The following is a 122,301-nucleotide window of genomic DNA, read 5'->3' as shown; positions in this document are numbered from 1 at the left end:
TTGCAATTTGTATGCTTTACCAACGTTGATTTTATCTTCTAGAAATAAAGTATTTTAAAGTACATTAGTACAAAAAGGGAAAAAATTTGTTCTTCTCAACTTGCTCACCCTCTACTGCATAGAAAAGCAACCCTGAAACGACACGTGATTTTGAATTGCCATTGCATCCTCTGCCCATGTTAAAGGTTCTGAAACATTTAATTGTAACATGCTGTATGTAATTCTACTATGATTGGTCTACTTTTAAAGTAAAAAAAAGAGAGAGCATCTGTATTTTTTACTTATTTCTAACTAAAATAAGTTTGTTTCTTGTTTTTGATATTAATGCTATTTAATATTATTAAGTTCACCAAGTTAAGATTTCTATTATTAAAATGAAAAAAAAAATCTTTAGTTGTTGCTGGAAAAATGAAGGATCAGCTAACAAAGTTTTTGACTTTTACCATAAAAGAAGAAATGAAACGTTTCGTACAAAAAATACACCAAGAGTCATAGATTTTTTTTGGATGATTGATTTTAGTCATGAGATTTTTTTATGCAAATTAAGAAAAAATTTTTATTGCTTGTATCAAAAGTTTCAGTGAACTAAATTATGCATTGCACCCAGTAGAGCATAAATATCTGTTAAAGTTTGATGCATGTTCAACTTATGAACAGAAACCTAATTCCCATTAGAGGTTATGAATAGGTTATTTTACGATTTTAATTGAAGTTGATTTTTTGAGTTGACTAATTCATTGATTTTAATCAAATGTTGCTAAGTAGATTTGAATATTTTAAAATAAATCTGCTAAAAAAAATCAGTTGTCTGGTCCATTTGTACTTTTTGGTACAAAATTTAGTTTTGTACTGCAAATAATAATTTTAAAAAAGATAAACAAATATTTGACTATGTCTACAGTTTTACTGTAGACGACGATATTGACTCAACTATTAAGTACAAATATTTGAAACTTAATCTTTAAAGGAATCATTTCCTAAAATCCCCCTAAAACAGAATCGAGTAAAAAAGTACGACCTATTTGTATAATAAATAAATGAAAAGTGGTAGAATATCTTTTATTTGTAGTGTAAATTAGCATCCAAATACAAAATGGAAATTAAAAGGCAAAAATAGGAGCACCATTAAACTGAAAATTAAATCTAGATATTGGTTGAAATTTAGGCTGAAAATTATGTTATCAAAGAAAACTATTATTAAACCTTTAATTGATGTTTAAAGCATGAATATAAATAAGCTGTCAAAAATTTAAATGTTTGGAGAAATTTTAAAGGAGAACCTAATTGCATTTAAAAACTCAAACGAAGTCATTGAAAAAGTTTTTCCTAGCGAGAGACACAAAAATTATTAAACCATGGATATATTATAATAGGATAAAAACTTCAATGTTAGTATCCATATCCATAATTATTTGGGATTGTGCAATATCTTTTGTATCTTCAAAGACATTTATATCATTGTGCAGTGAAATCTCCATTCTACCATCTTAAAGCCATACAAAGAATAAGAGAAGTACTGTTTTGAAAATTCTTTCAATTATTCATTTAATTTTTAAAATTCCAGTAAGTGACAATCTGTTAAAAAATTTAATTTTATGTTAAAGCTTTTGGACTGATTACTTTCTTTTATTTCATGAAAAACTGATGATTTTTCATAAGCTCTATATAAAAAAAAATTGAGTATTTGGAGTTTCACTGTATTATGCATTTTAATCTATTTGTTGTGTAGGTGCAACTGAATTGTAAAGCAAATATTCACATTTGCTAAATGTTGATTCTATATTATTATTATGTATCTTGTTTAATTTGTAAATAAATCAAAACTTGAGATTTTACACTGTTGCGTGAATGTTGTAAACATATCATATCAGGAGGAAGTTATTTATTGCTTATTTCCAGTTAAAAATTGAAGCACATGACACAGCAACTGGATACATGTTGGATGGACATGTGAAATAGATTGCAGAACAAGTCCAAGTGGCACACACAAGGGGTCCGGTATTGAGAGTCAATCAAACTCATATCATATTTCAACACACTACCAAACCTATTCTTAAAATCATCTTTTTAAAAATTATTTTAAAAACCTTGCTTAAAAAATTTGCAAACATTTATTTGTTGATTTTATCAATTGTCGGGAGAAAAAAAAAGTGAACAATAAATTACTGAATAATTACTGAACCATCTTATACATATAAAATCCGAGTATCTATCTATCTATGTCCAAGCTTCTTCTCCCGAACGACAGTGAACTGACCATCGAACCAGGTATCGATGGATTCGTCATCTTCCCGTCTTCATGTTTGGCTATTTAACATAATCCTCCGATAATAATTAGCGGAGATATCAATTAAAAATTATTAATTATGACTCTTAGATTTCAAAATAAAATCCATATTTTTCGAAGGCTTTCCTCCATTCAAATTATTATTCAGTGCTTCAACTCAACTTTCCGGATGAACGCTTTTATTAAAATTTATAGCGTGAAGAAAATCATTGAGATGAAAGATCTGTTGCCATTTCTTTTTCTCGAATATGAACAGGTAAAATTCTTGTTTTTGTTTTGAGGCTTTTCCTGTAATCAGGGGATTTAAATTGTTTACTTTTTTGGGGGGTTTTCCGCAATCTGCCGCAAAACTACACTGACTTTTTTTTTTTTTTTTTGGTTCAAGCCTGAGTGTTGAACTCGCGTCACTTGACATAACTTTTATTTTTTAGGTAGCCCGTGCAACGCCGGGCACGCAGCTAGTATGTAAATATAATTATTAATAACAAATACTAATTAAAATACCAGAAAGCACAAGAATGTAAGTAGTTACTTTTCTCAAAAATAAATATAAAAACAGTGAAGCAAAACCATCATAGAAAAATTCATATTTGCATACAATTCGATTTTGTAGGGGAAGAAAGTGAGAAAAAAATTACTTTTGCACTTTTTCAATCTGAAATTGTTTTCTTTGCTTGGGATTATTTTACGCATTAAATACAAAGAATCACCATCGGTAAAAAAAACTCAAGGGCAATGGGAGGGGTCCAGACCTCCTGCACCCTTTCTTGTGTGTGCCACTGCAGAGTAACAGTCAAATACGTCAAGAGGCAATTTTGGTACCTTTGGCCATAGGCCTAACTTACATTAAATCAATAAAACTCCTATTAAATTGTCAGAGGCAATTACAGCTATCGAGTAGTGAATCTCTATGCAAATTCCATCGAGTACTGCAAAACCTACAGAACAAACGCACTAACCCCTTACGGTCATAAAACCAGACTCGGCACAACATTAAAAATTTGCTGTTGCAGTCCTATATTGGGCACTGTCCAACTTATGTGGAAACTGTTATATAATTTTCACAGACTTAAAATAATATCTCTAAAGACTATTTTAGTATACTCCAGTTAAATTCTATTATTTCTTTAGATTTACAAGGAGGAAAAATTAAAAAACAAAAACATAGAAGGTTTAACTGTGAACAGTTTATTTAGAGGACTTTGATCTAGGCTTCAATCAGCAATATAAAAATTTTTTTTTTTCTTTTCAACTGGTCGAGGAAGAATGAAAATAAATCACACAACAGTAGTCACTAGCTTTTGAAGGGGTTAGAACATGATGTCTGGACCCAACAGTTTGAGTCAGACTTGGAGAGTGGCTGTTAGATGAGAATGACATAGAAAGAATGCATCACTTAGAGGCAGATTTTTATTAAAATTTTTACATTAATGATGTTTATTCAGTTTTAAAGCCTGTCATTGGAAGCAGCAAACAGGAAAGGTCGAATGCACGTGGAATTGAAAGAGAAACTTTTTTGCAATCACTCCATGAATTTTCTTCTATCGATATTTATTACACTTCCCTGACAAAGCAAGCACAACAAGTCATCAGGGGGCAATTGCCCCCTCCCCCCGCCCTTTATCTGGCGCCACCCCTGGATTCAAAGCAAGTAAATAACATATTCCACTATCAGTTTTAAGTACAAAATGTCTCAAAAAGAATGTAAAGCAAACAAATACTTGAAAGGATATTTATTTTCACTAATGATTCTATACAGCATTTAACAGTAATCATGATATGATTATGATAAATTGAATTTAATAACCAACATCAGAGATGGTGTCTAACACATAAACAGAGAGAATGACTTTCCTTTTAACATATTGCAAATTGCCAACAAATATTTGAAACAAGATTAAACGAGATGAAAATGACAATGATTTGTTCCATAATTAAAGAAACTACCTTTATTCATTGATTTCAATCAAAATTCAAGAAAAGATAAGATATATTTTATGAAGAAATATAGTTCATGTTAACGTAAGATTCCTATCACCCATTTCAGGACAAGAGAAAAAAAAAAAGGAAATGGAACAGAAGTATAAAATGAATAGAAGTCTAAAAACTCTCAATATACAAATTATGCGTCAATTCATTTCATAGAATGAGAAATTCTTTAGCGTCTGTAAGGGTGATACCCTGGGCCCTGACCAGGTGCTCTAGGGCCTTGGGAACTCTCCCCTTGACCTCCATAATTTCCAGGATTGTTATAATTTCCTCCAGCGTTGAATCCACCAGGACCACCACCATAGCCTGTAATTGCAAGAAAATGGGTTATTTTGGTTTTATATATGTAAAATTAGAGGAAGTTAATGATTAGAGTGACTAGTCTAAGACATAAAACTGAAAGATTTGAATGCTTATGACAAATTGGGATTCTGGCAGCAGAATCTTTTTAAATACAGTTAAACCCCTCCTAATAGACACCCCTCTTATGCGGACAATTTTTAATTCCCCAATTCCAAGGTAAATAACATTATTAAGCCCCTGTCCTGCGGACACCCCTCTATTGCGTACAAAAATTTTTGTCACGTTAGTGTCCGCATTTGAGGGGTTTTACTGTAATTTTTAAATGAGTTATGAGAAGTTAAAACTAACCTAAAATACAAACTAAACTTCAAGAGAAATAGATAAAGAGAACTTAATCTTTTTTTTTCATTTCAAAAATGAAATACAATTTTAAATCCCGAAAAGTCAAAACAGTTTAAAAACTACACTACTGCAACATTATAGGTCAGTGCATTTTTAAAAAACATAATACACATGGACATCATTTTAAGAGTACATATTCTATGACAGGGGTTCCCAAACTTTTCCAATTCATGACACCCTCAAAAGAATTGGAAAATTTTCATGGCACTCCAGTCTATCTCTAAGGGTGATCCACCATGACCACCAACCAGTAGTTGACACTGAAGCACAAAAAAGTAGATATTCTTTACCGGATTGCTAGAACTAAGTTTTAACATCCCATAAAATGCTCAGTGATAATTTGTAGTTGTAATTAAAGTTTTGGTTGGAGGTTACGACAGTACTCTAACGAAGTCATCTAGAAAACTTCAAGAACATCACTTTACATGCTAGTGAGAATTTTTATGATATGAAATATTTAATCACATTTCTCGAGGTTAAAATTTAGTTCAGCAGGTTCATTTACTGAGATATGCTGATCATCCATGTTTGTTCTAAATTTAAAAAAATGCATTTAATTACTAACAGTAGGGGGCCGAAAGAGATTTTTGGAATTTATGAGTGTGTCAAATAAAACACTGGAAGAATACATTGCATCTTCCAGTTACATCGCAAAAAAAAAAAAAGCTGTCTTGACGTCCTGGAGTATGGGGTTGAATTTTTTTACAATTTAATTGAATATTTTCATAGAAAAAATGCAAGAATAAAAAAAATTATAATCTTGATTTCCACAAGCCAAAGTGATAAAAATCGTCTGTAAAGTTTGGAGCATGCAGCTGGAGGCGATTACAGCTGATCGCAAAAACAATGCGGTTTTGTTAAAGCTTGATCACAGAGAGTTAGCAGATGAATTGGAAGCGGAATACTTTGCAGCAGGTATGATTGACAAGATCTTTTTTTAGCGGTCAGATTAATAATACTCTTATAAATAATGCTTAGATTTTAGGCTACCATGACTAGAACAGCAAGCTGTGATTTTAAATAGCAGGCTAAAAATACAAAGTATCTGTGCACACTACTCAAAACTGTCTGCAGGTAGAAAAATAATACTAGTGATGTTCCGGATATCCGAGGGAAAATAAAGATCTGTATCCGTATCCGTTACTTTTTTGACGAATCTTAAACGGATCATTTCTATTCTAAAATTTTTTAAATATTTGAATAAAAGACTTTTAAATTCCACTTAAATTATTTAAATTAGCCCTATTTAAATAAAAAGGTATCATTTCAGAAGCCAATTTGTGCCCCCCCCCCCTCCCGTTGCAAAAAGGAAGTGGAAATTTTTTTAAAAGTGTGTATCAGTGTGTCTTTTGTGGCATCATAGCTCTAAGCAGATGAACTGATTTTGATAATTCATTTATCGTTCAAAAGGTGACTTGATCGAAAGTGTTCTTGGTTTGGCCTCGTTTTTGTAGCACTTTAATTACCGGAGATATTAATTAAAAAATGATTTAACGATTTTCACAATTATAGTAGTAAAAATTTACCAGTACGTTAAAAATGTTGGTCTTAATTGAAAGAACGAAGTTTTCTGCGTTTGATATTTATTTGAAACTTCCATCTTATATAGAGTAGGAGCTATAATCTTGTTAAGTATATTTTAAATGCAATTCTAAGCCTTTATATGCGTGATTGGTAGCGATTTCATAGTCGGAAGACAAGGAGAAAAAGCTCAATGATTTAAAATTTTTACCTGCTGTCAGTCATATTTGTTAACAAATGTGTGTTCTGACCCGTGAAATTCATCTTAATATGAGGTCGGCTCATTGGGACATGCTTTGCTTTGTTTTTTTAAATTTTTAATTTAATATTAGTTTTTGTTATTGATTTGGGGTTTCTGTTATTCTTCATTTTTGTTTTTCTCAGCATCCTTTAAAAAAAGTGAGACTAAATTCTCTATTTACTGTTTGTAAAGGTGTTCCTGGCTCTGTATTTTGTCGGTCGGAGTAAGTTGGGTGGAATGAGTCACCGCTGCATTTATGCTGAAATAAAATGAGAAAAATTATTTCTAGTCTGTCCAGTAGCAGCTTTACACACCTGCTCCTGTATCCTACATCTACCGAGTAAGCTAGAAATAATTTTTCACATTCCATCTAAGCATTGATGCCGCGCTGACCCATTCCTTCCAACTCTCTCTCAATTTTAACGGAGATTTCTTTAAAGAGTAAATCATAGTCATGATTATATTTTTGCCGCAGTTGACATTTTTTGAAGAAACTGCCATTATTCTGATGGGAACACCTTCCATAACAAATTTTACACTTTGATAGTTGAATTGGGTAAAAGAAAAAATTGAGATCCGTCTCCGTGGATCTTGACACTAATGATCCGGATCTGTATCCGCGGATCTCCTTTTTTAAAGATCCGGCACATCACTAATTAATACTCGACTGCAAGCTTACTTGACACTGGAGAAATAAGCTGAGATCAGGTGAAGGGAATACTTCCTAGCACCTTGGCCAATATTCCGATGAAATTAGGCTCTTTGCTTTAGAAATTGGATTCTTTAGTTAAACCCATGCATACGTAACCTTTTTGTCATAATTTCTGTCAATCCTTAAATATTTTTAATTTTAAGAGCGAAGCAGTGCGGAATAACATCTATTTGAATCAAACGTACTAGCCAATGTTAGCTCATAGACAGGTGGCGATCTCCTCTTATTCTTGAAGCAGGTAGGGTAGGTAGCTAGTTTTTCTTTCGCCCATCATGACATCACTGTCATCTTAAGTTGCAAGCAAGTATAGTGAGAATTACTTTTGCTTTTAATCATGTATCCATAAAAGCAAAAAGAGAACGTTTTCCACCAATTTATCTACCTTTTCATTGTTTAACATTGATATAAATTCAAAATTATCAGGCGATGCTCATATCTACAGCAAATGTACCTGCGCATGGACTGCACGTTTATATTACTAGCTATAGTCACCATTAGACTTTTATAACATAGTGAGATAAGCAACAAAACAAAAAAAAAGTAGGGAAAAAAGAAAAGGAAGCAAAGAAAACAAAGAAAACCTATAATTGCATCGGATGAAATATTTCACCATTTTTTCAAGAAGATATTAGACACTACTTATTGAAACCAATATTTATCAAAATAAGAGCTCTATAACTAAGAGTTACCTGGGCCATAACCAGGTCGATTTGGTCCAAAATTGGTAGGGTCTTGAGGGTAATTTCCCATTCCTAGAAAATAAAAGATTTTTATGCAATGCAGAAAAAATGACAAAACAAGTTATTTATAAAAAAGAATGTGGATTGAATTATAAAGCATGGGTGCAAGTTTGGTGATGTGTTCAAGACGGAAAATATTTTCAGCCCCCGCCTCAAGCATGCGTGCTTAAGGAAAAATTTATGTGTGTAAATGTTGTAGATTTTAACAATGCCAGTTTTGGAATCTGATTTCAGTTTTAAGCTTTTGACTTTTCTAACAACACGAACTTAGTTTAGATTGTAATATTTAAGCGTTTTGATATTGTAATTCCAAAAACCTAAAAGCTGCCAATAACGGGGACTCTTGGGGGGTTTTCTCCAGAATTTTTTTCAAATTGAAGTTCAAAAAACGCAATAGTAGGCCATTTCGATAAAGTTCAGGGAAAGGAGGGGTTCAGGGACTCTCTAACATCATTTTTTTCAAACTGATTGCCTCAAAATCACAATATTAGACGACCTTCAAAAATATTAGAGAGGGGGGACGCTCTGGACTCTCCTCGAAATTGAAGTTTAAAAATGAAATTGTACTCCATCTTTCATAACGTTTATACGCTTTTTGAATGCATTATCGAAGGGATGGAGTTCAGGAACTCTCCTTCGGCAATATTTCGAAATTGAAGTTCCAAAAACGAAATTTTAGACGATTTTGGATAGGGCTAAAAGTGTTCGGGCTCCCCGCCGTTAGTGTTTTGCCAATCGCAAACATTTTTATTGCAGCAATAAAATCGCTTGGGACATAAGATTTTTCACTTTTGCAACATAAATCAATTCTGATCGGAAAGTCTACCCAAGTTAGTGCCAATTTAACCAGAAAAGAAGGAAAGGTGGGGAAGGGTATGGGCGACTAATGATAATAAACTGGCACCATTCCCCCATAGTCTTCATTTGGAAATAAATTATTTCGTAAGATAGCAGGTGGTGAAATTAGCCATAAAAAAACCCACTTCAGTGAAGTAGATACATTTTTAAACGAGATATACTTTCCAATCTTCATTAATTTAAAAAAAATCAATAGGGGAACTGAATCCTCACCCCAGGGAGGGCCGCCGACTCACATCCCTCTTAAATCACTCAAATATAGCCTAAAGTGGCATTTTAAATATTTCAGCTTCGAAAAATTTTCGGAAGAGAACTCTCGAACCCCTTCTTCTGAATTTACCACAAATATCCTAAATTTGAGTTTTAAGAGACTTCAGTTTCTAATACTTTTTTTTCTCTAGGAACAGTACACACCTTACATATATGCATGACTTATGACCGCCTAAAAGTTTTAATATTTTAGTTTCGGATACTTTTTGAAAGAAGCTTCCAACTCCCTTCCTCCTTAAGTTATCTAAAGATATCCCAAAACAGAGCTCTTAAAATTTCAGAAACAGAAATATTTCGGACTGGGCGGCGGAATACCCCTCCCTCCCTCTCTTTGTGTTTATTAAAGCAGTATAAGTTTGTGTTTAAGATTTATTTTTCTATTGAAAGAGCAACTCCTCTCCCTACATTAAAGACAACCCGAAGTTTTAATACTTCAATTTCGAAAATGTTCCGAGAAAGACCCCCGAATTCCCTAATTCTTAACTCACTCAAAAATAGCCAAATTAACAGTTTAATACTTCAGCATGGAGAAATTTTCAGGGAAGAACCCCCCCCCCCCCCCCCCCCCCCCCGAACTTCTTCCCCTAAGTTCACTAAATTTGACTTAAATTTGCGATTTCCCCTATTCATCACCGAAGTTTAAAAATTTAAATTCTAAAACTTATTGAGAGAAGGCCTTCGAATTCCTTCCTTAGTCCCCAAAGATAACCTAAAACTGAGTTCTGAATACTTCAGCTTCGAATTTTTTTCGGGGAAGGGAAACCCCGAATCCCAAGACGGTCTAAAGTTGCACTTTTAAGACTCCAGCTTCGGAATTTCACCTAAACAGAGCCCCCTCCCCCTTGACATTGCCAAAGACAGCCTAAAAGCTTTAAGACTTCAATTACAAACACTTTTCGGGAGAGGGTCCCAAATTTCCTTTCTCCTATGAAACAAGTATAGCCTCAAACAGTTTTTAATACATCAGCTACAAAACATTTTCCGTTTAGAACACCAAAACCATCTCAGCAATTCACCAAAGATTGCCTAAATTAGTGTTTTTAAGACTCCAATTGCCCATTTTTTTTAAAAAAACCTCCCCACGCCATTAAAGACAGCCTCAACATTTTTGACTTTCAAATTTTTAAGAGTTTGCAGTGGGAAAATCCCTAACCACTCCTAGCTTCAAAAACGACTTTCAATTCAGTTTTTCGATATTTTATTCTGGATCCCTTGAGTAGCCACCCCTAATTTGCGGACTCACTCTCTTTGCAAGAGCAGAGTTTTTTCGCAAATTCGTGTTGCCGTTATTTTTCTCGTTTCCTTTTCTTTCTCTCGCCCCCCCCCCCTCCCCTCATATTTCCATTCTAGCGAGTGTTAGATTGGAAGACATTAGAATTTAGTGATTCCTCAAGTCCAAGAATATTTTACCAGAAACATGTTGAAAATGCAGGAACAGTTGCCCATCGGTGTTTCAAAACAAGGTCGAAAATTTCCCCCGAGTCTTTCCAATATTCTCATTTTCACTAAAATCTTTAAAGTCCCTGATAGTTCCCGTTTTGCCTGGTGTGTGGACGCGCTATGTTGTGGCGTAAACATTTCACCTGTCAGCAATCACTCTTAATCGAGGGTTTAGATTCAACTCTAAGACATTTTTTGAAAAAAAAAACGAAAGGATGATCAAAAATGGAAAGAGAAAAGGCTAAATTTTCAAATAGAGGCGATTAATTAGATAAATCAGGGAGAATAGTGAGCAACTTTGCGGTCTGCAATGCAGTGAGTTGGAAATAATGCAGCGAGTTTAAAAGCCACTCCTTCCAAAAGCACGTTGCAAAAAAACAAGCCCATGGTTGAAAATCAAGAGTGTCGATGTAAATTCGTAGTTATGGAACGGTTCAGTAATTAAAGCATATTTTTTAAACACTCAATTTTTCTTTTTTAAGTACAAACTGAAGGAAAGTCATCGAATTTCTTTCCGTCCCGACCTCTGTCTCGGAAATTTTCTCCGGGACGGAAGTCCGTCCTGAGACGGAAGGTCTTGCACCCATGTTATAAAGGAAAAATCAAAAGGTACATTTATTATCATACATTTCTTTTTCCCTTTAACTTATTAATTCAAAGTTTCTACAGTGAGTCAATAAACTATGAATTAATTATAAAAAAAAAAAAAATCTAAAATGAAAAGGCCCTTTATGAAGTTCTTTTTTCAATACATTGCGTTTTAATAAGATTCTATGCCGGAATCATAAAAGTCATTGTCCATTTATTTAAATCAAATAAGAACATATTAAAAAAAATTCAAACATCTCATTCATTATCAGTCCAGCATGATTGACGTTGTTAACTATCGTTTAGAAAAACTAAGGTGATATGTCTGTCATTTATACATGCATAAGTGCACAGGATTATTAATGCACTCAATTCTGAGTATCAGAATTCAAGTACTTCCAGTGAAGTCAAGTCATGTACAGTCAAGTCCAGATTGGGATTAACATCAATTTGGATTACTGAAAACACAAATTAAGCAAACTACATAATAAAACACAAATTAGGGAAATACAACAACAGGAAACAAAAACGAGCACACACATTTGCAAATAACAAATGTGTTTTTAAACTTCAGAAAACTACAAAAAGAGAACCTCTCTTGCTTTCTTTATTTAATTTTAATAATTGTTCTGCTTTTTCAGCAGTTATTGGGTATTAGATCTGATGCTCCACACACATTTTTAAATTTAAGAAAAAAAAAATCTCCAGTCACTTTATGTCATTTCTCTAACACTTGATTCCTTCAATTTCTTTTAAAAACTTTCTCTTGAAGAAGGGAAAAGGTAGTTTTGAGTTGCCTTGGATTAAGTAAAGCACAGATTAGTGGGACTCAAATGCAGATGCAATGGTACAGTTATGGGAACACAGGGATGGCACCCCTTCTCTTTTTTACTTTCAAGTGTTTCATGCATATGATTGAATTTACAGGGTTATTGTATATAGTAGGCACTGAGTTTCAAATTTTAATTACTGCAAATGAAGGCAAATGCATGTGTAATGAGCAGGAGGGGAGTCCTACCGGTGCGTAAAAAAAGTAGAGGTTTTTGACTGCTGGCAAACAGTTTTTGTATTATTTAAATATAAAGGAAAGAAGACATAAAAACAGAGAAAAAAAACAATCATTCCATGAATTTTTTTGAAAAGTTTTTGCAGGTTGGCGGGTCAAAAAAGGTTGAGAAACGCTGCTACAACCTATTTCATTACGAGTGCACAATAGGTTAAAGATAAAAACTTTCCAAAGCTGCGTTTTTTAAATACTCACCAGGAGGGGTTGGACCAGACTGATTACCAGAATTTGCTGAAGATGGTCCAGCACCACCTGCTGCAGGTCCTGAACCAGAAAAATTGTTCTCTGTTCCTGGAGCAGGAGGATTTGGGGGAGGGGGACCTGACATAGGCCCATAGCCATAACCACCATAGCCTTCATGAAATAAAAATTATCATAAATAATTACTAACTGAATTAATGACAATGAGATACGATTACGAAAGATAAATATTAAAAGGACAGCAGTAAAATTTTCAGCCATTCTTGGTTCTTTCCCCTCTTTTTTTATTTACTAACTGTTGTCAAAAACGCACAATTCACTGTTTCTTCATTACCACCTTCAAGAGAATAAATATTCAAATTTGGTATAATAGTACTACCCTTAAACCACAGAAATTCCTATTAAATTGTAATACTGCAGCAATCAATAAAATAAATACTGTTGGCCCCGCTTAATCGAATTTTGCCAGTTCCAAGAAGTATTATTTGATTAAGCGGGGTATTTGATTATGTGGAGAAATTTGCTTTACCTTTCTAAATTGACAGCATTTGCAGTAAAACGAAATAATAATAAACCAGTAGTTATGTGAAGGAAGTAATGTGATTGGTAAAACCTTTTTGAAATAAGTTATCTACAAAATAGTTTAATAATTTGGACAGTACATATAAAAATTATAAAAAAACAACTTACAACTTGAACTATGAAACCTTTCTTTTAATACCTTTTTTCAGTACATTATTTTTTGAAAAACTCTATTATAGTGGATTGCTTGCTCAATGTCTTTTGGAAACTTTTTCCTACCCTTTTTTTACCTATCCTTCTTCCATGCTTTACCTTTCATATTTATCAATTTATTACTGTCTGAGATGTGTATATTTCTTTGTGTTATTTAATTTAATTACCGACTGCCCTACCTGCTGTTTTTTTTTGTAATGGCAACAACAAAAGAAATGAGATAGAATAGTTGAAACATTGTAATGGTATATGAGTTACAAATTTTTTCAAACATTTTCTCAGCAAAATATTTGCGAAAGCTGATCAATAATATTCTATTATTCAGGGAAATTATTCGATTAAGCGGGGACCATTAACATCGCGTCTATGGGGAAATATTCGTTTCTGGGAGGTTTTATTCGTATGAGCATGTATTTGTTTATACATTTCCCAATTAAGCGGGGCTGACAGTAAATAAATAGATAATGATAGAGTCTTTCCTTAAAGCTTTAAAAGAAAAAAAAATCATGGCTTTTACACACACAGGTGACATACATCATTAACCACAGAAAAAAAAATCAATTCTAATATTTCAGGAGGCTCAAAAAAAGTGTAGAACTCAGGCTCCATTAATCAGTATATTCTTCTAAATGTAGAACCATTGAATGTTTCATTTCTTTAAACAAGATGATAAATTCTAATTCTCTTAAAATGCTAAGTAAGATTTTGAAAAAATGTTAAGTTTTACAATAAATGCAAACTACTTCCATTTTTACTCATGTTGGTTTGAAGCCATTTTGAGAAATTTATCAAAAGAATTTATTATTTCATTTATCAAAAATACTGTTTCATTTTGCAGTCTATTGATAGCTTTTTAAAGTTACATCTTATAGCATTCTAGAAATGAGTTTAGATTTTATGAGGCACAAAAGCAACATGGATCACAAGACTGAAGAGGAAAAACTAAATTGGAAAAAAGCTCCATGATACTGATATGAGAGCACAGAAAATAATGTCTTCAATTTGAGACATCTATGGAATCACTATACACTTAAAAAACAAAAAGATCAATTTTGTTCCAAGGAATTATTGCCATGAAAATGCTAATAATTCAATTCTATTTTTGTAAATTCCTTTTTATGATGATTTCCAGGCTCCTCTCAATATGAATGCCTATTACGATCAAATTTTAGATCTCCAACACCATCATTGAAATTGGCTTTGCAGTTTCGAGCATAACATAATATTTCTGGGCCTGGTAACAGAAATCACACAGCATAGTAATGAGTACTGCAGCATAATTTTAAAGCCATCAAAACAAAATTATCTAGTTACAAGAGAAAAAAAATGATAAAAACAATCAAAACTTATGCTTGCAATGGTACAGTTGACAGAGAAAAAAAAAACACTTTATTTTAAAATGTTTTATGTTTCCCTTTTACTCTTAACTCAGGGCCTCACAAGAGATTCGAGATTAGAAACAAGCAATGTCAAGTATAAAGAGACCTCACTGCACTTACAAAACAGTTACATATCTGATATGTTAGTACTTACTGCTTAAAGATCCTGAAACAGAATCATTAAACAGTAAGTGACCACTAACATGGTTAAATGTTAGCGTTCATCCAAAGATGAGGTCACGCTTTGAGGGTGATGCATAAAACTGACAGTTTGTGACAAGGGAGATGGTAATCCTTTCTAATATTATATATGTAAAAGTGACTTTGTTTATTTGTTACTTTTTCACGCCTTAACTACCCAACCGATCATAATGAAATTTCGTATTCACATTGTCATGGGTGCTGGGGTGAACATAGGGTACCTTTCATTTAGAAAAAAAGTATTCCATGATTTTTATTCCAATTTTAAATAAAATCATAAATTTGCAAATATCTTATGAAAAAAAAAGGTCATATTTGTTCCATTTTTGCAGCATGTTGAAGCTCTCAAAAAGCTGCTCAAAATGAACTTTACCCAAAGTTCGAGCGATTGTTGTAACACCCCCAATTCGGCATTTTAAGTAGATTTCATAACCTGAAATGTGGCTTATCTTGATTTTTAGACTTTCTTGCCAAGTGTTTTAGCAAGACAACGAGAAGTATTTTCATATTACAAGTATAAAACGAGGCTTATCTTGAAATTTGGAGAGTTATATTGTATTTTCAGCAAGACAGGTAGTCATTTGGTTGCCAAAATGATACATTTTGCTTGAAACAAATGCATAAATAATTTTTTTAAAGAATTAAATCCATGAGTCTGGTTCAAACTGTTTTTTTCTCTAATTCATTACACTGTGTGCATTAGATGTAATATAATTTTGTATTGAATCACGGTCATTTTAGAAACTACAAATAGCCAAAAAAAAAAAAAAGCATAAGTTAGTGTTGCTTCAGATAAAAAATTACTGACTGGAATTTCTTTAATATACCTTTACAAGTCTGCAGTTTCGACGTTTTAAAGGAGGGGAGGTCTTCAATTTATACTAAATTTTTTTTACAAAAAGTATAAACATCAACACCTTTTTTTACTTCTTGGCCCTTGTGCATTACTCAGCTAAGCCTGAACTTCGTGGAACTTTCAGGACAAAAAACTCCTGGCAATTTTTCAAGTTGTCCCGAAGTGTTTTGACGCCAGAGACTATTAATGTTTAACAGCTATGTTGATGTATGAAAAACCGATCATTTTCCGAAACTTCCCAACTAACGTCTCAACTACCAAACTACATGCCCAGAAAAACTTTGGAACATGGTAAAGGATTTTTTCAAACTTTCAAGGGTTTCCAAAAGGACAAGCTTGAAACTTTCTATATAATATAAAATATTCTGGTAACAAAATATAGAAACCCATTAAATACACCCCCCCCCCCCCCCCCCCTTATCCCCAGCTACTGTCAAAAAAAAAAAAAAATTATTTTCGTCAAGAACCCAAATACGTACTGAACATTTGCTCTTTTTAAAAGTTGTATACCTTATGAATTTTAATATGCAAATATTTTACGCAGTATCATAAACTTGGCAAGTTTCCGGTGAATGTATGGTAAAGTGGTCTTTTGGCAAATATCAGCATATATCTATGTAGGAGGTGGCGATATCAATGGTTTCGGAGTACAAATTTGCTTTTTAATGCAGCTTTAAATGATATTTAATGTTACAAATTGAAAAGGAAACGTTCATATTTACAATCTAATGACAAAAAATTCGTAAATCTTTGCGCCCCAGGCGTTTTCAAGATGTATTTCGTCTAATGGCGACAATCGGAACATTGTTCTTATTTTAAAGGGTTTTTAATTTATGCTATTAGAACTTTTCTGCTAAAGATTTTTGTAACTATTCTTGATGGAAATTTTCGAGAGAGATCATTGTTATTTGAAAAGGGTGATGTCATTATTCCAATATGGGAATTTTAAGGAATGTTTTTCTCTCTCCAATGTATACGTTTTCATTTAAATGGAAATTTTTCAAAAATTGCTCTGCTTACTCAGATTTTAACAGGAGTTTTACTCCGATCTTTTAGATGTTTTGAAAAGGATCGCTGACGCTACTTACTGACTTAGAAACTGTTGACTTCTTTTTGATGGTTATTTTAAAGGTTTGATGTTCTCACTCTAAAGGGGCATTTTAGGGTTTATATTCGAATTAGGATTTGTAGCGACTGCTGATGCAATGCTGGGAGTGTTACCTTTGCAATTTTGGTTGTATTGCTCCTTATTTATTCAGGAAGAGATGAATCATGGGATCTCTGTTCCTTACTCTGGCAATAAGTTATGCAACAATTTGCATAGTCGGTGTAGTGCCGGGCATCATCTGTCGTAGATTGGGTTTTAAGGGAAATGTTGACTACATTAAAGAACTGTTGACCTTATTCAAATGGATATTTTTAAATACTTGCCCAAAAAAACTTATTTTCTACTCCTTTACAATTTTCCTCATTCATATTATGTAGTTTTTCTTTCCCTGAACTATTTTACTTCTGCTTGTATTCACCATTAACCTGAATCGATCGACAAAATCTACATCAACACGAGCGAAGTCGCGGGTAAAATGCTAGAAGGGTAATAAAAGTGACATCAAACATTTCAGTTAATACAAAAAAACACTTTTTATAAAATTATGTATATGTAATACAGTGAGACATGTGACAAGGTGAAGGGGGTAATTGTTTGGTGACACTTTGTGACAAAGGGGAGGTGTCAAATAAATTTTTAAAAAAGTGTGGCATTGCTTATATGGACATTGGACAGTCCTTTAACAAATTTTTGAAAGCAGTACTGATTGAAAGATATGGAAAGATTTCTTCATTTCAAGAATGTGTAGACAAATGCAGCTTTTAAGTGTGTTAGTTTGAAAGTAAGAAAGATTCAGATAAATGCTTACCCTAACTAGTAACAGAAAAAAAAAAACCCCTGCCACATTAAATTGAATTTAAATTAGTTATTTTACTTTAAGTTTTGCTTTCTTTTAGGGCTTCTTTTATTGTTGTTTCCATATTGTAACATACTGATTTTATTTCATTATTTGTTTACATTTTAGGGACACCCTAACACCTTTAAATGATAGTTGACACACCTTTTAATGATAGTTGAACCTGGCTGTATATTGTAGGGAGTTGAGGCTATATTTTCATTGAAACTTAAGCTGGACACTGATACAAGATATTCTGTTACTGTTTTAACCAAAACGTTGATCAAAAGAATGCATTTAATGTAAGCCTGTTTACTTTCGAAAAAAAAAATCATGTGATGAAGCATGCACATTTAGCCAATGTAGACATTTGGTAGTACGTACATGTATGTTGGAGAACCTTTGTTACCAAAAAAAAAAAAAAAAACAACCAAATTTAGTAATGTTACCAAATTTAGTAACAAGAACAATTAATTTTATGATTCAAGAGAAAGTGTGCAGTATAGCTAATCTGGTCTTTTGGTGTGTTGCTATTGACTACATTTGCATTTTTACTTGGGCATTTTGACATCAACTTTGAATTTCCAGAACAGAGAAGGAGACAAAACTACAACATACCACCATAACCTCCATAGCCAGGCTGTGGATATTGACCAGGACCATTATATGGACCACCATATCCTGGACCGCAGCCCCAATTGTATCCCGGTCCATAACCACCTGTAAGAAAAATGTATTCATTAAGAAATAATACTGGCTCCTTATTCTTTTTTACATCAACATATGAAAAAAAACTTGCTTGGAATTAATTTTTTATGTGGGTGACTCTCAAAATAGACAACTTTTTTTTAATAAAATTTAAAAATATTATTCTCTGGAGAATTTGTGGAAAAAATAGGATTTGCTAATAAAGTGTCATGTAAACTTTACTTGTTGTCAGCAGAGCTAAATATTTAAATTTTCCCTTCAAAAAATTTTATTATTTTTAATAATAAATTATGTTAAATATCCTGAATCATTTATCATTGGCATGGAAAGGAAAGTCCTTGCTAATGACAAAATGGAACTCAGATGAGATAAAAAAACCACATAATAAATGCAACACATAAGTCCTTTCTGTGACATTTAGGTACCAAAGTTATATGCAAATCAGTAAAATAAAAAAATTCAATAAGAAATTTTTATTTATTATGAAAATTACAATCCATTTTAATGACATAGAATTTATTTACTCATCTAATGTTTAACTTATGTTCCCAAATTTCCCAAAGGCTTATTTTTGTTTGCTAATCTAAAATGGCTGCCAGGTTTCCTAAGAGGGACTTGTTTTTTTAGACTGTTCGTAAAAACGAAATATGGAGGACAAATTGTTTTTTGCGGAGTATTAGACATTTATTTTTAAAATTGATATTTCAGGATAAATAATCTCTTTAAAGTCGTTTAAACATAGACTTTTTTTACCTTAAATCTGGTTCTAATACTTGAAAACTGTTTACATTATACAACATATAGCAGCTGGAGACATCCATGCAAATGACATTTCAGACTTTTATTCTGTTGTTTTAAAATGAAAAGCGAGTAATTTTTCGGTTCAAATAAAGGATAATAACAAATCAAGCATATCTAAAGCTTAAAATAGTTTAGAAAGTCTGCCGAATTTTTTTGAATTTTCAGGACGAAAAATCTCTCTAATTTTGACAATTACCCACACGTCAAATACACTATTTTGCAATACCACAATTGGGCAATTTGGATATGGTAAATTTATTTTTCATATAAAGCCCTTTTTCAATATAAAAGTTGAAAAAAGTCGACATCTTGGCTTCAACTGGTACGATACTCAATGACTTAGCTTTAGAATTACTCTGAATGCTTTCCCATGTTTCAAAACTTTTTTGTGATCAACTCTTAATCATTCTACACGCTCAGCTAGCATTTGACATGAGTCATCATGAGTACTGCTTCCACAATGGTAGAACTTCTAACTTTCTCCGTGCGACAGAGCGTTGTTTATCTTTAACATAAGAATTATAATTTTTAAAGCCTCTAAACCGAGCTCTACAAGTGTTTTCAGACAAAGCATGATCGTCGGAAGTCTCCACAAGAATTCCATGAGCTTAAACTGCAATTTTTTCTAAATGCCCCCCCCCCCCCCAAATATATATATATATTTTTGGCAAAATATGTGACATATGTGTGCTATGAAAAATACAGTTGTTTCCACTTCTGCAAGATAACACTAACTGAATTTCACAACTTTCTTATAGTAGGGGAATGTGGGGTAAAGTGAAAAATCAGGGCAAAGTGAAATGGTGAAATATTTACTCTGCTTTTCGTGCCATCTAACTGGTAAAATTTTAACGATGCGGCAACACGTGTAATCTATTCCAGTCAAGAAAAACCTCTGAAAATCAAAGATGATAATACAAAAAGTTTTCAAAAATTGCTACTCATATTGTAATATTTGGATGTAAGTCTATATTTGTAATTTTTCAAGGATGAAGTTCTTGTTATTAACATCCTAAATATTGATTGAAACCAGCTAAATATTTTGTGTATTAGTTATGTGTTTTATATTTAGCTTATTTGTATTTTAAATGCTCAGTACATTTAGTCAAGAGCATGCAGGATGAAATGAAATAGTTCACTTGATTTAGTTATTCAATCCGTTATCAATCACTTATGTATTTATTCATGTATTAATTTTCTCATTTACATTCCTTCATTTCATAATTCTCTTCATTTCATACATTCATTTATTTTCTTATTCATTCACTATTTAGTTCACTTAATTAGTTTTTCCCATATTTTAACTCATTTGTTAATTCCTTCCTTTTCTATTTTCCTTTCATTTATTCACTCATTCTTTTATTCAGTCATTCTTTTAATTACTCATTTATTTGATCAAAAAACATCTTTAATAATCGAATAGAAAATATTTCATTAGCAAAATATCTTATTTTTCTTATGCCCCATGGAAAAAAAAAACGGGAAAATTTTCAACTTCTTTTGAAGGAACAAATATACTGACAAAAATAAAAAATGTGCCAATTCAAGACTTATTATATAATATACTGTTCTTTGTTGCTATACCGTAATTTTCACAACAAATTTCGAATTAGTTCATTTGGAAAAAAGTATGTTATCTTAATTATTTCACTTTGCTCCACATTCCCCTACTTCCCTAGCACAATCAGTTCCAATAATGGAGTCTGTTTCAAAACGAGAATTAATTCAACCGCCCAATAATCGTATTACAAAATGCAACTTCTGAGGTTATAGTTCAGTGAATGAAGTCAGAATGGCTGATCTGGTCACACTGGCAAAACAAAACACAACATCTGCGTAGTGGCAGGTGTTGAGCATCTGCCCCCACTGTTGTTCAGTTGGGTGGTGTTTGTGGTCTGTTAAGACTTGTTTTACAAAGTGCTACTTTAATGTATTGGTTTTTAATCGAGAACAGAAAAATGAAGGGAAAAGATCAATTTAAAGTTCCTGGTTAATAAGAGGGTGGTGCAAATTGAACATCCCCCATACTTGCCAGACCTCAATTTTCAAACTTCTTCCTATTCCCCCAACTCAAACCTATTTTGAAAGGAAAGAGATTCGATGATACTCCTGACATCCAACAAAAGGTGACAAGGTTTTTGAACCCCATCCCAAAATAATACATTTTGCAAAGTTACCAAGATACGCATAGCAGATTTCAGTGGTACTAGTTATGGGAGGTGACTATTTTGAAAGACAGAAAGGTATTTTTTTATAATATTTCATCTACCTCAATGTTACAGGACTATTCACCAAATTTTATTGTCAGAGGTTGTATTACAAACCAATTTTGAAAGTTTACCATGGTTTCATTAGCAATAATTAAAGCAAGTTATACTATTCGTTAAATACTTATCAGACATTACATACCTGGAGGAGGACCCCAGCCACCTATAATAAAATAAATAAGATAAAATAAATGAATCTTGCATAAAGTAAAATCTTTGCTTTAAATTTAGGAACAAAAAAAGTACGGTAGATCCTCGGTTATATAGATCTCTATATTATATAGATCAAATTTGCAGATCTTAAAACAGTTATGTGAACATAGATAATTAAAAAATTTAATAGCAAGTTTAACAATAAGTATACAATACACTGATTTACTTTTTTTTTTTAATTTAAAAATAAAGCATTGGCAAAACCATGCTTAATTCAACCGTTACAAGTGCTTGAACCAGGACACAGTAAACCAATACTATATTAAGAAATGCTGCAAAAAAAAAAAAAAAAAAACTTGCCATTTTTTAATTCAATGTAGACAATTCTATCCATTTTGTTACAAAATGTGTTCTCTCGTGGTAGCATGTAGTAGGCCTACTTATTTAAAGTGTTTTTTTTTTTTTTTTTTTTTGCAGATTATCCATAATACCTAGATTATCCGAATTTTCGTTTATCCTGATGTGGTTGCTCAAAAACAAAAAAAGCTTTAAAAATTTATTACCGAACTTCACAAGTTAACAGAAAATAATTTTATATTTTTTAAATCTTCATCTGTATAGAAATGCATGTTTTATTAGCTTTATCCCAGCAGATTATTTATTAGGAGCTGCTTTGTTTTGGTTTATTCATTTGTCTGGTTGTTTAAATGATTTACAAACTAGCTTTCTGTGTGACATGTAGAGGATCTATATTTTTAAAACTAAAATTTTAATATATTTGCATTGTAAAAAAAACAAACCAAAAAGCTTTGACAAGAAAAAAAAATTGTTGGTTGTTTTTGTTGAACTATTTATCTGAATTTTCCCAATTTTTCATGAATTGTTAACAATTTGAAAGACATTTTTGTCTGAATTGATTAATAACAAAAATATATTCCAGGTGGACTATACTTTTACAACTAAAATTTAGGATGCGCCAAGATTTTTTACAAAAAATAGAATGCCAATAAACAATTTCACAGAGATAGGATATTTTTTTTTTTAGGAACAAAACTTAAAATTGCTTCTTTTTTAAAAAAAGGATCATAACTTCATTTCTATCTATACCTTGAGGTCCATAAGGAGGGGGTGGAGCTCCCCAACCTCCTTGATAGCCACCAGCAGGAGGTCCCATCATACCATTATTCATCGGTGGACCCATGGGACCTGGCATGGGACCTGGAGCTCCAGCAGGCCCCATACCAGGGCCACAAGGCCCGGGGCCTCCTGGGGCATTACCTCCAGGTCCCCACCCAGGGGGCCCCATTGGAGGTCCTCCCCACTGATTTGGAGGGGCATTTGGTTGAGCAGGCCTTTTCTTATCCCTAGGTTCAGCATGTTTGCATTCAATCTGAAATAGAAATAAACCATGACTTGAATTCAAAATGAATGAGAAGTTGCATTGGTTGTAGATTCATGGTAAATAAAAAGATTTTTCATGAAAGAAGAAAAAAAAAGAAGACACTTTTTTAAAAAATGAATATTGAATACAATTTTTTACAGTACATGTTTTTAATTATTTTAAGCTTTTGACTCCTAGCGAGATATATAGATCTGAGTCGTAAAACCGAGCAATTTACAAATCATTCATAATCAGTTAACATAGTTGACTAAAAATTATAAATAAAAATTCTTCAGAGCAAACTGTTTCTTCTTTTTTTTATTGGAATAAGTAATGTAAGGATTAAACAATAAAACATAACTAAAAATAGCAATTTTTTTTTTTGAATTATTAAAAACTTGAATTAGTAGGATTCTCAGTTTAAAATGTTATGTTCATAAAAACTAAAAATACTACCATTTAAAAAGCACAGAGTTAGCAAAAGAAAAAAAAAACCCTACACTTGCTTCAAGGTTACAAGGAACCCATCTTTAAATATAAAAGGTGCGAGCTTATGGACATAAAGACATCTGATAAAAAGCAACTGTTGAATGTTTCACAGCCATAAGCTCAGTGGAAGATTTATGTCCCAAATTAAGAGGGGCCATGTAGGGGATCCAAAAAGCAATCATGAAAAATATTTTACCCAGTTCTGTTCATCGCTAAGGGGTCCCTGAAAATGCATTGGGACAAGTACCTGGGGGAGGAGGGGGGGGGGCTTTACATGTCTAAATAATTTATGTAGTTTGATAAACAACATTAGCATTCCGTCTCAAATTTCCCTATTTAAACTAAAAAATACAATTAGCAAAAATTTTGAGTTAAGATCAATTGTTACTACTTGGCAGATAGCATAACTTCTAAAGTACTATTATAAAGCAAATTTGGAAAAGAAAAAAAAAAAGAACATTTCAAAGAAGGTCAATGCAAATAATTATTAAATTCAAGGAAAGAAAGAATTTTTTCGGCACATCGACTTTTTGTCTTACCAAGAGAGATCATGTTAGCCATGCTTTTTTAATAATTAAAATGATGACATGGATACATTGTTTCTTTCTTTCTTTCTTTCTTTTTTTTTTTTTTTTTTTTTTGCAAAACGCCAAGTACATTTTAATCTAGATTCATATTTTTTAATCACAAAAAAAGTGAGAGAGAGAGAAGAAAAACTTTCTGCACGATATTTCTCTTAATTAAAACATTTATCTTGATTCTTGAGCATAAAGACTCCCTCCCTACTTCAAAATAGAGTCATAAAATTATATGGAGAAAAAAACAGAAGCAACAACGGACATTTAAAAACTGAAGCTGAATCATAAACATAAGAAACACCGACTCATATAATAAAACAAAGATTATTTTAAGCTGATAGATTCCGCTTTGGATTTCTTTTTTTTTTTTTACAGAAAGTTTAATAAACGTCGTTCTTTCATATTTTGCACAATAAGCTCTCATGAACAGAAATGAAAACTTCAATAATTAGTAGAGGTAATGAAACTATTTTCAATTTTTGAAAATTGCATTCTACACTGCTTAGCAGCCATTTACTATATTTAAATTCCTCTGTCATACATTGAATTTCCTAGTCAAAAAACGGAAGAGGTAATGATAAATATTTTGAAGATTGATGTATGTTTGGAAACAGGATGTATGAGAATTTTAACAGAATCAAAATATCACACAAATATTTATCAGTGAGATCATTTTTCTAATAAATAGAGCATGTGCTTATGAGTAGAAGACGTATTATAGATAATCTGTTTAGCTAAAATCACGAAATAAATTTTAGAAAAAATCCTAAAATAATAATAACAATAATAAAATCTAACGTAAGAGAAGTTTGGAATTGAAGTTACAAAAGGGCAATTTTAGACTGTCTTCCATGATAATTGGGGGAAGGGGTTTTGAAGCATTCCAACGAAAATATTACAAAATGGAAGTTTTAAAATGCAGTCTTAGAATATACCTTTCAAAGCAAAATTAAAGAAATAGGTTCAGGGACCTCCTTGACTAAATCTCTATAGTGTAGTTGTTTCTGGCGAAAATTCTGTGGCAACCCCCCCCCCCCCCCAAACATAAAATAAAAATTCAACCGCCCCTTCCTCGGAATATTTCTAGATCCGCCCTTGGTCGATGGTAAAACGGTTGATGGATGAAAGCAAACTTGCTTATGAGATCCATAGGCGGCTGATGCACCAAAAGGGTGGAGGGGGGGGGGAATAAAAGGTAAAGTAGTAGTTAGGGAGTGTGGCCGCTGTAGTTGATTTTTTTCTGTAAAATTTGGCTTTATTATGGCTTTCAATATTACTGATTTAATAACTTCTAAATGTGGAATATGACACCAAAAATTGGGATGGATGGCCACCATAGATTTTCCTCTTCTATTTAAAAAATTCATTTGTATAAAATAAGATGTGAAAAGTTTATGTATTTGGAATGTTAAGTTTTTACTTTCGCGAAATCAATCAATCCACCCTATAAAAATTCATTTTTCAATCAATCATTAATTTAACTCTGAAAAGTGAGGGGGCGGGGCTCCTTCACTTTTGGAAGTAAGGGGGCAGTTGCCCTCCTTACAAGCCGCCTATGATTATATCAGTATAAATACATTAGTTTTTTATCCTCTCAAAATTATTTTGAATGCAAGTGTCCAACAACAAAATAAATTAAACACATTCCTTCTTTACTATAATTTTTTATATAGGACATATCATCGCAGTAAGATATCTAATCCCAGAAATAACACTAAGATATCTTACTGTTACTCTGAGGCAATGATATATAGTTTATATACAGTAGAGCGGCCAAAATCCGAACACCCATCAAGGTTTAATAATTTTTTTTTATGTTCTGAGGTCAATGAGGGTTATTAATTTTTGTTAAAAAGTACAATTACAGGAGAACTTTGTTCAATTGAAAAAACTGAGACCAAAGGCAATCCGGGTAGTCGAAAATTTGGGTACTGTGGGTAATAAGTAAAGAATATCTTTAAATAAGCAAACTTACTGTTCATTAAAGGAAGTGGTCCAAAAACGGGTAAGGGCCTAAATATGGTTTACCCACTGAAAATAGGGGAAGGGGATAGTGAGCAGTCACAAGAATGGAACCTGATGGATCATCAGGAAATGGGAAAAGAGAAGTGAACAATTGACCTTGTCTGTTGACCCACATACTTGGTTGAGAACTGTTTAGTAAGAAAAATGTGCTTTTGAAGAACTTAAAACTTTTGGACGTCCTATGCAAATTAAGTTTTATATTTCTAAGTTATTCAGTAGAGTAAGTGGTTTCCAGCTCAAACCAAATATGATTATATGGGCTATTTTGTAAAACACTTATTTTGAAATATTTTTTTTCTTTGTAATGGTTTAGAGCACCATAATCTTAAAGCACTGGATGGTCTAAAAACGGGCTAGCCCTCTTTCAGATTTGAGAGATTTCATCACCCTGAATCCACAACCAAGTGGTCAGACTTCAATGTCCCAACAAGCTAGTCCATATTAAATACAATAAACTCCTGATTATCCACAGAATAGGGTGGCATGGTTACCTCGGATGAGCAAAAACTGGGGATAATCCGAATAATAGGTAAAAAGCGATACTACTCCACTAGCAAAAAAATATGAATAATGCTCACACACATTTAAATTATTTGCATCTGCTAACATTGCATGTAAAAAATAACCTATCTAAAAACTGAAAATGAAGAATAGCACAATCATTTTATTTTGAAAACATTTAATAACCGTAAAAAAATGTGAAAAGACCCGCAGATAATCCAAACCACGGATAATTCAAACCGCTGATAATCGGGAGTTTACTGTACATCTAATATCCACTACTGCAAAGAAAAAGTACAATTGTTGTCACAAGAGTGCCAAGACTCGCATCATAACTGTTTTTTTTTTTTAAAGAACATATGTGACTACCGCAAGTAAAAAAGGAAGTTAATGACATTGGATAAAATATTTAAAATGATCTTTAATTAAGTTTTTGAATAAAAAATTCATGCTCTTTATTTTTTATGAGAGTGAATATTTTTTTCTCAAGTAGCCTGTATTTGGATCACCCTTTGAAAAACCATCATTTTACCTACTTTGTCACATCATGTAATTATAGGTAAGTACCAAAGTGAAAGTGTTAGCCCGTTTTTGGCCCACTTCCTCTATGATAAAAAAAAGCGTTCTGAAACAACTTTACACAGAATTGTTTACAAGACATTAATTAAACAAGATAAAAATAATTTTTCACATCATTTCTTAACAAAGAATTTGTACTGTCTTTCTTCTCTTTGAAACATGTGTAGAACTAATAAAGTGCAGTCAAGAAAACACTTTATAATTCATCGATCAAAACAAAAGCGAATGATTAGTGTACTTTTATTATGTTCACTACTTAAAATTATCAATGCAAGTACAAAAGTTTTTAAAAAGCAAAAATTTTGATCCCGATAATCCCCGAGAAACAAGGGTAAGATAAGTGAGGTTCTACTGAGCATATTGTAGCGGAATGACTATTGCATGTTATGTACATGCATAATATATAACCACTTCATTTGATTAAATAGCATACAATTTCCCTAAACAGTATTTTCTTGGTTATTTTTGAACAATTTGAAAATCCGACCTATCTATGGTCCCAATTAGTACGAATTTTTCAACCTCTTTTAAGACTTTACAACTAGTTTATTTAATTAATTGAATTAGAAAATTTTTCAGTACATTATGAGTAACAAAATGAAATGTAAAAAACGTAATTCAAATCTAATTGATACTTTTCCAAATGTAAATGAAAAAAAAAGCAACTTCTAATATTATTAATGATTTGAAAATATTAAAGAGATTTTTTTATCTACCTCCATAAAAAGATTTAGATTTTTTAGTTTGGATTTTTTCACCTTTAACTTTATTATTCAAAAATATTTCATACTATAATTTAAAAATATGGGAAACATAATTTAATAATTACCAATAGTATACTTTTAAGCAATTGTTCTACGGATAATAGGTGAAAAACAAGCCATATGTACTTGCATATAAGAATTTTTACACTTAATTTTATCAAATAATTTTAGATGATGAAAAAAAACGTTATCAACACATAATAAAACAACGAAACTCAAATCTTCTAACCTGAAAACTTAAAAAGCAATGATGACATTTTGAAAAATGTACATATTGTTACTCTTTACAACAATTCTTTGAAATGAATTTCATTTATCTCCATTTGCTTGTGTCTTCCTCATCTCATAAATTTGTTTTTGAAACTCCTTTCAAAAAAAAAAAAAAAACTTTTGTGAAGCCATATTGGTATTAGCAAACGAATGCAATCTGCAGCTGTGGCATAGTAAGTTAGTATTTGCACACACAACTCAAAATTATCTGATAACTCATAATAGTAGGGTTGGCGCATGAAAGATAATAATGCAATTTGAGTGAAATTCTTCGTGAAGACAATACTTCTTTTTCTTTGTGTAAAGAATTATAAAGGGCACATATGTCGAGACTCTACCTCTTTTCAGCATTCATTTTTTGTGCTTGATTTCTGACTTATAATATAAAGCATGTGGTCTGAATAATGTTTAGTCTGTTTTAAAGAAAATTCTGCAGACCCCTTGCCACCCACGGGCATTGAGATTAGTTCGGTAAGTTAGCAAATGCTCGATTAACTAAGCACATAGGGGAAAAAGGGGGGGGGGGCAATGGTTCAAGATAGCACAGCATTTTAAAGAAAATATCAGACGTAAAGACCAAACTGATGAAAATTCAACTTTTGAACACATAAATGCTGCGGGGGCATTATGGTAAGACATTCCCAAAATTACAGTAATAGAAACACAAAGACCAAGTTAAAAAAAAAAAAAAATGAAGTGTGGCACTCCAAAACATTTAAACAAAATTAAACTTTCTGCATGGTATCTATGTTATTGTTTCCAAATATATTAGGCAAAAGGGTTTATTAATCAAACATAATCAAATTCTGTTGAACAGTCAGACTGCACTAAAATTTGAATCCGGGCCTTTAATTTTAAACCTACCTGAATTTGAAATTTACAGCAATCATTATGTGACCTTTGAATATGTCTGTTATTTTACCAGCATTAAATCAGGGTTTGAAACCATTTTTACATTCAAAACAATAAATTAAACAAGACAGTTCATCTCTTATTTGCAAGCATAACACAACACTATTGCTTCCTCATAGACAAAAGTATAAATTGATTTTTTGCAACTATAAAAAACTATTAAGCTTATAAACAAATACATATGGCAAATTTTAGACCTACTTTTAAAATTTCACAGCTTTATTTTTAATTCATAACCATTAAGTAAATTACAATATCTAACACTAAAATGGGTAATATTTGCTTAAACTATTGTTTTCTGACAAATTTGACTATATTATTAAAATCCATCAAGATAAATGCAATGTGAATCTTTTATAATAAAAATTCCTATCTATTTTCTCAAAGTATGGATTCATAAAAATTAATATAAAGCAAGACATAACAAATACACATATAAATATAAGAAAATTAAATTATAAAACTCCACCTTCTTCCCGTTGATTTTCACAAAGTGCTCAGCACACACTTGTTTCACGCTGTCTTCAGTTTCGAAGGACAAAAATCCAAACCCTATCCATATGATAAGAAAGGAAATCCAATCTACTTAATTACAAACTAAAAAGCAAAATCTGATCCATCGTTAATTACAGCTAAGCTTATTTGCAATTTAAATAAGTAAAAACTAGTAAATGATTCTACATAGGTTAGAAATTGGTTTGAATGAGACACTATTAGATTGCACCACAACTTCTTGAAATGAAAGATCTGCATTATATTAAATCTATATTTCTTATATTACCTCAAAAAACTAGCTTAAACATTAAAAAAAAAATAAATAAATCAGGCACTGAATTGGATTTCTATTTCCGAAGTATGTCACTTAAAATATCTTAGAATTTTAAAGCATATACAAGGTTTATGTGTTAGGGAAGGCTATTAAGTAACACAATAAGGGTCACCTCACCCCTACTTTTTTTTGACTTACAGCAGGAACAAAAACTGAACAGAGATAAGCGCAAATACAAGGGATGGGAGATCGCCCCTCTCTTGAGAGCCCATGCAACGGCAATTTTTCTGAATTAAGGATCTAAAATTGAAGCATAGGCCATTTTGGATATGACGCTAAGAAAAGGAATCTGGTTCAAACTTATCTTCAGAAATATTTTCAGGTAGCCTTAGATGACTCTCCTTGAGTAATTTTTTTAAACTGAAGTTCCATAAAGTGCAATTTCAGACCACCTTTAATGATGATGGAGGGAGTAGGTTTCCAACTATTCCCCCGGAATCATTATGAAATTGAATTTTTACAATACAATTTTAGAATACCTCTACCAACAGAATAGGAAAAGATTTGGGGACTGATTTTGCTAAATCTCTATATTTAAGTTGTTTCAGACAAAAATAATGTGGAACACCCCCCCCCCTCCCCAAGCAATTGTAAATCAGATACATAGAAGTAAGGTTTAAAAAAAATCGCGCCTCCTTCTTGAAAAAATTCTGGAGAGCTTCAGAGACGCTCTTGTAAAATTATTTTAGGGGATAGCCTTAAAACGACAGTAAAATATACAAGTTGCTGCTCTAGTTCAATACTTAAACATCTTTAAAAAGGATTTGGAAATTTCTACATTGATATACAGGATTCCTGCTTTATTTAGTTTTATACTGAGACATAATGACTCCCAGTTTGTTCTTTTTCTACCCTTATTTCCCTCGGCACATTTCCTGAATGACAGTGAGCGGAATTATCCGTGGAATAGGATGGCATGGTAACTGCAGATAAAGGAATTCTGTGGATAATCTGCAAAATAGGGACAAAATCAGCACTGTCGTGTGTGCAACAGCTTTAAAAAATCAAACGCACACATTTTAAGCATAGCTAAAAATGAAAACATTTGAGTAAAAGCTAAAAAGAATCATTCATTATTGTGAATAGACTACGAGAGCAAACCGTGCAGACAGACTAACTGAAAAAGATCAAACTAAGTTTTACCAAAAACATATAGAGGGAAATTTCTTCGAACAAAACTCACTCATTTACATAATTAAGTAGTGTAAAACAGCAAGCAGTGTAGATTTAAAAATTAGGATTCAACTATTAGCGTTAATTTAAGAATCAATAAGTAGTGTAAATCTAAAGTAGTAAGAAGTGTAGATCTAAAAAGTCAGATTTCAACTAGTCAGGCTTTCGTGACCTTGGAAGGTTTGATGCCATTTGGGGAGAGGGAAGAAAGTGATATGAATGTCTAAAAATAGGCTTTGCACTTCTTAAGTTAAAATGGGTGCATTTAGCAACATTCAGCTAATCATCAGATATTTCATTTAACTGTGAAAGACAGCGGATATTGAGTGGCTTACTGTAGGAAAAAAAAGAAAAAAATAATTTTAAAGAACTTTTAAACTTGCAGTTCAGGGAAAAAATCCAACTTTTTGATAAAAGATTATTTAGAATGCTTACAAACATAGTAACAAAAGAGGGGAAACGTGAAAAATGATCCAGGTATATCTAGGAAAATTTAACATCTTTTTTAATCTCTACAAGCTCAAAGTGTAACAAAAATCCAACTTTCAAAAAATATATAATGAAATAAAGGAAAAAACATCATGAATCTTATTTTAAAACTAATACTTGTTTATTTGTGTACATAAACCTTGCATATACTTTTGGTTTTTAACAATTCAGGGGTGGTACTGGGTCATTAAAAGTAAGAAACTCAGCATGCTTAATTCAAGAATAACATATTTCATACTTCAATATAGGGCTGTTATAGACTATATAATTTATTTAAAAAACAAATAATCATAACAATATTTAAAAATATCGATTCCAGGAGATATTCTTCCAACAACATGAACATGCAAAAAATAAAACCAGTTTTAAAAATCCTAAAATTTTGTGCATCCCTGGCAAGTACCACCCCATAGTATTGATTGATTTTTTAAAATAATTATACTTCGGTCATTAATTCTATCTATAATCATTTATAGGTAAATTATCTGAACTAGCCCTTACAAATTAGCTTTAAAAAACTCTATGAATTTTGAATAAATGCTTACATTTAAATATTTCAAAAGTGATATTTAATGTGTGCAATATTAAAGAAAATGGTCAAAACAAACTCTGGTGATATAATTAATAACTGAACACACTTACAAATTCAAATAACTAAGTCAAAATGTCATGCAATGTTTTAATTCTATGAAAAATACCATAACTTCTTGCCAATTATCTGTAGTTTTATATGTTAAGAATGTCCAAATTACATTGAAGTGATTTATCCGCAACTGTTTGTGTTTTTCTCTTTTTTTCCTTAACAGAAAAAAAAACACAAAGGTTTAACTTTCTAATCCATTGTCGGCATCACAAATGTCTTTTACATGCTACTTAGAACACATTCGTAAGTAAACATATTTGTAACCCAAAGATGCAAGAAATTATGTAACCATATATTAAAACAAAAAAACTTTAGAGGTATAGTACAAGCTGAAATTTTTTTTAAAAAGGAAAGCTGCAAAATACAGACTATAAGGGTTGAATAGAAAGCTGGGCAATAAAACAAATTTTCTTGCATTTTACCCAAAAAAAATGGTGTACTCTCAACGAGGAATCCCAGCAACTGGAACTGCATAAATTACTGAATTTTCAATGCTTGAAATAGTCAAAATCCACTTAGAACACTCAAATTGTAGTGAAAATTTTGTTTTGCCGACTGCGCGACAAACTAGCAAAATTTTTTTTTAACTTCAGAAATACAAACTACATAAATAAGAAGTTTATTTTTTGTTTATCTATTTATCACTAGCACATTTCCATCTTTTTGTCCAGTTTTTTTTCTTATACTGTGAATGTTTATGATTTTTAGGCTTTAAAGTATTGCTTTGTTTTAATTTTTAATATAATTTAAAAAATCTTTTATTATGATTTGAGTTTAACGAACTATGGGTAAAGACTTTTTTTAGTTATCGAGTAAGCAGATAGATTCAAATATCCATGGTTTTTGAGCATTCCATATAATTAGTTCTCCACTGCATTGGTTAATGCAGAAATTTATTTTAAAAATTGTTATTTCAGATAATTAGACATGTTGTATGCAATGAAGAATTGCTATTATGGAACAGCAACACTATACGTTGCAGCAAATTGCAAAACGAATGGTTCTTTTATCAATAATACAATTGATGCAAACTATCTGGAAACCCAGATAATGGGCAGAAAATTATGCTACTTGAATCAAATGCAAATAAGCTTAGTCAATACATTACTATACAAAATTAACATAAAATACATTTATCAATAATTTGAAAATGAAGCAGTAATCAAGTGATATTAGCTAAAACATATCCTAAAATATTTTTATTCTTAAAATATTCCTATACAATTACTCTAATAATACATCAATATGAACCATGTACTGAATACAAAATACTGATTTAAATTGAAAAAATGTTTTGCACATTAATTATGCAAGTTCAAAGGAGAAAATACTGACACAGTTGTAACTTAACAATTCTATTTAAAATACCACAAGGAAGCTACTGCTCCAATTTCTTTAAAAATTCCAAGCTTTTTTATTAAAAAGTTTAGCAAAACACATTAGAATAACTTGAATTTAATATTCTAATAAAATTCAATTTGATTCTATAATTAGAAATTTTATATTTGGCTATAATCAATTCTAAAATATTTCTAACATTTTTCAACATTAATATACAGAAAAAATATTTTAAAAGAGGAAAAGTTTAAGTTTATAAATGTCAATAAAATAATATTTAAAAATCTTACAATTTTACTGCAAATTTTCAATGAAATACATGAAAAATCAAAACTAAAATATGTGACCCCTCTTTTTTTTTTTTCAAGCTAAGTGGACAAATTGAAATTTAATATTTCTTAAGATCAAAAAAGCACTTTTACATACCTCTAGACTTTTTCTTCTCTTGATCATACATTAAAACAACCTCTATCACCTAAAAATAATTATATAGTTTGAATTTCATTTCTAAATAGTTTAAATTTAAAGCAAAACTGAGAATTCAAGTTTTAAAAAAATAGAATGCTGAAAACAAAATAGTTCATATTGAAAGATGATGATGATGTATTAATAATTCATGGTGTTCACTTTAATCACAGGTACAGCATAATAACTAGATTCCTAGCTCACACTTTGGAAAACTCCAACTCTCCATGTGAAAAATTTAGGAAATTAGACAAATCGTTTCGTGAAATTAGCCAAAAAGAACCAACCTGCAGAGAAATGCTCTTCTTTCTAGATATATTGTAAATTAGCAATTGCAATCATACTAAAATACAGTGGGCGGTGGTTAATTGAATCAGTGGTTAAATGAATCAACCACTTTAACGAATCAAATCGTCAAAAACAGAACAAAATCCAGCTTTATTGAACTAGAAACTTTATGGAATCAAAACTGTTTAGAGCAAACATGATTTATATAAGCGGCGGTGAAGGAATTCAAACATTTCCTGTTCTTTTATATGCAAGATTTATTGGTTCTAAATTTAAATGCTCTGATATTTTTCTAAATCTATTCTTTACATTATTCACAACTCTAGAGCACACACCTTGCGGTGATATACGAAACTACTTAAGATTGGAACCCTCTCACAAAGAAAAATAAAACAAAAATAAATAAATAATTCCAGAGTGGCTTCATATAGCTATAAAAGAAATTTGTCTTAGGAAAAATTGAAATTAAAAAAATATATATATATGTGAGTCTTATATAGATGAAAAATTATTTTATTACAGTTATAGAAAAATTACGTTTGTAGAAAACGTATTAACTAGATTTGTATAAAGTGGGGTAATGCAAAACCTGAAATAATTTAACATTATCAGTACAGCCATTCAATAAGTTCTCATACATTTACTTTTGCAGTGTAAAAATGAAGCACCTTCAAAGTCTTTCCAAGACTCTTCACAGCAAAAAACAAGGATGAGGTACAAATTAAATAAAAGGAACCCAATTGAACATAAGTTACACTGCAGGTCAAGCAGCTGCATTTTAAACAATTTAATGCACAGTATTTATGTCATTTTAAAAGTGCAAAGGACACAAATTTAATAGATTTAAATGAACACAACTTTACACAGAACAGGAAAAATTTATCTGAAACATAACTTACACAAGTTGTGCAACAAATCATGCACAGATTGAACTCTGGTAATGAAAGATAGTACTTTCTATTTGATGAAATGATTAAAACACCTAACATTGTGTTGGCTTTTCTTATTGTGACAGTACATCGACATCTTTAAACATAATTTGGAAGTTATTTATTTTTCCATGTCATAAAATATACGTGAACCTATGAAGCAGTATTGCGCATACTGCACATTCATACGACAATTTGTTGCTTTTCCATGATTTTTTAAAAATGTGTTAAAAGACTTTTTAAACATCCTGTACTATCCACTGGAAAAAAAAAATTCAAATTAGATGGGATAACATGGAAGAAGAAATAAAATTGTCAAGTCAAATTTGAGCTTTATAAAAATATCAGAAGAAAAGGACCATTCTAGACAAGCATTAAAAACACAATACTGAAAAAAAGCAAAACTTTTTTCTTTTAGTTTTATTAGGAATGTTTTTTTTTTTTCTTTCAATAAAATTCAGCTAACATCTGATTTTGCCAATTTAATTGCTTCTGTATGTGAACAAGTTTCTGCTAACCCAAAATAAAGAAAAAAAAGATTAATTCTTTCACAGGCTGAAAATAATTTTTTAATTATTTTTATATTTTTATATAATTTACACACCAAAAAGCACTTTTAAAAGTACTGGATCTGATTCATTAAAACTCTATACACAAGAATCCTACGAAAAAGTTTACTTACTGTTCCATAACGAGAAAAGAAACTTCGAATATCAGTTTCAGTGCAATTTGACGGCAATCCACCAAGAAAGACTTTCGGATAATGGCCAGATTTTTTCCCCTAAATATAAAATTAAAATGAATTTTAAAAAGAGAGAGAGAGAGGAAGACTAGATATCTTTCTATGATTACAAAGAAATTAACTTAGCAATATCTTTTGTATTGCTGTGTTTACATATAGTTTCAGAAAAGATTCTCCCAGTTAAACTATCTTCAAAATTTTAGGACATGATTTTCAAGAATCTTGAAACCTTTGAAGCCATCTTGATAATCAAGGTAGCTTCAAAGTTTCTCAAGCAAGTTTCTTATTTGCCTACAAGCAGCTTATAATCCAATACTTATTTGGCATTTTTAACAATCTATGAACACAAAAACTTAGAAATTAAAAGTTACATAAATATATGAAAACAACCGTCGACTCAGAGCCAGAGCCCGGAAAAAACTATTTTGCTTTAAATTTTGACTGGCTTTTCATGCTTGAATATCTTTCACAGTCACATGAAGAAGTAATAATTTGCATAACAGTTGGCAACAGGCCAATTCAGCTTGTTTCCTCTGATTCTGAAGTAGTGTTGGTGAAAAAACATCTCAAAAGAATTCAATTTCCATCTTTTTAAGCAGAAAGGTGAATCATATGGTTCTTCCATCCATGCTGGGAACCAGGCAGACCTTAGTGCTTTAAAGCTCTGGATTTAAAGCATTTACCAGTTGACTAGTATTAAAATTGACGAGCCTGGATGACAACCAGTGAACCAGTATTGTGCCAGATTGGCCTGCGATTTTACATAAAAAGTTTGCTAGAGAAAAGAGGCATGTTGTTTTCTTCATTGACAATGCACAACATCCTATTTAAAAGAGAGTCATTAAAAAAATATAGAGATCATCTTCTTGTTAGCAAACAGAATGTTGAAGAGTCAACGTATGGATACCAAAATTAAGCATTCAAAATTCATAACAGACAACAAGAACTTAAAAATACAACTACGATATCACACTTTAATTAATATCACTTTGTTTTGTCAGAATAAATTTAAAAAAAAGAAGACTTTTTTAAAATTAATGGAATTATCCAAAAAGAAAAAAGATTTTGCTGTGGGGAGGGGGGAGTATATTTTTGGAATGCATAAATTAAATTGGACTAACTCCATGGGGAAAAGGAGTACTTGGCAGCAATGACATAACATTCAATAAATTTCTTAGAATCACAGTTTACAAAATGTAATGCTGCACTAAGCTTTTTAAATGACATTCAAATAAGAAATTGACAATGGAAAACTTATTTAGAATCAAAGCACACATACTTCTTGAATATCTCTTGAGCTGCACACTTTAGGATCAATCTGCAAGGAAAATAAAAAGGTCTGGTAAATGATAGGTGGTTTAAGATAAAATGTCTATGATAGCAGTACAGAAGGTTTATTCCACTTCTGATATGCAAGCCTAAGATTGAAAAATAAACAAAAAGGCAAAAAATAACCAAAATTTTCAACTCACTTTTTGAGGAAAAATAAAGCAGAACATGGACTTTAAGATCAAGTTTTTTTACTGTATTTGTAATAACGCATGCAGTATGGTAAAAAGAGTTTAAGAGAAGAAAATGGCTAGTACAAAATAAATGGATTTTAAAGAAACTTCTCATTTGAAAGCAAAAAAAAAATATCAGGGGAAGTTTTTCTTTCTTTTTTTTTTTTTTAACTAAGTAATGCAAGTTTTACTCAGGAATGAAAACAGCCCAAAAGCAAAAATAAGGAAAAATTACGCGGCTTAAAATGTGGACATATATTTTTCTTAATATTACGCAAAATTATATCATGATGATACTATACTGCTTCTTAAATATTAATCGATAGTTTTTTTTTTCACTTGAGTAGAAGTGCTACACATCTATATAAATAAAATAGATAATAAGTGTGTTTGTTTCCTACACAAATTCAGTTTACAGCGGATCGCGACCAAATTTGGCGGGTAGGTAATTGGGCACCCAAGAAGGATTGTGGGGGGGGGGGGGGGGGAGATTCAAATGCTGAGAAAGTACCGAACCGTTCAAATTAAATTTTTAAGGACCAAAAATGGCATTAAATGGCTCTTTCAACCCGAAATAATTATCCAACCAGTTCAAATTTAGTTTCATTTGAAAGCCTGCAAAAAATACCCATAGTTCGATGAATTCAAAAAAAAAAAGACTAAAATCACCGGGAAAAAATTAAAAAGCACTTTTGAGCCTAATGGAGCTCTATTTTCATGCCAGAAAACTATCGTTCGCACGATGTCATTTTAAATTAATGTTCAGAAGGATGCAACATTTTTTTCTTTGCTGTGACTAAATAAAATTTTGTTTTTGTTTTGAGGTAAAAATTTCCCCTTTTGATTAATACTTGGCAATTTAACTTCTTTTTTTTTTTAAAGATTTTAGTTGTACCTATGGAGTGTTGCTTTTAATTTATTCGGGAATTTTTGATTTGCTGTTTTCGTTCTTTGAGAATGATTATTTTGACTCGTCACGACTTTTATTTTCGAGGAAGACCGTGCAAAGCCGGTCAACGCAGCTAGCTAATAAATAAAATAAGCTTGCATTTATTTAAGGTCTTAACAGCTATTTCAATTACCACTTTCAATTTGCCACAGCCGCCCAAAAAATCAGGAGAAATTACTTTTGTGACATCTAATGCTATGAAACTCCCATTTTATTAAATACTTAATACAAGCTGAATCATTAGACACCATATTTACAAATAACATTATGATACTTTGACATTTACTGAAAAGATTCAGCACTCAGTAGCACAATTTCACCAAAGATGTACCTAATTTTTTTATGAAAAAATAAACTTGCTTAAAAATGATTAAAGGATGAATTGCATAAAAATAATTTAATTTACAATTGTTTCTTGTGTTAGTCAAACTTCAAGTTCATGGTAGAAGAATCAATAAACATTATTTTTATGAAAAAGTCTTCATTATTGAAATATGTTAAAAGAATACTTTTACTGTTTGCATTTGTACTATCAAAAATAAGGAATACAATAGGATTGGGAAAGACTTCAGAACTTGTCTTTTTATTGGAGGCTTTTAATTAACATTATTTTTTATATAAAGAAAGTGTATTCCTTAATGCATTAAATCAGGAGAAATAATGTTTACAATGAAAAATAATGATTTTCTTAAAGCCTATTTGTGCTATTTGTATCCGTGTACTTATCAGGTAGTTATTTCATGATCTGTAACTTTTTTTTAAATCTTCATACAAAATTATGTGTTAATCTTTTGACTTTCACAGATATCTAATGCATATCAGACTTGTGATTCATTTGTAGGTACTGCAAAGTACTTTCTATGCTTAAGAATATGAAATAGTACATTTACTTTTATTTACTTATTTATCCTAGAAAGCTATAATTATGAGGAAATTAATTTACATATTTCATTCTAAGTTATTCATAATTTAGTGTATCTTAACTCTCAGAGTAAATTATGTCTTTCACTATTTACTTACATCAAAGTCCAGTTATGTGTAGAACTCTTTTAATAGTTATAGATTTTCAAACAATATTTCCCCTATAAAAATTTCTACTTATGAGGAAATGAAATTAAAAGATTTTATTCTTAATTGAATTCTTAATTTATCATCAAGATTTCAGGTACAAATGTGAGTATTAAACATTCATTAACAATTAGTTCATAAAATCTTTATGACTTTCCAAAAATTAAATTGTTCTTACAAAAAGTGTTTAAACCAAAAGAACCCAATTTAAACAGCTAGGGATAAGAGTGGTCAGGGAGCAAAAAGGAGGAAATCAAAAAAAAAAAAAATCGTAAAACGGATAATATCCAAAACTGCATCAAAATGGAATGTGGAAGCTATGATGTTCAAAAATTCAACAAAAAATGGCTAATTTACCAGTTTTAAAGGTAATACATATTTAATTACCTATAAGTAATAATTTTGTACAATTTGCTGCCTTGCATCATTTCTTGCAAGAGTGTTTATTCCCAAATAAATCTAAATTTTGAAAAAGAGGCAACAATTTCTAACCCCTGAGTCCTTGAACAAAGGGTTGAGGGAAATGGAGGTTAATCTTGCCTCCATCACACAATATAGCAATTTTTCATATTTTTTTAGAGAAAAATATATTTCTTTTCATTAAAAGCATTTGAACTTATAGTGTTGAACGAGTGAGAACATAAATTTTAAAATTAGGTTTGTTCCTGAAGTAAAAATTTACAACAGAGTGAAAAATCTAAAATTTCCTAATGTCGTGTGTGTGTGTAAATGATTGGCTATCTTTTTCCTTGCATTGGGACCCAAAATTTGGTTTTAAAAACTTCCTAATATGATTTTGGGATCAAAAGAACAACAAGCAGCTGCTCATTTAATCATGAAATTCCAAACATTTTAACAGGCTGTAAAGCCTAAACCATTTGAGATTAACCATAAATATTTTTTACACTTTTTTAAATACATAAAAAAGTTACCATGTCAAGTTTCAATTAAATTCGAGATAGCGGTTGCCAAGCCATTTTTCAATTGACTTTTGCATCTTTTCTTAAATAAATTAAAGAAATAAAAATATTACTGAAATGTTGAATAAAATAAGCAAATATAAGGTAGCATATAGTAAAAAAACATTCAACATTAAAAATGATTGAAATATTTTCTTTTCTTTTTTTTTCAGATTTTAATTAAAACTTTTTTTTCTTTTTTTGGAACTACAAAATGCAACTGAACACACCAAGTAAGCTCCTTGAATAAAGCGGAACCACAAACTTTCAAGATTCTACTGTACATAAAAAATTAATCATGCCAAGTTTCAATACAATCCAAGGGTGTGAGAGTTGGACCACATTTTTTTGACTGACTTTTGCCCTATTTCTAAAATAAATTTAAGAAATAAAAATATTATTGAGATAATGAATAAAAGAAGAGGATATAAAGTAGAACATGGTGAAAAAAACCTTCGAACATTAAAAATGATTGAAATATTTGCAGGATGCAAAAAGATTGAAATCTCAAACGAGGCATGCAACTTGCAGCGCAGCAGGTGTTTGACGTCATTGGCAGGATTCCAAAACATACGCTTTTGCCAGATATTGTGGAGGATAAAGATTCGAAGGGGAAAAATAGAAATAATAAGAAAACAGCGCACGAAAATTAAGAAAAATCAGAATCTTTTCTGATATTTGAAAAAAAAAAAAGCGCTATGAGGCCTGAGAGAGGCAAAAAAAGGAGGAAAGACTTAAAAAAGGCAACAGAAAAAGCCGGAATTCCAGCAAAAGCCGGAAAAAACTCATCCCTGAAACTAAAACAAACTTATTTGGATTTTTTCTTTGCAAAAAAATGTTTTCTTTTTTTCCAACCCAGAATTGGCAGAGTTGCGCAGTTTTTGCAAAGATCCCTAGCATGTTGTCAACCATATTGTAAAACTACCGATACTAGATCGCTACGTTACGGAATCAGGATATTCTACGATGTCTGATCTGGCATATGTTGTGATATTGCGATATCAGGAACGACATTGTGACAACGCAGTAAAAACGATATCTCCACATTATTGATTTGCCAATACCTTCCTATATCATTTATGCAGCATTGTGAGGATATTGTAGCCATTGTGGCATTGTGAGGATACTGTATTGTATCAGTTCTGATATTCCAACATTGCTTCACATTGTCTCGCTGACGACGAGACCGATATATGCAGTCTTTGAAATTTGGCTTTTAAATCGCTTTTACAACCTAAAAACCGTGGAAATAAAAAAAAATGCAAAAAGCGGAAAATACCGGATCTGCGAAAGATTTTCATTCGTTTACTCAAAATGCATTTTTTTAACGAGAACTAAGCTACACTACAGTTGGAGCAAACCTAGTCAGGCAGTGCACATGTAGTGTGATTAGGTTCTTTGTAGCTTTAACAATAATGCGAAATTAGCTTTGCTCCAACTACAGAAATTAAAACACCAAATACATGTAAAAATACTTATGAAAAACAATTCATTAACATCAGGAGTGGCCAATCTGTGTCACACCTCTCATAGTGTGGAACAGCACAGCATTAAGAATGGTACACAAAGAGTTTTTGAATATTTAATTTAGAAAAATTTCAAAAATACGACTTTTTATCAACGAAAACATTTAAAATCATATTTGTAAATAGTTTATGTTAATTAATAAATAATGAGTCCAAAATATGGTTAATATTATAGCTTCTTTTTTTGGATTCAGTCATTTTCCCTTAAAGTCCGCAACTCTGCCAATGTTTGCGGAGTCAGAGTCAGACTTATTTTGGGATAAAGGAGACGGAGTTTGTCATTTTCCCTCTGTGTATAAATTTTTGTGAGTTAGAGACAAAGTCGGGGAGTCAGAGTCTGACTAATTTTTGGGCACTGGAGTTGGAGTCCATGTGCTCCAAAATTCTCAGAGTAAGGAGATTTTCCCGTCCGTGTCTAAATTTCCGCCAAAGCTACGGAGCCAGAGTCAGAGTTCATATAATTTTCGGGCACAGGAGTCTTAGTCGACGGCTCTAAAGTTCTAGGAGTCAGAGTTGGGAGTTACTCAGCAAGACCTATCTAAGTTCACACAGGATTTATATTTGCTTTAAATTTCCCCGTAGGCACTATTAAATTTTTTTGAACTGTTTAAAGTTGAACAAAAAGTTGTTAAAACCAAAAAGTAAAATATGGGAATGAGGTGTCTTCGCTCCGATCTTTCGATTAAAAAAAAATGTTTTAATTGGACTATTCATTCAAAAGTTATTGGAGGAGGGGGGACAGACAGACTGACAAACATTTCCCCCCACCCCAATACCTTACTTTCCAATTTTTAATTTTTTGATATTTATTTATTTTTGACTTTATTTTGTTTTTTACAAAATTTTAAAATATGCATTAAGCCTTCTTTCTTGCTTTTTTTTTCTTTTTCCGATTTTTACTGGGAAATTAGACTAAAAAGGGGTTTGAAGTTGAATAGAAAAAGAAAAAAATCAAATTTTCATAAAAATCGCTTTGAAGTGCACATCTCTATGCTACAAACTAATTTTTACAAAATTTCATTAAAAATTGGCTGAACAGTCTATGCACTATGTGTGTCACAGACTTCCAGACATAGATCCAGATTTTTAGCTTTATTATTAGTAAAGATAAAAATGTACTATGTGACCACTTTGTATATCGAAGAGCAGGTCAGTGCTCAACATTTTATAAGTATTTGAAAGTAATTTATATCCCTGTTTTAATATAAAAAGAAGTTAACATGTTTTCATAAGCTTAACATGTGCAGATTGTAGCAACAAAGAAAATATTTTTCCCCGAAAAATGTGTCTATTAGGTCTACGTTAATGGAAAATTCCTCACCTCCGTGACATACCTTATCAATGTCATTATTTTTGTGGTGAAAGTAAATGATGGAGGGGAAATACATCAATAATAGGTATTCTACCAAAATTATAAATTGCCAGGATATCCTCAAATTTACTGAATACTAATTTTTAACATACAATTGAAACTTCTAGGTAAGACGTACTTTAATTAAGAACACTTAATCAGGGGTAGAAGTGACCGACTTGTCACATATAGGACATTTTCCACAAAAAATTTAGGACAAATATAGGACATATTGTATGAATAATTTTGCTATGAAAAAAGAAATAATACATATTATATATTATTTAGTTATTCTTATCAATGATTTTGTTTAAAAAAAAAAAAAAACCTGAAACAAAATTATACCTTACATCTGAAATGACTTCTTGTAGTTGAAAGAATAATTTTTGAAAAAACAGTGTACTTTATAGCATAAATAACTAAACAAAGTTTGAACAAAGATAATTTTTATTTTTTCTTCCTCACTCATGACCCAAGTACTAATTCTGCTGTTCTTTGATTTTATATCTAAACTGAACCCTTTACCACTTGTATCAAGAACAAACAGAGCTTGAGAAGGATCCTTCAGATGTTTTTCAGAGTTTTCTTTATGCTTGAATGTTTTAGCATGCTGCCTCAGTTGCGAAAATCCACTATCGCTTACGGGCACTGAACAGTTGCAAAAATGGAAAAAAGCGGCAAAATCATCTTTTCCTTTAGTGCACCATGCACCAAATTTTGTAGAATTAAAGTCCTCCTGGTTCAACAACTCCACACGAAATTTTGTTAAGAGATGCGATTTCGCTATTATAATTCCACTTACTACAACAAATTACCTTTTAACATCATAAGGAACTAACATTTCACAATTCCAAAATTCCACAAAAAGCAAAGATTGCAAAAAGAAAATTAGAACATTCCGACCAGAAAATGCACTAAACACAAAAATATACAACGAAAACCCATGATGGAAAACAAAACAAACGGCTATTGCCTCTCAAACGCAAAATTCTAAAATCAACTTCATCCTTAGTTCTCGAAACTTCGTGCCCACTATAGAGTGATGTCACATTGCTGTAGTCAATGAGAGAAGGTGTGTTGCAGAATTTAGTCAGTTGAGTTTTTTAATTTGAAATTCGTTTGGGCACGTACTTTCAGCGAAAAACCTGATGTCAGAAAGTTTATTTACTGTTCTTTTTAAAAGATATATAGGGTAAAAAACAAGAATATAGGACATTTTGAAAAATATAGGAAACTAGAGGACCCAACAGACGTTGTTCTGTTCAAACTTTGTAAATTGGAAAGTTTAAAAACTTCAATAAACTATCAAGTATTTAAACCGTTTTGTTGAAAAAAATAAGTAAAAGAAAAATGTGTTAAGCTGCTTGGTTTCAGAATGCGCATACTTATTACAACTTGATTTATCTAATGCCTGCTGGACAGTTGTTTTATTAACTATTTTTTCTCCCGTACTTGATGGTTTGCTCCTTCAGCCTTACTTAAAGGATGAGAAGCGCCCTCAGATATTAAGTGTAAAAAACTAACTACCCATCTAGAACAAACGGCTGCAGCTTCCCCCATATGAAAAAGAATAAAACAATTGAAAGGATATTGTTTAAAAAAATGATAAAGGTAAAAAACAGTTCTCTGGATAAGCGAAAATCGCTCATTCCCCCACCCACTTGATGTAAAATAAACGATCTTCAATTAAAATGACAAAAAACTCTTTAAAAACGAAAAACAATTCTTTGCAATTTGAAATATTTCGCCAAATCAACGAAAAATACAATAAATTACATTAACAGCTGTAAAATGTAAACAAATGATCACGCAACTCTATTGTTGATAGCCTAAGTCGCCATGCCACCACTTTACTGTAATCCAGCCGATGAGTGAACGAAGCCAACTCCAACCAATTAGCGGTTCGATCTTTTGAACGAAAACTCTGCACTGATTTTTTGTGTACAGAACTACCCTGTTGTAATTTATCTGGACAAAAATAAAATTTGTTTCGTCTTTAAATACCATCATCTTTTCTTTAATAATGTACTGATTAGTTTGATAATCCTTAAAGTATTGACACTGTTGCCAAAACTCAGATTTCAGCCGAGAAACAAATGTTGCTAGGTACGGTACTGTCTGATTAGGTTAGGAAAACCTAAAGCACCGATACGGTCACATGGTTCAACTACGACGGCAGAACACACGTTTTGCGTGACCCTTCCAGTACTTTCCTTTAAAATAGTATATCACGGGACATAAAATTGTCGCTTTTAAGAAATGAAGGCTTCACATTCTCTCTCTCTATGTTTTGTCTATTCTCAATTGACATGTCACAGTAGGAAATTTCATTACAAAAAGCAGAGCTGGCTTTCTGATTGTTCTTTGGCAACAGATTAAATATTAATTTCATTACTCGCTCAACAATAGGTTAAAATAAATATTAATCATTTGGAAGATATAACCATCCAGTGTTTAAATAAATTAATGAACAAAAACGTTTCCGATTCGATCCATCGCGCTTCGAAACCATGCTTGCCACAACTTAATTACACACAAAAAATTTTAACAAAATCAGTCCAGCGGTTTGAAAGCCTTATGGTGACAAACGTTCACACAAAAGATTTTTATATATTAAGATATAGGACGATTTTGATGCTTTTTTTGAAAATATAGGAAATATAGGACTACTTTCACCCCTGCTTAATATTATATTCCAACTAATCATTAAAATAGCTAATTGCTTACACAATTAACAAAATTACTACAGTGAAACCTGTGTAAGTTGACCACTTGCGGTGCAGTACTTTGGTGGTCAACTTAGACAGGTGGTCAACTTATAAAGAGGGTAATGATTTTTTTTTTTAAATTCTTGCACCATGTATTCATTTCTTGACTAATTGACACCTACTTTTTCTATTCAACTCACTTTCATTGTTTAGCATTACTTTTCAACAATAATTTTAGATATTATTCAAATATTTTTAGAGATTATTTTCCCAGAATGACGTATAATGTGTCATGCAAATTTAAAATTTCAGTAAATTGATCAAAAAAAAAGTATTATTGTTTATGAAAAGTTACTCATTTTATATTAATAGTTCCTAAAAATTTATAGCTAACCAAAAATTACAAATTTTTCGCTTAACAACAAAAGAAAAACAAGTTTGGAGAATAAAAGGGTTCTTAGTAGTTTTCCCATGTGGTTAAACTCAAAAGGAGATTTAGTTATGCTGCTGTATCATTTAGTTGGTAAAATGCTGGTCTGGCATCAAAAATATTTTTGGAAAGCTATAAAAAAAATAATTTGCTAAATAAAATTTAAAAAAATAAACCAAGTGGTCAATTTACAAAGGTCTTTTTACAGTACTCCAAACCAAACTTGGTGTTCATTAGTGGTCAAGATAGACAGGTGGTCAAGATAGAGAGGTGGTCAAGTTACAGAGGTTTTCCTTCATTATATAAAACTAGCAAAAATACCCGGCGTTGCCTGGGTCAGTAATAATTATCAGAAAAAATCGTTACTTGCTTTTGTTTTCTGTTTTAAGTGAAAGAATTTAAAACACATCTTTTTGACGTGATTAAAAATCGAGTTTCTTCCTTACCCATAAAACCAAAATAGCAATAAGTATAAAGAACAAAGTAGTATTGATTTAGAAAAGAAAGCACTATATTTAAGCATATACAAATTTAAAAAACATAAAATTAATCTTCTCACGTTTAAAAAGATTAATCTGTTGATACTTTTTTTTTAACATGGAGTCTAAAACCTTCTCTGTATGGCTAATGAAGTACGAAGTGATTAAAAAAAAGTAGCTGTGCTCGTAATCCCCTTATACTTGCTTTAGTTATTTCGGGAAATTTCAATCATTGTGGCTATTGGTGCGATTTTATCGAATTTGCGAAAGTCGTTTCGGAGTACCTTCGATGATGCTCCCCCATTCTTTCCTTACTTCGTAAAACGATATGATATTAATTTTCGTTACAGAGATATCGTCGCCAGATGCTGAGATATTTTTGGTCACCATAAAATGGCGCTAAACAGTTTCATCCGAAATGTTACCAAAATAAGTAATAAAATTTGGTGATTGTTTGAAATTGTGCAAAAAGGAAAATTAATGGAAGTTTTTGTGCTGTTTATGGATTTGCCTAATTTAGTTGCTGGATTATTTCACACAGTAAAAAAAGTCTTTTGAAAATTCTTTGATTGGCGATATTTTGTTGACATGGTGAAAGCTGAGAAACATTATGACGTAGTCTTCGGCTTCAAAAACAGCAACGTTGAAAACACTGCCAAATGCATCAGCTACGGAAATCTTTCTGCAAAAATTTTGGCATTGAGTAAGTGTTCAATCAGCATAAATAATAATAAAAACCATTAATTACATTAAAATTCCGTTTAAATGGAAAATCATCAGCCAAATCATGTATTATTTGCCAATCTTGTGCAAAAATCTTACTTCAAGATTTGACTTGAGAAAAGCCTTGAACAATCACGAAAAGCGAAGAAAGTCAACAATACAACAATTGTCGCTATCGACAGGGAGTTGAGATGATACACTAAATACTGTATTGAGTTGAGGAAAGCCTTCGAACATGGATCTAAAAAGCTCATAACTCGCTTTTTATTCTACTTGGAAATTTTGAACAGGTGCCATCTTCAGCAGAAAAATCAGAGCTTTCGATGGACATATAATGAAAAGATGTGCAAGCATTTTTTCATCCCAATATTAGAGAATTTATACAAAAATTGTGTTTTATTGCCCCCTTAAGGGGTTTTTGCCCCCCATAACGGGACGAAAACTACCCTATGTGTTATTCTGATGCATAAGCTATATTATTGTAAAGTTTCATCAAAATCCGTTCAGTAGTTTTTGCGTGAAAGAGTAACAAACATCCATACATCCATACAGACAAACTTTCGCATATATAATATTAGTAAGATAGGACTAATTCCGTTCCTGACAAAAGCGGTCAATATAGACAAGTGGTCAACTTACGAAGGTGGTCAACTTTACAGGTTTTACTGTACTTCAATATTAAATTGGTCTCGATTTTTAAACATTAAATAATTTTTCATTTCCTTGAATAAGGCTTTTTATTATTTTTTTTTGCTTATGAGTAAAATAATTTGAATTAGCTGAGCCATTGTTTATGGTTACTTCTAGTAGGTAACATTTTCACATGTAAAAAAAAAAAAAAAGAAAACTAAAGGCTTTGAAATTTAAAACTATTTGTGTTCAAAAGTTACGTTTTCTGGAGAATGGTCCATAAGGAGGTTTGAGATATCAATGTTTGACTGTATTATTATTTTCATGACATGAAAACTGCATGTTAACCCAGAATAACCCCCATATGCGAGAATGCATAAGGAACTTTTAAGAAAAAAGGGAAACTCAGTGAAGATTTTGTCCAACGGATATAGTTAAGAATAAAAAAAAAGAAAAATCAATATATTTTTATTAAGTGGGAAAATAAAAACAAAACAAGCAAATATTTTCAAAATTCAGCACAAGAATAATGTAGATTAAGTATGAAAATTATTTTTTCATCTACTTACAGTGCGTCCATCCACTTCATGGGGTCCACCAGTTAGAACTTTAGGTACACAGTTCAGGTCCTTGAATGTAACGAAACCAAATCCACGAGATCTTCCTGTTTCATTATTTTTCATTACCACACAATCCACCACTTCCCCAAATTGAGAAAAATGCTCTTTCAGTTTCTCTGTTTCAGAAAAGAAAAAAATATATATGTATGGTCACATAAACAGTTGGACTCCGTTAATACAAAATCATAGCTAAAACAAACGTTTTGTTAATTAAGTTTGGTTTACTTTTTAATTACATTAAAAATTCATATTATGTAGATTAAAACAGTTAAGACCCTCCAACAAAACTACTGATCTATTCAGAGACATTTTTCCCCAATTGAATACCACATGGGTTCCCAAAATAGGTGCGGCAGGAAGAGGCGCCACGAACATTGAGAAGAGATAAAATAGAGGGAGTGAAGACTTTCATTCGTGAAACAAAGATCCCAAGTCACATTATAGGTTTTAAAGCAAAGCATTGGAAGGAATCAAGTTTCTTTTGCTAGTTTAACAAAAAAAGTATCAATATTCGCCGTTGTTGAGTCATCTGACGTGGGGTCTTTGCCTCAGCATTTGCTTAGCAAATGATTGAACTTGCTTCCTCCATTTTCCAATTCCTGCTCTAAAGTCACAAATTATCTAAAGTACCAATGTAATTTAGGTGCCCTAAATAAAGCCAACCTAAGTTTTATGGCCTAGTATCTTGCTCATTTATGATCCAATTGGCTGCAAATTTTGCATTTATCACACAACTCATAAAAAAATGAAAAAAAAAAAATCCACATGCAAATTTAAGTTATAATTATGTTTTTCAGCACTTTTAACAAAGAAATACAATGTGGCCTTATAAGAACCACAGGTCCCCCATCATTAAGGCCAACTCTGAAAAGACTCCAAAAAGTACTACCTAACTCCATTAAGGCTTAAGTGTCAGGAGTAGGCCGCAGTACGAGCATTTGTGTCAGCTTCAAAAGCAGAGTCATCACACATGCAAGTGTACGCATGCAACCAATGCTGTTCAGGAACTCTTTTGCCAGTAGTGACGAACGTGACCATTTTCAATTCAGTTTCATTGTGGTCTTATTCTAAATGTAAGAATATATAAGTCTAAACTAAAAGATGCCTGATTTAAATTTCTGTGAAAATCAGATGTTACAAATATTAGCTGTCTATTAGGACGGAGGAATGTCAACAGCAATGAACATCTCATTTATTATCTATAAAAATGTAGGATGTTACTTCAGACAACAGGACTATAAGCTTTCCAAAAGTCACAAGTCTTCCATTTTTTCTTCAATACAAAAAGGGTTCAATGTAAGCATGGAGTTTCGGAGTACATTGGGGTTGAAAAGGCTCCATTTATAATAATTCTAAGGACATTATTTTGGTGTTGAAAAACGTACAAAAATGTTTTATCAGGAAGATCTTCAAAGTATTATAGGTTTTACCCAAAATTAACTCTTTTGTCAAACCTTTTTCAGGGTGGCGACAGAAACTGGAAAAAAAAAATTCCCTGACTTTTCCCTGATTTCCCTGATTAAGTTCACCAAATTTCCCTGATTTACGTTACCAATGATAGTGGTTTCCTTTCTTTGCTCTACCTGAAAAGCATTGCATATTAAATTAAATGCAGTGTTTAAAACTGTTTAAGCTGTTAATTAAAATATATATTTTGAAAACATGCTCCTTTTTTTAAAAATTATATTTGCATATTAAATTATCGACAGAGAAATATTGTAGGAAATCTAAAACAAATACTTTACTTCCAGGAACCAGTTAACATAAGAATTCTAAGAAATTATTGAAATCACTCTTAAAGACATATCTAATCGTGATAAAACTAAAAAATTTAATTGGAGATAATCTTGAACTGAATTTTCAAGCAGTATAATTGCTGTTGCAAGAATAACAAGTGACAGTTAAAGTATAGAAGTAATGTAGTTTTACTTACGTAAATAATACTGCAGTGAGCAGAATGTAAAGTGTATGTGTAGAAATTAGTTTTCAAGATATTTGAAGAAATATGTGGTGGATTCAGTACTAACAATAGGAAAATGTTGGAATTAGACAATTTTTTCGTGCGTCTTTTTCAGCAGAAACCAAATAAGGGGGTAAAGATAACGTACAATAGATGACAAAAATGCAAAGAAAAAAAATGTGCAGTTACTGTTTTTTACCTGCACACAGCAGAATAGACATATTTATGTAAAACAAATTGAAAGAAGTCATATTCAGCTATTCTCTAATCAAGAACTTAAGTTTTAATGAATGAATGCAGCATTTTAACTATAAAAAATAATTAAAATATTTACTTATGTACATAACTCAATTTCAAATGATGTCATTAGTTGTCGAAAAAAAATCTTAGATTACTTTAGTAACAAACAACATTAAAATGCAAAAACAATTATTAAATTCAAAATGTATATGCATATGGTTTTATAATAAAAGTTTTAAAGTCTAAAATAAAACCCCTTCGTGTAATTTGAAGTGGCAACGAATAATACCATGGCGAAAAATAAATAAAAAATCAATTTTAAGTCAAAATTCAATTTTAGCAATTAAATTAAAAAAGCCAAGTGAAACTTTTAAGATTTTTTCAGCATTAATTTAAAAAACAAAGATTCTTTCTTGAAATTGTGATAACAGTATGCTAATTACTTCAAGACAATGAGTAAAGGCAATGAAGCAAAGTCATTAATGATGGCTTCCTCTTTGCCAGTAGGGTTTTTATTTTACGTAGGGTCATTCCATGTCAACTCAACACACCCATTTTACCTCACCCCCTCAGATTTTGATAAAATTTGGCACACATATAGTGGGCACTAAGAATAACAAAAATACAAAATTTCAAATTTTTATCTTGAATGGTTTTTTGTGTACAGCCTTGTAAAGTTTTCAAAAAATCTTGAAAAAACTACAAACAAGCAATTTTTAAATTGCTCTAAAAGCTGTCAAAATTGAGTTAGAGAGGTGGGACCGGTGTTATTTTGTAGCTTTTTTAATGCTCTTTTAAGAGATATGCAACATGTCCTATGTAGTAGTAAAAAAAGTTTTTTTTTGTGCAAATCAAATTTTTGATTTTGATTATTTTCAAAAAGTACCACTTTTAAAATTTTCAAAAAAATTCTATAAATAGACAGTACTTTCATAAACTGCCATGCAAAGTTTTATGAAGGGATGGTAATGGGATCTTTGCCAAAAAAAAATATTACTGACCCCTATTTTTCTGAAATACCAGATTTTGACCAAATAATAATTATTTTATTGTAGTAAAATATATTGTAGTAAATGCTTTCATGACAGATATGAATGTATTGTACTTTAAATTCTTCTTATAAAAATATTAGTAAAAATTAAGGCAAATAAAATACCAAAATTTAAAATTATATCAATTTATGCTGTATGAAATACAAATACAATAAATATTTACGATAAAATTTTCATAAAAAGTTTTGACCAAATAATAATAATTTTAATGTAGTGATATAAGATTTTATGAAAAATCACTTGAGTAGGGGAAACTGGGAGGTTTGACCCACTTTTTACTAAGGTATTTTTTTTTTTTTTTTTTTTTTTTTTTAAGTTTGAATAAAAAAAATTCCTGGTTGACTTTTTTCGAAAGGAAATACATCCAAGCAACTTTTTACATTGCTGTTATTTATTTAAGTTAAAAATTATTTTCTTTATTAAAGATTTTTCAAGAGTGTTCAAACTGGGTCAAACCTCCCCATTTGAGAGACGTTTGACACACCATAAGAGAGGTTTGACATAAAACTATATATACCCTATATATAATATACATTAAATTGTTTATGAAATAAACACTCTGTGCTCATAATAAATTCATAAAACCTATATTTCTAAGCTATATATAAACAGTGGTTTTGGGGCAAAACTGCTAGTTCTGTATAACATAATGATGTTTTAGAAATCTACAATACAAGTTGAACATACTTTTGTTGTTTGGTGAATACATGAATAGTTATCATTAGTCGACAGCTTTACAATAATTAACAGATTTTATAAGCCTTTACATTTATGAGTGATATAGAAGGGTGAGAATTATTTTAACTTCATTGAAAATTTACACAGAACTAAAATTATTAATTTTAAACAAATAAGAAATCACTACTAACTTAAAAAAGGTTAAAGAAGTGAAATTGTTGAGTATAAATCAGATTTTATGTAAAGAAGGAGGTCCATGTTCAGAAGTTCACTGTTTAAATTTTGAAAAAGCCAATTGGGTTTGGTCTATATCATTTTCTAGAAGAGCGTAAGTTCTTCCTGTTGGAGTAACAGGGTCCACTCTTGTTAGTATGTTCACAACAGAGACCCACATTACATCTGAATGCCTGGGGTAGGAAAAAGATTTGGTTGGTCCACTTGGATAAAGAAAAGCAATTTTAACTTCATCTTGTTCTTTGTTTTTTTCTAATACATAACCAAGCCACCAATTGTTGTCATACACGGCAGTAACGTAGCCTCTTATATCTTCAAATGTAAGTTCCTCAGGAGATTTCGTTACCTCCTTTTCCCACACCTGAGTATCATTTGAAAAGTACTTCACTAATAATTTTGAATAATTTTAGGGATGAACGAATGGAACTACTGTGTACCTTTGATTGTTAAGGCTTCTTTAAATCAGGGCTGTAAAATCTTATCAGTTTCAATGTAATCTTTTTGTGTGGAAAAGGCAAAATCTACTTTTGGAACATTTTCGACTGCCCACTCAAAAAGATCTCTTGGTGTTTGGATCTGGTTTTCGTATGGCCTCTGCAAACTTGCTCTAGCTGCCAGTCTCTTAATTGAACCGCCTACTCCATCACAAGGTCCTTTTCCATGCGCCGTGGCCGAAAAGTGCCACTCGGCTTCAATACCGAAATCTTTCTGATGAAGACAAAGGTTCAAAAAATTTTTTTTATTTTTGTATTGTGTGCCAGAACCGTCTGAAAAGTAATAGATTTTTTTTTTTGGAAGCTTTAGGAACTTATTTGTTAAATAAGGAATGAGTTTCTTGAGAAAAGTGTAGACTGCGATTGTATTGTGTTCTAGGCAGTCAGAATTGACAACGAAGTTCAAGTGTTCAATTTTACCGTTCTTAAAGTATATCACAAAGGGATAAATGGTGACCTGCTGACTAGTCCAGTGGTAGCTCTGGGCTTCATCCTGTAAAACTATGCTGTAATTTTCAGAGAAATCACATGTAATTACAAATTCTGACTCTCTGATGTTTTCTTTAATGTTGTTGAGGAATGATGCTTGTTGCTTTGCAATAAAATCATGTCGGACTAAAGAAGGCATGTTGCTGCAAAATAAATCTATAAATTAGTCTGAGGTTTTTTCAAACATCTCTAGGTTGCAGCGATTGACTGACACCCATTGGCGAAACTGAACTTTTTCAATTAAGTTTTTTTCAAAAGAAGTTTCTAAAATTTTCCGTAAAGCAGTTTCTCCAGGGCAATACTCACAGTTCCCCATGTTGCAATCTATTGTTGATGGGTTACAAAGCATCTTTGCAATACAATCCTTGTAGGTTTTCAAGTTACCATCTGTAAGTGAATTTAGCTTAGCATTTTCCATCATCAACTTTATGTTTTGATGAGTTGTGCACACACATACAGAGTGTGTGCCGCTCTGCCCAGCTAATGTACAGTGTTTTGGTTTTAATTCCGCGAATTTAGAAAAACCAATTTTTATATTTGGGTGCTTATCTTTGAAATGATTATAAGCTTCTTTTAGATTACACAAAACAAGTCTTTTTGACAGTTTTTTCTTGCCTCCATCTGGCAGAGTAACTGTTACACAATCTTTCATTCCAGGCATCGCTCGGCCAATTTCATCGTTTTCGTAAAAATAATGCACAGTTTCGACTGTTTCTGTTGATAAACACTTCCCTGGCTTTGGATTAGGACCTTCCATAAACCCTTTTTCTTTCAAAATTTGTTTTGACTGTCGAACTAAGTAGTTTGGAGCATTAAACTCACGCATTATCTTCCTAACACTCCATTTCTCGGGTAAACATGTGAGAATCATAATTTTTTTTGATCTATTTGTACAATTCAAAAAGTCGGTTTTCAGATTTTGAAGAACCGATTGGTCAATTTAAGTATCATTATCTGATGAAGAATTTTCAGCAGCAACAAAGAGTTTACGTTTCATAGATGAGATTTTTTTACTTTAGTCGAAGCATACTGCTTGGAAGTTATTTTCTTCTTATCAATCGGGGACACACCTAATTCTTGAAGTGAAGTATTTAGTGTCTGAACAATCACTGAACTTGTTGCAAAGTCTGGATCTTCGTCTGGAACACTCACCTCCAACTCAGGAGAATCTTCATTTTCAGAATTTTTTTCACTAATGGGCACTGTATTTTTTAACTTAGTTAGGTCTTTTCTACACTGATCACAAGTCATGGAGCCATCAAGTATTTGGAAATGAACCTGTCATCCAAGATGTGACATTTATCAGTTTTTTTCTATCTCGAACACGATGATTTGTTTTCTTCAATGGATTACAACACTGAACTCTTACCACAGTACTGCATTTTTCACTAGTTTCCATATTTTCTAAAAAATTCTTAAAACTTGCCTTTTAACTACAAGTTTTAATCATAGATTAAATTCGCTAACACATGAGAAATACCGAAGTTCAAAGTAATAATTCTTTTGTGTGAGGTATCACAACTATTTTACATTATGGAATGGATAACTTAGGACAGTAATAAAATTTAAAGCACTACTTGTTAGCAAGGTCTCTAGTCACTGAATGAATGCTTGTGGAGAGTGGCTTGAGCAAGTTAGAAGAAATACCAGACTGCCACATGGGGGTCCATGTGGCAGACTGGTGTTTGTTTTAACTTGCACAGAAAAGTACCAACTTGCTAGATCTGCAGATACTGGATCAAGTGAATGGAAGGGAAAAGTTTTTTTTAAATAATACTTGCTTATCAAACTATTTAGCCACAACAATATTTATTGTAAATTTATCAACTTTTTATACAGCATAAATTGATATAATTTTATTTAAATTTTGGTGTTTTATTTGCCTTAATTTTTACAAATATTTTTATAAGAAGAATTTAAAGTACAATGCATTCATATTTGTCATGAAAGCATTTGCTACAAAATATTTGGCTACAATAAAATAATTATTATGTCAAAATCTGATATTTATGAAAAATAGCAGTCAGTAATAATTTTTTTTTTTTTTTTGACATAGTTCCCATTACCATCCCATCATAAAACTTTGCATGGCAGTTTATGAAAGTACTGTCTATTTATAGAATTTTTTTGAAAATTTTAAAAGTGGTACTTTTTGAAAAAAATCAAAATCAAAAATTTGATTTGCACCAAAAAAAACTTTTTTTACTACTACATAGGACATGTTGCATATCTCTTAAAAGAGCATTAGAAAAGCTACAAAATAACACCGGTCCCACCTCTCTAACTCAATTTCGACAGCTTTTAGAGCAATTTGAAAATTGCTTGTTTGTAGTTTTTTCACTATTTTTTGAAAACTTTACAAGGCCGTACACAAAAAACTATTCAAGATAAAAATTTGAAATTTTGTATTTTTGTTATTCTTAGTGCCCACTATATGTGTGCCAAATTTTATCAAAATCTGAGGGGGTGAGGTAAAATTTTAATTAAAAGTGTGTTGATTTGACACGAATGACCCGTAGCATGGAATGCATGGAAGGAAAATTCAAGCTATGTAAAATAAACAACTTTACAGACACAGAAGCAATCTTGGGAAGATCATCCTAAGATTGAATACTTTGACCTTGATGAAGAAATATGCACAAATATGTGGCACTGTACAATCAAACCACATTAATTTTACTTTTTTAAAACAAATGATTGGCGGAAAATTCGTAGGGAGTCAAAGTACTTCATTTTGCAAATCATTTTTTTTTCCTTCATCTGATAAATTTTCCCTGAATTTTTGTTATTTTTTCGAAATTCCCTGATATTTCCCTGATTTTTCCCTGAGTGATAAAGTTCCCTGACTTTTCCCTGATCTGTCACCACCCTGTTTTTGGATTTAAATAAAATATCCCAGTAATTTCAGATTTTCCATAACCAGTGAGAATTTCCATAAATATACAGAACTTCAATAACTCGAAATCCAAAGGAAACATGAAAACATGTCGATTTACTGAGGTTCCAAAATTTTAATTCCTAAAGAGTTAATGAACCACTTATTTATTAATGGGTAATATTGACACTACGAAAATTAGTTTCAGTAAATGAATTTTTGTTTTGTTTTCTTTTTTAAAAAGAACATAATAGACTAACTAATATTATTTTAACATCCCGAGAAGAATAAAACCATTATTTTTGAAAAGAGATAAAAAGTTCATGTCAGTCAGGTCTGCTTACGTTAAAAAATCATGCTCATTTTGTTGGAAAACCATGTCATGGTGCCTTCTGTTTCTACAGAACTCCCCTGGGTACATTTTCCCCATCCTTTTAAAACTGCACTAACAGTACAGAGTGTGGTGGCTGACCCTCCCCTCCCCCGGATAAAAGATGGAATTTTTAAAAAGAGCTTTCCAAAAAATGATTGACTGACCTAGAAATCAATAAAAATCATCATAAAATTCTGAGAAAAGGTCAATATGAAAGAATGTTGGTAGCAAAAATTGGAATAGAATAGCAATTGAATGTCATCTAATAGGGGCTCTTGAAAATGTGTCAAGCTAGAGAGGTTTTGCTAATTGAAATTAGCAGTGGGCCAACCGTAAGAAAAATAAATGTCGAGTTACCACGGTAGTCGAGTAATCTACATTTCACTGTATTAACATGATAAAATTTCATTCACAATACTGTAAAAAAATTTTTTTTACCTTGAGTAGTTTCCCAGCTGAGTCCACCAACAAATATTTTCCTACATAGAAAATACCACAAGTTAAAACGTTATTTTTCTTTCGTATTCACAATTTTTTTTAACGCACAAATCTATATAGTAGTTGGGGCAAACCCAAACCTGGCAGTGTCATAATCCAGTAATTAGGACAGTTCTCTGTAGCCTTCACAAGGCCAGGGTTAAGTTGCCTCAACTATAGTTCAAATTGTAATACTATTACAAATCAAAATAAACTAGAATAAACACAAAATAAAAAATAATAATAATAATTCATATCAAAAAATCACAGGCATTGATAACATCTCTTTAAGACATTTCACATGTCATATACCTGTGTGCCCTGGGGCCTCCACAACAAAGGGGCCCCCACAATAAAAATTTTACAAAATATCCTAACTTTCACAGGTTGGAAAATTTTACGTTTTTTCTCCCCTATAAATTATAATAATATAAAAAAATAAATAGCAGTAACTTAAGGATGTATTTACTATTAAAGTGCTGATCGAAAATATCGGATATATACATATATATATATCAAAATATTATATCAAAGTATCGGATATATATCAAAGTATTGGATATTTTCGAAAATATGATAATCTTTTCGAACCCTGATTAGGGGCCTCCATTTCTTCGTTGCCCCCGGGGCCTCCACACTTCCAAATTCAGCCCTGGTCTTCATAGTGAAGCTAAAAAACTTAGTGTGAAAGAATTTCAGCATTATTCTCTTTGAAGTCAAATAGGTCCTTAACTTTGCGTATCCTCGGTTCTTCAGTTAAAAAGGGAAGAATTGTTTGTGTACGAAAAAAAATTTTGTAGTTAAAATTGAATCACTTTTTTTTAAAGTAAATTCTAAATAACATGTTGCGTTAACCCTAAATCAACACAATGATCATAGCAAAACGTAAGTATTTGTATCCTCCATTCTGTATAGATGTAATGGAGGATATACAATCATAAATGGAGCATACAACTTTCTTTAAAAATCCATTTTAAGAAAGATATGTACATTTTAATCAGTTCAAATCATGTTCCTCATACATGATGCACTGTTTATTTAAATGAAAAGTTTAAAAATAACGTTTAAAATATGTATCCATTACCCTCCGTTCACATCCAAAATTTTAAGTACAAAAGAAAGTTACAAAATAACCAATAAAGAATGTGACTAACTATGTGAGAGTAAAAAGGTTCCTAAAAGGAACAATATAAAGTAACTTAAAAAAAGAAAAAAAAATTCATGAATTCAAACTTCACAGGACCTGGACGCGGTCTAGCTTCTGCATCTTGAAAATCCACCGATTGGAGCCAGGTTTGAGCCTGCGTCTTCTGGCGTTAGATGTCAACGCCTAACCACAACACCACCCTGTTGGCAGGCAACCTTTGCTGAAGTAAGGGAATGGAATGGAGTCTAGGATCATCCCCCATACATTTTTCGACCAAAATACGTATTTGTAGGTCATCTTTGTTTATCTCGAGAAGGGAATGGGATTGGAGATTTCTTGATAGGAAATTGTCAGAATTTTAATTTAAAAAATTGCAGCTTTAGACAATATTTGAGATGTAAGGATGAGGAGAGCAGGGGTCTGGCCAGAGGATATTTGGGTCCGTTAGTGGACCCTTCACAAAAATCCGATCAACCAAAACGGACCTTTCACAAATTCCCGGTCAAACAAAACGGACCTTTCACAAAATCCCGATCAAACAAAACGGACCCTTCACAAAATTCTAATAAACAAGATCGGATCTTTCACAAATTGTTTATTGAAAGAGCAAATGAAATCTGAAAGCTAAATAACGCATATTTCTGTGTATAAATCGATAGTTTTTGGAACCTTTTTTTAAGTCAAATTAGAGGGATCAGCTTTTACAAAATCGGCTAATTTTGAAAAAAAAAAAATCCGCACTCTTGCGATGCTCCTGCAAGCGATACATAATTGCTACTGCCAAATAAATATAATGGTTGTTTGTTTTGTCACAGCTAATTAGCAGCGGTGTTGTTGTAAACTTTTCTGAAAAGGCATTGGTAAGCACTTTTCTTCCCGCTCATGATTTAATAAACAATAATAATATATATCTGCGACATGAACTTAGAACTGCAAAGGGATAGTAAGGGTGGGGGAAAAATATGATCGCTTCAGATAGGGTTACCAACTTCAAAATTATCACCACTTAGGGTCTGGCGTTGAACCTTTATAATGACTTGACTCGAAAATATTCTCATCATTTTACCAGCTTGTCAATATTTGCGTTTTTACGGGTGCGGTGCGGTGTTTAATTATTATTTTGGGAGAAAATTATATGGGTTTTGATTTTTCGATGCTAACAAGGATGATTAACTTTAAATAAACTTTTAATTACCGTTTTTTTTCTTTAGATGTCTACATTTTGAAAAATGCAATCTTTTAACATCCGATATGAGAATCATATTTTGTTCTTTTTTCAAGCTAACTTCGCTTTATTAGGATGCAAATAAATGAAAAGTCTCTCTATTTCTGTTAGAACTCTCATTTCAAGTTTTTAAAGCAAAATTCCATTTTCTGTTAGGAGTCAAAAATTAAAATGCTGAATAGATGGTTTATTTTATTTATTTATATATTTTATTTTTTTGGCGTCAACTGTGTCCACAGATATTAATGAAATGTTTATCATAGGACTCTAAAATGCAATTTTAAAATAATTTTATCAAAAATATTTTTTTTACAAGCCGTTTTTATACTTTTGATGCCTTCACTTTGAGAAAGGCGATCTCTTTGCATCCGCTATGGGAATCCGATTTTTCGAAATTTTGATGATTATTACGCTTTGTTAAGAGGTAAACAATTAAAATATCCTTTTATTTTTGTTAAAATCACGGAATTTATAAGTTTTAAACGAAATTCTGTGCTTTTTAAGAGTGTCTTGGGTCAAAAAGTTAAAATGCTGAACTCCCTATTCTGAATTTTATTTATTTTTTTGTTAATTATTTTAAATGCTGTACAGAAATATTTCTAGTATAATTTAACATAATGTAGAAGGGTAGATAAATATTGATACTTGAGAGGGCGATGCCCCCCCCCCCCCCTCCCCGGGCCAAATATCGGAAAAACGCTCAACTTTAAGTTTGATGCAGTTTGTGCCATCTCTAAATTCTAAAATTTCGTTTTAACAATGTTTTTTTTTTTTTTTTTTTTTTTTTTTTTTTGCGAAGTTATTTGATTTTTTACAAAATTCATTCATTTTTCACAAAATTATTTGATTTTTCACAAAAAACGGACCCTGTGAAAAATCCTGGACAGACCCCTGGAGAATTAAGTAACTCTCCTCTCGGAATTCTTCGAATCTGAAATCGTTTAAACAAAATTTGGAAACTTTTCAAAATTGAAATCACAACTAACAATTGTAAGCAATGTTTTGGAAAAGAATCTCACCACCTCGGAAATTTTTAAAAATTAAAGTTTTGAAAACTTAATTGAAGAAAATCGTCGATGATGTTATAGGAATCTGGTTTTTACGGCTTTCCCTTAGAACTAGAGTTTCCAATCCCGAAATCCGAATCCCGTAGGATCCCACATGATATAAAGCGGGATTAATCCCACAAAAAATTTCCATGCAAACCTTTTCCAACTTTTCTGCTTATAAAACAAAAATTGAATCACCTTCCTCGTATTTCTGCAAAAAGAGCAAGCAAACCTTCGTGTCTCATATGATGAACGATGTATTTACCATTTAAGAACACAATAAAAATAGAATATATTTTTATGAGAATAAATAGGCATTTCTATTTGATGGTTTTGTTTCCATATGTTCAGCAATTCAGAGATTGCGAAAAAATTATTAACATTTTCGAAAATAGCCAATCCACTGATCGAGTAACGCACATAACCTCACCAACAAATAAACTCCTGCCATAGCCATGATATGATAATTCGATATCTTTTGGCAATGTTTGACATGCAGGTAAATGCTTTTGCTTCGTTCAAATATAGGAACAATTTTCACCCTTCATATCTTGACGGGCTATTTTCTAGTAAGAAAAGAAAAATCATATTTCATAAGGTCATGAAGTTTATGGGGATCTTTTGCTAAATGTCCACAATTATTTTAACTCCATAAAACCAACTGCAGTGGAGCCATAGCACGCGCTTTTATCAACCGCTTTTTTTTTTGCGCAAAAATATCTTCCCAACCCATACAAAGCAAAGGGCACACTTTCGCATATCAAATGATAGTTGCTAATTGGTATGTGATTTTGCAGTATACAATTGGTGTACGGAATTTGATAAAACTATTAGGCCAAGCAACAAAGCCGTCAATAATAAAAAGCACAACTTTTTCTATTTGACACAAAAACTAAACTTTTAGAAAAATAAAGTCAATCCCATTGGGTTGACTCCTCCCAATCCCGAAATCTCGCAGGACTGAATTCGGTGCGGGATTGGAAACCCCACTTAGAACTCTTTCGAAATTAGAGCCCTAAAAACGCAAATAATAAAATTTTTAATTTTCATCCTTACCTTGCATTTTAAGATGTTTGAATTAAAAAGCCTAAAGCTCCAGTCAAATATTTCATTGATTTGTACTGAGGTGTTTTATTTATTATTTTATTTTTGACTTTTGTGTGATCAATAACTATGATCATTTTTCCACTTAATTTTATTTTAAATATAGTGCCTCTTGAATCTCCCGCAGAGATTTTGTTTTAACCTTCCTTTTTTTCCCCTTCAACTATTTAACAACCTCTGGTGCAACTTTTCATTACAATTGTTTATATCTTTCTCTCTCTCTACTTTCATCTGTTAAATCATATTTCGGCGGCTCATACATTTTATCATTTAGTAGGGAATTTTCATGGTAAGAAAAAAATAAAAATAAGAAACAAAAAAAAAACATTAGTTCTCCAGAAACTATCTTGTTTGTTTATAAATTAATACATTTTTTAGTCTAAGGCTTGCCATGAGTTTCTATAATGCACTGATTTAAGAACTTATTTTCGTAAGGTCTTAAATTTCGTGATTTTTGCAACCCTGTCATAATTGCGAAAATTTAAACCTCGCAAAACATCTTATTTATTATATTATCTATCTTAGCCGCGAAGGCTTTCCCTGCGTTACATTACTAAAATCAAATTGGCAGCCGTTTTCTGAAAAACTGAGATGTTTACCCTACTCTTCTTCCCCCTCCTGGTGACGGGGGGGGGGGGTAAATGTAACTATTTACTAGATTAAGTTTGTAAGTACACCTGTGCAAATCCATATTTTATCATTCGGCAAAATTTGGAGCCCCGTTTGTCTATTTGAGCATTTCTCATCCCCCAAAAATTTTAAGTTGGGGGCGTCCCTGCTGGTGATGATCCTACTGATGATGCTCTATCCATGGCCCCACTTAATTAAAATGATTTTAAAGTACTTTTCTGTAATTAGTTAAAGTTAGGCAAGAATTAACGCCTTTTGCTTTAAACTTGTGCAGACTATGATTCTAGAATAGATAAGAAGATATCACAGATCGCGCTCTTCATTTCTAGATGGCGCCAGAATTTTTTCTAGAGAACTTAGGATTTTTTTTTCAGTCACTCGGTTGCAATATTTCTTTTATTTTGATTTGGCAATTTTGCACCCCTCCAATTTTTTACTCTGTGCAGGGGCACGGACTGATAGAGTATAAGTCTGACCTCGCATCCGCATCTCCTGAGTTATCTCAAATTTTCAGTTATGAAAATGGTCGAATTTTGACCACTGGGCGAGCACTAGTAAAAGTTTTAAACGTTAAACATAATAGCAACTGACAAACTTTGAAAATTTAATGGAATTAGTATCAATTTAAGTTTTTAATAGCATAAAACTTGTCCCACTCCCATCCCCCCTATTTTGAAAAAAAAATTCTATATCTGTAACTCAAGAGACAGATGTCTTCTTTTTACTTCTCCAATGGTTATTTTCTAAATAATAATTCTTAATAATGTACTAAACAAAATAATTGATAACTAAATACATTGCAATCCTGTTACAACGAATACCATTTTTAGGCTTTATTTTGAATATTTTTTATTTTGGAAGGAGGAGGGGCAACTGACTTCTCTTGCTAACCTCTGGATTCGCCCATGGTCCTGGGTTCGAACCCCCATGGATGTACTTTCTCTTTCTTTTCTTTGCGTGGATCGGGCTTAACACCAAATTACGGTATATTCGGAAAAGTGAAGCATCACACCCCAATTGCCAGCCTAGCAGACACAAGACAACGTCAACTAAACGTCTGTCCGGATTATGCTCAAGTCCGGTTTAGTAGCACACGGATAAATGAACTGTATATCGAACTAAATCCGCCTTCGTTCATGCATTTTGTTGCTTGTTTAACATGAAATGTATATACCCTCTCCCCTTCTTCTCCCGAAATTGACGACCCTGAATGTACCCTAGTAAACAGTGTACACGTAATAATGTATTACACAGATCTAGTATCCAGCTATAACTATGATAAATTGAGAAAGAATCCATAAATACAAACCCAGCTTCTTCATTTTGATTTTCATCATTTTGAGTCATTTTGTATAAATGCTTTCTTAAAATGCGACTTTCCAAAATAGGCTATAATATAATGCACTGTACTTCTTCCTTTCAGCTTTCCACTGTCTACTAAAAAAAAAACAATATGGTTACAGTTAAATCAACTTATATCTTTATCCCTATGCGAAACTAAGGACGTTGCTACTACTCCTCGAAAATAAGCAGCTATGATTGGCTAACGTACTCTACTCCAGTAGGGACTACTTATTGGCAAAATAATCGCTCCTTTTGGCGAAAAAACTTCTAATTCTACAGGAAATAAATTACATGACGAATTATACAGTTGAGTAATATTGTCGGTTGCCATTTTTTTCTTGCGTAAAGAGAAAATACGCTCGGAATCAATATTACAAAAGCTTTGAGGCTTTGTCGTAAGCGAAAGCATTTTAAATGTTTCCTTTTTGATTACCTATTCTTTAAGAAATGCTGATGTGTATGAGAATTTTGTGGGATCCTTATTGCGATGAGGACTTTCCTTGAATTTGTTTATTTCCTTTTTTTGTGGGGGGGGGGGGGAATGTACTAGTACTAGTTCTCATGGGTTTTCGAACTAGTATTATAGAATAGAGTCCCTACATTTTTAGAGGGCGTAAGGGGTTAAGAGCTATGCATTGGAAAGGAGATCTCTTAATACTCTAATGAAAACTTTTGGGGAATGTTTTTCTTTTTATAATATAGTTTGAGTTCTTGAGTATTAAATGTCACCATTCACAGGGATGCCCACCTAGGGGGAGGATCATGGCATTTTTAGGGGGTGCTTTTAGGGGTTTTTTCATTCGGGGGGACTCTTGCTCGGGTGTTTTTTGCGATTTTGAGGAGTTGCGCCCTTGCCCATCGGGGATGAGCACCCCTGTCATTCAAATGAAGATTTTCAGGGACTACTGTCCTTAATTTGATGCGTTGCTTGAACAGCAGGACCGTTGACGTTATTTAGGAAGAATATACGCGGAGAGAGAGAGTTCATGGTACACAGGCTGCTTTAACTAGGTTTTTTAAGGGGCTAGTTTTAAGTGATATGTTTATCCTCATTTTAGAGGGACTCTTTTTACGGAGGGGGGTGGGGGGTACTCCGGCCATAGACGCCCATATGGGTGGCAAGTGAGGGCTCAAGCCCTCCCCCCTTAGAAATCACAGAGGTGTCCCCCTAAGGGCAAGGGCGCACCCCTCTCAATATTGCGCTCTCCCCCCCCCCCCCAAATGAGAAAAATACGCCTCCTTATAAATATTTTAATGGCGCAGTCTGCGCCATGACCCCCCCCCCAGGTGAGCACTCCCGGAAATTAGAACTTCCTTGGTTTTAGTACTTTTTAAATGTATTAACATTTCTCTAGCTACTAATGAATAAGTTATTAGAAATGTCAAATGTTTAATAACTCTAATCTGTACAGAAATCGGTTTCCACGAGGAAAATATATCCTGCTACACCATGGAGAAAATATCTGGGCCCGTTCTTCACTGCATATGAGTGCCCATTTTCCGGGATCACAATGATATATCAATATACTCTGGTGTTAAATGGAGTTAGGACATCGCTCATGAGAAAGATTAGGCACTCTTGATACTATTAAACTGTTTCTTCATTCCAAGATTGTAACTTTTGGGGATTAGGAGGTGTCGACGCCCCTCCCCCCCGTCATAAAAAATTTTTTGGACTAATGTCAACTACTATATTTTATCTTAATGAATATTGGCAAGGTCAACACTATTCCGAAACTGTTGACTTTTTTTGTTCAGCATCATTTTTAGTATTTCTTCAGGAGAGAGAATCCGACTCCGACTTTGTATGCATATCGCGCGTCAGCATTACGTTAACGTCATATGTTCCTAAGCATGAATCTTGCTTTGTAACCGTGGTTCTGAGCTACGCACAGACAGCACAGCTTATTTGGACGATATAGTTATGAATCCCCTACTGTATATATGCACAATGGGAGAGGGGAGCATGAGTGTCCTCGGTTCCAGGGCTGGATCTGCGTACCTGCAGACCCCGCGGTGCAAGGGGCCCAACGTCCCAAGAAATTGGGGATAAAATTGAAAAAAAAAAGTTACTTAAATAAATAAAAATAAAAAAATACACAAAGACTTAATTACGTCACACACATACTACTAAGGGAAGAGCCCTACAGATTTTGGGGCACAAAATTTATAGATCCGGTCCTGCTCAGTTCAAAGTAAAATAAAAAACAGAGCCCCTGATGGTCAAGAAAAAAATTGGGCCTACCAATAGAGGACCACCAGAGCTTGAGTTTTCCTTCAATCGGAGACTACCCTCCTTTAAGACTAAACTGTCCAAATAACGGGCCTGCGCCCCCCCCCACGACTATATGGCCTATTGTGGCAATTGTCCCTGATAAAAAACAAGTACTTTGTGCTGATTAACTAATACGAATACGACGTCCGCAGCCAGCAGGGGCGGATACAGAAAAATCATTTGGAGGGGGTACGGAAAATTGAATAGTCCTCTCCCCCGCCCCACCTTCGATGTTTCATAATTAAAGTTTTAATGACTTTATTTCTCCTTTATCTAGGAATCTACTTCGAAGTACATGAATATTTTGCACTAATATACTTTTAATGTGGACCGAAAACATCTTTAATGCTTCAAGCCATTTAAATACTAAACCCAATATAATGTCACCGAGATGCTAGACAATGAGCAGTTTTACTCAGGAACATTTGCCATTAAGATTATAACACAAGGGCAAGGTTATTAAATTAACCCATACCTCACTTGAGTTTTTTAAATTAATTTATAAAGAAAATCATAACATATAAGTTTTACTGAAGAATTCAGAAACTATTTTTGTGTGAATTTCAAAACAATTGCTGATTTGTTCTTTAGGCGCGCCTACAAATTAAAAAAGAAAAATTAAAAAAATCAAAATAATTATTGATTCCATCAAAGAAGAATTAGTGGACGAATCGCGATAATACGGTCCCTTGAATTCGAAATTAGTGAGTTAAATAAATTCTGCAACTCTGAGCCTCTGACTCCAGTAATACTTCCTTAGCAAGCAAATATGCTGTGTGTGTTTTGTGTTCTTTTTAATTAACTACGTAAAAAATGCAAAAGAAAAGTCAATTAAAATGTAATAAATAAAGTAGTGAAATTAATTCATCCTTTGGGGGGGGGGGGGGACTCCCAGCCAGTGCAGCGTAGATTAGGGTTGGTGACAAAACCCCTCCTGGAACGTTGGTCCAAAAAAAAACCCCCTCAAAACCATTTATTCCTAGAAAGAAAAAAAGTGCGATTTTTCCGTTTATGTCATAGTTAGGAACAACTACCTTAGCGCATTACAGAAGTGGGAAAAGCAGATTCTGTATGTCGAATTTGGAGTTTAGGTTAGGGTAGGAAAAAAAAAAACGCCAAGAATAATCTTTTCACGGATTAATTGTTAAAATAAATTTAAGTGATTGATATGCTAATTAATGGACGTATCTCAACTCCACATCAAGGAAAATTGATATTCCGTTGAGATTCTTGAGTCATTAAATACAAAATTAATCAAAAAATTTATTTTCCTTTTTTTTTCCAAATATAAAATATGTATACACAAACCCCAAATAATGAGGAAATTAATAAAATATTTATAAACAAACAAAAATTTTATGTTTTAAATATTTATTTAGAGAGACTAATTTTCGTCGTCATGGTTACAAATCGTCTGCATTCAAGGCTTACCTCAAATAGTTTTTGCATAAAGGGTTTTTTTTTTTTGCATAAAATCAAGTATTTTTGTGAAAAACATCTAAAAATACTTAATTCTGGTAAGGATAAAGGCATAACATTATACGCTGTAAGTATAATCTTTATGAAAAGTGCACGAAAGCAATTTGGTCATATCTTATCTTTATTACCCCATCCTAATTACTAGTTTTTTTTAATGAAAATGCCTCGTTTTACCTAACCTAGAAAACCACTGGTCATGATATGAGCGTGAATTTGTCCTCTACTCCCATTCTATATATAGAAACAAGAAACTCAACGAGTAGGGTCCTATCGCAATTCGTGATTTCAAGAAACATAATTTGAATTCAAGACGTCAAAATTCAAATGAATGGCAGGGGCTTTTTTTTTTCTTTTTCAAGTTACAACAATTTATACGTTTTCAAGTAAAATTGAAATCAAAGTTATGTGTGGTCTTTGTATTACTGTGGGGTCTCTTGACCAGAATGTGCTACGCTGCAAATGCTTGAAAAAAAAATGACAAGAATCTTGAAAAAGAGATTAAAGAAACAAAATTTTGAAATCTAAGAAATCATGGCTAAAACTAAAACAAGTGAAAATGTGTGAGGGCTATCAGCTAAAAACAGATAATTATAAATCATGTATTAATTTGAAAAAGAAATTCATATTTTCTCTAATATGCACACTTGAAGGATCCACGAGCAGTGCATGTCTGAAACAATTTCTTTTACTCATCATTTGTCCTAACATAACTGAACCAACACTTATTAGCAATATTAGCAACCAAACTTCAAATGATTAAAATGTTTTTTTTTTCCACCACACTTCTAAGATTTATATGAAATGGCTAGATGTAGCTGTTAAAAAATACATAGTAGCTAATTCGAGAGGTTGCAGAAAATTTATAACAATCTGTTAGAAAACATTAAATATACAGACACATAGATTTGATACAAGAACTTTATTTATAGCTTCCAAAAATATATGCATGGTAGTTAACAATTCAAATGATCAAATCTTTATTTCTTCATGAATGAAACAGAAATATAACTGTTTAACAAATTGGATTTGATCAAAAGATCCTAATTCAAGGGAAATGGAGCAAGCCTCCAAACAATATGGTAAAAACCTTTTAAAAATTAACCAATTCCTCTTAAAGGAATTGTTATGAGGCATGTTATGTCTTCAGATACTTCCACCCTTTTTTGATGACAAGCAGACAAGTTACACAAAATACTTTCAATATTTTGTCCCAATGTCTCGTTAGTTCTACCATTATCCTGCATCACATGTTCTACGTAGGATACCATTAAAGGTGTCTTAACAAGCTTCTAGGCAAATATCTACAAAAAGGAGGATCCAAGCTTTAAATCTTCAAGAATATGCTCCTACTTGAGTCTTCCATTGAGCTTAAAAACTTACTTTCTGAATTTTCATTTAAACTATTTTACAACAATTATGGGTGCTATTAACAAAGATGGGGTAAGAGATATCAAGACATGAAAGAAACAGGTGATCTAAAGAAGCACCAAACATCTCTATATGGAGTAAAATTGGGTAACTTTTTCATCAAGGGTGTGTAAAGAGGTTTCAGAAGGCATAAAAATTACTTAACAAATACACAGTAAAAATTAATTTAGGTTAACTATGTCAATCACTGTAAATTCAAAAGATCAATGAGCCTGAGCTGTTATCTTTTGCTAACAGCTCAGTTAGCTAAAGCTAACACAGTTCGCTTTTGCTCCTTAGATGTGTAGACAAAATACTACATAGTACAGTTAACTCTCAATCACAAAGTCCTGAAAAACCGGCTGTAACCTTTGAGTTACGGGAAGCAACCACAGCCTTCTCAAGAGTTAGGGACCCAATGAAATCTATGAAATAAAAAAATATTTGAGTTAGAGTCAACTGCATAACACAAATCAATGAATAATAAAAAAGTTAGAACATAAGGAAAAAATTCATATACACTTGTTATTTGATGATTTTAAAGTTGAATAATTTCCTCCTTGATTACTTATTACAGATTAAAACTCTTGAAATATCACACATTCATACTTCTGTTGAATCAGTTATTACTCTTCAGGCTTTGACTAAATTGAAAAGCATAAGCAGAGGAAATGACAGCAAATGAAGCCAAATCTCTCTACTATGTGCCATTTAGAGTTTCTGCATCTGCACATGCGAAATACTTCTTGGACTGCGGGGGAAAAACAACTTAATTTAAAACTTAAATGCACCAATATTACCATGCATCATAATCATACTGGAATAATACACAATGCATTGTTTTTTCTACTTTTTCAAATATCAAATTGCAGTTGGTTCTCTATTTAATGACATTCTATTGAATGACTTTTCATAGTCCCAGATACTCCACTGCAGTTTTAGAAGCATTCTATTTAAGTACGATTTTTTTGTGGTCCCCTGAAAGTCGTTAAATAGAGTCAACTGTATTGTATTTCTCATCTATTTCTAATTAAATCATTTACTTAATAGTTTTAATAGGTTAACAAGCTGTTTTTAATAGCTTACTCTGTTTAACTTTTTTTGAACACAAATCAATAAACAATCAAAAGTTAGAACACATGGGAATAAGTTCATGTAGGCTTGAGTCATTTGTCAACTTTTAAAGTCTAAAGTTGTATGATTTTCTACTTGATTACCTCTACAGATGAAAACCCTTGAAACATTGTACAGATCCATACTTCTGTTGATTCAGTTGTTACTCTTCAGACTCAGGCTAAACTGAAAAGTACAAGCAGAGGAAATGACTGACAGTAAATGAAGCCAAATCTCTCTACCATGTACCATTCAGTAAGGAATTCAGTTTCTGAAGCTGCACACCCAAAATACTTCTTTAACTGTGGGGGGAAAAAACAACTTAATTTAAATCTTAAATGCAACAATATTACAATGCATCACAATGGAATAGTACGCAATGCATGAGTTTTCCCTGTTTTCATAAACAAATTATTATATTTCTGTTGTCTATTACACCAGGTTTCTACTTACTCAGATGAACAGTATAGAATAGCATCCAAAAGGAGAACAATTATAATAAATTAATATGAATTTCTGCCTTCTGTGCATAGAAAAAAATCAAGAATACCAAATATCAAGCGGGGAAACACTTTGCACACAATGCATTTTAACCTGGAGTGCTTGCAGACAAATAAGATAAACACACCAGTTGTGATCAGTGCTTCAATAGAGGCCACTTCAAGGTTAATACTTTAGAAAATAGGATTCCAGGTCTCCCAATGGATTCAAAAGTGCATCAAACATCATTTACACCTCAATACGAAATATTAAATACATTGTAACATTTTACCGGCATCAAATCATATTATCCACATGCAAGGCGGAGCGAAACAATTTTGTAATAGATTAACTAGGTGCATCAATTTTTAAATACATATTTGATTCTTTAATAATTGAAGTTTTCAATACTGTTTTTTTTTTTGGGCACTCATCTAGTTCTTTTGTGAAACATAAAATAAATTTAATTATTTAAATTTGCCTTACCAAATTATCCTTGGGTACTTTCCGTTTGTTCATGCGAGTGAAACCATTGCAGTCGCCTAACGTCATAGTTGCCATGAACTCCAGGTCAAAATCACCAACGATTTAGCTGTTATTTACATCCACTCGACAAAATGCTGTCCATCTTAAGATAAAAGTAGCCTCACGAAAACGGGACCAGTAATGCATTGCCATGAAAAGAAAAAAGGAGCCAGGAATATAATACCAACATTACAGTGCAACAAGAATAACACAGTAAAAGAGCTATAAAAACATTATTGAAAAGATATTACATGAAGCAAATAGCATTAAGTATAAAATAATAACCCATAGCTATTTTAATTGCCTGTTGAGCTGTAGGAGCTCTTAGTATAAAAAATGGCAGTTAATGCAATAAATGTATCATCAAACAGAAAGCTGCATTTATGTTGATTAAAAATACACCAAACCGAGGTCCCAAAAACAACAGAAATCTTCTTTGGTGACTAAATACGGTTCATAAAACCAATAATCGGCAAACTTAGGCTCATTAATGAATTCCGACACATTTTGAGCAATGTAGTCATTTATTACCTTATAAAACAGCTAATATATGCAACGTAGTATTATTTTTTTAAAGAGGAAGCAACTTGTAAGAAAATTAGATTAAATTTCTTACATGTCAGTTCGGTGTACTGTTCAACACACAAAACTTATACTCACTTGGATTTCCTTTTTTTGGCACTCTCGCCCGCCAAAAACATTGGTGTATTTTAATTTGTTCAAATGAAGAAAACTTCGCTCCTACTTCAAAAATCATTTCTCCATAATTACAATAATTAGATCATTAAAATACTATCCACATGGGAAAGAATGCTGAGAAAAAGCACGAGGAGCAGCAGTTGCTGCAGGGTTGCCAGATTTTTGAAACAGAAAAATACTACACCTCCTCTGAAAAAATACTACAAAATACTACATTTGGCGCCGTCTACATTACATTTTATAAAACTAGAATATTACCAAACATATATATATATATATATGAATCTTAACACTGATAGTTATATATATTTATTTGTTTCATTTTTCTTGTTCCACTTCATTTTTACCTGTTTTACCGCTTTTTTTCTTCAAATTGGCAACATTTCTGCTTTGTTTTTAAAAATTTGAACTTCGTAATTTGTTTTGTCTCTCTCTTTTTTTCGAAATAAAAAGAAATCACATATAAACCATTTTTTAGCGAAATACTACAAAAAATACTACGCCCCCTAATTTGGGCGAAAAAATACTACCGTAGTATCAAAAATACTACATCTGGCAACCCTGAGTTGCTGCCAAAAAACAACGCGAACGTGATCGCCAAATATCGAGGCCGTCTGAAACCACGCCAAGTTACTTCAAAGGTTGCTAGAAAAATCGAGGAGTAGCAGACACTTCCCGAAACTAAATTATTCCTGCAGAAATGCAAAATTTGATGGTTTTAAAAGTAGAATACCTTTAAATACAATGATTATAACACCAGTATCATTTTATAAGAGTATTTTAGTCTCGTTTAAATTTCTTTCAGGAAAAAAAAGAATAATTTTATTCAGCGTCTGGATCTGGCAACATTTTTAAAATTCTGTGTTTTCTTCACTTTTCTTTGTCTCCTGTCATTCGAATTCCATTCGAAACGGAATTTTACCGGTGTTTTGTTAGAGAAGTGGACTGTAAAAGTAGGGTATAAATATTGACAAAATGGCTTAACATAAATCTATGAATCTAAAATTATTGTAACAGATCATAGTAGATTAACATAGACTTCAGCGCTGTTGAAATTTTTATATTCTTCTGTAAACATGGCGGATCTATCGGATATGAGTGATGACTATGAAGTTAATGATTTACGAAAACCACCGAAAGGTAACAAAAAGCTTTCTGTTGAAAGAATTTATCAAAAGAAAACACAGTTAGAGCACATTTTGCTCAGACCGGACACATATATTGGATCAATCGAACCTGTTACCCAAACAATGTGGGTGATTGATGAAGAACAAGGATTAGTTAACCGCGAAGTTACGTATGTACCTGGCTTATATAAAATTTTTGATGAAATTCTTGTTAATGCAGCTGATAATAAACAAAGGGACAAAAATATGGATTGTATCAAAATTGAAATCAAACCTGAAAAGAATAAAATTTCTATTTGGAATAACGGCCAAGGCATTCCGGTTGTAGAACATAAAGATGAAAAAATGTATGTTCCATCCTTAATTTTTGGTCATTTACTCACTTCTTCAAACTATAATGATGATGAACGAAAGGTAACAGGTGGAAGGAATGGGTATGGTGCTAAGTTGTGCAATATATTTAGCACCAAGTTTACAGTTGAAACAGCTGCCAAACAATATGGATATAGTTTTAAACAAACTTGGACAGATAACATGAGTAAAACTGAGGATCCTAAAATAAGCTCATTTAAAGGCACAGATTATACTTGTGTAACATTCTACCCAGATTTATCGAAGTTTAAGATGACCGAGTTGGAAAAAGATATTGTTTCTTTGATGACAAGAAGAGCATATGATATTGCTGGCTGTACTAAGGGCGTAAAGGTCTATTTAAATGACAAAAGATTACCAGTGAAAGGATTTAAAGATTATATTGAACTGTATATCAAGGACAAAACAGATGATCATGGAGATCCTTTAAAAATTGTTCATGAAATAGTAAATGACCGATGGGAAGTTGCTGTCACAATGAGCAGTCACGGTTTCCAGCAGGTGAGTTTTGTCAACAGCATAGCAACGACAAAAGGCGGAAGGCATGTTGATTATATAACCGATCAGCTAACTTCGAAAATTGCTGAGGTAGTGAAGAAAAAGAATAAAGGAGGGAAAAATGTTAAGCCTTTCCAGATTAAATCGTATTTATGGGTTTTCGTCAATTGCCTCATTGAAAATCCCACTTTTGACTCTCAAACAAAAGAAAATATGACTCTGCAAGCAAAAAGCTTTGGTTCAAAAGCTCCATTAACTGAGAAATTCATTAACCTTGCTCTGAAATGTGGTGTAATTGAATCAATTATGAGTTGGGTGCAATACAAAGCACAAACGGAGCTTTCAAAGAAGTGCAGCAGTAAAAAACATTCAAAATTGAAAGGTGTTCCGAAGCTCGAAGATGCAAATGATGCTGGTACCAAGAATTCAATTGATTGTACTTTGATCTTAACTGAAGGAGATTCGGCCAAATCTTTAGCCGTGTCTGGATTGGGAGTAGTTGGCCGCGATAAATATGGTGTTTTTCCACTGAAAGGTAAAATGTTGAATGTTCGAGAAGCTACACATAAACAAATTATTGAAAATGCAGAAATTAATAATATAATTAAAATTATGGGGTTACAGTATAAAAAGAAGTATGAAAGTGTTGATGATTTGAAAACTTTAAGATATGGTCGATTGATGATAATGACAGATCAGGATCAAGATGGGTCTCATATTAAGGGTCTATTAATTAATTTTATTCATCATAATTGGCCTAGTCTACTTCGTTTACCTTTTCTTGAAGAATTTATAACCCCTATTGTCAAAGCTGTCAAAGGAAAGCAAGAACTTTCATTTTACAGTCTTCCAGAATTTGAAGAATGGAAGAACGAGACACCTAACTGGCCATCTTACAAAGTAAAGTACTACAAAGGTTTGGGTACCAGCTCTTCAAAAGAAGCTAAAGAGTATTTTTCAGACATGCAACGTCATCGTATTAAATTTCATTATACTGGTAACGAAGATGATACTGCAATACAGCTAGCTTTCAGTAAAAAGATGGTTGACATGAGAAAAGAATGGCTGACTAATGGAATGGAGGAAAGGAAGAGAAGACGTGAATTAGGGTTACCAGAGTTGTACTTGTATGGCAAAGATACTACACGAGTATCATACAATGATTTTGTGAACAAAGAATTGATATTGTTTAGTAATATGGATAATGAACGATCAATTCCATGTTTGGTTGACGGTTTGAAACCAGGACAGAGAAAAGTAATGTATACATGTTTGAAAAGAAATGATAAGCGTGAGGTGAAAGTGGCTCAATTAGCGGGATCAGTTGCTGAACAATCAGCATACCATCATGGTGAGGCAGCATTGACTGGTACAATAATCAATTTAGCTCAGAATTTTGTTGGAAGTAATAACATCAATCTTTTGCTTCCCCTTGGACAGTTTGGTACACGGTTGCAAGGTGGTAAAGATGCTGCCAGCCCCAGATATATATTTACTATGTTGAGCCCTATTACGAAGCATATAATTAACAGTCTAGATACTCCGCTTCTCAGGAACCTATATGATGATAATTTAAAAATAGAACCTGAATACTACGTTCCAATTATACCCATGGTTCTGGTAAATGGGGCCGAAGGTATTGGCACAGGATGGAGTACCAAAATCCCGAATTATAATCCACGAGACATTGTTAAAAATCTGCACCGTATGCTTGATGGAGAAGAACCTCTTCCCATGATGCCATGGTTCAAAAACTTCCGAGGCACTATAGAGAAATTAGATGACCATCATTTTATAATAAGCGGAGAAATTGGAATTCTTGATGACAATCAAATTGAAATTACTGAACTTCCTGTACGTGTTTGGACGCAAACCTATAAAGAAGGTGTATTAGAAACAATGCTACATGGATCTGAAAAAGAAAAAACTGACAAAAGTAGTCTTATTACTGACTATAAAGAATATCACACAGATACTACCGTACGATTCGTTGTCACTATGAGTCCTGATAAATTGTCCCAGTTTCGTAATCAAGGCATCCACAGAGTGTTCAAGCTGCAAACTACCCTTACCATTTCAAGTATGGTTTTGTTTGACCATTTGGGATGTTTACGTAAATATGACAGTCCTATCCAAATATTAAAGGAGTTTTTTGATGTCCGTTTTGCTTTGTATGAAAAAAGAAAGGAGTACATGATTGGTATTCTTGAAGCAGAATCTTTAAAGCTTAAAAATCAAGCAAGATTTATTTTGGAAAAAATTGAGAGCAAAATCATAATTGAAAATCGGAAAAAAATAGACATGATTCGCACCCTTCAAGAAAGAGGTTATGATTCAGATCCTGTGAAAGCTTGGAAAGAATCTCAGAAAGATTTAGATAAAGATGATAAAGAAGATAATTCTGATGATGAAAGTGAAACAACAACTGGTGGACCTGATTATGACTATTTACTGGGAATGACTTTGTGGAGTTTAACAAAAGAAAAAAAAGATGAATTGCTCAAAAAGCGAGATGAAAAGTTCAAAGAATTAAATGACCTGAAATCTAAATCTCCTTCTGATTTATGGAAAGCAGACTTAAATGAGTTTATGTTAGAACTTGATCGAATAGAAGAGCAAGAGCTTGCAGAAGAAGCTGATGTGCCAAAAGTAAAGGCAAAAACTCAGGGAAAGAAGCGTAAAGTTGCTGAGGAATCCAAACCATCTGCATTTGCAGAGAGAGTTATCCCACATATTGATGATGAATTTAAGAAGAAGTATGATAAGAAACCTAAAGTCCCTGGCGAATCAAAACGTGGAAAAAAGAAGGATGATACTACTATTAAGAAAGAAGAGGAGGAAGATGAAGATGATATTAAAAATGTGTCCCTTGCGGATAGAATTAGTAGTGCCAAGAAAGAAAAAAAAGGTGGCAAAGGGATGAAACAGTCAACTCTGAACTTTCAAACCATTGGTAAAAAAGAAAAGAAAGAAAAAAGTAAGAGTCCAAAGAAAGGGACAAAGAAAAATCCCTGGTCTGATTCTGAAGAAGATATATCAGACTTGTCTGATATGGATGATAATTCTTTGGAAAATAGAGAAGATTACATTCCACCAGAGAAAAGAGAACTTCCTCGTAGAAAAACTGCAAAAACTAAATACACATTTGATAGTGATGATGAAGATGATGCTCAGCGCGAGATATCTAGTGATGAAAACTCTCCACCACCATCTCCTAAAGTGAATAAACCTGAGAAAAATATGGAAGAAAATCATAATGGGGCTTCATCTCCTGTGCTATCGGACAGTGATGATAGTTTTAGCGCTCCTACTAACTTAAAAAATAACAATGCTGATAAAAATGACTTATTTGATTCTTTATTGGGTGGTAAATCCGATGAGCCAGTGACAGAAAATCCAGTACCACCTAAAAATAAAATGTTTGATGATTCCGACAGTAATTCGGATGCAAGTCTGAAAATTGAAAGCAAAAAGCCACCACCCAAAGCAGCTCCGAAAAAGAGGCAGAAGAAGAATGCGTCAAGTTCAGATGATGACTTTGAAATCGAAACAAAATCTAAGAAAGCTCCTAAAAAAGCTGCTCCCAAGAAAAAAGCTGAAGATGGTGCTAAAAAAGCTGGACCTCCAAAAAAGAAAGCTAAGAAAAAATCTGACTCTGATGATGATGATGATACATTTAAACCTATGGATGATAGTGACCATATCCCTGCAAAGCCACAAAGGGGAGGTAGGTCTAAAGCCCCTGTGAAATTTAATTTTGGCGATGATTCTTCAAGTGATGGATTTTAATCTGATTCTATGCTTTTATCAATTATCATTTTTTTTTTAAATACGAAAAGACAGTTAAAGCTTGGTGCTCCTAAACTATTTATGAATGCTGGTTTATAAACTGTATAAAAAAAACAAACTATAGAACGTAAAAGTTTTGTATTAAAAATTAAATCATTTTCATAAAAGTTTTAAAAGACAATGATAAGAAATTCATGTGTGTTTTCTTTGCCACAGTGTGATAAATTTACTGACATCAAGTAATGTTTTAAGTATTTGATTTAACTGCAAACAATATTTTGTATTAATTTTGAGCATGAAATTAGTTCATATATATATTTATTAACTTTTAAAGGGCGTAAAGCATAGCAAATTTGGCTATGCATTGGCATAGTGTTAAGCATAGCCAAATTGTCAAGAGAAATTCACATTGCTGAAATAGTTGTTGCCATTTTTTATCCTCATGTGCATTTTAAATTTAAATGGAACTTTCATGTTAATTATGACCTTTTCATGGTGGAATATTTTATATTTTAATGGCTTAATTACTTTGCAGGTCCCCCCCCCCCCCCATCTTAATGTAACGTTTAGTCCTATTAAATGGCTAGGTTTGTTTAAAATTAAATTTTAAACTTCAGCAATATTGATTTCAGCATTATTTGACTAGTTTGGTAAAAATGTTGAACATCTCCAAGTATAGAATGTAAACTTACAGATATTGCCGAGGTATAAATGACAAATTGTTCCTTTGGCTGCAGTGTTATCCTCGGGTATTTATAGGAGGGTGCTGAACTTTGCCTTCTCCAACCAAACCTTTGATAATGTGCTCTTTCTTTTTTTCACCTCCTAATGAGCCCCCTGTGCCCATAACAACATTTGATTATAAAAGCAAATTTTCCTTGATAGGTGAATATTCATGCAACCTGGGGATAGAAATAGTAATAAAAAATAAGTTAAAATTTCAAAAAGAAAAAAACCTAATTTTAAATTTGAAAATTTATTGATTTTTTTCATAAAACTTTGAAATTTTGCAGGTTTTTTCATTTAAATTTATTTTACTCGATTTGTTTTTTAAATAAAACCTAATGGAAAAATTTACAATGAAGACATTCATTTTGAAATTGATAGTTTCTACTTTGATTTGAATATGAATTTGAAAGTAGTGCAATTTTTTACAAAACATTGAAAGCTTTTTAATAATAATGACTGTTGGAAATTATTTGTGGTCTGTGCGCATTTAGTATCCAAAGATAAATTGAAGAAATTTTTCACAATGAAATCCTCTTGAGAAAGCTTCATTTTGATTTGATTGAAGTGTCTTACCATCAGGAAGAGCTTTCTCTCCCCTCCCTCTTTCATTATTATCCAGGGAAAACAATAGATTGAAACAGATTCCTTTAAAAATGTATAACAAACTAGGTGTTTGGAAATTTAAAAACTTACAGTAAATTTACAAAATTGTTTTTTAATTGAATGACAAAAGCCATCATCTATCTGAAATTCTTTTAATGATTCATCATTATTTGTTATTTTGTACATTTGTATATTGTTGCATTTTGTAAAACACATCACTTTCCAGTGTACGAAGGCATATGAATGTGGTATATTGTGATTATGGTGATAAAATCTCTTGTTTTCTTTCTATTGTAGTTCAAGATGTGTAAGTAGTTTGCATAGTAAAAAATAACAAAGCATAGAATATTCATTTTCATAAGGTTCATTCATCAGCATTTTCAATTCTTTGAGCAATTGTTTTATGTTACATTGTCATAAGTTATTTCATATTAAAGTGTTTTAAAGTATATTTCGTCTCCTTTATGAGTTAATTTATTAACTTACAAATTGCATCCTTCTGAAAGTCATTTGGACATTGGGCTATTCCAGAATCCAGTTATTGTCGCCAAATGTCCCGGATTTTAAGGCACAGTTCCATATTTAAAAAGAAATCCCGAGGGACTCAGATACGGAACATCTGAAGTCATTCTAGTTAAGAGATCTTATTTTAAGAAAAAAAAACAAGGCAAAATGAAATAAAGCAATCACAAAGTAGCAAAAGTTAAAATTGTTTTAAATGTAAGTTTGTTAAACATTGTATTAGAATAATTATTACATATTTTTTATTTAAACACCTGTACTCTAAAACAAGTTTACTCAGCAGTAAGTAACAAATTACTTGAACGAAATTTACCAATAAAAGTTCATATTTTACAGTGTTAAAATGATTGAATTGAGCCAATTTTTTTTCGCAATACTTAAATCTGTAGAAATAATTTAAAAACTTATGGAATTTTCTGAAACAAGTTCAAACTTTAAGTATTATACATAAAAACCCTAATGGTGTCAGAAAGGGAACTGAAAATTTGCATACATTAAAAAAACCCCTAAGATTCAACTCAACAGAACTGTTTTCAAATTGTTAGTCCACTTACATATATACTCAGGCATAAGTCGACCCCCTTCTTTTAGGAAGAAAATCGGGGAAAAAATTGAAAACCCACGTATAAGTTGACTTGCTGCTTTTTGAAAAACTCAGAAATATTTTGCCGCTATTTTTGAATATAAACGTTACAAAAAAGAAGGAAATTTAATACAATGAACATTCTTATGTTGAAAAGTCCGATTTTCATAATTTCTACAATTGCAATTTTTGTAAAGGGTTCGACTTCATTGTTACGGTTTTATTGCTTTTATTTTGAATTAATATCAAAACTCTGCACTGGTAGCCATATTACATTACTTTTTAAAAAAAATGAACGTTAATTCGCGGGTACTGAAATTCCCGCAATTTTTGAGTAGTTAGCCGTTTACTGTCATTATTTAGCCTTTATTTCCCAGTCATGATGTAAAATAAATGTTTAAAAGGGTTAGACTAAAATTGGGAAAATGTTGTTTTTTCCAAACATTGTTCTGGTAAAATTTTCAGAAATTCTGCTTCACATATAAGCCAAACCCCGAACTTTTAATCTCATTTTTGTGCTAAATTTCTTGATTTATACGCGAGTATATACGGTAAACGTTTTTTTAGCAAAGCTGAAATATAAATATTTTTTCCTTTTTGACCAAGTTAATTCTGGAATAAATAGCAAGATTTTTTTTCCCTACGGTGTCGAACATAGACTGCAAAGAAGGTATTGTCTGACATGAAAAAAAAACTATAACACTTAATTTGTTAATAGAATTATATATAGTCATAACATATTACAATGTTTTCAGGGATCACATTCAAGTTGGGGAATTTAAGATTTTGTTTGACTACAAACAGGTAGCCTGACTATTTTATTGCATAACCATACTGAAAATCCTTATATTAGCCAGTGATCAAGTAATGCTCCTGACGTCATCATTAATGAACCTCGCTCCACTGCATGATAATTTGATAATATCTTTTGGAAATTTTAAAATGCAGGGAAAGGCTTTATTGTGACAAGGCTGAACTCGATCTGGTAACTTAACTGTTTTACTGGTAAGACAGTCATTTCAGGGGAATGAAATAACAAAAAAGTAGTCAACAATGAATGTTATCTATTGGAGTTAAGGATTAATCTACTGAAGTTAGGTTTAAATTTCAAATATCAAAATACCCTCAAACAGGCAACTGCTTCGTTCAAATGTAGAAGCAATTTTCGCCCATCATATTTTGACCGGCGATTTTCTGGAGCAAAAATAGTGAAGAAGGAGAAATAATAATTTTTTAAGTAATTTTATATTTAGTAGCCAGAAAGTCCTTTTATTTGTAGTCTTTTCAATTAGGTGTGTAGCATGACCAAATATTTTGGGCAGAGAGGCACCAGGGCTTTTGCCAAAAAATGGCTACCCCCCCCCCCCCCCCATCAGTATTGCCAGATGGTCAAATCCAGATTTCCCCAATTCCCTTCCAACTTTTCCCCAAAAAGCGGTGTTTTCTATCAAAATTCCCCAAATTCAAAAATTATTTTTCCACTAATATTTTCATAAAATAAATCGGCATCCTCTAATATTTTCGTCTCTTGAAAAATTTTTTTCCCCCCAAATAGCCAAATTTTCTTATAAAATTCCCCAACTTTTTTTTTTTTCCATTTTCGCTTTTTTTTTTTTTTGTCATCTTTATCTTTACTAATAATAAAGCTGAAAGTCTCTCTGTCTGTCAGGATCTCTGTGATTCGTATAGCGCCTAGACCGTTCGGCCTATTTTCATGAAATTTGGCAAAGAATTAGTTTGTAGCATGGAGGTATGCACCTTTAAGCGATATTTGGAAAATTCGATTTTGTTCTTTTTCTATTCCAATTTTAAGAACATTTTCCCTAGCAAAATTATCATAAGATGGACGAGTAAACTACCAAGCTATCGTAACGTGGGCAATAAAGCCAATTGGCGAGAAATTCATCATGCATTATTTGTAAATATACAGGGAAGCTAAAAGACCTTTTAATTTTCTACTACGGGCAAAGCCGTGTGGGTGCCACTAGTCATAAATACAAGTGCCTGACCGAAAGATAAGAAATAACCAAAAATTTTTTTTTTCTATTTCCATTTACTGCTCTGCTTCTATATGTACATTTAAACTATGATTTTTGTATATATTTATCCAAGAACATTCTTCATCACACTTATTTTTACCTGTTTCACGTATGAACTAGTTACTCACATAGAACATTAATGTCTGATACAAACAATGTAACTACTACTTCTTGACGAGAATCTAAATACAAAAAAAATTCTTTTTTCCCCCAGGTTTTCCCCAAGAAAAAAAATTTCCCCAAAGAATTCCCCTCAAAACTCATTTCCCCAGAGAGCACCAGATTTCCCCAAAATGGGGAAATTTCCCCAATCTCAACACTGCCCTCCATTTATCTTCGGGGTCACCAATTTTGTTGTTAAAAAAAGGAATCGGAAAGGAAACTTTTGAAACCTTAGGAACATTGAATAGAAATACAGTAGGTGCTGCTTAATGTGATCACTTTGGGACAAACACAGTTTGATAACAATAGCAGATTGATAACAGTAACCAAAACGAATCCAGATCAGACAAAATGGTGATTTTTTTCAATTAAGAAGCATTTGTTATTACAACAGCAAATTAAAATTACAATAACTCAACTAAACAGAACTCTAAATTGTAAATTAACTAGGTTAGCTAAATGGAATAACTCTTTTTTTCCTTTGATTTAACCATCTGGCCAATGCTATAAAATATTTTTTGCCCTTTTAAAAGCAAGACGTGCTTTTTGCTGCATTAACGAACGCATTAGGGTTTCCAATCCTGGATCCCGCAGAACATTTAGCGGGATTTCCAATCCTGCAAATTTTTTCCATGCAAGCGTTTTTCAGCTTTTGTCGCTTATAAAATGACTATTTTCACATGCATAATCTGAAGTTTGAATCACCTTCCTTGTATATCTATAAGAAGAGCAAGAAAATCTTCGTCTCATATGTGATCAACGGCGGATTTACCATTGGGTCCATGTCAAGTGGTCCAAGATTTTTTGAAATTTTTTCACTCACATTTTTGTATTTCTTTGAAATTTGGCTCATCGATTGTACCCTTCCAGGTAATAAAAAGTCCAAATTTTTAGATTTTTATCTCTTTCATTTTTTTTTATTTGTGAGTCTTTGATTTTTAGAAAAACCCTCCTTTTTTTTTCATGAATACTAGAACATGAAATGAACGAAAAAAAGCATTTTAAAGTGCATTAGATGTTGCTTAATATGATATGCAACATGATAAAAATTTTCATTTTTTAAAAATTAAATTTAAATTTCTCAAAAAACATATAATGAACTTTTTAAAAATAAATTCTCAAATTCTTGTGTATTCTATCTTGGTTTGTGCAAAATTTCAAGTTGGGATCTCAATGGGATCATAGTTTTATCACTTTTTGAATAAAATTTGACTTAAGAAATGTTGTTTTTCGAATTCTATTTAGTTAAATATGTAGTTCTGTTACTGGTGATGGATTAGTGAGTAGTAAGTAAACATAACTATGCTTGAAATGAGCTGGCATAAACTTGCAGATTGGTAATTGCCCCCCCCTCCCCCCAGTACCACTAATTTTAATCTTTTTTTTAAACTGTTTTCAAAATATAAAAAAATAAAATAAAACAAAGCGAAAGGTGGTAAATATTCTTCTTTAAAACAGGACGAAGCATATTCTTCCCACCCGCCCAAACGGATTATTATTAACCTTTTTTTTTTCAGACCTGATGTTTATTTTTCTATTTTAACTTCACAAAGTGCACTTGATTATTTCAATATCTAATAAGGAAAATTATGATTCATTTCATCCCTATCCCAGTACCAACCTTCAATTTTGGAGGGAGGAAAAAAGTGATTTGCCCCTTGATCATAGCCCTGTTGTTTTAATGTTTTTCCTTTATTTTCACACAAAACTACAAATAAATCAGAGTATCTGATCACGTGTCTGTCACCACATAAGTATCTTTCTACAATACTGGAGTACAGCTGTTTTTTTTTCATTATTGCTTGTTTTCTTTTTGATTACTGCTGTAAAGGAGAGTTATGCAACGAGATCTATCTATACCTATATTAAAAGCAGTTGTAGATCAAACAAACTTTGCCCTTTTGAGCATAACCTTCCATGTCGTTAAGCTTCATTCCAGATTGCTCCCCCCTCCCCTCACTCTATCGTCCCACTTATCGGTAGAGACGTACCGAGTAGCACTTTGGCCAAGTACCGAGTACTCGGCCGAGTTACCAAGTACCAATTATGTTTTAAGAAGAACCTCTGACACACATGTGATGAATTTTGAACTTATTGGAATAGTAGTATAGACCTCCTTGTCCGAATAATAGTTTTTAAAACTAAATTCCTGCTGAAATTCAATTACGCATTACATAAACAATTTTGTTTGTCAAAAATTTTACAAAAAAATTGTTTTTAAAATTAAAAATAAATAAATAAAAGGTATGATTAACAGGCCGAGGAGTCAGTCACCTTTCTCACCTTTAGTCACCATTTGAAAATTTGGTTACTTTTAGTCACCTTTTGCAACTTTTGTCACCTTTCTTGAAATGCGCGTCTTAGGATTTTTTTTTTAAATAAATCTTTGAAAAGTATCTGAATGATAGCTTTAACAGTGAAATTAATTAAAAAAATAGCCTTAAATACGCCCCCCCCCCCCACCTTGTTGTTTAAGAAAAATAGCTATGCTACTGGGAAATCAGGGAATTTTTTTAATCGCTTGCAATTGCGCCCTATGAGCAGAACCAGTCTTTCTATCCCTTCTACAGATGGACTTGCTCCTTATTTTCGGGAATGTATGTTAAAAGAAGCATGTTTATCCTATTATACTCCGAGCTTTGATGAAATTACCAATGTCGAAGACAAAAAAGAACTGCAACGAACAATAAAATATTGTAATAAATAAATACCTTTGTGCTGAACAGTAAAGTAAGAAAAACAACGTTAAAAAAAGCACAAATTTGCCAATTACAGCAGACACGTCTTTCGGCGTTACAGGGAACGCTTTTTTCAATGCAAAAGGTAATGAGCTTATGGATGAAAAGACATCCGATACCTTTTCATCCATATTTGTATTGAAAAGACATCCGACTTTTGTCGGATGTCTTTTCATCCATAAGCTCATTACCTTTTGCATTGAAAAAGGCGTTCCCTGTAACGCCGAAAGACATGTCTGCTGTCATTGGCAAAATTTGTGCTTATTTTAACATTGTTTTTCTTACTTTAATATAATACTGGTCTGAAAGCCAATGTTGCATCACAAGAAGGCATCTCAAAACTTGCTTCTTGGGCAAGGCAGTTGGTGAAATTTCGATTGAGAAGCTATGTGAAGCACTTACCAAGAGTAATTATCCATGAATAAATGTCTCATGCTTTCCTTTGGATGGTCCTTATGTTAATAAAAAGGTTTTTAGGTTGTTTGACACGATTATCCTTGAGACACGAGAAAAAAGCCTAATAAATATTGGTACTTGCAGTATTCATACAATTCATAATGCGTATGTCAAAGCATTGCAGTATTTAGGTGAAGAAGCATCTGAACTTCTTCTTAGTACTTATAGCTATTTTGATGGTTGGCCTTCCCGTTATGAGGACTTCGAAGAAGTGCAAGCTCAACTAAATACACCTCATCACTAGTTCCTGAAACACACAACTACCCATTGGCTTACCCTTGGACCTGCAGCAAACAGACTACTGGAAAAGTGGGATGCTCTTCAGTATTATTTTTTTAAACATGTGCCTTTGATAAAGAATTCAGCTATGCAATGCAGAAAGTTGTTGCAAATGTTTTAAAAAGACCTTCTATATAAGCTGAGCTGCATTTTATTTTTTCATCTGCTGATTTGTTTATGCAGTTCACGAAACGCTTTCAATGCCAAGCGCCTATGATACATTAATTGTACCAAGAAATAGAGACCATTGTTCAGACTTTTATGGCTCGGGTTATAAAAGCCTCTGTCATAAAGAAAGTTGATTTTTCAAACGTAGACACGGATGAACTGTTTGCAGTTGGTAACAGACTACCTCTTGAAGATCTCGTTGTTAGTGGAGAGGTGACAGATGAACTGTCAAAACTGAAAGAAAATGAAAAGGTTACGTTTTCAAGAGCTGTTAAAAAGCATTGTGTGACTGCATGCAAGTATGTAATAGAAACAAAGTTGTATATCAAACGGGTTACTGAAAAGTTTTAAATTTTTGAATTCAAAAGAGAGAAGTAAATCTAGAAGCTGTAAGGATTTGATAAAGGTTGCCAAAATCATGCCTTTCAATGTTCCACTCGATAGGTTGCAAGATGAATGGAAACTTTTTCAGCTGGAAAAAGATGATGAAGCATCCGAAAACAAAACCATTGATATCTACTGGCAGCAGCACATTTCGAAAAGGACTCAACTTCCAATGATCTAAAGTTTCGTAATGTTTCTAAGGTGATAAAAGCTTCACTTGCATTATCACATGGTAATGCTGACATTAAAAGACTATTTTCCATTTCAAAGCACCTTTTTGGTGAAAATAAGACAGCAAGGATTGAAAGATTTTTAAACAGCATACTTATAGTTAAAGACGCTGTAAAAGAATATCCTCATTTGCTTTCTTTACCAATTGGTCCAGAAATGATTAAATGTGCACAACAAGCACACGCAAATTACACAACATACATGGAGGAATGTAAAAGGAAAAAGGATTTGGAATTGAAACAGAAGCAAAAAGAAACACAAAAAAGAAAGGATTTTGAAGAAGAAACTAAGAAAATGGAAAAAATTAAAACATCTATTGAAAGTGAAACTGTAGAAATCTTTACAAAAAGCATATAGGCTTATTTTGGTAAAAGTCAGTAAAAAGGGATAATCCTTTCCTTTTTTTTTTTTTTTTTTGAGTTTTTAACAAATTGCTTTTGGTCACCTTTTAGTTACTTTTTTATCACCTTTTAGTCACCTTTGTTTTCAAATTTGTCACCTTTCTCACTTTTTTCAAAGGCCATCAGCAGTCCTCGGCCTGGATTAATCAAGTTGGAATTAAAACAAATTTATATACTAATCAATTATAGTTTTAGTCCGCCAAACATAAATAATTTTAATACAACAAATGTGCAGGAACACTGCAGACATGTGTTTCTATCGTCTCCCCCCCCTCCCCCCCGTTACAAGGAATGTCTTTTTCAGTGCGTAACATGTGAGCTAAAGAATAAAGACATTTGACAAAAAAATCCGACTTTTGTTGGATGCCTTTAAAACCACGGGCTCCCATTTTGTGCATTGAAAAAGGAATTCCTTGTAACGCCAAAACACGTGTCTGCAGTGTTCCTGCATTGTGCTTTAAACATTGTTTTATTTCCTTTTATTTTATAAGCCAAGGTATTTTTATATTTTTTATAACTAATTTTTGCTTGTAGCAAAAATCCATTTTTAATATGAAAATTCCATATTTTCTATACTTACCTTTTTTGCATAATTTTTAATAAATAAGTTTAATTAACTTTGAGGACATAATAAAGATTTATTCCATTGAAGCATTACAAACTTCATTATTCTCAAAATTTAAATTTGACTTATAAATTTTAATTGTAAATGATTGCAGAATATATTGCTTGCTCTTTTTTTTACATAAATTTTAGTATCTGCCTTGGACAATATTCAATTTTTTGCAACTACTCGGTATTGGCCGAGTATCTGATCAGAATTTGGCCGAGTACCGAGTACTCAGTACGTCTCTACTTACCGGAAAAAAAGCTGCAAATGATTGTGGTTCTATTTAGTGATGTTCCCATACATTTTTCTGAGGGTATACTCCTAGTAATCCATTATGCACAATATGTGTATGCGATCATATACATAATATGTCTAAAAAAGTTTGAGTGTATACGGCGGATATGGAGTGCATCCTTCTGGTTCTCTTTGCCTGTTAAAGTTTTCCCGACTTTTAGCGTTCAATGGGTCATTCCGGTGAACATGGTGCATTTCAGTTTTCAAAACTTTTTTTTTCAAAGTCATCTAATCCAACAAAAATTAATGTCAAAAGGGTTTAATTTATCTGAACTATGAAAATTAATTAGCTCAACTTGGTATTAATATTCAATTTTCTCAGTTCTTTTATCAGAAATGAAAGATTTTGACCACTCTGTTACACATTTAAAAACAACAACAAATTAAAAATTTTCAAATATTTTTTGATTTTTTTTGTTTAATAGGAACAAATGGAACATATCTTTCATACAAATGCTTAAAATGTCATTGTAAAAGGCACATTTAAGTTTTATTGCTAATTATCTTACTCAAAAATACAAAATTTTAAAAAATCATTTGCAAAAGTTTGATTATTATATGAAACAAACTTGACGAAAGATTGAAGTTGGATTATTCTAGTTAGTAATTGTTTAGCTCTATGCAAATTAACCTTTAAATTAAATATTAAAAAAAAAAATTACATTCAAATCAGTTAAAATATTCCTGTAACAAAGTGGACACTATTATTGAAGATACAAGTAATCTCTATGTTTAAGCGGAGAAAATAGATAGACTATGTTTCATTTTTTAAAATTTTGGATTTAATTCAATTTTTCTATAAATTTGTTAAGCTAAGCTTTTTGAAAAACATCAATAGCATATGGGACTTGTTTACTATTTCCATAAATATTGTCCACTCTGTTACACAAGACGGGTAACAGAGTGGACAAATAAGTAGTTTTTTTTTTCTAAACCTAAACAAAAGTAACAGTTAAAATAGTAATACAAAAGCAAAGAGTAACTCTAAAATTACTACTTTATATGTAATTTAGATATATGTTTTGAAATTTTAATTAGTAAAATTAATGTAACATAGTGGACATTTTGTTACTCAAATTTATTATCAGAGACAAAGAATGAATCTTATCTTGCTTGTGTGTGTTGACTGTTGAATCCACTAGGGTTAGCTAAACAGAGTTTTTACCATCTGGTCATCTCAAAAGTATTGCTAGTTTTTTTGTAAAAATATTTTTTTATTCTTTAATGACTGTAACAGAGTGGACATTTCAAAATTTGTAAACTTTAGGGACAATTGTAAATACCCTGCATTTTCATTAAAAAAACATTTTTCTAAAAAAATTTATTGTTTAAATTGTTACAATAAAGGTATTGCAATATAATTAGAATTTTTTTTTGTTATTGCATCTAAGCAATTACTTACCTAAATCACTTTTTAACTGTCACTGTTTTGAAGCTGGGACATCAAGATTTTGTCTTTTTGACTAACATAATTTTTTTAAAAAAAAGTCCTAAATCAAAATACAGTAAAACCTGTAAAGTTGACCACCCTTGTAAGTTGACCACCTGTCTAAGTTAACCGCTATTTTCAAGAACAGAGTTAGATCTATATCATATAACTCAACCTCTATAAGTTGACCACCTGTTTAAGTTGACCACTAAAGTAGTGCACCGCAAGTGGTCAACTTACACAGGTTTCACGTATTAAAAACAAAAAATACCTCATGATACAAAATTGCATGAAGAATAAAAAAAATATATATTATTAATTTGTATTAACTATCAAATTTTCTATAAAAAATCTAAAAGTGCCGGACATGAAATGTACCATTTTTGTTGGAATGACTCCACATGAGGGTGGTCCAAAATTTCGAAGGTGAAAATTTTTTGAGTCCTACCCTCCCATTTTGTTCCAATGTATTAAAAAATAAATCAGACAAAATTTGAAAACATTTCGATAATATTTAGAGGTAGCTCAATGCAGATAAAGTTTTCATCATTGCTGAATAGAACGCGTACGCCACGCGACCATTGACCTCACTAAGGTAAAATACAATTGCTATTTTTCTTAACAAGAAAGCCAATCACCTGTGGTATTTGTCAGAAGAGCTCGTGGCATTAGCCCTTTTTGCCAATAAAGTGCCACACTGCATTAAAAGACAGATGGTGAAGGCGATGAATGAAGTAAATGGGGAAAAAATGTGGTGAAGCGCCCTAAGATTTTGCTAAAACATTTTATGGATATGAAATTTGAAGAACTTGTGACAAAGGGATCAATTTCATTTTTTCAAAGCACAGGTTTACCTGATACCTTCATTCACGTAGATCCAGAAATCTGGGAGCCTCAGAAGGATTTTAAGAAAGCAAAAAGGATTATTCAAGGAATTTCAGTGGTTAATGATAATGCTGAAAGTGGTATAGCCCTTATAAAAGAGTTTAATGGAAAAATGACACGCAGTGAAGAACAATTCCAATTCTTGTTGCAAGTTGTCGCAGAACATTTACGAACTTATCCCGGATGTAAAAAGCAGAGTTTGTAATGTGTACTAAGGAAAGTCATATACATAACTGTTGAAATATTATTATTATGTAACTATTTTTAACTTACAAAATGCTGGCAATTTTAATTAAATTATCTACTTTTGCTAGCGTCAATTTTATTTCTATCTGTATTTATTGCATAAAATGGTAAAACGCGGAACTTTGAGGCTGTTGAGCTACCTCTAAATGTTAAAATTATGAGCTCAAACTTCACAATAATTATTTTTTACTCAGATGGAACCAAGTGAGGGGTAGGACCAATAAAAATCAGGAATTTTTTAAAAAGGGCCTTTTTTGGACCACCCTACTCCACATACTTTACTGTTTTAGTATAGTAGTGTTATAGCGACTTTAGTGTTAGCCCCAACTTTGTTTATGATTCCCCTCTCTGCATTTATAAGCCTCAGTCATTACTGATGTTTTGCAGCATTTGTTATTATTATTACTCTTGGGTACCAGCTTTTTTTTTTGAAAACAATATTGAAAAAAAAAGTGGTGGAGGGGGGGGGGGGGGTCCTGCCAGCTCATTTCAAGCATAGTCATGTTGACTTATTATGCTTGAAATGAAGTCACTAGACCAACACCAGAAAGAGAACCATATTTAACTAAATAGAATCTGAAAAATAACATTATTTCTTAAGTCAAATTTTATTCAAAAATTCATAAAAATATGATCCCATTGAGATCCCAACTTGAAATTTTGCACAAACCCAGATAAAATACATAAGAATTTTTGAGATTTTTTGAAAAAAAATTCATTATGTTTCCTAAAAAGTTTAAATTGAAAATTAATTGTTTTAAATGAAATTTTTTATGAAATTAGTCAGGTTGCATATCATATTAAGCAGCATCTAATGTTCTTTAAAATGCTTTTTACCAAATCTTTCTATCTATATTTGGTGCCGAGTCATCGTCCATTTTATGTACAAGTATCCATGAAAAAAGGGGTTTTCCTAAAATTCAAAGTCGCATAAATAAAAATAATAAAAGAGATAAAAATATGAACTTTTTATTACCTGGAAGGGTACAATCGATGAGCCAAATTTCAAAGAAATACAAAAATGTGATGAAAAAACTTTGGATCACTTCACATGGAATGAACTCCATTTAAGAACACAATAAAAATAGAATATGCTTCCCTGAGAATGAATTGTTAATGGTGTTCTCATTCAAGGTTTCAGTTTTCATACATTCAGCAATTGAGAAAATGCTTAAAATTAACAAGCATTTTCAAAAACCATCACTAAAATTTTAAATCTTATAAATTACGCTTTAGAAAAAGTAGAGAAAGTTCATCACAGATTCGAATACCCGCTGGAGTAGCCTGATTGCAATGTTGGAGCATTTATGTAAGCTTAAAACCTTTAAGTTACACAAAATGCTCTTAAGAAAGCAATGAAAAACCTGACACATATTCAGCAAGACTTTGAATGGGGAAACAGAAACTTGCATAAAACACAGGATGACTCGAATGACAGTGCAGTAAGTTAAGCTGCTCATGTTTTTGAATGTCTCTTTAAAGTGAGAGGCAAAGTTAGCGAAGTTATCCAAAATTTTTACTGAGACTGCGACTTTGTGAAATGGTGAAATCAAGCAGTATTCACCAATTCACCCCTTGGTGAAATGAATCAAATTCACTGACACAATTACCAACGTTAATGTAACAACAAGGGTGCAAGTTAAATTGGAAACCGCAAAACACATGATGGACATTGTTTTTGTCCGCAATTTGCCTTTCTTGAGCAAAAACCAAGCATAAGAAAAGAAAAATATAGTTCAGAAGGTGATGAAGTTAATGGGGATCTTTTTCTAAACGTCCACAATTATTTAATTTCAGTAAAACCAACTGCAGTGGAGCCACAGCACGTGTTTTTATCAAGCGCATTATTCTTAGAGCAAAAATCCTTTCCCATCCCATTCGAGCAGCCAACTCTTGCTTACCAAACGATAGTTGCTAATAAGGATCTGACTTTGTAATGCTCTACAATAGGTGTACGGAATTCAAGAAGACTACTAATTCGAGTAATTAAAGCAGCCTTTCCTAAAAAGCACAACTTTTTCTATTTGACATTAAAATGTAATTTTTAGAAGAAGAAAGTCAATCCTGCGGGATTAGCTCCTTACAATCTCGAAATCCTGCGTGATTGGAAACCCTAGAACGCATCCTTTTATTCAAATTTTCATTTAGCTTCATTTTACTTTCAATCTCGTCACAATTTTTTAGTAACTTACGAAGTAATGGCTGAGAAATGTATACTTGTTCTTCAGCATTTCTTTAACTCATCACAGTTATATTGTCAGAGCGTTATAAAATGTCAATTTTTTTCTTGACAGTTAAATTATTTTCTCCATGGCTAAGATGTTTGACAGTTGAGAGTGAAGTTTCTAGTGTGACTGAGCAGGTAGAGAAATTCAGAAAAAAAACTGATAAAAAAGAGAACTTGTTTTTCTGGAAACTACTTGTCAGGGTTTGCTTTTGTATTTCTTTTGATTGAGAAACAAAAAAGGGGAAAAATTGAAAGTTTATGTAAAAGTGATAACACAGACATTAAACAAAGACACTGATTACAATATCCAACTTCTTTAACACGTCTTAATATACAAATGTTCCGGGACTTGGTGATTCTAATATAACATTAAGCGAATGATAACATTAACCGTGATCACATTAAGCGGCGCCTACTGTAATAAGTGAATAAATAGATTGCATACAATAAAACACTTCAAAATTTTATAAATAATTGAAATATTTTCTGGATGCAAAGGGATTGAAGTCTGAAACAAGACACGCAATTTTTGGCAACAGATGAGTTGGCATGTTCCCAAAACATATGTTTATGGCGGAAATTACAGTGGATGAAAATGGATTGGGAAAAATAAGGTAAGGGGAACCAAAAACATTAGAAAAATCAGAATCTTTTCAATTTATAAGAACTACAAGTTTGCTATGAGGCCTAAAGAAGTAAAACAAGGAGAAAAACGTTACAAAACAAACATAGAAAGCTGGAATTCCAGCAAAAACCGGAAAAGTCTCATCCCTGTATGGTGCTTAAAGGACATAAAGCAGGTTGCCGGCAGCCAAGGATGATTTTCTGCAAAAAACCAGTAGAATTTCTGCAAATATCTTAATTTTGTACAAATTCTGCAGATTTCTTTAAACTCAAAGTAAATCTAAAGTTCCTGCAAAAGACTTATCAAACTCAACATTTCAGGCTTTCTGCTAATTTAAATAAAATCTGCAGAACTTCTGCAAAACTCTATCTTGAGTTGGAAGATATTTCTGGATATTTCAAAGAAATCTATAGAATTTCTGCAGAAAATGTGTCTGAGTTCTCTTCTCACATTTGAATTGAAAAGAATTGTTCTGCAGCTTAGTCCTCTGTTCTACAACATACGTTGCAAATTCAGTAGTATTCTGCTTTGGGGCAAATCTGCAAAGCTGTATTTTTTTTTTCCTTTTCTAGCTGATTCTTTTTCAAGTTTATTCTTTGTCATTTTGCTTTTCAGCTATTGGACCCGAGGCACCTACCTGGGGGGGGGGGGGGATTTTTCACTTTGGAGGGCACCCCTGATTAGCACTGTGGTGCCTAACTTACTGCTAGCGAAGTTGACCCAAGCCCTGCCATGGTATATATATAAATCATAATAATTTTCTGTTCTTTATATTCAAAGAATGTGTTGAATTTTTATACTATCATTAATGTTTTATTTTCTAGATTCATTTTTACCATAAAGATAATTTTGACAACAGACGATACTTAACAAAAATATAACTGACCTAAAAATGAAATAATTTTTTTGCATAAAAGAATTAGATTTGAATATTTTACAACACATTTCATTTTTAAGAATTTACATTTTGAAATAAAATTTAAATAGGAAATGCTGAATATTTGTTTGAACATTTATGGGAAGTTGTATTAGATTTTATTATCGACCTATTTCAACTATTCAATTAATAGGCAAACTAAATTTTAGTACTCTGTTTCAATAAACTGCTGCATTATTAAATATGGGGCTTTACTAAAAGTTATACCTACATAATTACTAAGGAAAAAAGGTGGGGGGGGGGGGACTAATTATAAGGGAAGCCAAATTGCAGAAAAATATACGGAATTACTTTAAGACCATTTCTTGGATTTCACGATTCTTATGAATGTGGAAAGACTCCTAAAGATCAAGCTCGGAAGAATTTGCGCATTTCTGGACAATATCATAAGAATTTAAATCAAAGGAGTGATTTGATTCCCAGCAATATTGAGAAATACTAGACCTGTTCAACTGTTGTAAATTTCCCCATTGGGTTACAATCAGAAAGCAAACCACTATAAGGAAAAATTAATAAATCCCAAAAGTAACATTCTTACAAAAAAAAAAAAAAAAAAAATGTACTTGCATATAATATGTGCTTGTTATTTATGTTAGTATGGTAGTTATGGTCAAATGCATTAATAACAATGTGCTTGTTATTAATGGATTTAATTACATGCCAATAAAGTAATCAATTCAAAAGCAAACATTGTTATTGTAATTTGCTCATTTTTTTTTAAATAAATTATTTTAGGTTCCTTATAGAGAGGAAATTTAATGTTTATTTATTGAATAGCTATGATAAATTCTTTAGCAACTGGATTAGGGGCGGTAACTTACTGCTCAAATGTTTGCTTAGTTTAAATTCATTTTTCATGAAACTATTCCTAACTAAACAATATTTTTCTTGTTGAAATAAAAAATGACATTATTAGTAAATATTTTTGCAAAATCAAACTGTTTATTAATACTAATAAGATATGTATAGAACTTAGATTCATTTTGAAGCTGAACAGATTTTTAAAGTCCCTCTCCCCCAAACCTCGATTTTTCAGTCATGCCGGAATGGACCAGGCAAGTGTTGTTGAAAATCAGGTGATTCCCCGAATTTTGCGGCATGCCAGATAATTCGGTACCTGAAAACTAGTAGAAGGAAAGAACGGCAAAACAACCAAATTTTTACAGGGCAAAACAACTAAATTCCTCAAGGGAGGGGCAATCGCCCCCCTTATCCCTCCCTTGTATCCGTTCTTGCATATTTGCTACATCTAGCACATGCCACAAAAAATATTTGACACATTCAAAAAAATTCTACGATGAATTTATTGAGTTTTATTATTCTATTTTATAAATATATTATATCTATAAAAATACATAACTATTCAGTGCTACACACATATCTCACAATCGTATTGCAATTTTGTTTAAAAAGGATTTTTTTGATCTTGGTTTCCATTCCTCGGGGAAGTGAGCATAATACACTTCTGCATGATTTTCTTTAAACTGAAAAGAAAAAATGTCTTGTATCATCTATTATGCTAAAAATTACATACCCAAAGTAAAAATCATTAATGACAAAGAAGATGCTTTGCATTTTCATTTAATCAGAGAAAATATATATTTTTTCAGAGGCCTAACCTCACTTCACTCAGTCTGATTCATTTCACTTTGCTAGCTAAAATCTCTTTCACAGACCTTAAGGCCAAATTTATAAGTAGGCACCTGCCGAGGGGGTCAATATATACAAGCAGCAAACGTTTACTTTAATCATATATTTTTTACTATTCTTGAAAATAAAATACAGTTGGCTCTCTATTGACTAGGGTTTCCAATCCCGATCCCGAATGATATTTAGTGGGATTAATCCTGCGGGATTGAAAGCAAAATCCTGCGGGGGATTTCTAATCCCGCAATTTTTTTCCCATGTAAAGGTTTCCCAACTTTTGCCTCTCATAAGACGAATACTTTCACAAGCAATTACTTTCCTTGGATATCTTTGCTTTTCATATGATAAACGGTGGATTTACCATTTAAGAAGACAATAAAAATTGAGTTTTTATTTATTTATTTATTTTTTTGAGATTGAATTGGCATTCTCATTCAAGGCCTCAGTTTCCAAAAGTTCAGCAATTTTGAAACAGCGTAAAATTTGTAAATATTTTTAAAAATCATCTCTAAGCAAATTAAAATTCAGAAAATTGTGCTTGAAAAAAATACAAAAATAGGTATTACAGATTGCAAAACCCGCTGGAGTAGCCAGAATGCATTGTTGGAGTACTTCTGTAACTTTAAAAAAAGAAAGCAATGAAAAGCGTGACTTTTTTTTTTTTTAATGTATTCAGCATGACTCTAAAAGAGGCGACAGAAACGTGGATGAAACACAGAATTACTTGCGTGACAGTGCAGTAAGTTAAACTGCTCAAGTTTTTAAATGTCTCTTAAAAGTGAGAGGTAAAATTAGCGAAGTTCTCCAAAAAGTTTCACTGAGATTGCGACTCAGTGTTATCAACCACCATTCACCCATTGATGTAATGAATCAAATGCACTGATACAATGACCAACATCAACAAAGGAACAAGGTATTCTCCATGCAAGTTAAATTGGATACAGCAGAACACATATCATATAGGCATCATTTATGTCCACAATTTGCAGCTTTTAAGCAAAAACCTATCAGCATAAGGAAAGAAAGAAAACTCTATTTCAGAAGGCTTTAAGTTGATGGGGATCTTTTGCTAAATGTCCGCAATTATTTAACCTCAGTAAAAACCACTGCTGTGGAGCAACAGCACGTTTTTTCATCCAGCTCATCATTTTTGAGCAAAAATTCTTTACCATTTTGTACGAGCTTTGTTAAGATGCATTGGACATTTTTAGGGCACACTTTTTTGTATTAAACGGTAATTGATAATTGGGAATTGGACTTTGTAGTGCGAAACAATTGGTGTACGGGATTCGAGAAAACTACTAATTCATGAAACAAAAGCAGTCTTTCCGAAAACTTTTGCTGTTTGATATTTAAATTTAATTAATCAAGTCAATCCCGTGGGATCCTGCGGGATTGACTCCTTAGAATCCCGAAATCCCGCAAGACTGAATTCAGCATGGGAACGGAAACCCTACTATTGACCGACTTTCAACGGACCACAAAAAATCGTCCTTAAATAGAATGCATCCTTAAACAGAATGCTTCTAAAACTGCAGTGGAGCATCCAGGACCGTGAAAAGTCGTCTTTAAATAGAGAAAGTCGTTAAATAGGGTGTCGTTAAACAGAGAGCCAACTGTATTGTTTTTCCCCCTCATCATTTTCTTATTATTTAATAGACAACAGCTACTTTAACGCATATTATGAAACTGAGTTATTTTTCAAGCATGGAAACAAATTATTTAAAGATAACTGTGAGACACCAAGCGGGCAGTAGCTGGAGAAAAGTAGAATGCATCATTGTGTCTGGCAACAAGATTATAGTTGAGATCTTTAGAAGCATTAACACGTTCAAGTTCGTTCATTCAATTTCGTGATTAAAGTCTTTGAAGGCAATTGACATTGAGTGACAGACAAAAAAGGCTAAGTGGTTCTTAATACAAGGAACATGCTTTGTTAGAAACCGAAAAACAAAAAAATAAAACATTATACATCTTTCAAGAGTGGGCAGAGTACAAGAACAAAAAGTTCAAGAACTAGTTTTGACTCTTTTGGGAAATAAATAAAGTTGTAAATGAAAACATAAAAAAGGTGAGAAATTGGAGGAAACTAACAAAAGTGAAGCACAAGAAATGACAGAAGAAATTCAGATAAAACTTGAAAAATAAATAAAAAACAGGACAAAGATTCTTTCATAAATGAAGACGGCAGCTACGATAAAATTGTTAATGCACAAAACATTGAAGTTTAGTGGTGGACAAAAATCCAGTTTTATACTGTCAGTCTTCTTTTGCCAAAACAAACCGCGAATTTGCACATGTTTCAGGCCTGTTCTGAGTTTATCGGGATGGAAACCCGGAAATAAAAAAAATGCAAAATAACATGTTCAACAGTTCTTCCAAAGTAGCAAAAAAAAAAAAAAAAAAAAAAAAAAAAATAGAGACAACAAATGCAAGAGGAAAGGGCCGGGGCCTCCGCGATCCTTCTTTACATGGGCCTGGAACAGGGTAGAAGCCAAAACCACTAAGAGATGGTTGCTTTTCCCCAAACTTGATGTTTACATTCTGCCTCATATCCTTTGCTCGAACATTTGCGATTTTTTGTATTTACGTTGCGTTTAATTAAATCTTATTTATAATTTAATGATGATTGATGTTATTATACATCTTATCTATTATACATCGTTGTTTACTTATTAAGAATTAAAACTGCTTTTTTGCGATAAAAATTGCTATCAAGAAGTTAAATTAATAGCATTTACTGATATAAAAATATTTTCCAACTATTCCCAAGAAGAAAATTACTGCGAATGGAATTAACGAAAATAGTTATATTAGTAGTTGAATATAAAACTGGCAGAGCCACATAAGTCATCTAATTTTTTCAAAACCAGTGTTTACCAAGAAGCATCAAGAGGAGGTGTGGTTGGACTTAGCGTCATAAATAATTTTTTTTTCTCTATTTTATGGGTTAGACCCTATTTTATGGGTTATCGTCTCTTCTAAACTGAGAATAATTAAAACGTATCTGTTAGTAAACATAGCTTGTTTTGAAGATTCCTGTTAAGATGCACTAATGTATTTTAACTTTTTTTTTTTTTTACCCTTCCTTAATTTAGCATTACTATTTTTCAGTTTCGAATAATTGTTCAAAAATAAGTTAATGCAAACACATATGATTTGTTTTGCTTTGTTCTGTTACATGTTTCACATTCCTGTAATGTATAAATCAGGAAATTTTATCCAATAAGATTTTTTTCAACATTGTTCTTATATTTTCTGCAGAGAAAATTTTCATTGCTTGATAAAATAAATTGAAAAAAAATTTAAAACTAGCTACAAGTATTTTTACAATATCTGAATCTGGATAAGTCAGTTCACTTCAATCTATATCAAGTAAATATTCTTTTGTCATAGAATTTGTTATTTCAAATAATTTAACCTTGATGTAAATGACATTACAGGGCAGTGATTGAAATTGAACACTGCACTGTTAAAGAGATTTAAATTTATGAACAGTGTATCCAGAAAGGTAAATATAGAGAGGTATTAAACCTTCTTCAGCTATGCTAAAGTCAACACCTTTTATATAAACTTCAATCATATCTATTGGGGTTTCTTTCTCAGAAATCTCACACAAAATTTCTTACAAATGAAAAGATCCACATTCTTTTGAATGCAATTTCAGTAAGCTGCTTATTCTCTTTTTTTTTTTTTTTTTTTTTTTGTTTGCTAAACTTACTCTACACAAATACTGTAATTTACACCACATAACTAGTGATATTGACGAAATTCGCCTTCCAAAAAGTTAGTTTAATACTTTCCAGTTAAAACATAACTATCAGAGAATGTTGTGTCAGTTGATGAATTATTATTCTTTTGATAGTCTTTGTGGTATGTTCAAGTGAACAAAACGTTTCTGATGTTAGTTTCCCGAGTTTCCTTTTCTGTCCTGCCTGGAATCGTAACGCTTTTCCACTCACTGACTCATTCTATAACTTACAAAAAAAAAAAAAAAAAAATCTCATCTGAAATGAGCTTAAAAGGTTTATAATTTCATCCAATTGTTTATAGCCTTTGTGACGATTTTTCACATTCATAATGCTCCACCATTTGTTACTTATTTGGATGAACTCTATCATTCCTTTATATACAGAGTCATTTTACCTTTTGAAAGCTTGTGCATTTGTCATGTCAAAAAGTTAAAACATAAACGTACAAACACTCAACATTGGTTGGCTGTAATTACATTATTACCGTCAACTTTGGAGCACACTTAATCTCAGATTTACTCTTCTCTTATGAACTAAGGGAGAATGATTAAGCCCACTAAATACTCACATTAATATCAAGATCAAGGGACTTAATTCTGTATTCGTAATCCAGGAGAAAAAATGATTCAAAATTTCACAACTCGAAATACCAAAACACGTGCAATAAGTAATCAATACAGTGCTTAAAGCTGAACCAAAGAGGGAAGAAACAAATTTTCCCCCAATGCTTAGCTCAGAGGTCGAATGGTAGCGGTGACACTTGTTGCAGGCCCACTCAAAGAGAAACATTGCGGAGGCCCCGAAAGGGCCCATTTTCAACCTGTCGCCCCTTTTTAAATTGGAATCTATCACGAGTGCTAGTCTTAGCTTTCGAGAACAGGCAGTAGGTGCTAAAATAATAAATTATGAAACTGGAGATTAGATTTTGAAACCTTGCATCCATCAATAATAATTTATTAGGAAGTTAGAGATTGTATTTAGAGTGTAATCCTTTTATCAAAATGTCTTTGAGTGAAAGATGACAAATGGCAAAACAAATCAAAGTTGATAAATTTATTCTGAAAGTAAAGGTGCCATCTTTTGTGGAACATCTGTGTTACCATTGGGGAACATCTCGGTTACTGCTCATTTTTCCAATTTATATCATACTAGCTGCATTGTTCGGCTTTGCAGTCTACTTGAAAATAAAACTTATGTCAATGAGGAGTGTTCAACGATCAAGCTTGAGAAAAAAAAGGATCTTCAAAATTTCCTGACAGAACACGAGAAAATGATCAAAAAGGAAAAATTTACAGAAAAAGCCTGAAAACAAAAGCAAGAATTTTATTTGTTTGCAGAGAAAAAAAGGGCAACAAATCTTTCTCCTTAATGATTTTATTCATGCTAATTAAAACTGAACTCAAGGCAGACGATAAATTTCCGATTTAATTTTGATTATTTGACTTAAAAATGCTCATAACTTTTTTCCTGGTGATTTACAGTCTCTTTTTTTTTTTTGAAATTTGAAGAAAGTTAATCAACTTTAAGGGTATTTTTTGCAAGCTTTCGAATGAAACTTAAATTTAAAAAAAATCGGATAGTTATTTTAGGTACAAAGAGCCATTTAAAGCCATTTTTGGGTCGTAAAATTAAAATTCGAATGATTCGGCTCTTTTTATGCATTTGAAAGAGATCGTTTGCATTAGATCGTTCCATCTAGGCTGCCGAAGTACCTTCCTGCAAAATTTATTCGAGATCTTACGTAAAATGTGGATTTGTATAGGATCATACATACATTTATTCAGTTTTATTTATATTGATTTTTCTCATATAGGCAGCTGGGGTTAATTTGCATTGAAACTTACCGGAGCTCAGCTCCTGCACTGCTTTTTCATTTCATGTGAATTTTTGCATGTTCAACGATTTCAGAGTAATTTATATATGGAAATATGTTATGAAGACTATAGTGCTTAAGCAACTCTTTTTTCAGAAATAAAGCCTGGCGTAAAAAATGTAGCTCCTGTTTTCCAGCATAACTTTTTACTATAATATCTCTCCATTGTCGAGAAACATTTTAGGAGTGAAAGAAAACAATTTTAAGAAAACGGTACTTTTCCAATAAAAGTATGTCCCTTGGCCCATTTTGTTTTATTTTTTGCCATAGAAAAATAAAAATTTTGTAGCTGGTGACATTCAACAACTTCAATTTCTAAGTTCTAGGGCTGCCATGTACTTGTAGATGTCGCCAATCGCTTTTAGCAATTTTTCTATTGTCACAAAGGCAGAAAGTAAACAAGTCACCAAACCAAGTGATTACCCTTAGTTTAAAAGTTCCTAGAAAACTGTAGGGTTATAATATTCACTACTAATTAATTTGAATAAAAATGTGTATTGCATATCGCATGCAATATTTAAAACGGTTCATTCTTCCTCACCTGTTTAAGTCGCTTTTTCCGCTCTTTTTCAGCCAAATTTTTATCTTCTATAATGCTGTTTAGAAGGCTTTTCAGAGCTTTGGTGGAAACAGATACTTTCTGGTCTTCATACTGCTGTTTTGAAACCAATTCACAATAAGTTAGAGAACAGGTATCATCCACAGAATAAACAATCTGTAAGAGAGGCAGGAAAAGCATCAAGAGTGCAGCCCAAGTACCCAAATGAAAAAGAGGAACCCATAAGCATGCAGTAAAGAAAAGCATAGCAGTGCAAAATCAAATTTCATAAATATCCTTTTATTTCTTAAATTATTGAAAATACATTACTGGTCACTAGTGCAGACGGAATTGATCTTCTGGGGTGATCATAATGTTCCTTACATAAGTACCATATTAGGATTGACTAGAATCATAAAACCAATGGCTCTGGAGGAGTAATCCACAATCTCGTCTTGCTGTACTACTGTCTCATGGCCAATTATATAAGTTAGAATTTCATAGGAATTCATGCAATATAAGCTATACAGATGGTTGGGAAATGTACAGGTTGGGCGGTGCAGTGCGAAAGATCAGTACACACCATTGAGAAAAGATAAAATAGAAAGAGTGAAGACTTTCATTTGTGTTGCCAAGACACCAAGTCACGTGATAGACTTTAAAGCAAAGCATTGGAAGAAATCGGGTTTCTTTTGCTTGTTTCATGAAAAACGTGCCAACCATTCGTCGTTGTTGAGTGACGTGACTTTAGGTCAGCTTTTGCTGAGACAATGAATGAACTTGCTCCCTCTATTTACTAATTCCTGCTCTAACCCATTTTCATACAACAAAGGATGAATTGGTTGGATGGTTTAGACCCTCGTTTTACGCGGTTTATGATTTGGCACTTTTATTTTATTTTACCCAGATGCAGCATTGCAAACAGGTAAAATTTTCCCCTCTTCCAAAATCCAAACTCTTAAGATTGCTGATAACAAGTAATAAACTGCATTTTGGCGTGCTAACAAGCAAGCTTGGGCCACTGGAGACATTTTTTGTGATTGGTTCCAGAACTCTTCCCAGAAGTGAAGTTATTAAACTCACACAATTTACAGCTCACTGGAAGAAGAGCTCTTAGAAGTGACAAAGGAGAATGAAACGAACGAGGATATTGACATCGATGACACACAACCAAACTCTTTCACACCGAAAATTTTGAGCCATTCCTTGACAATGGCAAAAGATCTTTCTGATTTATTACTGAAGGGAGATCCTGTCATGGAAAATGAGCGAGTGATCATGAAAGTGTTATTGCCCCGCAAAGAACTAGAGGAAATTTTTTTTTATTGAATGCCAAAAGAATAACATAAGCAGCTATTTTTTTTTATAAACACTGAGTTAAGGGGAAAACCAGTTTAAGAGGCCAAAATTTTAGTGTTTTTCATAATTTATTTTTTAACAGGAAAGAAAAAATCAGAATTTTTTTAAACTTGGAGGATATTTTATTCATCTTTTGAAGTAAACCTTGTAATGTTTTGAAATCATTTCCACCGGAACTAGTGGAGTTAGAAGCTGCTGTCCATAGGTGGTCGTCATCAGAGCTTATTGCTGGTGGGCCCTGTGCAGACACGACGACACTATCGTAGAATGATAGAGAGTTCATGCAGAAAGATTTTGCACTAAGGGGAGAAAAAGTCAACAATAAAACCATTCTGCAGAACAATAGCTAAGGATAGCTCTTTCACGGTAAAAAATGTAACTTGACTACAAATTAATTAAAAGGCCTGATTTTCTGAGAAAAAATATAGAATTATCGACATTATTTTACAAAAAAAACTTTGGCGAGCGCCAAATTGAGCGATCACTCATGACCGTCGTAGTCTGCAACATCGGAAATCGGGAGATATGGCATGGATAAAAACCGGTTCTAACCAGAACTTCTTCCCACGTGGAGCGATTTTGAAGCAACCTTGTGTGGTTTCGCATTGGCTTTGCAACGCACTTGTTTGTGTGAAAGACTTATGCCAATTTGTTTTCAAGCTTTTTTTCATCTTTCTTGAAAAATTAATTTAAGCCCTTAAAAATGGCTTATTTTAGGTGTCGTAGGTTGTAGCAACAGATGGAATCTATATATATAAAAATGGATGTTGGTAAATTTGTTCCCTAAGATCTCAGAAACTACCTGGCAGATTTGGCTGAAACTTTCACCGTTTGTTCATTTCGGTACTGAGAAGGTTTATAGACATATTCGAAAACAATCCGATAGATATAGTTCCTTTTTTATTCCAAATTAGTCCCAATTTTTGCATAAATGCCCCAATATGGGGGTGAAAAAATAGGCGAACATGTTAAAATTATGTGTCTATCGATAGCGCTAATTTTTCTGCTTAAGATGGCATCTGTTAGAAAGTTCTAAGTTGCATAAAAAACGAGTTATGAGCTTTTTCGTTCCATGTTTGAAGGCTTTCATCAACCTAATTCATTATTTAGTGTATCATCTCAACTCCCAGTTCATATTTAGAATTGTTGTAGTGTTGAATATTTTTGCGTTTCGTCTGACTGGTCGAGGCTTTTCTCAAGTCAAATCTTAAAGTAATGTTTTTCCGAAAGACTGGCTAATAATAAATGGATTTGGCTGATGATTTTCCATTTAAACGGAACTTTAATGTAATTAATGGTTTTTTATTACTGTTTGCACTGATTGGACACTCATTATTCAATCAACCAGCAGAAATCTCGCCAAAGTTTTTTGCAGAAAGATTTCAGTAGCTGATGCATTTGGCAGCTGTTTCAACAGTCACTGTTTTTGAAGCCAAAGAGTATGTAGTAATGTTTCTCAGCTTTCACCATGTACACAAAATATTGCCAATCAAATAATCTTTAAGAAACTTTTTTTGATACATAAAATAATCCACCAACTAAATTAGGCAAATCCATAAACAGCACAAAAACTTACATTAATTTTTCGTTTTTCACAATTTCAAACAATCGCAAATTTTACTACATATTTTGGAAACATTTCGGATGAAACTGTTTAGCGCCATTTTATGGTGATCAAGAGTATCTCAGCATCTGGCGACAAAATCTCTGCAACGAAAATTAGTAACATATCGTTTTTCGAAGTAAGGAAGGGGAACATTATCGAAGGTTTCCCAAAACGATTCCCGCAAATTTGGAAAAATCGCACCAAGAGCCCACAATGATTGAAATTTTCCAGAATAACTAGGGCAAGTATAAGGGGGCGGCTACAAATTTTGAAAGAGTTCGTACTTCTATTGCCTTACAAAGATGGTTTTAGATTCCATGTTTAAAAAAAAAGGTACTAACAGATAAATCTTTTTAAACATGTGAAGAATAACTTCATATTTTGGAAATTCTTCAAATTTGTATATGCTTAAATGTTGTGCGTTCGTTTCTAAATGAATACTATTTTGTTTTTTATACTTACTGCTATTTTAGTTTTACGGTATAAGGAAGAAGCTTGATTTTTAATCACGTCAAAAAGGTGTGTTTTAAATTCTTCCACTTAAAACAGAAAACAAATGCAAGTAAGGATTGTTTTTCATAACTATTACTGACCCAGGCAACGCCGGGTATTTTTGCTAGTCCTTAATGAATTGGGTGGTATTTTGGGCTGACCAATCCTTAGTCAGATAGGGGCGCTTATATGAATGAAAATCTAATTAAATTATTTTTTTTTTGTATGGAAAGGGAACTTTTGTTTGCTCCATGCTAACCTGGAAATAAGGAAAAACTTACTTTTGTAGGGTTGTGGGCACTTGAAACAGCTTACCGGAAGTGGTGGTAACAAGCAAGGGGGTGGATAGCTTTAAGAGGGCCATTGATCTTCATTGGGGACTAATAAATTGACTAGGACTAGCCTAGCTGGGCCAAGAGCCTGTTGCTGGTTGTCACATTTGTATTTGATTTAAATTATTTTTTTCCCATGAGGGAGAGGGCAGAGTGGGATTTGTTTTTTGCTTTAAATGCATAATGAGTATTTTAATAAAATCCTATTTTATTCTGGGTGGTGTTTGAATTTTTGATTTGTTCTAACTAAAATGTGTATTTTAATTAAATTTATTTTCCTTTTGGGGGGAAGGGAATATTTTTTGCTTATAATATTGTGTATTGCATATATTAAGTTTTTTTTTTTTAATGGGAGGGTGAATTTTATTTATTCATTTTTTCTACAAATCACATGCATGTTTTAGTTTTTTTTTCCCTTTGGGTAAGGTTTTTTTTTCCACCGAACTGTAATGGCATATTTGAATTGAAAATTGTTTTTTCTTCGGATCTTATTTCTTGGAATATTGAATAGATGTTGCGTCTGTATTTTTCTGGTATTTAGAGCTACTGATAAGTGCTTAGAGATTAAGATTGAAAACTTAAATATGAGAGTGGCATCTCTGTTTAAGCAATCACCCCTACTATAACATAATAATTTACATTATCATTACATAAATTAACATAATAATTTACATTGCTTTTGGTTTAGATTTTTTCCTCCACTTACCAGTTGCTGTTACCATGGTGTTAATATTTTCAGAGCCGGCCTTAAGCCTTTTAGAGCAAAAGGGCCCAATTAGGCCACATGCCAGCAGGGGCCCTGCACTAACAAAACCTTTTTACTTCCTTTTACAAAAAAGGAAGTATTGTATCCGCAAAAAAAATTTCACCCAAAAATCGGCCTTAATTTCCCTTTTGCTCACCCCCAAATGAATGTCGAGTTTTTTTTTCAACCTGACCACACGTGGATATGTGCCTAGGAACGTACAGACACCCGATCCCCGAGTTAATTACAACGAGTTTTCTCGTGACGTCTGTATGTACGTATGTATGTGTGTATGTATATCGCATAACTCAAGAACGGAATGTCCTAGAAAGTTGAAATTTGGTACATCGACTCCTAGTGGGGTCTAGTTGTGCACCTTCCTTTTTGGTTGCATTTGTATGCTTCAAAGGGGGTCTTTTGCCCCTTTTTGGGGGGAAATAATTGTTAATTTCGATGTAAACTCACGTGGTGTTATAATTTGGCAGACACTTGGCGATATATCGGCAGTTTTTAATCGGCTGTTTTTTTAACACAATCACTTAATATGGTACATATACTTATGTATTTTAAAATCTTTAAATAATAATTAGACAAATTGATTTTTGCTGCTGAGTGGAGGGAAAAGCAATAATCATAAAACTTGAAAAAATAGTCAAGCACCATTTAAGCATGTTTTACTTCACTTATAAAATGTCTTAGTCATCTAATAATATTTTCACCTTCAACTTTTACGACCTCTATGATCAAGTTGTAAATCACATCTTTATGGAAAAAAATATATATACGAAATCACTTCTAAATATACGAAATTACTACATAAAAATTGTTCTTGTTACGATGTTAAGTTGTTGATCGAAGTATTTTTAGTTACTGTTATAGAGGAAAAGTATGTAATAAACTAAAAAAGAAGGAGTTTTGAAGGCGTCAAAACCAAAATGAAGGAGTTTGAAGGGCCCTTCAAAAAATTTTCCTGAATGAAGGAGTATTGGAGGAGTTTTGAAGGAGCGTACGAACCCTGGTAATAATACAATTTGAATTGAACCAGGGATGCTGGTAGTCTCACTGAAGGATAGATGAAGCTGTGCTTCATCTTTCTTTAGTTTAAAATTATTTTTGTGTTTTTCTGTCTTGTAATGCTACTTAATAGCGTTTTATCCCTTCTCAACTGATATGAATCTGTCACACACCAAACAGATCTATTGTACTGAAAGTTTTCCTAAAAATGTCTGAAATGCTCAATCACAAAGAGAAGCAGATCACATGAGGCTTAGTTTTGCAATTTTCATATTCAAAGTATATTTTCAAGAATTATAAAGCTTAATTAAAAAAAAATACTCCATGATTGCAGGGCCATGAGTGCTTTGAACTTTTATGGGGGGGGGGGAACTAATTCCACCCTTTAGCAGGCATTGTGACAATGAAATGATGTACACAAATTCAACTTCATAAAATTACATAATTCAACTTTATTTCATATACAAACGCTACTTTAAAATGTTAAGTGCTCAATTGTTTAAATTTAATATCCACCCCCACCCCCACACACACTAAAAAACAGTAATAACCGAAAATAAGCTAATAATAATCAAAATTTGGAAAACTAAATAAACTTGAATTAAACAACACAAAAATTATTAATTTTTTAGTTATTTAAATAAAAATTAAATCGAGTTAATCTGATGTAGCATATCAAAATAACTTCTAATTGCCATAAATATAAAAAATATTTATAAGATGCAAAACGATTCACGAAGGACCAGTTCCTCTCAGAGCCGCCGAAAAGTGATCAGAGTCTTAGACCATGCAGGAGCGAAATTATCGCGCCATGGCCTGAAAGGGATACAGATGGTTCGGGGAAAGGTTTTTAGAGCATTGTGGAGTACCATAAAACTTTTCATGTGGGCCGGGGTCAGGGCCCACGAGAGGCCATGTTAGCCTAGTCGGAAACACAAGGCCGCCGAGCGCGGCTCCTTGTCAGTCTGGTCACCAGGCTCCCTCCCGCAGAAAACTTATGCTACTCCAATTCCTATCCGGGCCCTTTCAAGTGCCCTGTCCTTATTTTACAACTAGGCTAACATGGCCTCTCGTTGATCCTGCGGAAACAAGGGGCCTGGCTTGGAGTCCAAGCAGTATGAATTTTACAAGTTTTATGAAGGAGGTCCCCTCAATTCTCGGTGGTCCCCTTATAACGCATCTTCATATATATATGTGCGTGTGTTTGTATGACGTATAGTAGTTTTTATATTTTTAATGGGTGTTTTGATCTTCTCTCATTCTCTTCGCGATGCAGCTATGTCAGTAAAGGTTGTGCATGAAGAGGGGTGGGGGGAGGTTGCATTTCATTTCCACTGGGGCCTGGTTAAGCTTACAGTGGCTTTGTTTCTGGTCCTTCCTGGACGGAAATAGGCCGGCCAAGAATTACCCATTGCCATTGTTTTATTTTTCAAAGTAAATGCAGCTTACTATTTTAATAAAAATAGAACCTCTTTTAAGTGTCTAACGTAAGAAAAATCTCTGGTTAAATATTTAAAGCTTTTCACATCTGTGTGTGGCCTAGTGATTCGCTTCAGGGCAGTTTCACAGCCGCTTTTCACAAGTATGGAAAGTGCATAAAAGTTTAAAGTGAATATTTTGCGTATGAGATGTCAAGAACAAAAAGAAATAGCAGAAATGCACAATACATGTTTTTTTTTTTGTTTTAAACTTACTCTCCCATTGCACTGTTTAGATAGCTTTTCAACTTCTTCTTTCAAACCATTTGGAGGTTGAAACAGGTGCTCGCAATTATCCAAAAGGTAATTCAATATGTCAAACATAATGTTCTCATTTACATTTGCTTGAATAATAGCAGGTAGAAAGGTACCTAAAAGCTAAAATAAAAAAAAAAAAAATAGTTTTAAACATTTTTTTTTCTTAAATAAAATGTAAGAAATTAATATTTATTGACAGACATTTGAAGCACAAATCTGTAATATAAATACCATTAGTAAGCCAGTGCCAATAATGTTTGAAACCAAAAAATTTAGAACAGGATGAAACCCATTTTTAAAGTAAGAAAATATAGTAAAATTAATAGGTATAATAATAAAAATAATTTACCCGCGATCTGAGTTTGGGAAGGGGAGAGTAGGGGGTTTAAGGGGGGAAAACGGTTTATCACGATTTCCGGCAAAACTACGAGTCCTATGGGAAAAAACTAAATGACAAAGTTGTTGGTAATATCTACAACTTTTGTATTTGTACTTTTTTTACATAACCTCAAAATGTATGCGAAAAGTTCAAAAAACTGACTTTTTGGTTTTTTATTTTTATCTCAGACAAAAAAACGATTTTTTTTCACGAAACTTGGTGAAAAGTTACCTTTTTATATCTCAAATACACTGCAATTTTTTTTATTTAAAATATTTATTTTTTCTTCTTCTTTTGATTTACTTATAAAAAAGCATCATAATTTTCAATCGAAAAATCTCACGTCAAAATATCTGATTTTTTAAAAAAATCGGTGCGTGTGATTTTTGTTGAAATATCTACTTCTTGATGGTATAAGAAAATATATACAATAGTATGGGAAAATTTCGCAGAAAATGAAAACAAAAAATGAAAAAGTTTGAATTTGAAAATAAAAAAATCATCATTACGTAAAATTTTAAGCTATTTATTAAAATTTACACTTTCATTTTTAAAAAATGTAAGTTTCCATGTTAAATTCCTAAATTAAAAAATTGAAAATTCGTGGAACATAGGGATTGCAAAGAACACGCGAAAATAGTTATAAAAAGTCGATATACAAGCAGTATGATAATGCACTTTTACTGCAACTAAATCAGGCACATCACAAACGAGCTGTAATGTTTTTATCGAAATTATTCTGTGTGTTTTGTTTTTGTGAATATGCTATAATATATTATATCTTCAATTGTATTTTTGACCGATCCTATTTTTTCTTTTGAAATATTACCAAAAAACCCACCAAAAAAGCATAATAAGATACGAAATTAAATGTGAGAGCATCTTTATTTATTTCTTTTTCTTCCTTTGATTCTCTCTGTCTTGAAGTACAAAACGTAGCTATTGCAGTCACATCATTATATTGACTTTGATAAGTTTGATGAATTGAAGCTGATGTTAAATTCTCAAATTTTTTGTGTTTATTACTGACACTTTTCTTCAAGGTGACGTCAGAGAATTACTCGATTAGTGATATTCGCTATTCTATATGTGAGCCCTAAAGCAGAATATTTTGTAATGTTCTGCAATGTGAAATCATTTGCCCAAAATTGTTCTGCAAGTACTTCTAGTATTGTACATGTAGAAATGTTATAAAATTTAGTTGATCGTGAAAATTATAAAATTCCCAAAATTTGAGCAGACTGTAAAACCTAAACCGTGCAAGATTCTCCAAATGCATAGAAAAAGCAATTATGTAAAGTTTTATCAAAATCCTAGTATGGGTCGTATCAAACTTTTTTTTTTTTTTGGTTAATTTTACATAGTATGAATGAGCAATTAAAATAATGTTAATAAATAAATGAATTACTAAAATAATAAATATATCAAACGAGTCGAGTTATGGCAGTATATGATAAAATACCTCAAAAGGAATAAAATCATTCAAATATATTCAGGATGAAAAGGAGAAAATTGAAATCTCAATATAGACACACAATTTTTGGCGAGACACGTGTTTCAATTATGGCATGTTTCAAAAACAAACATTTATGGCAGAAATTGTGTTGGATGAAGATTGACTGGGGAAAAATAGGGAAAAAAAGAACCAAAAATGAAAGAAAAATCAGAATCTTTTCAGATTTATAAGAAATATAGGATTGCTCTGAGATCTGAAAAAGTGAAACAAGGAGGAATACCTTACAAAACAAACATAAAAAGCTAAAATTCTGGTAAAATCCCGAAAAATCTAACAACGTATGACAATTAAGGGCATCAAGCAGGTGCAGGGAGTCAAAAATGATTTCCTGCAAAAATCTGTAGAATTTCTGCAAATTGTCTCTCTTAATATTGTACAAATTTTGCAGATTTCTGTAAGTTCAAAGGAAATTTAAAGTTTCTGCAAATGACGCAGTGAGCTTTCCGTCGAATAAGTGTAACTTGTGAGAATTTAAGATTTTCTTCTAATTAAAAAAAATATGCAGAATTATATCTTTAGTTGGAAGATGTTTGTAGAAAATCTGAAGTTTATGCAGAAATTCCACAGAAAATGTCTGAGTTTTCCTTTCTCTTGAACAGAAATGTTCTGCAGCTCAGGCATCTGTTCTGCGACGTACGTCGCAGATTTAGTAGTATTCTGCTTTGGGGTATGTGAGGATAACTTATATACTTGAATGGTCTATAGAACATTGTAACTTTCAGAAAATATTTTGTACAGAAGTGAGAAATGGTCTAGAAAGGTCTGGTCCTTACTACCTGTTGATTATTTTGTAGCAGCTGCTAAGATAGTTCGAGCAAATGAACAACATCATTTATAAACATACACGTGCAGGCCAAGTTACTTAAAGGAAATCATGACGAATTTACTTGTTTAAAGTAATCTTTTAGAATAACAACCTATAACAAGGAGAGGAATTTTCTCGCTGCCATCCATGTTGCAACCCACCATAACTGTTTTCTCTCTGTACTATATTTCTCTCCGGAACATTTTTTCACTTTAATGCAAGAGAAAATGAAGGATGTGCCTTAAAAAAGACCCGTTTCGTCTGCATTGAAAATGTTCCGGGGTGAAAACTCTTCTTTAAGCGCTGGTCGTTTTTCAGCGAAAACGAATTTGCTGCGTTTGGATCAAATGCTGCTTCTTCTCCATATATTTTTTTGCATACAATTCCATGGCGCTCTTTGAATCTAGAGAGCTAACCCTTGGAGCAGACAAATTCACTAACACCAAGAGCGTCTCCAAAGAACTTCGCTTTCGCTTGTAAAATAGCCCCTGTTAGAACGATGTTTTGACTCCTTTCATCTCTGATCCACCATAAGAGGGTAACTTCCATTTCTTCATTTTTTTCCGGTTTGCATTCACTTCCTTGCTGGTTCAAATTGGTTCACAGCATAAGCGGTTCAATCTTATTCCTATTCTTTAGAATTGTAGATAAAGTGCTGGCAGGTATAACATACTTGGCAGCAATCTCGCTCCTTTTTAGCAATTTATCATCAACTTCATTTAGAATCTTTTGCTTTGTTTCTAAGGATAAGGACTGCTGTTTGCAATTCATGGTTTTAAGAATTCTAAAAATAAACGCACAGAAGAGAGCTTCAAAAGTGTTTTCAAAGCAAGTCCTTCTATGTGTTATCCTTAAGCACTGATTTCCTAGAAACAAAATGAATGCTTCGTGCATGCGCCATGCTAAACAAATTAAATGCAACAGAATGTTCGACGTTATTCTTCTTTCGCTGGGGCTGTGTCCTTTCCCCTCTGGGGCTTCTACTAGGGGATGGTTTGATGTGCAGAAACTGACTGTACGTTCAAGTGCTGACCTTTCAACCTCCGAAAGTCATGTAAAAGAAAGGGGATTTTTTTAACTTTTTTTTTCAAGACCTCGAAATTTTCCTGTTTTATGTGAGATTTCGTCAAAATTATCTTTGTATTAGAAGATTGATTTAACATTAGTTTGTAGATTTATTTGACGGGGAATGGCAATTATTTCGTGTTAAATGAAATTTCGCGTTATGCGAGTTTGTGTTAATGGGGTTTGGCTGGATAAAAGAATTTCTTTCATAGAATTACGTTGTGATGACTCGATGGGGAATAAGACTCTACATGTAAAGCTGTAATAAAAAGGAAATTGCCATTTTTAAGTTTACGTTAGTCTGGCTCTGAGGTACAGATATTTGCAGCAGTAGATTGGGGTGGGGGGGGGGGTGGCAGGGGTCCCAGGCCCCCCTCCCCCTAAAGGAAAATATAATTTAACTATTTTATTTATTATTTTTTATTTACTTCTTTATAGCATTTTTAATAGTTTATTGCGATTCATCCTTAATATTTCTTTGATAGAACCAATAGTTAAAATAAAAAAAAATATATATATATATTTAGGTGTACCGAAAAGAGTCATTTCGATCCAGGAAGCTATTTGCAAAATAATAGATTTCTTTTTCTTCTTATAAAAAAATCTAAATGAAAGAAAACATTAGGTAGTTTTTTGGAAAAACCATGATAGTAATGGAAACGGATTGCAGTACAGCAAAACCTCTTCAAGCGGCCACCCCTCTCAACGGCCCATTTTTTGCGGCACAGATTTTGTTAGCCCATAGACCCTAGCAACAGCCACCCAAACCTTCTGAATGGCCGTCAAGTGGGTGCGTCCATTACATTTTTCGGGAAAATCTATTCACTTCCTGTTTCTGATCTACAGTCTGTCGTCAGTTCAAGGAGGAAAGTCTTATTGGCTGTAAATGAATTCCAAAAATTTTGGAGCAAAAATGGCACTCGTACTTATTTTTTAAATTTGTCAATGAGACTGTGTGATTGATCTGGGTTGCAAACATCATTGTTGAAGATAATTTTTAATTTTTTATGAATCTTGAAGAACGTTTTGGCCCTTTGACCAATATGAGCACAAAAAATTGGAGAGAGTATTAATGGAATATGATTTTGAATTCTGTTGAGCACAAAACAGCATTGAAGTGTCTTGATTACTACAGTGCTGAAAAAGAGAAACGTCTTCAAATTAAGGAGTCTGCAAAAAAAGGTGTTTTCTAATCAATTCTAATATCAATTTAAGTTTGATTTAAATTAACTAATCAGTTTGTTGTGTGCATTATTTATGCTTTTAGAACAAATAAATTTTTGTGCCTTCTAGGCACTAGTACGGGCTTTGAATATCATTACACTAATAAGTTTTGTAATCGTTAGCAAGCTAAACTTTCAACTGAAGTAACTTAGGAGATAATAGATAAAGTCATTGAAAATTTGGAAGCAATGACAAATACACTGGCTAGTGATTTACAGTTTGAACTAAAAAACATATTTGGAAACAATTGCTGAATAAGAATAAAAACTATAGTCACAAATTGTATGCTTTCTTCAAAATGTAAACAATAATCAAATAAAATACTATTCCCCTTTTAGAAAAGTCTCAAACTTCATTTATTACAGAAATTGTATTGCAATTATAACAAAAACTCTTTAAAGCAGAAAACCCTCTGAACAGCCGAAATTTTACGGAACGGAAGGGAGGTCGCTCGAAGAAATTTTGCAGCATCAATATTATCTTATCTGTGTCATGACTTTAAGAAAAAATCAGCAACTGCTCTGAAATCCACACAGAAATAGTTCCTGAATTCTTTCATGAAACTTACATGTTATGCAGCTATGATTTTGTGTTAATCATATAATATTTATATTTAAAACATAAATTAATTTTTAAAAACTTAAATGAGGCATGGGTTTATTTAATAGCCTTGCATCCATGTTATAACCATTATGACAATGTTGTTAGTAAAAAAAAGCTAATTGTATAGCTTTTGGGTGAGATTATATTGGGTTTAGTATCATAGGCGGATTTAGGACTGAGTTCTTGGGGGGGGCAGAACTTTTTTTTTGGAGCAACATTTTTAATTGCCCCCCCCCCCTCCTACGTTTCTGTCTGTTTTCTGTGATGCATAAGGCCATTCTTTACTTTTTTTTATGTGTCATTTTCATTACTGTGCGTAATCATGCTGTCCTTTTTGAATTGACCTTAAAAGAGCTGGTATTAAGAGAGTGACGCAGGGCTCCCTTTTAAGTGGGATATAGTAGTGATGCGACATCGATGGCGAAACATCGATGTTTCACAACATCAATGTTGGAAATTAAAACATCGATGGTACTGATACATCGACCAAAAAACATCGATGTTTTAAAACATCGATCTTTTTGTCAATATTTAACATACATTTTTCAGTATACGACACTACAAAATTACATAGATGATAATCTCTAACAAATGTTTCTTAATGGATCAGGGAATTCTTTTGGCATTGCGTCTAATTTAAGCAATACAAAAGAATACGAACCCCACGAATATATTGAAACTACTGAACTGCAAATCACAAATACAATTTAATAGGAATAATTTCGCAACATCTTGGTACTATAATAAGACAAAAAATGATAATAAGATATGCAACAAGTAATACAAACTAGTTAAATCTGTGAAAAAACATATCATAGCACTTACAGTCAGTTGTATGATGAGAAAGAGTTGTGCACATTATATTAAAAGTACAAAATTAATTCTGACAATTATTAATAAGAACAAGAAATATGTTTTGAACTGTTAGTGCACAATAATTAAGCACAAATTGTGAGTAATTGAGGGACGGCTTGTTGAGGGTAGACGCAGTGGCGAATACAAGTGAGGGGGTCATAACCCCCCTCCCCCCAACCTGCAACAGTATTTGAATGTTTGCTCTAAAAAATAAAAAACTTGATCGAAACCGTAAGAAGTGTATACAAGAAGGAGGGGGGAATCATGGAGTTCATGACCCCCTCCTCTCATCAAAATCTGCGGCAATACTTTGTCATCTGTTTCAAGGTTCATTGCATTTGAGTAGCGAAAATGACTACTTGAAAAAAAAAGCTGGACCGAAACCATAATAAGAAACAGTACCACCAGGCAGAGAAAAAACAAAAGTCGCCATCACTATCAAATACTTCGACACAACTTTTAACAATTCTGAATTTGTACAGTTATAATATTCACCGTAGTAATATATAGGATTCTCCTTTAGTTTAAGAATTGGAGTCTTAGAATCGACTGCAAGTTCTGGCAACAGACTACCAGTGTCGAGTTCTTCCAATAGCTTTGACCTCTTCCTCACCCTCCAGTTATCTCTTACCATCTTGTAGTGATCTTCCCAAAAATCATCCTTTACACAGAAAAATCAATATTTTTAAATGTGCGCAAATAAATGAAATTTTTGGAGCAATTCCATACGTAAACTTAATTACCTAGCGAGAAAACTGGAGCAAATTTTACTATAATTTTTAATTATAATACAAAAACATCAACATCGAAAAAACATCAAAACCAAAACATCGATGCTCCGAAAACATCAAAAGTAAAACATCGATGTTTTAACAAAAACATCAATGTTTCCAAAACATCGACATCGATGTCGCACCACTAGGATATAGAATATCTCTAATTTTAGGGGGCCCAAGGTTACTCCCATGGAGAAAATTATATAAAATGGATATAAAATTCTGCATTTTGATGTCTTATAAGGGTTAAATGGAAATAATAGGCAAATATTTTTTTTAATTTAAGTTTTATGCTTTAAAAGTGCTTTGTGATGCAAGTTAATACTTTAAAAGAAATGAGATTTAGAGAATAGTTATCAAGAGAGTAACATACTACCCATTTGAACAATTCTTAATTTATACCCTTGATAAGAAATAAAATTGAAGCACACTTTGCTTAGGAGTTTCAAAGACTTGTCTAATTATTTTCAAGGTTTGGTTGGTTAGATTGGGTTTCTGGCTCAAGAGCCCTGGTAGGCTATACTGTGCCAATTCTTTTCAGGGATTTTAGAACCTATCAATAATTTGCACTTTCCAGTCTCTGAAATTGAGTAGTAGATTATACAGTTGTAGAGTATTGTTCTTTGTATTAGGCTATTTTAAATTTAAAAGAAATAATTTCTCTATTTTTTTTTAATTTCTCATCACAACTTTTTTTTAATTATAAGTAGAAAAGAAAACGAAAAGGAATAGGGGTAATGTATCATTTTTTTCCCGGGCTAAACAGATTAACAATATGCAGTAAAAGTAAGATAAAAGCAATCAATACAAAAGAATTTCCAAAATTCTGCATTCGGGATTAAATAAATAGCAAGATATGAAGCATGTGAGTCACAAAAATGTATTCCAAGTAATATGTTACAAACGCGAGAACCATGATTTTTACATTTTTGATGCAGGATGTAGCAAGGAGCTGAATTTGACACATTTTGGCATTCCTCCCCCTACAATTTGTTAGAAATTTTAAAATTTAAGGCTTGTAGCCACACGTTTCAAAATATTCAAGGTTTTCAAGTACTTGAAAATGAAATTAGTTTTTCAAGCACTTTCCATTTTTTTAAGGAACGAATCATAGGCGGATTTAGGACTGAGTTCCTGGGGGGGCAGGATTTTTTTTTAGCAACATTTTTATTGCCCCCCCCCCACTCTCATGTTTTTGTCTGTTTCCTGTGATGCATAAGTCCATGCTTTACTTTTTTGTGTGTCGTTTTCATTAATGCATGTTTTCATGCTGTCCTTTTTGAATTGACCTAAAGATAGGGAGCTGTTATCAAGAGAGTGACGCAGGGCTCCAATTTTAAGGGGCCGAGGGTTTCTCCCCCGGAGGAATTTTGTAAAATGGATATAAAATTCTGCATTTTGAAGCCTTATAAAGGTTAATTGTACAGACATAGAAATTGATAACCAGATTATACAGTTATACAGTATTGTTCAAATTTTGTAAGAAAGAGCCATTTTAAGTTTGAAAGAAAAAATAAACTATAGATTTCTCATTGCAGCAACTTTTTTTTAATTATAAGTAGTGCAGAAAACGAAAAGGAATAGAGGTAGTGTACTTTTTTTTCCTGGCTAAACAGATTAACAATATGCAGTAGAAGTAATTGGAGCCCACTTTGCTTAGGATTTTCAAAGACTTATCTAATTATTTTCAAGGACTCTAGAATAAATAAAATTATTTAACGCACTTCATTTGTGCTTTTCAGTCTCTGATATTTTAATACTTGAGTGTAAAGTTTTACAGTCCTGTTCTAACTTTGTGAGAAATAGCTATTTTAAATTTAAAAGAAAAAAAACTATAGATTTCTCATTACAACAACTTCTATTCAGTTACAAGTGGGACAGAAAACAAAGAGGAATAGAAGTAGAGTGTAATTTTATCTTTGGGCTAAACAGATTGACAATATGCAGAAGTAAGATAAAAGCAAGCAACACCAAAAGAATTTCCAGAATTTTGCATTTGGGATTGAATTAATAGCAAGATATGAAACATGTGAGTCACAAAAATTTATTTCAAATAATATGTTACAAACGTGAGAACCATGATTTTTACATTTTTGACACAGGATGTGGCAAGGAGCTGAATTTGACATATTTTGGCATTCCTCCCCCTCTACCATTTGTTCTAAATTTTAAAATTTAAGGTTTGTAGCCACACTTTTCCAAATGTTCAAGGTTTTCAAGCACTTAAAAATGAAATTAGTTTTTTCAAGCCATTTCCAGTTTTTAAGGAACGAATTATGAATTTTTTTGGGGGGAGTTAGGGACCCACTTCAAAGCAGGGGCCCTAAGCAATAGCTTGTTTACCTTATAGAAAAATTCGGCCCTGTTTGTAATTCACTCTTACCTGCAAATTTTTGCTTGATTTGTTTGTAATTTTTACGAAAATTCGTCAGTTTTACGGTTAAAGGTTTTTTACGATTTTACCGATCTTTGTTAGCTTTTTATAGATTTTTATAAAATTTCAGCAAATTTTTCCAAAACTTTTGATGACTCAATTATTTAGATTTCAATAATGACAAGGTCTGACACAATTAGACTTAGATGATTATGACTTACATTACTTTTTAAACAGTATTTATAAAGTAAGTAAAATTGTACTCTCCTTCTAAGTGAAAAGATTCATTTAATCAGAATACTCAGATAACTGAAATTTATTCAGTTTGCGGAAGTATTTATTTTCCCTCTCTCTCTCTTAAAAAGATAGAGAGAAGGAAAAAAACTATGTTTTTTGTTTTTTAGAATTTCTCAAAAGGCTAATTAATCTACTAAGAACATAAATATTATGCATAAATATATTTGAAATGTGGACACAAATCATAACGAGAAGATCGTTCTGTTAGCGCTAATGGGGGGGGGGGAGTTTTCCTCCCTTTGCTTTAGGTTCTAATTTGTTGAAATAATTGTCAATTATTATAAGTGTTGCAGCTTAATGTATAGCTCGTGTAGCCTATATTTTCATTCGTATACTTGCCCAAAAGGTTTTTCAGTCCAAAATAGTGAATTTTGACACATTTTCAACACCCCAGTGACAGCTATACTATTTTTATTTAATGTTCGTCCCCCTCCCCCTTGTCTTTTCTCTCATCAGAAAAGGACATTCGCTTTTCTCTTCATTTTCATTGAACTATTCAAAAAAGAAAAAGTCATGATTTTTTTGTTTTAAGATTTTGGAAGACGTGTTGTTACTATATAAAGTCCTCCCAAAACTGGGGGACATTGCCCCTATGCCCCCCTCTAAATCCACCCATGCCCTTCTAAACTATTCAAAAAAGAAAAAATAATGATATTTTTTTTTTAAATATTTGGAAGATGTGTTGTTACTATGTAAAGTCCTCCCAAAACTGGGGGGGCATTGCCCCCCTCTGCCCCCCCATAAATCCGCCCATGGAACGAATCACAATTTTTTGGGAGTTAGGGGCCCACTTCAAAGCAGGGGCCCTAAGTTATAGCTTGTTTATCTTATTGGCAAATCCAGCCCTGCATGTAATTCACTCTTACCTGCAGATTTTTGTTTGATTCTTTGTAATAGGGAAGTATTCGATTTTCTAATTTTATTTTCATATGATAGAGTAACATACATGAACATCATCTGTGAAAAAATTTTTACGATACGACTAATACTTTTTTTAAAAATAATTTTTAAAAGTTCACGCGCGAGTGACGTCATTTGCTTGTAAGTCCTTTGACTGACGTCACTGCCGCGCTGCGAGGCGGCGGGGTTGGCTAGGACAAAGAAGTGCTTGGCGATCTTTGGAGGCAGGGGCGTAGCTAAGGGTGGGGGTTTTGGGGACTAAACCCCCCCCCCCCCCCCGAAAAGTTAGTCTCAAAAAAAAAAGAGAAAAAGAAAAGAGAAAGAAAAAAAAAGAAAAGGGAAAAATTCCAAGCGATTATATATATATATATATATAAGAAGTAACCCCCCCCCCCCCCCCCGAAAGTCGGGTCTAGCTACGCCACTGTTTGGAAGAAGGCGCGGGAAAACAAGAGCCTTCTAACAGCAGCGCGCATAAAAGGTTAGTGAAAATCCTTTGCTGTCTGTAGGGTTTAATGCATTCTGCGATTGTTTTTAATTTGATTTTCCTTGTCATGGCTAGTAGAATCAATTACAAGTATTGCTTCGTTCCTGGATGCGTATATACATATAAAAAAAAACTCCTCACAAGCAATTTGTTATTGTTCCGTCCCAGCAGGATCTTCGAAAGAAGTGTTTTCAAGTGTGTTTATTAATTAAAATTTGAAAATGAAAATTTGCACTGCATTTTAATTAAAAACTATGTCAAGTGAGAAATACAGTTTGAAATATATGTTCACAACTGTTCATAAATAAATGTTTAATAAGCATATGAGATATTTTTAAAAAAATGCAAGTAAACAAAGGAATTTAAAACCTGCACAATAAACTTAAATAGAAAGTAATAGATGCATTACTATTACCATTTTAATAACAATGCAAAAACTATTAACACTTTCTTTTTAACATTCAAACTATCTTCAAATTTTAACTACAGTCAAACCCCGCTATAACGAACCCTCAACGGACCGACTTGAGAGATCGCTATAACCGGGGGTTCGCTACGTCCGATTTTCCAAAAAAATAGTCAAAATTCGGTAATATTTTACAATAATAAATATCATACTTGCACAATGACTTCATTAGTAGTTAGGGTAATAAAATGAAGTTTTAGAAATAACTAGTAACTATGTATATTTTACTCAATAATAAGCAAATTAAAATTTTACCTTTTTTTTATTTATCAGTAGCATGGAAGAAAGACGTTATTTTCGGTTGAAAACTTTTAGATTTTATATACATATCATTAATTTTTTTCTCAACTACTGCAAAAGGATCCACAATATGTTTGTCAATGTTTCCAGTCGCAAAAAAATTGTTCAAAATATTTACAGCTGCTTTTGCAGCGGCAATGGACGGTCCTGGATTTGCATCTTCCGTTCCTTCATCATTGTCCGAAGAATCGTCAACCATATCTAAAGTCAAGTTCATCTTTTTACTTACTTCTGATACGATATCGCTGTCACTAACTTCGCCAGATGTAGAAACATCGTGATCACAAGATTCGAAATGTTCAATTTCACTTTGAGGAAATACGTGCACTCCGTGTTTTTCCAGCCACTTGAAAATGGGAAGGTTGTCATCGTCATCGTCTTTATCTTCATCTGTTGCGTTTTTCTAAGTCCAGCATGATGAAACCAGTTTTTGATAGTTGAGTCAGATACCATCCTCCAAGATTTTTCAACCAAGG

General features: G+C 32.4%; 3 protein-coding genes across 5 annotated transcripts in view; 1 reads left to right on the top strand and 2 right to left on the bottom strand.

The window, feature by feature from the left end:
* Positions 1-4,016: 4,016 nt before the first annotated feature.
* On the bottom strand, positions 4,017-64,460 carry LOC129226052 (heterogeneous nuclear ribonucleoprotein 27C-like). The gene is made up of 13 exons (XM_054860632.1): positions 64,338-64,460; positions 57,835-57,875; positions 48,951-49,117; positions 37,336-37,374; positions 35,997-36,095; positions 34,059-34,107; positions 29,630-29,712; positions 22,769-23,051; positions 21,651-21,671; positions 18,351-18,452; positions 12,613-12,771; positions 8,145-8,207; positions 4,017-4,582 (listed from the first exon to the last, which is right to left on the bottom strand). Exons 1-13 carry the CDS (start codon positions 64,373-64,375, stop codon positions 4,446-4,448), a joined length of 1,281 nt encoding a protein of 426 aa, XP_054716607.1. The 5' UTR covers positions 64,376-64,460; the 3' UTR covers positions 4,017-4,445.
* An 8,786-nt stretch (positions 64,461-73,246) lies between these two features.
* LOC129225706 (DNA topoisomerase 2-alpha-like) lies at positions 73,247-79,890 on the top strand. The gene has a single exon (XM_054860187.1). It carries the CDS (start codon positions 73,427-73,429, stop codon positions 78,134-78,136), a length of 4,710 nt encoding a protein of 1,569 aa, XP_054716162.1. The 5' UTR covers positions 73,247-73,426; the 3' UTR covers positions 78,137-79,890.
* A 16,100-nt stretch (positions 79,891-95,990) lies between these two features.
* The window catches only part of LOC129225827 (DEP domain-containing protein 1A-like), a 94,718-nt gene continuing 68,407 nt past the window's right edge, over positions 95,991-122,301 (bottom strand). The window contains exons 10-12 of one of the 3 annotated variants that reach the window (XM_054860341.1): positions 109,737-109,898; positions 102,498-102,671; positions 95,991-96,168 (exon numbers count right to left, since the gene is read on the bottom strand). In XM_054860341.1, coding sequence (XP_054716316.1) covers positions 96,067-96,168; positions 102,498-102,671; positions 109,737-109,898 — 438 coding nt within the window. In that variant the 3' untranslated portion in view covers positions 95,991-96,066. The remainder of the gene's footprint in view (positions 96,169-102,497; positions 102,672-109,736; positions 109,899-122,301) is intronic. The other 2 variants (XM_054860342.1, XM_054860343.1) reach the window with 2 other exon arrangements.

Source organism: Uloborus diversus, chromosome 7 (genome assembly GCF_026930045.1).
Source record: "Uloborus diversus isolate 005 chromosome 7, Udiv.v.3.1, whole genome shotgun sequence".
NCBI classification, from domain to species: Eukaryota; Metazoa; Arthropoda; class Arachnida; order Araneae; family Uloboridae; genus Uloborus; species Uloborus diversus.
This window is presented reverse-complemented; position numbering and strand designations above follow the sequence as displayed.

What these genes read in the sequence shown, in the direction of transcription:
- LOC129226052 (XM_054860632.1), bottom strand. Translation starts at nt 64,375, where the DNA reads ATGACTCAAAATGATGAAAATCAAAATGAAGAAGCTGG. An exon ending in ATGAAGTGGATGGACGCACT is followed by an intron (nt 37,375 to 48,950) that starts GTAAGTAGATGA and finishes TTTTCCTTGCAG; the next exon opens with ATTGATCCTAAAGTGTGCAG. An exon ending in TGGCTATGGAGGTTATGGTG is followed by an intron (nt 12,772 to 18,350) that starts GTATGTTGTAGT and finishes TATTTCATGAAG; the next exon opens with GCTATGGTGGTTATGGCTAT.
- LOC129225706 (XM_054860187.1), top strand. Translation starts at nt 73,427, where the DNA reads ATGGCGGATCTATCGGATATGAGTGATGACTATGAAGTTAATGATTTA.